Source organism: Sarcophilus harrisii, chromosome 5 (assembly GCF_902635505.1).
Source record: "Sarcophilus harrisii chromosome 5, mSarHar1.11, whole genome shotgun sequence".
In the NCBI taxonomy this organism is placed as follows: Eukaryota; Metazoa; Chordata; class Mammalia; order Dasyuromorphia; family Dasyuridae; genus Sarcophilus; species Sarcophilus harrisii.
This window is the reverse complement of record NC_045430.1, coordinates 140,765,429-140,909,607: the sequence shown is the minus strand read 5'-3', so window position 1 is coordinate 140,909,607 and position 144,179 is coordinate 140,765,429. Positions and strand designations below refer to the sequence as shown.

At 33.3% G+C, this 144,179-nt stretch overlaps 1 protein-coding gene and 1 pseudogene across 6 annotated transcripts; one reads left to right on the top strand and one right to left on the bottom strand.

Moving 5' to 3' along the window:
* Positions 1-27,451: 27,451 nt before the first annotated feature.
* Positions 27,452-132,635, bottom strand: HGF (hepatocyte growth factor). Of its 6 annotated transcripts, none has more exons than XM_003771459.3 (18): positions 132,355-132,634; positions 122,544-122,706; positions 114,144-114,256; positions 110,876-110,990; positions 103,769-103,911; positions 97,287-97,407; positions 95,514-95,632; positions 61,385-61,559; positions 56,817-56,944; positions 49,972-50,074; positions 47,328-47,461; positions 41,868-41,906; positions 32,511-32,607; positions 30,792-30,866; positions 30,040-30,186; positions 29,784-29,890; positions 29,524-29,669; positions 27,452-28,794 (listed from the first exon to the last, which is right to left on the bottom strand). In XM_003771459.3, the coding sequence occupies exons 1-18, from the start codon at positions 132,440-132,442 to the stop codon at positions 28,618-28,620; spliced, it is 2,190 nt and encodes a 729-aa protein (XP_003771507.1). In that variant the 5' UTR covers positions 132,443-132,634; the 3' UTR covers positions 27,452-28,617. The 6 variants fall into 6 exon arrangements, with proteins under 6 accessions (XP_003771507.1, XP_023360502.1, XP_031794523.1 ...); XM_023504734.2 differs by having other exon boundaries at positions 103,769-103,896; XM_031938663.1 differs by lacking the exon at positions 132,355-132,634 and having other exon boundaries at positions 114,144-114,269; positions 122,544-122,632.
* Positions 132,636-136,102: 3,467 nt separating this feature from the next.
* LOC116419700 lies at positions 136,103-137,603 on the top strand (annotated as a pseudogene).
* The last annotated feature ends 6,576 nt before the right edge of the window (positions 137,604-144,179 follow it).

Genomic DNA, 144,179 nt, shown 5'->3' with positions numbered 1-144,179 from the left:
TTGGATTTAGAAGGTAAAAATAACCTGGGAAGAAAAATAAAAATGCAAACAGTTTACATTAATTTCCCAGTGTTCTTTCTTTGGGTGTAACTGCTTCTGTCCATCATTGATCAATTGAAACTGAATTAGGTCTCTTTGTCAAAGAAATCCACTTCCATCAGAATATATCTTCATACGGTATCGTTGTTGAAGTATATAATGATCTCCTGGTTCTTCTCATTTCACTTAGCATCAGTTCATGTAAGTCTCTTCAAGACTCTCTGCATTCATCCTGCTGGTCATTTCTTATAGAACAATAATATTCCATAACATTCATATACTACAATTTACTCAACCATTCTCCAATTGAAGGGCATTCATTCATTTTCCAGTTTCTAGCCACCACAAACAGGGCTGCCACAAACATTTTGGCACATACAGGTCCCTTTCCCTTCTTTAGTATTTCCTTATGGTATAAGTCCAGTAGTTGCACTGCTGGGTCAAAGGGTATGCACAGTTTGATAACTTTTGGGGCATAATTCCAGATTGTGGGGGTTTGTTTTCTAATCCCCTTGGCAATCAATTTCTGTTTTATGGGTGAGTTCATCCCATTTTCATTCATAGTTATGATTCTCAACTCTGCATTTTCCTCTAACCTATTTTCTTATATTTATTTTTCTCTTTCTCTTTTTTTTCCCCTCTCTTTCATTGCTTTTCTTTATCTAGCCTCTTTTTTATTACCATTCTCTTCTTTTATTTCCTTCCCTTCCTACTTCACTCGGGTTACATATATATATATATATATATATATATATATATATGTAATTATATTATTATAAAATATATAATAATATAATATAATAATTATATAATATAATGTTTTATATATATATATATATATATATATATATATATGTAATTCCCTCTTTGAGTCAGTTTAGATAAGAGTGAAGTTCAAGTATTGACCACTTTTAATTTCATTAAATATCCATTTTCCCCCATGAATGATTATATCAGTTCTGCTGGGTTGGTTTTTCTTGATTGTAATTCTACTCCTTTGCCTTTTAGAATGTCATATTCCAAGCACATCGATCCTTTATTATGACAGATGGAATACTTTGTATGACTGTAGCTCCATGATATTTGAATAATTTTTTCTGGATGCTTAATTATTTTCTCTTTGACATGGGAGCTTTGTAATTTGCATGAAACATTTTTAGATGTTTTCATTTTGGGTTCTCTTTTAGGTGGTGATTTGTGGATTCTTTCAATTTCTATTTTAACTTTGGGTTCTAGGATATCTATGTAGCTTTCCTCAATAATTTCTTGAAATATAATGTCTAAACTCCTTCTTTAATCATGGCTTTCAGGTGGGACCATAATTTTTAAATTAGGTTTCAGTTGATTTTCTGGGTCATTTGTTTTTCTGATGATATATTTCATGTTTTCTTTAATTTTTTTCATTCTTTTGCCTTCATTTTATTTTTCTTGATACATAATAGAGAAATTAACCTCCAATTGCCCAATTCTATTTTTAATAATTTTTTTAGTAAGATTTGTACCATTTTTTGCATTTAGCCAATTTTTTTTAAGTTATTTTCATCAGTGAAATTACTTCCTTTTTTTATTTGGCCAATTCTCTTTTTTTCAGTATTTTGTGCCTTTTTTTTTAAATGAAGATTTTCATTATCTTTTCACAATTTTCTTCCTTCACACTAATTTCTGTACATAATTTTTTTTCTTTGACATTCTTATTTGATTTTAAAAATCATTTAAAATGCTTCCAAGAAATTTTTTGGAGCTTATACACAAATCACATTTTTTTGGATGTTTTGTAGCTCTTTTGTCTTCATTGTCTTCTTCTGATATTGTGCCTTTATCTTCCTTGACAGCATAGTAACTTTTAATCTTCATTATTTTTTTGGTTATTTGCTCATTTTCCCACCCTATTTCTTTATTTTGGACTTTATGTTAATGTTAGGTTATGTCCCTAGTGTGAGGGTAGAGGTAAGCACCATCCCAAGCTTTGCATTTTTAATCACTGTAATTTTCAGAGTTTGTTCTGTTGATATGGAAGTTTTGGGTGCTTTTTGGTATGATCTGGGAAGAGGTATGATCACTGCTCTCCTGATCTTCGATCCTTAGCCTGAAAGGACACCTTATCCTTAGAGAGTGCAATGGATCGTATTCCTCAGGGTCCCTGTTCCCTTATGATCAGAAGTGATTCTGTGTATCTGGGTCACTAATCCCATGTGACTGGAAACAGTACTGCTTCTCCCTCTTGATTGAAAGATTTGTCTTTGAGCTGGAACCCAGAAATAAGTATAGACAATTAAGTTTTCAAATAGTGTCCAGTACAATATCTACTACTATCACAATGGTTAAATGCATCCCTTCTCTAATGGAAGAGTGAAGAATAGGGTGAGGATTGTTTTTTTTTTTTTCCTCTGAGCACCCATTGGTGCTATCTGGGATATTTTTTTCTTTAACTAAGCTGTGGTGATTTGCAAGACAAATGAAAGGCAAGAACAATTTAGGAATCCATTGAGCATTAGAATAATTCCTATTTTGAGAGATAAAGGAATGTCATTTTGGAAATCCTTTAGTGATACATTCCTGGGTTCCCTCACTTAGCATCTTTTCTTCTTGGTTAAATAATCAATCCATAAAAACTTATTAAGTACCTATTACATACCAGACAATGTACTAAATGTATATTATAATTTAAATGTCAGCTATTAATCAGCTGTAATCAAGATGGCTGAGTAGAGATAGCACTCAGCTAAGCTCTCCCAACATTCCTCCCTCTCCAAATAATAAAATAATATCTCAAATCAAATTCTAAAGTGGACAGAAAAAAAGCAAGACATTCTATCAGGCTAAGTAAACTTAATAGGTTGGAAAAAGATATTTATGACAAGGGCTTAGAGGCTGACTCAGAGCCCATCTACATGAAATACCACTGGAGGAATTAGGTAGTGTCAATAAAAGCAGAAGGAGCTTCAGAGACTCTCAAGCAATGGTAAGAGAAACTGAGAAATAGTCAGAAAGAGATTACAAGAAAGTTTTCTTGAAATGTATATATCATAGGACCAGAATCCTGACAGCAGCATTTAGATGATTTCTGCAGTTTCAGCACATATTACCATAATATGGATTTTGGTGAATATATGATATAATTTGTAAATTATGTTATTTTAATCATTGAAATGGTTTGTACACAACTTCCTAGTTCCCTTTTGCAACCTTATTTCCTGCTATTGTTCATTTATATGGCTACTTATAAACCTTTTTGCTACTAACTAGAAAGTGGAGGGGTAGCAAACCAGAACAAAATTCTAACACTGGGGAATAATGTGTAATATGTTTTCAAAGATATATTAGAGCCAGAGGACAAATGATTTGAATAGCCCAACTGGGAACTTTTCCTTTATCCTAAAGGCAATAAGTAGCTACCAGGCTTCTTGATCAAAGGAGTGACATAGTCAAACTTAAAATTTAAGACTAAGATTTTGGCAACTATATGAATAGGGGAATGGAGAAAGGAGAGATATGAGACAGGTGATAAGGTTTGAATTAGAATGGTGGTCACATAAATGGTTAAAGAAGTCAATTGAAAGATGTTTTCAAGATAGTGATAACAAACTGAATAGAGGAGATTGGAAAGGAAGGATTCAAGAATAACTTTGAAGTTTCAAACCTGCATAATTGGAAAGATGGTAGTATCTGCAAAGAAATAGATAATTAAGAAGAGGGATGGAATGTGGGTGAAAAAGAATAATTTTTGTTTTCATGCTGAGTTTGGGGTGTTTAGAGGATATGGAGTAGGAAATGTGTGATAAGCCATTGATGATGTGGACCTAGAGTTCAGGAGAAAGACTAGTGTAGCTATATTGATCTAATAGTCATCTGTATAAACATGATAACTGAGCCCATCAGAGCCAATGAGATAATGAGAGGTCAGGTGTAGAGAAATGAGTGGAAGGCCCAGGGCAGAGCCCAGAGCAGAACATAAATGAGGAATCAGTAAAGGAAACTCAGAATGGATTGTCAAACAGATAGAAGAAAAGAGAGAAATCTGAGCCATAGAAACCCAGGAAGAGTGTTCAAGATTGTAAATACTGCTAAGAAGTCAAGAAGACCAAGCAATGAAGATAGATCATTGGATTGAACCATTAAGAGATTTTTTCATAACTTTGAAAGAATAGTTTCTATTGAGTGATAAAGTTGGAAACCAGATGATAAAGAGCTGAAAGAAGTGAAAAAGAGAAGCAGAAGCCATGTGTGTGGACAGTTTGGAATTTTCCTCCTAAGTTATTAACTATTTTAAAAAGGGAGAAATATAAGTTAGCATGAGGGAGTAGAAGAATATAATGAAGGGTTATTTTTAACCCAGTTTTTGGCATAAAGTAAGCACTTAAATGTTTTTTGATTGGTTGTTTAATTTTTAATGATGGTGGAAGGGGACAGGGAAAAAGGCTGGGAGTAGGAGAAGTAGGCATGTTTCTAGATTTCCCAGGAAGATCCAGTAAACAAAATAAAAACTCCTTTAGCATTCACATTTATTCACAATCTGACTCCAATAATCTACCTTTTCAGGCTCATTATATATTGCTCTCTTTCCTGAACTCTGTGTTACAGCCTGATTGGTGAATTTGCTGCTGTTCCATAGACCTGACATTTTATGTCCTGTTTCTGGGCTTTTGGATGCATTGTTACACACAACTGGGATGCACTTACTTGTCACTTCTGCCTCATGGTATCTCAAGCATACTTGAAGATTTAGCTTACGTGCTAACTCCTATATGAAATCTATTCTGATCTTCCCATTGCTAACATTTTAACTCCTTCTCCATCCCTCCTACTTGGGTGTTTACTTTGTATCTATTTTGAACTTAATCATTTGTGTTAATGACATTTACATGAACAGAATATAAATTCCAGGAGAGCAAGAACTGTTTCTTTTTTATTATTATTATATCTATGGTCCCTGATACAAAGTAGAAGTTTTATAAAGGTTGATAGGATGCATGAAAGACATAATAGATAGATAATAACTCTAATGGTACAGATAGTAAATCTTAGATTCCTTATAATCCTTTGTGACTCATATTTATTTATGCTCACTGATCCTCCACAAACGGTGATAGTCATTTTTCATTGACAATTTTCCTCTAGATCATTTGATATTGTGTATATATCAAGAAAGATGGAGCCCCTCATCAGTTATTTCTTGCTCTAAATATATGATAGAACCACTTTCTTTTCTAGGCAAACATCTCTCTGACATCCATTTCAATATTTTTTCCTACATAATTTCTTGTTGGCAATATATTCCATCCTACATCCCTACCTTGGCTCTCCTCCATCATTGTCTTTTCGGTAATCTGTATCTTTAGAGCTTCAGAAGATGTGGCATTCTGTGATTGGAATTTGTACCACCTCATCAAAAAAATATACATGTGTGAAGATATAGCATGTTTATGTGTATAAATATATATATATGTAAATTCACACATATATGCACATTCAAATATATGGATACTGAGAGGAATGTCTTGTATACATAACTATACATGTATGTATAATATGTTATGTATTACAATATATATTTATATAATGAATAGTTGATTCTTTCCACTAATTGATGAAGTATAAAGTGAGAGGGAGAGAGAAGAGATGAGGTATCAAAATGTTAAGATAATTCAGAAATATGTAAATACTCTGACACCCTTTTAGGAAATATATTTTTGGTGGAATTAGAGAAAATTGCATTGTTGGTAGGGTGAATTTTAGGCATGCTTCTGGTGGCTTTTAAAAAGGTAAACCTGTCATTGTTGGAAGAGATTTTGGGGGGAAAACTAAAAGGGAAAAAGCTAGGGAGAATTAGGATTTCTCTATCTCCTATTGGCCAATTGACCAGTACAGCTCCATCTCTGGATTTCTGACCTATTGACTCTTTTTGTATATATAAAATAGACCCTTCTCTCAATATTTATTTTTCAACTTGGGTAAATGTATATATAATCTCCACATATGTTTATATATTCATATATGCATTTGTCATATATTGGTATATTCATGCCTATTATCTCATTGATATGAGATAACTCTATAACTGGTGGGCAGCTTCTAGTCTTAGAGAACTAAAAAGTAAAATGACTTGCCTAGGGTCACATGGGCAGTGTGAATTATAGCTTGAATTTGAAATCAGTTCTTCTTTGGTTCTGTAAGCAGGACTGTATATATTACACCACAATTGCCTTATCTCAAAAATATTAATATCTAAAAGATGGACATTTAAAATGTAGAGATTTTGGATCATTAGGAATACTGGGAAATTTTCCTAAGACTCAACAAAAGAAGCACTTTGTAAGAAATAATATTTTTTATAAATAGAATGGACTTTGTATGAGGTAATGACTTCCCATCTTTGAGCAGAGGATGTTTATCCAGATATATGAAATACTTTAGAGTAGATTCCTGAAATGGATAGAAAGTTAAAATAAATGACCTCCAAGTTCCTTTCAAATTTTGTAATAATATTTACGCCACAGATTTCCACTACATTAAATATAATCTAGTTTCCAATTTGGAACAATAAAAGTACAATTTTGTGTTTTACATCAGCCCCCTCCAAAAAAAAATCTTCAATCAGAATTTTCTTGTTTCCCATGGCAATGGAGGGGATAGAGGTGGGGGCACTGTTCAAATACTCTTGAATACAAATTTATTTTGCAAGCAAAAATAAAACTTCTCAACTTCCAAAATTTACATAAAAGAAAGTACTCTTTTTTCCAATTGCATAAAAGAAGAAATTTGACAAACACAGCAGAAGGTATCTCTCTAGGGCAGTTACTCTCAGGTTTTCTTAATTTAGAATGACAGTTGTGACTCTCTCTTCCCCTCCTTTGTTCTCTGTTCTTCATACAATCCCTCTTCTCTCTGTGGAGGTCTCCATATGGAATCCTACAGGTTTTTCAAAAGTATGGAAGTATGTAAGTATCTGCAATCTGAACTATGAGTTTAATGCCCCCTAGTTTTGTATGTACACTGCATTTATCTGCAGATTAATCTTCTGTTTGTTTTTCCTATACAAATCAAAATACTTGTTGGACTGAATTAAGTGAGTATTAATTAGTAATACTTGATATTTATATTACAATTAAAATATATTGTCATTTGAACCTGCCAGCAATCATGTGAAGTAGTTATCATGTATATTATTATCCTACATTAACAGATTCAGAGTTGAGGTTTAGAGAGGTCGTGACTTGCTCAGTGTCAAAGGCAGGATGGAACAGGAGTGTTTTTGAGTTATGGCACCCTACATAATATGGTACATTTTCAAGTGAGTAGTGTATTGTGTTAGATGTTAGGTATGTAACCTCCCCCTCTTCAAAATAATAAAAATCAATTTAAAATAGTTCTCAAGAAGTTTACATTGTCCTTAGGATTGGCCAAATTATAAATTGAATTTGTTAAAGAGTTTAAATAATGGCCTCAGTGCTCAATGTTAGGTAGAAACCTGGATTTTACCTGCTCTCAAAAATTGGTACATGTAAATCCTATCCATTAGGACTTAGTGTTTTATTTTGTTGATTAGCAACTTAAGAAAGTTGATGAAGAAAATGTTAACAATACAGATTACACTTAAAAGTATGTCCCATAGAAATGAATGTAAATTGTTCGCATCTTTGTTTTTCCTCCCGGGTTATTTTTACCTTCTAAATCCAATTCTCCCTGTGCAACAAGAGAACTGTTTGGTTCTGCACACATATATTATATCTAGAATATACTGCAACATATTCAACATATATAGGACTGCTTGCCATCTAGGGGAGGGGGTGGAGGAAGAGAGGGGAAAAATCGGAACAGAAGTGAGTGCAAGGGATAATGTTGTAAAAAATTACCCTGGCATGGGTTCTGTCAATAAGAAGTTATTATAATAATAAAAATAAGTATGTCCCATAGCCAGTTATTAATCACTTTTCAGCATACCCCTGATCTGGAGTCAGGTAAAATTTGGCTTTCTAAAGAGGTTAGACCTGAATACTCTCAGGAGGTCACAGCTATGAAAGCTCCAGAGCACATCTATTTGTGTTTACAAATGTGAAATCTTAGGGCTATATGAAAAAGAAAAAGGTTTGGGTTGCTGATGATTCTCTATGGAGAGTACTTGAAAACTCTGAACATATTGAACCTGATTTTTCTTGCATTTTGTTATCAAATGAGGTACCTATATTGGTATATACTCTACATATGATAATTTAGAATATTGATTGTGCTCTCTCTATATATTTACTTAATGTGTGCCATGTTGCTCAAACTGTACATGCTTCAAAGTATAGGGGGGCAAAATCATGATTGCTTTCAAAATAAGAAGCACAATACTCATATTGTTCATAATTTATAATATAACTAATTTTCTTTTAATATCCCTTATCAGTGATCAGCCTTTACAGTGATACAAAAAATTGTTATATTAAAAATGATTCATTATCAAAAAAACCATTTATCAGCATTATATTTATGTTTTATGGTTTTAGCTATGTTGGAAAATATATGTGTCAAGATATTATGAAGAAAAAATTATGGTATTGGAAAAAGATGAAGCTGTTATCTGAAGAATCAGACCACCAAACCTAATTCTAATTCTACCACTGAATGCTGTAAATCTTTTGGCAAATTGTTTAGTCTCTTAAGACTTCTGTTTCTTTGCATATAGAATGAGGACTTCTGTGACATGTTATCTCCAACTCCTTTTGGTTCTGATTCTCTGAGTTTCTAAATTGGCCCCTAGAAATTAATCAGAAGAGAATGTCTTTTGAGACAAAGATAGAGAGGATCAAGAAATCCTTGAATTGAATTAGTTAAATTTCTATGAAAAAGGCATTAAAATTCAGAAGGCCAGTGTTTCAATCTTAGTGCTTCCCCTAATTTTTAATTCTGGGGTATTTATCTAATTCAGTAATAAAATAGTATGAGATTTTTAATTTCTAAAGTCCCTTCCAAGTTTAACATTCTAAGTTCAAAAGTCCATAAAATTATATATATATATATATATATATATATAATATATAATATATAATATATATATATATATATAATTTCGAGACTAAAGTCAAATCCCACTTCTTACAATACACTAACCCATCTATCTATCTGCTTTCTAAACCCCTACTATAATTTATTTAGCATTTGATGGTTTATGGTTTCTCTGTTTCGATACTGTTATCTTCCCACTGGGATTTACAGAACTTCAGGGAAGGGAAAAATTCTTATACAGTGGCCAATTGAGTGCAAATTATTTAGGATTAAATGCTGGAATAATTCTTGGGAAGGTGATAATTGAGTCACATTTTGAAAAAGAGGAGGAGGGAGAATTTCTCCATTTAGAATGACTTGTGTTAAGGAAATAAGAAAAACTTACATAAAAACGTAAACTGTAACATAAGTATACAAAGTTCCCAAGATTAGGAACGAAAAAGGAACAGACATGTGTGTGTGTGTGTGTGTGTGTGTGTGTGTGTGTGCATGTGATTTACTTTGGTAAAAGGAATTGTTAAGAGTTACAAGATTCTGAAATAAAGAGAGAAGGATTTAATTTTTATATATATATATATATTTTAAAACATTCCTCTTTTTTGTCTTTAAAGAAGGAATCTCAATGGTTATGTTTTGAAGACAGTTACCTTTATTGTACATGTTTATATACTTTAATATAAATGAAATGCGATTATTTTTAAGGTATCACTTATAACCCATTAATTATAACAGTTATCACATCAGATATGTTAATGTTTCGATAGGACTTTATAGTATCCGTTTATATACCCACTGGTATCTAAGCAACATTGTTTAATATATTTTTAAACTTGATAAATACTTTAATAATAAACATATTCTTAGATGATATGGTGATGTGATGACTCTCCTCACGATTGGCACCTGCTGAATGTGATGTAGTGAGGTAATTGTAGGAAAGGATTGGAGGACGAAAGAGGGTCAGAGTCTCTCTGCCACAGCATACTCAGCAGAGAAGACTTCAGGCACCAGACTCCAGAGTACAGGATCCATCTTTGATGAGCCACGTGGCACCTTACCTGCCTCCTTCACTTCTCCTCCTAAAGACCAAGGACTTTGACTGATTCTGACTCTGGCTGATCCTGAGGTCCTCCAGAATGCTAGCCCAGACATTACATAGGACAGTACTCACAATTGTGTTGGCATTATAAATAGTTAATAATTTGTTAACTGTGGAATTCTTGCAGTCTTTAGAATAGGAGACTGATAGTGTGGCACAGTGGAGAGAGTATTTGATTTGGAGTTGAAGGACAAGGGTTCATATCCCAACTCTGAATCTTACTATATGTGCCTTAATTTTAACTTTTTTGGGTCTCTGTTTTCTCTTCTGTACAATGAAGATGTTTAAGTAGGTAGTGTCTATTAATAGTGAAATTTGAGGAAGATAATCCTAATGGTTATTGAATAGTAGTTAGTGGGAAGAAAGAGACTAGACAAAATAAGTATACATATAAGTTTTTTAGCTGTCATCCATTGGATGACTGTCTCATTACCTACATTGGAATGCAGATAACTTACCTGCATCACAGTCCCAGAGTGAGGATGTTAAGGACCATGCCTAGATGAAGGGACAGGTCAATTCTCCAAAAGCCTCCACAGTTATGAATCATAACATCTGAAGGAGCTGCAAAGCAGCCTTTACTGACACAGGTGTTGCTTGTGTACTGGGAATGAAATAAATTGGAGGCAGAGGGAAGAGAAAACAGGTCAGACAATGCTATTGCCTCTCAGTGGAGAGGTCAGAGAACAGCAACTGCCTCTCAGTCTCCTTGTATCATCATCATCATCATCATCTGCTCACATGAAGAGATCCATTCTACAGGTCTGAGTTAGACCTCCAGTAGCCACTGGCAGGCTCCCGCATCACAATATATGGCACCCAAACAGGGACAAGAACCAACAGTGTTCGAGAGCTTTTTGTGAGTAGGATCTTCCCAGAGTTCCCTTGGTAACCCGTGGGGAAGGAAAGAGAGAAGAGACTCGGTAAGATTTTTTAGTAGGGGTAATTAAATGGGCCAACACTTCAAAGGGCCGAGCCAGGAGACTGATGAGAGACTTAAAAGCCTATTCTGACTATAGTCCTCTTCTCTGTTTGAAAGTTTGCCTCCATGACATCTCACAAGATCAACACCTGCTATAGTATTTCATCCTACAGTCATCCAGAGGTGATAGTGCTGCTTGCATTCCTCAGTGTGCAGACTCAGATAACAGCAAATGTACAAACTTAATGACCATGATGTGGGGGGGGGGGAAATATCCATAAAACAAAAAAACAGGGAATTGTTAAGGATTATGCTTAGGTGAAGGGGCAGGTCAATTCTTCAAAAGTCTCCACAGTTGTGAATCATAACATCTGAAGGGGTTGCAAAGCTGCCTCTACTGACACAGGTGCTACTTGTGGACTGAGAATGAAATAAATTGGAGGCAGAGAGAAGAAGAGAGAGGTCAGACAATGCAATTGCCTCTGAGTGGAGAGGTCAGAGAACAGCAACTGCCTCTGTCTCCTTGTATCATCATCATCCGCTCATATGAAGAAATCCATTCTACAAGTCTCCAGCAGCCACTGGCAGGTAACTCATGTATCACAACATGAGGAGGAACTTGGGGCTATAGCAGAGTAGGGACACTGTTATAGGATGGAAAATATTCTTTGTGGTTAATTACAGACCAGAGCAAAGGTCAAGAGAATAGTTAACACACCTCTTCTTAGATCAAACCATCTCAAAAGAACTGAAAACCTGCAGACTCTTTCACCCCCAAACTACCTCTGAAAACAGGTACAAAAAAACCTGAGGTTTGGGACAGTGCCTCTTACATCTTAGGAGCGCAGAACCCAACTTGAATATAAAGTTAAAAGTTTTAAAAAATAGGCTGGAAAAATGACAACAACAAAACAACAACAAAAAAGATCTTGATCATAGAAAGTTATCATGGTGCCAGGGAAAATCAAAACACAAACTCAGAAGACAACAAATTCAAAACTATTATATCCTAAAACCTCAAAAAAAAAAATGTCAATTGCTTTCAGCCTCAAAAAGAACTCTTGGAAGAGCAAACAAATAAGAGAAGTAGAGAAAACAGTGAGGAAAAGAAATGAGAGGGATGCAGGAAAATCATGAAAAAAAGCAATAGCTTGGTAAAGGAAACATAAAAATAATAAAGAAAAAAAAACCTTAAAATAGATTTGATAGGCAAAATGGTCAAAGAACCACAAAAATTCAATGAAGGAAAAAAAAAGAAGCCAGAATTGGCTAATGGGGAAAAATTATATAACAATTCACTGAAGGAAAAAAAACTCCTTAAAAAGTAGAATTGGCCAGGTGGAAAATTAGGTAAAAAAGCTTATTGAAGAAAATGATCCCTTAAAATAGAATTGGGAAAGGGGATGCTAATGTGACATCAAAAAAAATCAAAAGAATGAGGAAAAAATAGAAGAAAATGTAAAATATCTCACTGATCTGGAAAATAGATCAAAGAAAGATAATATAAGAATTATTTGACCATCTAAAAGCCATGATCAAAAAAAAATAAAATAAAAAGCTTTTCAAGAGCTTCTTTCAAGAAATTATCAAGGAAAATTGCTCTCATATTCTAGAACCAGAAGGTAAAATAAAATGGAATAATCCACTGCTCACCTCTTGAAAGAAATTTTAAAAATCTGTTATGAATATTATAGCTAAATTCCAAAGCACCCTGGTCAGAGAGAAAATATTGCAAGCAGCTAGAAAACAAAATTAAGTATCATGAAGACACAATTAGGATAACACAAGAATTATCAGCTTGTACATTAAAGGATAGGAAGGGTTGGAACATGGTATTCTGGAGGGTGAAGAAGCTGGGATTACAACTAATAATCAGCAAAAATTTACTCAGCAAAACAGAGCATAATATTTGGTGGGGAGGAGGATATTTAATGAAATAAAGGATTTTCCAGCATTTCTGATGAGAAGACCAGAGCTGAATAGAAGTGTTGGCTTTCAAATAATAGACTCAAGAGAAATATTAAATAGGTAAAGAGGAATGAAAAACCATAAAGAATTCAGTAAGGTTAAACTGTTTATATTCCTTATAAGAAGATAGTTCTTATAACTCCTAAGAACTTTCATTATTAAGGCAGCTAGAGTTGGTACACATAGACAGAGGTCATGGGTGTGAGTTGAATATGATGGAATGATATATTTTTAAAAATAAAATTAAAGATTAAGAAAAAGAAATGCACCAGGAGAAGGGGATACAGAGAGGTAGAAAGGGATAAATTATTTCACATGAAAGATCTTTTACAGTAGACAGGGGAATGGAGGAGGTGAAGGGGGAGTTCTTGAACCTTAATCTGTTTTTGTTTGTTTGTTTTTTAATAACTTTTTATTGACAGAACCCGTGCCAGGGTAATTTTTTACAACATTATCCCTTGCACTCACTTCTGTTCCAATTTTTCCCCTCCCTCCCTCCACCCCCTTCCCCAGATGGCAAGCAGTTCTATACATGTTAAATAGTTGAACCTTATTCTGATTAGAACTAGCTCAAGGAGGGAAAAACATATCAATCAATTTGTTATAAAAATGCATCTTACCTTACAGGAAAGAAAGGAGAGAAGAGAGGGAGGGAAGTCTGGTGGAAGAGAAAGTAGATGGGGAGAAGAGGAAGACAGAAACAAAGATAGGCAGTATAAAAGAGACAGAGACAGATGGAGAGACTAAGTAGGATAAGCAGGTAAAATAGCATGGTAGGAAAACTCAGTAATCATAAATATAAAAATAATTTTAGCAAGTTTGTCTGATAAAGGCCTTATTTCTCAAATACATAGGGAAATGAATTTTTTTTTTTTACAAATAAATGCCATTTCAAAATGTTGAATGCTCAGAGGCTATAGATAGTTTTCAAACAAAGTAATCAAAGCATAAATAAATCACTATGGATTATAAAAATACAAAATAACTCACAGTTACCAATATCAAATTGACTAATATGACAGAAAAAGAAAATGACAAATATTGGAAAGGATGGGGAAAATTGAGATACAATGCATTCTTGGTGGAATTTTGAACTGATTCAACCATTCTGTTGAGCAATTTGGAACTTTACCTAAAAAGCTATAAAATCATGCACATACCCTCTGATCCATCAATAGCACCACTAGATTTGCATATAAGGATGATGACATATGTACAAAAAGCTCTCATATTTGTGGGAAAGAATTGGAAACTGAGGAGATGCTCATAAATTGAGGAATCAGTGAATAATTGGTATCATTTTGTTTGAATGCTGTTTTGCGATAAGAAATGATGAGTAGGTTGCTCTCAGAAAAAATCTGGAAAGACCAATATGAACTAATTCAAAATGAAATGAGCAGAACTAGAAAAATATTGTACACATCAGTAATAGCAATATTGTACAATGATCAACTGAGAATGACAACTAATCTCAGCAATGTAGTAGTCTAAGAAAATGCCATAGGACTTATGATAAACATGTATATACATATATGTATATGTACTGTCACTTCAGAGAAAGAATTGATAGTCTGAATGAAAATCAAAGTATGTTTAAAAACTTTATTTTCCTTGTTTTTGTTTTGTTTTGCTTTTTGTTCTGCATTTTCTTTTAAATATAGAAATATTTTGCATGACTATATATGTATAATCTATATGAAATTACTGCCTTCTCAATGAAGTAGGAGAGGACAGTGAGAGAAAGATAATTGGGAACTCAAAATTTTACAAATGAATGTCTAACATTCTTTTCACTTATAATTGTGCATAATTTACTTATAATTGTGAAAAATAAAATATTTATTTAAAAAGTGAAAATATAACTTTTACTGTGTATAGTGTTCTTGTTCTTCTCATTTCATTTTGAATCACTTTCTATGAGGCTTCCAAGGTTCTTCTGAAACCATCCTGCCCATCATTTCTTAAAGTACAATAGTATTCCATTGCAATCATATGCTACAACCTGTTCAACCATTCCTTAATTCTCCAAATCTTTGTCACCACAAAAGAACAGCTATAAATATTTTTGTGCATATGTATACTCTCTCTTTTTTTTTTAAAATCTCTTTAAAATGCAGACCTAGTAGAGGTAGATTGGTGTCCAGAATGATTAAAATAATTCAAAACTTCATCAATAGACCATTGCTATCCCAATTTTTTCAGATCTCCACCAACATATATCATTTTCCTTTTCTATTTTATTACACAATCTGATAGTTATGAGAGTTGTTTTAATTTGCATTTTTTCTAATCATTAAATTTATAGCTTTTTCTCATATAACTATTAGTAGCTTTGATTTCTTCTTTTGAATAACTTTCAGTCCATATTCTTTGATCATGCCATGCCATGATAGTGGCAGTTATGTATCTATTTGAAAAATGAGACCTTTATCAGAGAAACTTGATATAAAATATTTTCCCAGTTTCCTGCATTTAATTTTGCCTGCAATCACTTTGTTTTTGCAATCCCTTTTAAATTTTATGTAATCAAAAGTATTTGTTTTGCTTCTAGGATGCTCTCTGTCTCTGGTTTGGTCATAGACTGCTCTCTTATCCATAGATCTTATAGGTAATTTTTTCCATATTCCCATAATTTACCTATGTAATCACCATTTATGTCTAAATTGTGTACTATTTTGGCTTTATCCTGATATACAATGTAAGATATTGGTCTTTCCCTAGTATCTTCCAAACTACTTTCTAGTTTTCTTTGCAGTATTGTGAGATGATGGAATTTGTCCCAAAAGCTTGTATCTTTGGACTTAGTAAGCATTAGATTACTGCAGTAATTTATTAATTTAATGTGAACTGCACACCCTGATTATCTACTTTAATTCTATTTGGGCTTTTGGTTTGTGTGAAATCATGATTTCCTTTTTACTTCAGCTGAAGCAATATAGATTCTGTTCATGTATTGATCCAGGACACTTCCAATAGATTTGGGATAGAAAACGCCATCTACATGTAGAGAGAGAATTATGGATACTGAAAGTAGATTGAAGAATTGTATTTTCATCTTTTTTGTTTGCTTCTTTCTTATTTTTCCCTTTTAGTATTAATTTTCTTGTGCATCATGACAAATATGGAGACATGTTTAAAAGGATTCCATGTATACAATCTATATCAGATTGCTTGTTTTCTTGGGGAGGGAGGACATGAGAGAGGGAGAAAAAATTTCTTACACAAAATCTTACAAAAATTAATGTTGAAAACTATCTTTACATGTATTTGGAAAAAATAAAATTCTATTGAGGGAAAAAAATAGATTCTGCTTCAGACTTTTATTTTAACTCTGTATGTGTGTCTGTTTCAAGTGTTTTTCTTCTAAATAACATTATTTTATTCTAGTTTCTAATCTATCTGCACACTTACATTTTATGGATAAATTTATCATTTCTTTAACATTCACAGTGATGATTATTAACTATATATTTTCCTCCATGTCTATTTCTTCTGTTTATTCTTCTCTCTCTCTTTTTACACTGTTGCTCCTCAAAAGTCTGGTTTGCTTTTGATCACAACCTATTTTTATCTATCCTCTATAATCATTCCCTGATTCTCTTTTCCCCTTCCTCTTTGTCTCCTCTGTTGGATAATAGATTTCTATACCTCTGTGTGTGTGTGTGTGTGTGTGTGTGTGTGTGTGTGTGTGTGTGTTGTGGTGTGTGTGTTCTTCCTTCTTTGAACCAATTCAGTTGAAAGTGATGTTCAAGCATTGCCCATTCTCTTAACTACCCACCCATTTTACATTTCTTCACTGTGACAGTTCTTTTGCATCCCTACTTTAAGTGAGAATATTTTCCCCATTCCTACTCTCCCTTCTCCTTCTCCTAGTGTATCCTTTCTAACCCATACATTTGTGTGTGAGAGACAGAAAGGTGGGGGTGAGAGAGAGCGAGAGAGCACAATTGTCCCATAAAATCAGCTCGTTTCCAAGCCCTCTGGCTATGTAGAATCTAACTGTATTAATAATAATAGTGTTCTTAGAAGTTACATGTATCATTTTTCAAATTTAACATTATAAACATTTTAAACTTATTAAGTCCCTTATAATTTATCTTTTAGGTTTATATTTTCATTCTTCTTTTCATTTCTGATGAGTAGGTTATTCTTTGTTGTAATCCTTGCTGTTTTCCCTTCTGCAATGTTATATTCCAAGTTCTTTGCTTCTTGAACATGGTAGTTGCTAAATTTTAAGTGGCCCTGACTAATTCCACAATATTTAAATGTTTTCTTTCTAGAATCTTGAAGTATTTCCTTTTTGACCTTGGAACTTTAGAATATGGTTCTAATGTTCCTGGGCATTTTCATTTAGAGATCTCTTTCAGTAAATGATTGATTCTTACAGCTTCTATTTTACCCTTTATTTCTAGGATATTAGGACAATTTTCCTTTATAATTCCTCAACATGATGCTTAGGCTCTTTTCTTGTGAATGGCTTTCAGGAAACCAATAATCATAAGTATCTTACCTTGATCTATTTTCCAGGTAAATTATTTTTAGGATATTTTTCAAATTTTCTTCCATTTTTTCATTCTTTTGACTTTGTTTTATTGTTTCTTAATGTTTTATGGAGTCATTAGCTTCTACTGCTCAATTATAATTTTTTTAAATTTTTCTTTCTTTTCTTTTTTCTTTCTTCCTTTTCTTTTCTTTCTTTCTTTTCTTTCTTTCTTTCTTTTCTTTCTTTCTTTTCTTTCTTTTCTTTCTTTCTTTCTTTTCTTTCTTTCTTTTCTTTCTTTCTTTTCTTTCTTTCTTTTCTTTCTTTCTTTTCTTTCTTTCTTTTTTTCTTTCAGCAATTGGGGTTAAGTGACTTGCCCAGGGTCACACAGCTAGGAAGTGTTAAGTGTCCGAGGCCAGATTTAAACTCGGATCCTTTTGACTTCAGAGCTGGTGCTCTATCCACCTAGTTGCCCCTCAATTATAATTTTTAAAGAATTATTTTCTTAGGTGTGCCTTTGTTCCTCTTTTTCTATTTGGCTAATTCTGATTTTTAAAACAAGTTATTTTCATCAGTGAAATCTTCTGTGTATTAGTTAATTAACTTTTAACTTAATTATATTTTGTAAGATATTATTGTTTACAATATTTTTGTGCCTCTTTTTACCAAACTATTAATAATGTCTATAATTTTATTCTTTGCTTTCATTTATTTTTGCAATTTTCCCTCTACCACTGATTTTGAAAATAGTTTTTTAGCTCTTCCAGAAACTGTTATTGGGCTTTTGTCCTCACATTGTTCTCTGAGGTTTTCTTTATAGGGATTTTTTAATGTCATTGTTTTCTTCTGAGTTTCTTCTTATCACTATAATAGATTTTTATTATTCGGTTCTTTTCTTCTTGTTTGCCCATTTTACTAAATTATTTTTTGACTGAATTTTATGTTAAAAGTTGAGCTCTGTTCCAAGGGTGGAGTTGGAGGGATACTCTCCCAAATTTCAGGCTTTTTTTTTCTTTTTTTTTTTTTTTCAATTCTATTTTCAGACTTAATTCTGGGACTTTGGAAGTTTTTGGTGCTTCCAAGGTGATGTGTTAACAGGGTGTGATGTGATCTTTTTTTCCTTGGTTAGTATTGTGGTCCTTACTTAGAAAGGGCCCCAGATCCCTTGTGACTACAAGTAATATTATGCTTTGGGGTACCTTGAGACTGAAAGCACTCCTCTCTGCTCTGGAACTATGAACCAAAAATAAGCAAAGGCAATGCAATTATCTACTTGTGTTCTGTTATAAATCCAATGCCAGGCCAGGTAACATCATACCTTTTTGACCAGTTTTCCAATCTCATTACAATCTCTGACTTAAGAGCTCCTGAAGTTGCTGCTGCTGCTGCTTACTGCCTCCTAGAACTACAACTAGTGTTGCTACCAAGTTGACACCTAACCAGTCCTCACCCCAGTATCACAGATACTTCCTTTTAATGTCTTAAATTATCTTGATGTGGAAAAATGTTTTACCTTTGCCTTTTGTTGGCTATAACACTCCAGAATTCAATTTGAGTGATTTTGAAGCTTTTTGGAAGGTAATATTGTGAGAGCTTGCCTGCTTCCTCTACTGTATCATCTTGGCTCTGCTCCCAGAAGTCTAAACTCATTTCAATTGTGTAAATATTTTTAAGTGCCTACTATGAACAAGGTGCTTTTCTAGATATTAGGGATACCAAAAATAAAATGAAAGTCTCTGCTTTCCAGGAACATACACATTTTCCTTACTTCTAATGTAAGTAAATATAAGTAACTTGAAAAATTGAAGTATCAGCTGGGGTATCAGGGAAAGCTTATTGTGGGAGATATCATATCAATTGATTCTTGAAGAAAAGCATTTTGAGAAACAGGGATGATGCTGGAGTATTTTCCAGGTATAGTGAATGGCTTATGGGAATGTAAGGAATGGGGTATCAAGTATAGGGAACAACTAATGGTCCAGTTTTATTAAAACATAAAATTCATAAAATTATGAAATGAATGAACAACGGGAAACATTGTGGAGAGCCTAAATGTCAGCTGAAGAATTTGTATTCTTATTATATGGGAATCAACAAAGAAACATGTTTAAACTTATGTCCACAGAAGATTATTTCAACCACTATATGGAAGATAGATTGGAGATTAGAAGAAAAAAACACCAAATAGGAGTCTATTATACTAGGGTAGAGAATAGGTAGTGAGGACTTGACCTGGAATTGTGTCTGTAAATAGAGAAAAGAAACATATTCAAAGAATATCATTAAAGTAAATTGAAAAGATATGGATTTAGACTTCTTTCTTTCAATGGTATGAGCTCTACAGGAAAGAAAATTTAGGTCATGCTGCAGGACAGAAGAAATAAGAAAGAATACTTACATTTGGGAATTATCTGCATAGAGATAATACTTGAACCATAGAAGTTGACAAAATTTCCAAGGCAGCACTTTAAAGAGAGAGAGGGCTCAGGACAAAACTTCGACAATATCTTTGGTAAAAATGTAAGAGGTAGAATTATTTCTTTATTTCTGGAATCTCAATATATATATCAAGCTGGTCATCAAATTTGCATATGAAGTAAAATATTAATATATAGTTGTTAACTGAGTTATTGAATTTTTCAAAATTTCATGTTATAAGAATAGGAAATAAAGTTTCTCTTCTCTATCACCCCAAATTGCACCATACACTCAATGTTTTCTCTTTTCATGCAGAAAGGAAAAATTCTTCTAACCAATTTATTGAGCAACAATATTGTGCAATTCCTCAATGCACAGCAGATGGCACATTTGCACATAAGTAATGAGTGTCCTGCTGTTGACGCATGATGTTTTAGCAAGAGTTGATATGATACTTTTTTTTTCCTTCCTTTCAATGTTATGACATCAGTTCTCCAGGAAAGAAAACCAGCTGGGAAAATATTCAACTGACATAATCTAAACGATATTAGGTTCCATAAACTAAACTCCCTCATTTTTAGTAACTAAAAGCAATTTTGCTTTAAAAAATTCTTTTGAATACTCACACTCAACCATATAAGTTTACTAACAGTTTAAACTCCATGTTTCCTATCTTGTCCAGCTGCATAAACTATGTGTGCCCAATAAAGTATCTCAAAATAACTTAAGCAACAAAATGAAAGAAAATGTTTAGTAAATTTTTAGTCAGAGATGCTCCAGACATACCAAAATTATAGATAATAGCACAAATATTCTACTCTCAACAGTCTTTCAAAAAAAAAACTATAAAATCATATTTGAATTTAACCAACATAAATTTATGTAGTTTATAAGTCAAATTTTACAGCTAAAAATACATGAAACAATTTCATTTTGATACTAATAGGAGTTTGTTATGAGTCATTTTTAAATGATTCTAATAAATTGGTGTATAGTTTTGACCAAAAGTTTAACATTGATGTAATAAATTCTGGATGTTTCTAAACTTCAAAAGGTCAGGACTTGAGTTTTGCATTCTCCAACTCTCCAGCTTTAGTTAAAGTAATATAATCAGTGTTAAGCAGTAGGCTTGAATTTGGAAGAATGCTGGATTTAAAATCTACCTCTAATATTTACTGATTCTGTGATCATTCAACCTCAAAGCCCTAGCTTCTTCATCTATAAAAAGAGAATAAAATTATCTATTCCTACTTCATAGGGTAGTTAGGTAAAAAAAGGCATATTTGTAAAGTTTTTAAAATTTTAAAGTCCTAAAGAAATGTCAAGTATTTTTATTAATAATGAACAATAAATTTAAATTATAAGTGCAAAGATAGTCAATATCATGCAATCAAATCCAATTAAATTTATTAATTAAATTAAAATTAATTTTAATTATAATAAATTAAAATATTTTTGTTGATTACAATTGAACAATTAAACTAATTGTTAATTTTAATTAAAAATAAAATCCTCAATTAATCAACTGTCAGTTTTAGACAAACTTTCAAACTGGATTGATGTATCATGTTTGAATAGGCCAAGTAACCTTGGCCATGCCCAAGAAATCATTTATAAATTATCATGATAGTTAAAACTGAATACAAGAAAGAGGATGGAGCAAGAATAATATTCCAATAAACCTTCTTAAAAGGAACTAATTAGTGGAATAGAGAATGTTGAAAGGAGAGGCTTCATCTCTGGTTTTCTTTCTTTCTACTCTCTTTTCTCAAAGGAGGACCTTATAAACTTCAAAAGATCCAAAGGATTTTGGACTTTACATCTTCCCATAAGCATCCTAGCATCACCTCCCTTCCCCCAGGACAAAAACCTGGCAGCAGTGTCAGCATCAAGAGCCAAGGACAGATTGGTTACAGATTCTCCATGTTTAAGGGTAACTTCTTGAAAACCTCACAAATGAAAGAAAAAGACTTCCAGAAACCAGGAACTGTGAGTTATCTCATTCCCACTCAGGTTCTTTAAGCTTACCCAGATTTAAAGCATGCATTTTTAACCTTTTGTTAATATAGTTTTAACTTTATTGGTTTGGGCTTTTAGAAGCTAATAGGATGCTCCGAGTGAGAAAACAGGGCCTTTCCATTACATACAGTAAAATTTCAGAAGTTGGCTCCCCAAGGCTCCGTATCAATATTCAATAGAAAGAATACTCTAAATACTCCAGTGATTAGCGCCCCCATTAACCAGTTCCCCATCACATTCCAACTAATACAAAAGTGTCTATATGAATCCTGTGTGCAAAAGAAAAGGATGGGTGGAGCTCTCAAAAAGATAAGATTGGCACTGAATTGTTTCTTAAAGGGAGATTATTGGTCAATGTGAAATAGAATTCTCTTTGAGGTATAGATCTATAATATATATCTATGGCATGTGTGGGGAAGAATAACAAAGCAGACTGAGAAAACTTTATACTAGGAGGATGAAAAAAAATGAAAGATGCAAAAATGAAGTGGCATATATTCTAAAAAAAAAAATACACTCACAACCTCCCCAGACACACACACACACACACACACACACACACACACACACACACACACAAGTATATAAAATAGGAGCTCATTAAACCTCTTTGAGGGAAAAAAAAATACACAGTACAATGTTCCTGAAAGTATTCAGGACATTTCTGATATGTAATGTTAGAATCATCATATACTATAGTTTGGACCAGAAATTTTGGTTGGAAATAAATGAAGCTTCAGAAAACCTGAAAGAGATTTTGGAGAAAATTTATGTACATATATATCTATTTACACCCAGAATGATAAGAGATAGATAGCCAGTGTTACTCTCTTGCAATGTTGGGAAAAATTAAGTAATATTTCTACGTCCCTTAGCCCTGCCCAGGTAGATTGCTCTCCTATGGCAAACTTTAGAAAGATATGTTTCACTGTCCAAAAGATGAAAAAAGAATAGAGGAGTGTTGATCTTTGTCACTAGAGGAAAGTCTCCAAAATAATGAAGTAAACATTGATTTCAATAAATTTCCTTTGGACTTTGAAATTAATTATTATACAATACAATGGCAAATGTAAGATTATAAATTTCATTTTATTAATAAATACTACTGCGTTCAGATTCATCATTCTATTTAATTAAACAAATTTGAAAATCTACATTTAATGATAAACTTATTTTTTCAGAATATAATCTAAAACTGAAACAATTCCTTGTCATTGAAATGGAAGGGCACTATATGTTAGGCAATATTAGTCCTTCAAATGAGAAAAACTGTATTTTTTTTTAATTTCCAAATTATAGAAAAATAATTTTTAGATTATATTTTATTAATCTTTTCATTTTACCTTTCAGGAAATTTGTTAAATGCAATTATCTATGTATTTCAAATAGGAATTTGGTTGATGATTTATTACAAATACCTTGGCAACAATTTTAAAATATCAATTAAAACACAAAAATCTTGAGAAATAAGGAGCATGCCAAATTATTAATCAGAGAAATGCAAATTAAGACAACTCTGAGATACCACTACACACCTCACACATTGGCTAAGATGACAGGAAAAGATAATGCTGAATGTTGGAGGGGATGTGGGAAGACTGGGACACTGATACATTGTTGGTGGAATTATGAATATGTCCAGCCATTCTGGAGATCGATTTGGAACTATGCTCAAAAAGTTATCAAACTGTGTATACCCTATGATCCAGCAGTGTTTCTACTGGGCTTATATCTCAAAGAGATCTTAAAGAAGGGAAAGGGACCCATATGTGCAAAAATGTTTGTAGCAGCCCTCTTTGTAGTGGCTAGAAACTGGAAATTGAATATATGCCCATCAATTGGAGAATGGCTGAAAAAATTGTGGTATATGAATGTTATGGAATATTATTGTTCTGTAAGAAATAACCAGCAGGACGATTTCAGAAAGGCCTGGAGAGACTTATATGAACTGATGCTGAGTGAATTGAGCGGGACGAGGAGATCATTATATACTTCAACAATACTATATGATGATCAATTCTGATGGACTTGGCTCTCTTCAACAATGAGATGAACCAAATCAATTCCATTTGTTCAATAATGAAGAGAACCAGCTACACCCAGTGAAAAAATTCTGGGAAATGAGTGTGAACCACTATATAGAAGTTCTAATCCCTCTTTTTTTGTCTGCTTGCATTTTTTATTTCCTTCACAGGTTAATTTTACATTATTTCAAAGTCTGATTCTTCTTGTGCAACAAAATAACTGTATGGATATGTATACATATATTGTATTTAACATATACTTTAGCATATTTAACATGTATTGGTCTACCTGCCACCTGGGGGAGGGGGTGAGGGTAAGGAGGGGAAAAGTTGGAACAGAAGGTTTTGCAAGGGTCAATGCTGAAAAATTACCCATGCATATATCTTGTAAATAAAAACCTATAATTTAAATAAATAAATGAAAGGAGAAATAAGGAGCATGAATATCTTTTACTCATTTATAGAGAAACTGAAACCCAGAATGTTAATAACTTAGCCAAGGCAATTGATTGTGTTGAGGAGAATAAGAATATAATAAAATTTCTGTACTGAAGATCTATATAAAGATCAAGTTACTCTAATTACAAAGGGAACAAACTATATTATTTATCCATGTCGGTGTCCAAGATAAAAATTTAGCCACAATAGATTTCTTTCTACAATCAAAATCAAAATATTCAAATATTCTGAATTGTTAAAATAAAAAACTAAAAGCATCTAGGTAAAATATTTTTATTAATTATAATAATATAATAAACAAGGTTACAAAAATAACTTTATTAACCAATAATGATGCCATTAATTACAGAAAATTTATAATACAAGTCATAACCACAGTGTTCCCTTGTTTGGGTAAGCTTCCAGCTACACCCATTCAATAGGCAGCATTATTATTTTTCTATTTACATGCAAGACAAATGGTTGTAATATCCACAGTATTCTACTTATGGGTTCTCAAAGATAAACACTTTCTGTGCAAATGGAAATAAGCCTATTTAAAAGGCACACTGTCAAGATTTACACCGTCCAAAAGATTTCTCATGGCTTACATTTCTTTTTTAAAATTCTAAGAGTCATATTTATTTTCAGAGATTGAAAATTAACTTTGGTTTTGGACTCTCTCATGAAAAAAATACATAAAAAGGCACAACAGTTGTTTCTTTGAGATGAAATTTCCCTTTTCTCAAAAAAAAATAATTTATCTTCAAAATGGCTACCTTCTGAAACTATTAAGGGGTTTTGGCTGCATCCTATTATTAGAGAGTATATTAATATAGTATTAATATTCTCTTTGACATATTTCTTTATCACAAATATAACAAATCTTCTCTCAAAGCAAATTGCACACAAATATCAGGAAAATACCAAATGCAACCTAATTTTGAGCAGATAAAAGTGTTTTCATTCTTGACAGTGTTCCTTTTAAAGAAAAAGCTGTGGCTATAACATTCACTTTGTACAGTACCATTGGTACCAACAAGAAATATTCACAGGAATAAGTGAAATACAACTTTGCTATCACATCATTATTATTCTCTTTTCTGGCCCTCCAGTGTGTCTCATGTTCCTCCTTATTTCTTGAAATCACTTCAATACTTGGATAGCAAGCCCTAGCCTGATATAGAGATTTGACTCCATATAAACCATTTTACTGAGGCACTGCCACAGAAAACAGGTTTAAAAAAAAATCCCTACACATCATATAATAACACCTCCCCCCAATAAAAGTACATTAAAAAGGTTGTATGCCTTCTGCCCAGCAGAAGAATAAAATATTTAAGGGTTTTTTAATCATTATTCTTAGTAGAACAGGATACCTATAAAAGTATCAATTAGGAAATGTCCATTTTTTTAAATTGTCAAAACAGAAATTGATTGCAACCTTTTAATCTAAGAAGTCTTTCTTGATTGCTCAAAATAAAGTTACATTCTAATTAACTGTTTATTTCCTTTTTTCCAAAAAAGATCTTAGATTTGCAAGGAAGATATATAAATGTTATTAGTGTTATGCTTTATTCTAGATAAAGAACAGTACTCAAAAATAGATATTTTATATATTTTACCAAAATCTATCAATGTAATGTAATTACACATTATCATAATAATTACAAGTGACTTAGTTTCTTGTCCTTACTTCTTCTCTTTAAATTCCTTTCACACTTTCCATAGTTCACTTTAAAACAAATGGATGTTTTCTAATAATTAGACCCAAAGTGGAAAATAATTCCATTTTTTTGGGGGGGATCAGTTTTTGTGAATAAAGAATACATAGTTTTAAAGAGACAAAGTTGTGTCTTATGAATCTAAATGTATTTGATACCTACCTATTCATATATCCATTCTCGAGAATGTATAATAATTGACAGTGAAATGTTTGGTTTTTTTTTCAAAAATACAGAGGAAAAGTTTTTAAGTATTTAATAATTGTATAAAACTGTTTTTAAAAATAAAATAGTCTTTTATATGTGAGCTATAAATGATGATATTGAGGTCATGACTACCATAAGGAAAGGCATTTAATCATATATGTCGTCGTCTTTCCCAATTTACCTGGCTAAAATGGGTGATCAGCAAAAGTGAATGAAATCAAACCAAGAGATTTAGGATGGATTCATCACTCCCTCATAGATAACTCACTGCAAGCACTAAATGTACCATTTCTTATCTTGAAGGATCTTGATTAATACATCTCACTAGTTTCTAGCATCCTTCACTGAATGGATTATCTCAACACCAGATTTCTTTCTTTCTTACTGGATCTTATCCTAAACATTTTGCTATAGTTTCAAAGAGGCTTATGTAAAAGATTTCTAAGACCTTATTGTGGTTCTAGATTTTAAGAAAGACAGAGAAATACACACAAACACAAAAACAGAGAGACAGAAAGGAGAGAGAGAGAGAGAGAGAGAGAGAGAGAGAGAGAGAACGCAATACATTTTCAAAGGAGCTATATCCTGCAAGGACCAAATGAGTAAATAACTATACTTACAATATCAAATTCTGAAGCATATTTGGATTTTTGTTATAAACTTTCCATTTTACTCATTATCATAAAGAACTGCAATGAAGAAGGCAATTCAGATGTTTTCCAAACAAAATCTATATATGAAGATCCAGGTCAGAAGACCTTTTAGTCTTCTTTATTAAAAACTAAGTAAAAAATTTTCATCAAAAACCTCTTGTTGGCTTTTGAACAGATCAGTTCACAGTGAACTTGATATGATGTCATGCTAGAAGGATCCTATTTCATCATTAAAGATGGATGTCTGTATAATTCTGTTCTTTCCTCCTCTAAGCAGATTTTCTTTTGTGTGATCATAGTTTTCCAGCTAAGAGGGATAAAGAGGATAGCTTTTCCAACTCCATTAAAATTTTATATATCAAATACTGAACTCTAAAGAGAGATTAAGAGGGTCACTATAAGCACACATCCTATAAATGGAACAAATAGAATTTGAACAGCATCTTCTGCCTTGAAAGTCATCACTTTATCCGCAAAGCATATTGCATTAGGAGAGGGAGTTTCTGTTCATTTCAATAAATTCATATTGAGGTGTCACTTGTAAAATTAGGCTATGTGATTAAAATAATATTTTTCAATATCAATCAAATTATTTAACTGTTCTTAAGGTAACTTGGTTCTCATCTAAGACTATAAGTTTTTAGAATTAACTTATTTATTGTTTAAATATAAGATTTATTTGGAGAATCCTTTTAGTGAAAAAAAAATAAACATTTTCCTCTTATTTCACGTACCAATATCGAATCTAAAAGATTCTTTAGGTAGGTAGAGATATATAAGTAACTTACATAAATAAATGAACTTTAATTGAGTAGGGAAAGATTATAGGGATGTGCATAATATTCTCCCTCTGAAAAAGGAAACAAAAAGCATCAGCAAAGCATTTAACATGCTAAGAGTTGGAAAATACTCAGAATAGGTCTTCTCAATCTTCAGTAGATTATGATTGCAGGGATATTAATCAGTTTTTGGTAATAGCAACAGATTTCATTATTTGAATATAAACTGTTAATTTCTTTTTAGAAAGTGTTGTACTGCCTGACAAGAGAGTAGAATGGTGATGACCATGAATTATATGCTTTGACTCTGTGTGTGTGTGTGTTTGTATGTATGCATACACATTAGTGCACATGTGTATGGACATGCCCACATAAAGGTATTAGAGGTCATGGGATAAAAAAATGAAAATGGTTATATAATGGACTATAATTTAAAGGAACTCATTAAAAATGGAGGATAATATATAATGGTGATGAGTTTGACATGATATTATTTTTAAATTATCTTTATTATTAAGGTACTAAAATGGAAAGTGGCATAGGGAATTGAACTGCCCTATTTATTTAAAAAATCTTTTGTCATCTATCAATAACAACTTTGTAAATTTTTTTAACCCATTCAAGTATCTTCAGGAGATATGTTACTGAACTTGCACATACCTTAATTCACTTCATCATTTATAAAATAACACTGACAGATAGAATGACAGAAAACACTCATAAATACCAATGAGAATCTTAATAAACTTAACAGTCATGTATAGTTTGTTTGGTTAAGATTTGTATGTGGGACATTTTAGTTTCATGCGCTCTGTGTGAGGAGTTATAGTGGGAGAAGCGCCAGCCACACTTATTTCAGCTATGACTGAGATACCTTGTATGTCAACATGATTTTGTGAATCCATTTTGCATAATAAGCTACTCGAACAAAAATCCCAGGGCGGTTTGGAATGGCACAGCCACGACCAGGTACAATAACACCAATGACCATTCTCATTTTATGTTGTTCACAAACCAATGGGCCACCATAATCTCCCTAGGAAAAGGATATGCATAGCAAAAAAACATTATTTTAGAGACAAAAAAGATAATTCTTTATAATTTAATATAGTCAATTACAGTCACATGAAGTTATATACAAACAATTATTCTTAATCCCATGCAAACAAAAATAATTCTATCCTCTAACAAGAAGGTATGTAATGAATGGAAATTTGGGGGGAGGCCGCATATTTTAGAGTTAGGGAATAATCTAATTTAAGTGAAATATCTAATATCTTTAGGGTTGGAAGGCAAGGTAAGATATTAGAATGCACTGAACCTTAGTTTTAGGTTTTCTTTCAAATTGAGATATTCTTTTTATAGCCCAAATACTCATAAGATTCCTACTAATGTAATCAGGCATGGTTTATATCTTGATTTACAGTTGGGGGAAAGGGGACAAAGAATACTAACAATAACTCTGAAGAATACCAGTTCATAAAGCCTTTAATATCTTGTGATCACAAGATACCATAACGTTGCAAAGCCTATAGAAATGCCATTAAGTTATCCCTATAGTTTATGGAACTAACTTCCCTATGTAATTTAGCTTTAACAAGGTCATATTTTATGGAGTCCTTTAACAAAATGAGATGGATCATTCTGGTACATGGTATACTTAATACCAACCTTTTTGGTTTTTAATATGAGAAAAGTACAAAGGGAATATGGTGGAGAACATTATTCCTATTAAACATTTTGGGTTTATAATTTTTTTTTTTACCTCGCATGGTCCTGTTCCTATTTTTTCAGTTCCAGCACAGATTTCAGATTCATTCAGAGTGATCTTTCCTTGGTGATATTGACTACACTTCTCATTTCCCATGATAAACAAGTGTGCCACACGAAGAAGGCCATCAAAATTGATTACTTAAAAATTAAATAAAATCAAGGTTAATAGAGAGAAATAACATTATATTTAAATAGAAATGCTTCTATTTAAGTAAGCAACATAGAATTTTAATTGAAAATTAAATGCCTTACATCCAGTGTATCCCCATCCATATACACTACATGTAGTCTTTTCAGGAATTGTGCAGCCATAATTAGGTAAATCAATTGTACTAACAAAGTCATCTAGTACTGCAGGTCTGAAAAAAAAAAAAAAAGTCAACACACTTGGTTTTAATTCAACATTTTTAGAAATTTTATCTAAAAGAAAGCAAAGGTATACATTTGCTTTATGATCCCAACTTCTTTTTAAGTTAAGAAAAATAATCTTCAAATTTTAAATATTAACCTTGCAAGCTTTAGTAAAACCAGATCTGATCCTTCAGGTCCATATACTAATTGAGAGATATTTAAAACTTGTTTGTGTTTCTCTTCTCCTCTTCCATGGACATCATGAATCCCAAGCCAAGCTTCATAGTCTTTCAAATCTTTAGTTCTAAATAAAATATTAAAATAAATATATAATTTTAGAACGACTTTGGTAGCTATACTTTTATTTTATGTGACTGTATTCTTCTTGGTCTATTTGCATAATACAGAGAAAATCAAAAGTAATTAAAATAGCTGAAATCTGCAATATAACACTATGGAGGACAATACATTTGTAAGTAGAGATTTGATTAGATTTTAAAAATCAGTGAATACATAATTTTTGATATATTTAAAATTGCAATACAAATAAACACAAAGATGTTTGTTGCTTTTAAAAAAGAAAGCAAAAAAGATCATGACTACTAAGAATTAGGTCAGGTGGAAGATTTCCTAACACATGTAATATACTATGTCTCTTTCTTTTCTGAGACTGATTTTCATAGGAATTTGTTTAAAGGATAATGCATACCCAGGTTTACAAATGCCAAATGAAATGAGGCCAAAAGCAAAGTCTGTGGATTTAAATATAAATAACAGTAGCAAATCGTGTATTGTCTTCTTGTTTTATACCTTTAAGCTACAAAAATAAATGAATAGAATTAATAGCAACACAAAAATTAGCAAATCAAAATTATTCTAAATTAAAACTTAATTTTATAGATATCTTACCCAGAAGGGAAACATTGTCTTGCAGTTAAAATCCAACTTTCTTTAATTAATGAACCTCCACAGATATGTTTATTTCTGTGAGGAAAGCAACAGAAAAATATAACAAGTACCATAAGTTTGATTCAACATTTATTAAAGCACAAGCTAAAAGCAATAAATTGGCATGCCCATTCCAGTAGCAATGCGACTACTGATATGTTTATCATTCCCAATACAAGAGCTAAAAAACCAAATAATAAGGGGAAGAGGGCAAGGTTATTCCTAGTGTCTTGGTGGATGACAGGATGAACTATGAAGTATGGGCTAGAGCAGGTTGGAGATATAAAGGATTGAGGTTGCACTCAACTACCAATCAGTGAGATTAGATTTCACTTACTTCTAATATAGGTATTTTGTGATACTAGAATTAGCCTTTATCTTGAATGTTGTATTACATTGTTTTCTAATTTCATCATGCTTATCTATAATTATATCATTTCCACTAAAGCTTCTAATATATGTGAATGTAAGCATGATCTGTACAGGTATTTATATCTTGTAACACATAATGCAACCTAAACAATATGTACTAAATGAAGAATCAGAATTGAGTTAATATAACATTAAAATGAAAATTGTGAAAATTCTTAAGAATACTTTACTTAGTCTTGTATATGATCTAAGGTAGCAACCAGTAGAATATTAGCTCCCTGAGGGTATGGATTGTTTTTAGGGTTTTAGAAAACTATGATTTTTTTTTTTTTTTTTACAGCACCATCATTTCCAAATGTATACATTTTCTTCTTCTATTGAGGGGACAAATAAAGGAAGAAAGTAATTCATCAAAACTAGCCATCATATTAATCTATTCTGACAATAAATGTAGAATTCTTCTCACAAAATCCTCTACCTCTGTAAAAACAACAACAACAACAAAGGAATAGAAGTAAATTTTCTGAGTTCTTCTGGGATAATATTATTCATTATAAAAGTAAAGTATAAAATGCTCAGTATTGGTGGTTTGTTCTCTTCACTTACATAATTGTAGTATTGTAGACATAGTATAAATACAAGTTTTTTTTTTTTTTTCCATTATGTCTTTATATTTCCTCACCTAGCCGAGCAATTTGGATTTTTAGTAAATATTCGCTTAATGGAATTAAATGATTTTTTTTTTAAAGAATGTAGTCTGGAACTAAAAATATGGCTGCATTATTATACAACATCTAAAATTCCCCTCCTTTTAAAATTTACAATATTACATTCTGATGGCTATTAGTTTTCTTTCCATCAGTTTGATTTCTATAATGTGATAAACATATAAACAAAATTATTTAATGAGATTAAACTGCTGCAGAGTCATGTTATACCATTTATTTTCTAGAAATAAATTCCCAAAAGAAAAACTATTTTAAATTCTGGATATAATATCTGACATAAATGGATTTATAGTGACAAAACAGATATGTACTAGATTGAGCAATTATACAGATTGTTTCTTTAAAAGGTTATTTATTGAAAATACATAAATATATAAACATGTGAACATGTGTATATACCCATATTCATATGTATGGAGAGAGAAAGAAATAATATTCTTGGCATATGTAGACATATATATATGTGTATGTATACAATTTATATATATATATGAATAGAAATAGAAGGAACTAGAGCAACTTTTTAAAATTAATAAAGTGTATACATTTTTAGACATTCTGCTTGAAATATTATAATTACCTGTATTTCAAACTAACCATCCATCCTACATTTGTTTGTGTTGGGATTCCATTTACTACTCGTAATTGTTTTGTTTTTGCACAGGAAATGACAGGATCTGAAAATAATCCCAAACATATATTAAAAAACAAAGAAAAAATAAAACAAAACAACATGCAAGCAGGCCTTTTTGTAGTGGCAAGGAACTGGAAACTGAGTGGATGCCCATCAATTGGGCTGAATAAGTTATAGTATATAAATGTCATGGAATGTTATGGGCCAGAACTCTGTACTTGAAACAAGGATTCTTACAAGGTGCTAACTAATTGGAATTGATAACACAATGGTTATCTAGTTTAGCATGGTGATTACTCTCCTGAAACGAAGGGTGGTCCAGAGACCTCCAGAAAACCAACCAGAACATTACAATTTGGCTTCCGAATGTGGAGCTACATGTATGACCCAGAAATTAGGGTGAGTACAAAAATAGACAAGCAGGAAACTTTGTTAAGAGCTCAATAGTGTTTCAGCTGAAATGTGACAAATGTTTAGAAAGGAGCCTTCTCCACCACAAGGAAAGTATATAGAAAGCATGGTTAAACTGATTTTAAAAAATAAGATTTGATTGTAACTTGGAAGCAGATTATTGAACTCTTCAAAATATTAAAATACATATCTCCTTGGTTCTCTAAGGAAGAATTAGATCCAAACAAGTGGAGATGAGTGGGAGAGAATATTACAATGATAATGGTCCTGATTCAATTCCTAAAGAAACATTCTATACATATAACTTAATACAATTGGCTTTAGGAAATTACATAAGTTATAGAATAAGGAAAAAGAAGAAAGTGCAGGAGGAAGAGGTACTGACAAACTAGGAGAAAAACATGAAGAATCAGACAAGAAAGGAGTTAAGTACAATTCTTATGAAATTCAGGAGTGTGGTGCTTCAAAGAAGGAGCCATTAGGGCATTCTTCACCCCCTGATCTACTCCCATCAAATAACCCTTCATGGGTGGAGGGAGAAAGAAGAGAGGGAGAAACAGTAACACAATCAGCACCACCTATGAAGTAGCCTATGACACAATTACAAAAGGCACTACTTAAAGCTACAAAAGGACAAGATATATCTGATTTAAAAATAAATGCATACCCTGTTATTCAAGAGTTTGATTCTTCATGTCAAAAAAAGAGAAGATACACTCCTTTTGATCTGAAAATAATAAAGGATTTGAAAAAAGGGTTGTACTCTTTATGGGGCTACATTGTCTTATGTTAAGATAGTATTAGAGAATTTGGTTTATGAAATTTTAACTCCTAGTGATTGGAAATCTATAGCAATGGCATATTTAGAACCTGAACAAAACTTGTTGTGACTTTCGGAGTATAGTGAACTATGTAGAATACAAGACCAATGAAACGGGCAATCTGGAGTTAATATACCAATTACCTTTGATCAACTAGCAGGTATAAGTCAACATGCAGATGCTTTAGCACAGATTAATTACCTTTTGATAGCATATGAGCAAATTACTGCTGCTACTATCAAAGCATGGGGCACCTTCCTGGGAAGACAAAATTGAGGGGAAGCCTTCACAAAAAGAGAACAAGGTCCAAATGAACCCTTTGCTGATTTTGTGGGATGTCTGCAGACAGCTGTCATATGAACTATTGGTGAAAATGCAGCTACAGGAATTATGATAAGACAACTTGTTAAAGAAAATGATAATGAGGTTTGTAGAAGAATTATACTGGGACAGCATAAGGATGTTCCTTTAGAGGAGATCATGAGACTCTATGCTACAATGGGCACAAATGCCTTTTATACTAATCTGTAATGGGCTGAAGCTCAAGTTGATGCACTGAGGTCCCAAGCACATGAGGCTAAATAGTAATTGGACCATACTCTATTAATATATATGCTTGGAGAAAGAATGGCCCCCGCCCACTCTTTGTACAAGTCTTGATATGTTGTATAGGAAATGATGATTTTGGTGGGTGGAGGCAGAGGGGCAGGAAGAGAAGCGGAGAGAGACTGCTGGCTGGTTTCTAGTCGCAGCTACACACATTGCTATCACAATCCCCCTTCACCTCCAATCCCCCTTCACCTCCACAGAGAATAAAAATTGAAGATGTTCCCTTAACCTGAATTCCTGACTCCGGCTGATTTTAAAATACGCAGTCATCACACTAATCTATGATGCAGAACATGGGAAGACAGGGTCCCTGTTGACAAGGACTTCCAGAAAGACTCATCTATGCCCTAAAATAGGGCATCTGAAAGCTCAATGAAGGTATAGAGATAGAATGATAGGACAGGGTGAGAGAGCAAGACCTAAAACCCTGTGTCCAAAATGCAACAAAGGTTTCCTCTGAGCCAGGAAATGAGAGGCAGGGCCCAGCTCCAAGACCTCAAACAAAAAACAGGTGGGGCATGATGGCAGTTGAGATTACATCCAGAGAGTCTTTAGAAGCTAAATACTCTGATATGATCAGTCAGCAGAGAAGCAATCACATGCGAGAAAGGGATTACAATTGGGGAGAATACAGGCCTTTTAACCTAACAGAAGGGCAGTGTCCAGTGCAAGCAGCTCCAATATAATCGCCAGGTGATGAGGAGAGATGCAGAAAGTGGTGAATGGAGGGACTAGATAGGTTAACTGCTTAGGGAAGAGGGTTTGCATGCATCTCTACAGATGGATGCCAATGAGCATCTTGAGAGAGATAGAAAAAGAGAAAAACCTTGAAACAAAGGAGAAAACCTAAGAAACATCTGACACTGAAAGAGCATGACTGATAATGAGACTGCTACAGAACTTCAGAACCAGAAGGAATCATTGAATTCTTTGAGATTGTTGATAAAATTGTTGCAAGACTTGAAAAGCATCAGGAATCATTGGATTCCCTGAGATATGATAAGACTGATACAGGACTTCAAAATCTTCAGGAATTACTGGATTCCTGACACATGATGAGACTATTGCAGGACTTCAAAACTTGCAGGAATCATTAGATTCCCTGATACATGAAGTAATGGATAATAGATTGGTTTTGGACTATTTCTAGGACTTATAATTCCTCGTGTTGATTCATGTTGTTTGTTATATCACTACTAGCTTGTGTTATATTGCTATACCCCCCATATTAATGGATTATGTATATCTGTTTTTTTTTCCATTTAAAAATGATGCCTACCAAATTGCGACATATAATCTACATGCCAGAAGTCTGCTATTAATAGTACAACAGAACATTATCACCATATGGGAAAAAGTGTTTTTAAATAGATAATATAAAATACCTGAGATTGCGCGCTGTTGAAACAGAGCCAAAAGCTATCTCACTGGGGCCTCCAAATGAAGTACCCAGGAGAGAGAAAAACAGGGCAGCCAAAATAATGAAGTTTTAAGAGTGTTTATTGCTAGCTAGCGACTGAACCCCAACACCAACATGGGAGGGGTCAGTAATGAGTGGCCTCAGGGCCATATATTTATAGAAAGAAGAGACATCAAAATGTTTCTTGATACATTTGTCATAATAAAGGAATTTATATTCTAAACAGGAGGCAAAAAGTTATCACTCTAAGGGGGTCATTGTCAGGCAGCAGAAGCAGCATTTCTTTAAGCTTATCAGGTTGTCAAGGTCTCAAAACTCTCAGGACAGTACATCTGGGTTGTTAAAAATACCATCTGCATTAGGGAGTGAAAAACTAGCAATAGACTTGTAACTACAAAGATTTAGGATTATGTTTCTCACAGGCCCATTTTGGGGTGCTTTTCCACTTCAGACACAAGTTAAGAACCTTTGCTCTAAGACACATCAGATAAAGTCTAGATGATTTAATTCTTTATCAATTGATTTCAGTGACTCTAAGACTAGTAACATTCTTGATGAGACTAATTCTGGGATCGAGGGACTGATGTCCTATTTAGTAATTCTAGAACTCATGATGAATGTTGGGGAGAGTTGCAAAGAGCAAAAATGGAAGCAGTTTTAATGGTTTAAACTCCATTCCTTACTCCCCTTTCCCCTAAGCAAGCATATGTCCTGTTTTTTATGCTCTCATTCTTAATCAGTCTTAGAATGATGTAAGAAATAGGGTGAAATTATAGAAAGGACTGTCCCAACAAGCAAGAAATTGTAAATGAGAGGGCAAAAAGGAGAGCACAGACAACAGGAAGAGAAAGTGATTTATAGTGTCCACTTTTCTGGAATAGCTATTAATAAAAATATTTGTTCCTAAAGAACAGAAATATATTTAGATTATACAAATTTGTAACAACTAATTCAACAATTCCAAAGCAAATGGATCAATGTGGCATGAGGGATTCTCAAATAAAGACCCATAGTATCAAGAAACTCTATCCCATACGACCAAAGGATTCTATATTGTTTTTAGCCTTTCACTATTATGTAGGGGATGGGAGAGGGCAAGGGTATGAAAAACTACTTTATTGCTGAGGACCCACTATACTGCAATTGCAGTGATTTCTGATTCTTTTGGCAGTTGCCCTAAATGCTGTGTCCACCAGTATTTTATGGCATGATAGAGGCAAAATGGAAAGGGTCTGCGTATTCACAGAATCCTAGGTCCTTATTTTACACATAAGGAAATTGGAGCAGACAAAGGTTATGACTTTCTCAGGCTAATATATCTAATTATTATCTGAAACAGGCTATGAACATAGTACTGTTCTAATTCCAAGTCAGTATGTCTCCCCTCCTATACCATGCTGCCTCCCAAAAGTGTAAGTTCCCATTCATTCCTTTTAAATATTATTGATGATTAAATGATTGGAAATATATTTCTTTAGAAATAGAGTAAGATGCTCCCCAGAGGTAGCTGCCTTATCATGGTGGATGGATTTACATAGTTCAATGAAACTAAGAAGCACGACTTGTAGGGTTACTTAAAATGGACAGGACATAGTGAAGAACTCTGACAAAAGGTGATGCACTCAAGAAGAAAATGGCAAACTACTCCAATATCTTTACCAAGAAAACTTTGTGGACAAGACTAAAATGATAAAAGAAATTACTTTGGAAGCTGAGACCTCAAGTTGAAAGATGTCCAGGACAATTAAAAGTAGCTCCCAGACTAATAAAGCTAATTGTGCAAAGCTGAAAAGAAGCTCAGCTGAAGATATGCCTGATAATAAAAGGAAAGATTGATATTATAAATATCAATATTGCAAAGAACCTTAAAGATTAGACTTATGAGCCAAGATAAACTGGATGTGGTCACACATAAGATGGAAACATTAAACATCAACATCTTATATGTCAGTGAATTCAAATTGATGGCAATGGGTAAATTTAATTCAGTTGATTATTACATATAGTATTGTATGCAAGAATCTCTTAGAAGAAATGTAATAGTCCTCATAGTCAATTGTTATTTTGTCCTTTATTGTAGAAGAGAACAGGCTTTCAGGGAGATTTGATTTAAGTGAGGAAAGTCTAACTCACTTTCCCCTCCGGAGACATGTGGGTCCAATGACAAGATACAGATCAAGATGATGAAGATGCCCCTGAATATAATGGAAGACCTTGACCTTTTTAAGCTAAGATCTTCAACAGGTGTCAGTTTAACTGAAACTGTACCCATTCAGTGATTAAGGCTAGTCAGCAATTAAGGCAAAGAATCTCCTCTTTTAACTAGTATAAAAAAAAAAAATCTAATCCAATTCACTTCCATGAAATGACATCATTTCCCTGATGTCATGGTCCTCTTTGGTTGGCTAATTTTTTTTCCCCTGGGGCAACTGGGGTTAAGTGACTTGCCCAGGATCACATAGCTAGGAAGTGATAAGTGTCTGAGACCAGATTTGAACTCGGGTCCTCCTGACTTCAGGGTTGATGCTCTACCCATTACACCACCTAGCTGCCCCTGTCATGGTCCTCTTTGATAGCAAAAGACAATAACCTCTGTGAGTAAAGCTGGCCCACAAACTGGAATTGGTCAGCTGGCAGATTCCTTCCTTCCTTCCATTCTTCCCTTTCTTTGTCCACATAGGGTATCATACGTAAAAATGCTCTTAAAAGCATTTTTTTCCCTTTTCTTTTGGATCTTTAAACTTCCCCCAAGATATCTTAGAGTTTACTGGCTAGATTTCTTTCTTAAGAATCATGCCTTAAACCAAAACCAATTTGCTTCTCATTGGCTACCAATGAATCCTAGGCCAAGCATCAATTGATCGCTGTTTAAGTTTTGCTTGAGTCAGATTGGATGTAAATAGTAATCATTTCTGTTTCAGCCAGAAACTCTGAGGATCTCCCTCTCCCTCACAGTCAATATAAGAGTGAGAAAAGCAGCCCCACAAAATAACATTAATATCTCTTTGAATTCAAGGCAAACTATCACGAGGCAAAACAGTAATATAGTCTATACTTCTAACACAGATGCTAAAGAGGCCAAAGTTAATCATCTATAATATCTTCTAGAAGTAACATCAAAAAAAAAAGATGTTACATTCATCATAGGGGTTTGGAATACCAAAGTATAAAAATCAAAAGATAATTAGAATAGCAAGCAAAATTTGCCTTGGAGGATAAAATGAAGCAGGGAAGAGACAGAGTTTTCTCAAAATTATTTGCTTATCATAGTAAACAATCTAGTTCAACAACCCAAAAGGCAACTCTACACCTAGATTTCACTAAAAAGTCAATATGAAAATCAAATTGATTATATATACTTTGCAGTCAAAAGTGGAGAAACTCTATAAAGTCAGTTAAAGCAAGATATGTAGCTTATTGTGGTTCAGATCATGATCTTCTTATTACAAAATACAGACTTAAGTTGAAGAAAAAAGGGAAAACTATCAGACCATATAGGTAACCTAAGTAATATCCTTTATTATTATATAGAATGGGGGTGATGAATAGATTTAAGGAATTAGACCTGGTAGATAAGGTGCTTGAAAAACCATGGAGAGATTGAGAATACTATATAAGAGGTGACGATGACAACAACAACAACAACAAAAATCCCAAGAAAAAAAGAACAAGAAAGAAAAATGGCTGTTGAGGCTTTAGAAGTAGTTGAGGAAAGAAGGAAAGCAAAAAGAAAAAGAGAAAGGAAAAGATATACTCAATTGAATGCAGAATTCCAGAGAATAGCAAAGGGAAATAAGAAAGTTTTCCTAAATGAACAATGCAAAAAAAAAAAAAATAGAAAACATAAGAGATCTCTTCAAGGAAATTAGAGATATCAAGAGAACCGTTCAAGGAAAATATTCAAATTACTAAATAAATGCACTTATTTTACATGCCAGTAAGGTTATGCTTAAGATTCTGTAAGCTAGGCTTCAGCAATATGTGAACTGAGCAAAGCTGGCTGAATGCTTAACATAAAAAAAAAACTAAGATCTTGGCACCTGGCTCTATCACTTCCTGACAAATAGAAGAAGAAATTGAAGTAGTATCAGATTTTATATACTTGGTCTCAAAGATCACTGCAGATGGAGACTGAAACCATGAAATTAAGATACTTGAAGCATACTAAAAAGCAGAAATATCACTTTGTGGATAAAAGTCCATATAGTCAAAGCTATGGTTTTTCCAGTAGCAATGTAGGGCTGTGAAAGTTGTACTATAAGAAAAGCTAAGTGCTACATAATCAATACTTTCAAATTGTGGTTCTGGAGAAGACTTTTGAGAGTCTCTTGGATATCAAGGAGATCAAATAAATTGATCTTAAAGAAATTAATTCCTGCTATTCACTGGAAGGTCAAATATTGAAGATGAAGCTTAACTACTTCAGCCACATAATGAGAAGATGAGACTCTTGGGGAAAGACCCTGATGTCAGGAAAGATTGAAGGCAAAAAGAAAAGAAGACAGGAGAAAATGAGATGTATGGGTAGTGTCATAGAAATATTGAACATGAACTTGGACAGACCTCAAGAGATTGTAGATGATAAAAAGCCCTGGCATGAGATCATGAAGAGTTGGACAAAACTGAATGACTGAACATAGCACAATAACTATCTTTGAGAGATTTTTTTTTAAATTTGTAAAGAGCAAATGCTTTATTCCAGTGGTGGATTACTGAAGCACTGTATTCAATGTGGGGCACCATCCATTATGAAGGACAGCAACAAAATGAAACATTTGACAGGAAAGGGACAAAGATAATAAAGAGACTTTAAACACTGCTTAAAGGAACTGGGCATTTTATCCTGCTTAAGGAAAAAAAATTAAGAGAGGTATGCTTTCTATCTTTAAACATCTGAGGGAATTTACATCGGAGAGAATTAAATTATATTCAGCAGTTAATCAGTAGCTTGGAGCCCAACAAAGATAACTCTCAAAAGAATGCCATCTCTTTTATAAGATGAAGAGCATAATTCTCATAATAAGGTAATAATTCTGAAAAGTGAAACAGAATGTTTCATCTATGAAAAAAAAAAAGATTAAAGGTTCATTAACGTGGTTAATTCTCATAATGTAACATTAGATAATGTGTGAGAGCCATTTCAGCACTAAGATTTTTTCTAAGGTGAGTTTGCAAAAATTCAATTCAATAAACATTTATTAACTGACTACTGTGTGTATCAAGCACAGTGCTAAGTGTTGGAATACCAAAAGAGGAAAAAGATAATCCCTGCTCTCAAGGAGCTTGCAATCTGTATTCATAAGCAATTATGAGGTAAAAGTCTTAAAGCAAATTATCATATTATTTCAGCCTCTATTTTTCATAATTGACCTCTGTATTCATTGTTGTTTTTATGTTTTTCATACATCTCCAATGACACAAGTATTTATATTATTTTCCCAAGTACTTTGATATGGCTCACTTGATTTGTGAAATTGAAAAAAATTCTTTACCTCCTTAAACCTAACAAAACTATAAAAATATAAAAGCCTTTAGTTAGCTTATATGAGTTTGGTGCTTAGTAGAGCCTTTTAAAATTATTTAAATAATCTTGAATGATAAGGATAATATTGTAAACATAAAGGAAAAATGGAAACAATTTTAAAATTATTTTTCTCATGCCTCCATAAAATCAAATTTCTATAAGGTCAGTTACACTAATAGCTAAATCAGCTCAAAAATATATTAAATAGCTATTATGTCAAGAATGTTATGTTAATTGCATTGTTTATATGAATAATATCAGCCAAGACAGATGCTGCCCCTCTTTAAACTAATACTCACTCTAGTACTCATTCAAATTAAAATACAAAAGCATGTATTTAAAATCAAATAATAGTATATATCAATATGTTCCCAGCTTTTCTTTCTCTTTCCTCTACATACACATATAAAAACCCTCCAGTAAAATTAATAAGTACATTTCATAAAATTAAAGAATTTCAAATATTTAATAATAATAAAATTCTTAGGAGGAAACAAGCACATATGAAGTTTACTTACGGTCTAAATTGACTATTGTGGGTGTAGTATCACCTTCACCTGAAAAAGCAAACAAAGTATTTTAAAATTGATTTTAAAAAATACCTGAAAAAAGTCCTAAAATAAGTATCTAAGTAAAGGAAACAAAATACTTCAAATTACTTTACATATTGCTGTTATCCTCTCTTTCTCCTTTCTTTCCTTTCTCCTTCCCTCCCTTTTCTCTGTCTCTCTCAAATCCTTCCCTCTTGTATCCCTTTCTTTCTCCATCCCCCTTTATATAGACACACACAGAAATACATATATGTGCATATATTATATATAAATACATAAATTTAGCAGACAAGATATATTTGTGTATATATAATACCACCCAAATTTAAGACATTAGAATTCTTCAAAGTAATTATTAATTGTTATATTGGAAGAAATTAGATTGCTGTGTGTATTAGTACCAGATAATATATCTGCTTTCATCTTTTTTTTTTTAGTAGCCTACCAGGATTTGGTTTTTATGTCAGTTGGAGAACGAATTTACAGCATTTTCAGTTACATTACTAAAATTAAATAATTATTAATTTCTATTGAATTGACAAAAATGTCCAGTAATGGGAAATATATGATCTTTAGTAGGACTAAGTTATCCTAGAGGAAAATTATAGATAACACTGAACTAATCTGAACTAATACTGCACAAAGGTGCAGAACTATAAGAAATGAATATATCATATATATTATCTAAGAAAATCCAAATTCTGAATCTAAACTAATAATGTAGTGGTTATTTTATAGCTGAGTGGAAATTCAAGGTTCTATTTCATGTTTTCAGTATTACAAAATGGTGAGAAGTTAAGGGTGCTGATTTCTTTGGTAGATGTGTGAAACATTCATTTCAATTTCAAAAGATACTACTTTTCACAAACCCCCTGCCAGGGGTTAAATGCAGCAATAGTGACAGGACAGGAAGATGCTTGGGATAGGGAATAATTAAGCAATAATGAATGAGGCACAAGGCATTTCCTGGAGCTAAATGACTAGCTATTTGGAATTGATGGCCTATAGTGCAGTCAGGCACAATTAACAGTAGCTGGCTGTTAATCCCTGAAATTGCCTTGAACTCAAAAAAAATTAGCAATGGATGGAGGATAAGGGGGAGAAACATAAGGATTTCTTTTTCAGAGATGCAAATTTGACAGTTATATATTTTTAGGTATTTCTAGGTGATTAGTTCATATAAAAGACTTATTTTCTAATATTTAACTTAGAAACATAGAGGAAAGATTGGTAAAAAGATAGGAATATGAATTTCATCATTCTCTCTCTCTACCCCCATCCAGTTTTCCTTTAGCTTATTTTGAGGTGGATTTTGTCTTTGAGTTAGCTGTTGACAGCTTATTAGTTGGTATGGATAGGTGGTCTACAAATTGGGAGAGGTGCAGGCTAGGGAAATTAAAACATCAAGGTTATTGGTTTCTCCGCCCAAGTCAATTACTTGCAATTTTTAAAATGAATAGCTTTGTGCTCCCTTGGTTGCTTTGATGTGAAAGGCTGCAAGACAACAGAATTCTCCTGCTAGCATCTTGTGAAGAAGGTGTGATTTGCAAGGCCTGTGGTTTATTATTGGGGTTGGAAACAATATTTCATAATGTGAAAAGAGGCCTTAGTTGATTTAACTCTTTCATTTCATTAACACCAGATACATTTTTTTTTCCTTCTTGCTCTTTTTCTCTTGGAAAAATAACTCTTGTGTTATTAAGGATCAGGCTGTTTTTCTTAAAGAGAAGGAAGACTACCAAAATATATAATGAGCAAAGCCTTTCTTAATGATAAGGATTTTATAGATACAGATATAGATACACATATATAAAACATACACAGTATACATGGAAATCGATATATGTCTCATATATAATGACTTCCAAAATGGCAAAGCAAAATCTAAGCCAGTAATTCAGACATTTGAACTTAGCTTCTTCTTTTGCTATGACCAAATCAGCTAAAAGAACAGCTTCCTAATTAACTGCAGCCAATCCTGTATCTAATGACATACATTCTGGCAGTTTTACCTTGTGTATCAATCACTTCATTCACACTTATTGAACATCTGAATTGTTTTAGGTGCTAGGAATCAATACAAAAAGTGAAAAAGTCCTTACTCCCAACAATTTTACATTCTTTTAAAGAGAAAACATGTACATGTGCAAATACATACAAAATAAATGTATACAGAAAAAATAAAAAGGGATGGAGGGAAAGTAAATGGGAAAAAAAGCTGAAAATGCTTCATATAGGAGCTGATACTTCAGCTGCATATTGAAGGAAGAAAGGGACTCCACAAGAGATGAATCCAAAGTGCATTTAAGGCATAGAAAATTGCCAGTGTCAAGGTATGTATATGGGAGGTAGAGGACACAGATGTGAAGACCACAGAGAATTCAAATAAGAAGTTTGTCTTGATTATAGAAGGTATGAAAGGGAGTAATGTATAGTGAGCCTAGAAAAAATAGATTGAGGCTAGGTTTTGAAGTGATTTGAAATCCAAAGACACATATTTCTATTTTATCCCAGAGGCAAAAGACTTTTTTTTTTTATTATTCAGAGGAGTAACAGGGTCAGATTTGTACTTGAGGAGATTAATTTTAGTACCTTTGTGGCAAATGTGTGAAAAAGGGGAAGAGGTAAAACAGACAGAACAACTAAGAAATCATTGGAATAGTCTAAACAAGAGATGATGAAAGCATGAATAAAAGTATTAGTAAGGAGAATAGGTCAGATGTGAGAAGTGATTTAGAGGAAGAAATAATGAGATTTGTCAACTATGCTTTGTAGAGTTCGTCTTCATTGAATATGAAGATATCTCATGACTATATGTTTGTTCATTCATCTGGCCATTGACATATGCACACATATACATATTTTAGTTTGCTAAAGATTTCTATAAACTGTTGCTTAGAAATCAAAACTTCTGGGCTGCTATAATGAATAAAATTTATTTTGTAAACCTTAAAGTTCTATATATAATTGCTATATAAATTATTGTCACTTTTGTACTCTGGTTTTCAACCTCATTACTCAACTGATATGGTTCTTTCTAGTGTTGCCAGAGATCTCTTAACACATTTGATGAATTTTTTTCATATAATCTCATTTTAATTTCTCATGTCAAATCTGGGAGCAAGGTACTATTATTATTTTCATTTTATGTTCAAGAAAACTGAAGCAAACAGAGGTATTTTTGAGGCAAGTTCAAATCCAGGTTTTCCTGAGAGTACAGGACTCTATCGACTGAACTACTTAGCTTCTTCTTTTGCTATGATCAAATCAATAAAGGAAAGCTTCCTAATTCACTGCAGTCAAAGAGAGGTAGTGCCAAGCAAAGCAGGTTTGGTGTTGCTGGACTAATAGTTCACCCCAGAACCAAGAAAACTTGGGTTCCAATCCTGTATTTGACATACATTCTGGCAGTGTTACCTTGTGTATACAGTCATTACATCTCTCATTGCTTTAAGCAATTATCTAACTCTATATGTTACAAAAAAGAATACTGATCTGACCTAGCAGAAAGTTAGCTTACTTGGTAATTCCCCATAACAATGAAATCAGAGGGCTAATGCTCATTTTTTCTATTAAGACAGAGGTGATACAAAGTATGGACAAAGTAGAGAACTGCCCAGGGTACAACAAGCAAGAAAATATAATAAAAGATACTTAAATAATATTCTAATGGGGAAGATTTTTTTCCTGTCTAAAAAAAAACTCTTATGACACACATAGGCTTTATTTTATGATGATTTGTTGTATGTTTTGCAATGAAGAAAGTACAAAATCCTCCAAGGGATAAAAAAAAAAAAGAGAAAGATGGTCCCCACATGTGACAACAATATCTACAAAGCATAAATGCCTTATACAAAGATCTGGGATTCTGTCTTTCACTTAGAGAGGGTCTATGAGATTGAGAGGCAGTGGTATACCACAGTGTGCCTGTGCCATCTGTATTCATGAGAGTACCTCTTTCAGAATTGTAGAAGTCTGTATTATATTTTTATTGTTGATAAACTTGAAATGTTTTCAGTCATGTCTGGCTTTTGGGGTCTCCATTGGAAGTTTTCTTGGTAAAATGACTTGCCTCAGATAAGCATTTGAGTCCAGATCTGAACTTAAGTCTTCCCTATTCCAGATGGGACTCTGTTCACTATTGCCACCTAGCTGCACTGTATTATTACATAGACATTATATAGACATTATATTTACACCACAAATGGAAGGAAAAAAGGAAATATCGAATAAGGACAGGGAGTTGGAGAGATGTATCAGAACGAATGCAGAACAAAAGAAAAAGAGAGAGAGAAACAAGTTCTGGTTCTAAATTGGTAAATTTCATTAAAAAGCCCTATATATATGTTTTTTTTACTTGATAGAGATATACAGAATTTTGATGCTTTTTTCAAACATAAGATACTTTATTCAACAACCAGCTGATTCTTGAGGGTATAATTTATGAAAGATACACTACTAAAAATGGATTATCAGATTCACAAATCATTTTAGTTTTCTTTAGAATTACTTTTAAAACACAGCTCATAAACCTGAAGCTTATGGGGTCAATCTGTTTTTTGTTTGTTTATTTAAATATCCTTTTTTTTTTTTTAACTACAAGGTAGTGAAATGTAGGACATTTTTATTGGGTTATTTAAAATGCATATGGCTTTTCTTTGTCTCCCTAGCACTTAGCCCAAAAGCCCAGCAAATAGTAGACACCTAAAACTAATTCTACTGAGCTCTGGGATCTCATCCATGTGCATAACTCTTTAACAGTTCAAATTGCCACCTATCTATAGCTGCCTAAACTGTAAAACTCCACAGTATCATTAAAAGTCCTTAGGGCATAAAAATGACAATACATTGGTAAAAGCCATCCTAAGCTCTGGAAACAACTATTGCTGTTGTTTATTCCTTAATGTCTGACTCTTCATCACCTCATTTGGATTTTTCTTTGCAAAGATACTGGAATGATTCGTCTTTTTTTTTCTCCAGCTTATTTTCCAGATGAGGAACTGAGACAAACAGGAGTAAGTGACTTGCCCAGGATCACATGAACTCGGGAAGATGAGTCTTTCTGACTCCAGTTTCAGCATTCTATTTATAGCACCATCTGGCTATCCTGGAAAGTTCTACCATGATGAAAAGTTTTCAGATATGTTCCTAGCAAGTTACTATTTTCCAATGACCAACTGAATTAAGTATGCATAGGTAGCCTGGCCACTTGTTGATGACTCTTTGTGCTATAGAAATTAATGAACAAGAAAACTCCAAAATGACCACCAGATCTATACAATCACCTTTCCACTTCTGCAATACAGTGGTAAAGCAATAGAACAGAGGCAGAGCATGTGAAGAAATTATATCTATAAATATTACTACAATGGACACAGTATGATTAAAATATTTCTACTAGAAAAGATTAGAAGCAAGCACACTTACAGCGAGAGATTGGGCAGTAATCCCAAGGAACTAGCAAATTGCCTGTGTAACACCATGGCCCATGAGCATCATCATCAGGATTACGGCAGTAATTCTTATTCAGTTTACTAGCATCTGGTTCCCAAAAAGTATGTCTGTATAAAAACATGTTATAAACATCATAAGCTGTTCACTACAAGAAAACAAAGTATTACCAAAAAAAGAGTCCATAGCTTGCATTATAGATCTTAAATTTTTACCACTTATGTAAAAGTTCATGTATGTTTCAATGAATCCTTTCTTTAGAAACTTCCATCTTAAATTAGGGATATAAATGATTCACATACTTTCTATTTTATACTGTTGGAATCCTTTTCTGTTAAAAAGAAATATTTTAGTTAGAAATATAAAAACTAGGACAGATATGCAACTTTATTTTGCTATCTATTCTATAACCGCTGCTCTGAAGTGAAGAGGATGAAAGCATTCAAAATTCAAAAGCCTTCAAAGACAAAGAAAAAATATTCTATATCTAAATTCATATATAAATACATGGTTATCTGTATCTATTCAAATGTTTGTAGATTTTGCATCATTTGCAGTTATCATAAGGATATGAGCTTAAGTAATAATGAAAATTGAGAAGCAATCCAAAGGAAATCAGATTACAAAAAGTAAATGATATAATAAAAATGGAAAACAATCTTCATGAAAACCCTTAATTAATTTGTAATCTTCATGTTCATGAGGTACAATATTACTGAGAAGTAGGAGAAGACCTACTGCAAAGTATTATTTGAATAAGATTTTTATATGTGTATTTTATTAGACATAGCTAATGCAATTTAAGGTCATTATTGAGAAAGTAATAGTGTGCCTCTTTCAAGCATTCTCTTTCTCCTAAATTTTCATCCTTTCCTTATCTACTGCTTTCTTCCCTGCTGTGTATAAGCATATCCATTATCTTCCCCACCTTTGAAACTTTCACTGAATCCTAGTAACCCTGAATGCATCCTGTAAATCCACCTTTTTTCCAAATACCTAAAATAAAAAGTCTACCATCACTATCTACTTTATCACTCCACATGTATTTCTTAATTCCACTGAAACTAATCTCTTTAAGGTCATCAGTGAAGGAAGGAAAGGATCAATGTGTCTGTTATATTAATTCAGGCCCTTCTTATATTTCATCTAGCTTAGTGAAATAGTCTCCTAATTGATCTTACCAATCTCTTCCTCTTCCAATGCATTTTCATCATGCTGCCAACTAATAATTTTTAAGTCAGTTAGTAAAATTTTAATTATGCACTTAGTATGTGTTAGGTATAATGCTAAGTGCTAGGAACACAATAAAAGAAAAAAAAAACCTGTCGCTGTTCTCAAGGAGCACTCATTCTAATGGAAGAAACAATATTTTCAAAAAAAAATCATCTGCATACAAGACAAAGACAGTGCAAATAAAAATTAATCTCAAAGAAAAGGCACTAGCAGTGAAGTAAGGGAGAATGGAAGAAGAGCCTCCTGAAGAAGGCAGTATTTGAACTGAGTCTTGGAGGATTCCAGGAGGTGAAGGTGAGGAAGGAGAGTACTCCAATCATTGGAGACAGCCAGTGACAAGGTAGGTAAAGATTATATCTCTCCCTGCCCTAAAAGTTTTAATGGTTCTGTTGTCTTTAGGGTTGGGCAGCCACATAATGCAGTGGGTAGAATGCTGGCCTCAGACACTTGTGTGACCCTGGGCAAGACACTAAACTCTGTTTGCTTCAGTTTCCTCATCTGTAAAATGAATTGAAGAAGGGAGTGGCAAACCACACTAGTATCTTTGCAAAGAAAACCCCGCAAGGAGTTACAGAGAGTTAGACCCCACTGAAACAACTGAATACCACCACAACTACCACCAAAATTGCCTGTAAGATAAAATACAAAGTGCTTTGTTTTGCATTTAAAGTTTTACAGCCTGGCTTCAACCTATATTTCCAGACCAAATTCACATCAACTACCTGAATTTACTCTATGTTCCAGACAAATTGTTTTAATTTCTGCTCCTTAATCTAGCATTTCCTCATTCCTCCATACAGGTTTTTCTATGCCAGGAACCCTTTCCCTTCTCAATTCCATCTCTTGGAATATCTAACTACATTAAAGACTGCACTAAAGTGCCAGCTCCTACATGAGACCTTCCCTGATTTCCCCCCCACCAGTTGTTAGCATTTCTTCAGCCTTCTCTTGTACTCTAGAATATAAACTACTGAAAACAGTCTCTATTTTCATTTTTATCCTTTTATCTTCAGTACTTAAAACAGTACCTGGCATGCAATAAGTAGCGAAATGACTACCCCAAATCTTAAATCCCAAATTTCTGCCAAAATCATGTTCCTTCTCCTCCTATTCCTGAGGTTCTTATCACATGGTATTCTTATGTACAGTCTCTGTCTTACCTCCACAAGGATGACATTTGCTAATTTTCTTGACAGTGGGAAGTTAGTTGTTAGTCATCTATGTAATCCCTCCAAACATAGCCCCCTTTTTACTATAGCACATTGCCTTGAAATTTGTACTTCTCACATTTCCAAGTAAAGAATCATTCACATACTATATATATATATTTAATCCATACTTGTGTTATTACCATATGTTGATTATTCCATAAATAAAATTTACTCACCGGTGTAAGTCTTCCATATTCTTGTCCCACATGGAACAAGTTAGCCCAGATCTTGTTTTGGACAAATTTCCCATATAATTCTTGCCATTTCCACGATAACAGTCTAGTTTTTAAAAAATAAAATGAAAGTTGAGGGAGATAATCATTGAAGAAATCTATAGGAGAATGTAAGGATAATTATCTCTTTAAAAGCAACAAAATGCAATAAAAACATTTTTTAAAGAAACTATTAATAATATAAATGATTCAGAATACTCAAAGCCCAAGTCCTTTAATCTGGAACAATTATATGATACTTATTTTTTAAGCTAAATTGACAACTTAAACAAGTTCACCAGTTTTCTATATTAAAAATAAATAAGAAATATTAAGAACCACTGCAGCAATAAAAAATAAATGCATGTAGCATTAATTTTTAAGATAATTCTTTTGAGAATTGGAAAAGCCTATAGTAGTAATAAGAGAACTTGACAAGGAACCTAGACAGGGCTCTTGTCTATGTCGTTAATTCTTTGGGCAAACTTAGGTAGCTCATTTGGGGCTAAATCATCAATTCTTAAACTTTTATGTGTATGTATGGCTTTCTGGTGATACTTATGTGCTTCTTCTCAGATGAATGTTCTTAAGGGGAAAAAAATAATTGAAGGAAAATGTAATATATAATTAATGTTTAAAATTAAATTAAATATAAATTTAATTAATGTTGTGTGTATATGTATATGTGTGTATGAATAGACAGAAAGACAGACAGATAGAAAGAAATAGATATGGATATAGATAGATATAAAATTTCCTTTCCAACTTCATAGACATACACATTAAACCCCCTTCATCCCCACAAATTGTATTTTATATACCTGGGGTAGGAGTAGAACATCTGGGGATGTCCTCTTCAAGCATTATCTCTCTCCTAAATTTTCATCCTTTCCTTATCCACTGCTTTCTTCCCTGTATCCTTCCCTGAATCAGGGGTTAAGAACCTCTGATCTATTTTATCTTTAATATTTCTTTTGATGCTAATAATTCTAGAATATTCTTAGGCATTTCTCTAACATTTTTAGTTTTGGTCAAGTGAATACCATGCTTAACTTCAATATTTGTCTGGGCATTATCTTAATGCCATTTATTAAAAGTGAGCTTTTTATATGTACATATCAACAACTACATTGAAAGTGCCCTGGGGGTAGGGAATATGCCTTTTATGTCTTTTTATCTCATATTTTACCTATCACAGTAATTGAGCCCAATTAGCTTCTTAAAAAAATTGGCTGATAATCTGAATAATAGTAATAGCTAATATTTGTATAGTGTCTACTCTATAACAGTCACTATGCAAAGTACTTCACAAATAACTCATTTTAATCTCACAACAACCTTGGGAGGTACTATTATGCCCATTTTATATTTGACAAAACTGAGGCAAATGATAGCTAAGTGTCCTGCCCAGGATAACGCAGACAATATTTGAGGTCAGATTTGAACTTGTCAGACCACCACTTTATCCACTGAGTCACCTGAAATTTATCTTTTGTCTTATATTTAATTGCCTGTGTACTTGTCTATGTATCAACCCTGCCTTCAGTATAAAATAAAGGCAAAAACTATTTTTTTCTATCTCCAACATCTAAAACAGAGCTTTGTATGCAATATTAATAAGTATTTATTGAATATAATATTTTCTACAAAGTCATTTGTCTTTAATATGCTTTTCTGTTTTTCTTGAAGTCTTTCTTGGATAATTGACTTATAAATAACAATATGTAGAACTATATGTGCAGATCTCTTTGTGCTGCATCTAATAATCCATACATTTTGCTTAAACATTCAATATAAGAAAAGAAATTACATATATGATTGTTTTGGGAAATTAGGTTTCATTAACTAAAGTTTAATTGGAAATTGTATTTGACAGTATTATTAAAATAGTTTCTTAAATATATTATTTAAATTAACTGAATATATAAAAAATAATCTAATATTGAATTAAGATAATTTTAGAGTGCCTTACATTTATAATTTGAAAATGAACTATCATTACCATGGGGTAGATTCAGAATCTATAAAATTGATCTCTGCTAAGTTTAGAACATAACTACAATTTAAAAAAAAAAATCAGAGATGTCAACTTATTTTGTTATACCAATATAATTTAATTGCAATTTGATAGTGATTATATTTATATAGAGATAAGCATTTCTAAACTTCATAGTTAGCCCCAAAGGTTTTCTTTCTCCTCTATTTTTCCCCTTCAGAGAACTACTAAGAATGTTTAAGTGTGTGAACTTGATTCACTGATTCTTGAAGTTTTTATGAAAATTCCCCATCAATGTGATAGAAACTTGGAAAATAAATGCTTTTTTCCTACCAGAAAACTGTTTTGCTACTGTTGAAACATTCTTGAGCTAAAAATAAGGTTTTTGTACAGCTCTTAGTTGGTGATATTCCAAATAATTCAAAAATAATGAATCTCAATATTGAGTCAAAATCTTTTTATATATGCTATATATATATATATATATATATATATATATATATATATATAATTTCATTATATTTTAATAAAATGTAAAGCCCAATAATAATGAGAAAATATGTCTCTAGTACTTCCATATAGATGTTGATCTCTAAATCTATTTCCTTTCTCAACTTCTTCCTAGACTTCCAATCAATTATTCATTTAATGAGTCAGCAAGCATCTATTAAGTACTCACTACATACCAAGTATAGAAGATAGAGAAAAAGCAAAAAGTCAAGGAAGTGATAGGTATGTAAACTAGACCATAAAAGATGAATGCTGATGGAAAGTAATTCATGTTTTCAATTGCCTGTTAAAGGCTTTCACCTGAAATATTTCATTGGCGAATTCAAACTCAACATGCCTCAAAATGAATTCATCAGCTCCCATTCAAAACTGCCCTTCCTACTAACTTTATCTCAATTAATGATACTCAATCCTTCTGGTACCCCAGTTTCTCTGGTGCATAACCTTTGAATCACCTTTTGCTTTTCTTTCTCCCTTAGCCCATTAAATCAATCTGTTACTAAGTCCTATTGTTTCTATCTTCTCAACATTCCACACTGAAACCATGCTAGTTCAGGTCCTCCTCCTAACTCACGTAGATTATTACAATAGTGTTCTAGATTGATCTTGTTTCCATTCTATCATCTCTGTAGTCCATCAGTACCTGAGTAATAAATCTTCCGGATATACTTTTATTGTCATTTTAAAATTAATAAAAACTTTTGTGGCTAATAAATAATAGAGCTATTAAAACTTTTAAATGGCTATCAATTATCTAGCAATGAAATTTTATACTCCTGGTTCTTCACCATCTAGTTCTAACACTTTGGCTAACTTTATCTTTTCATTTGCTTTCAAGTATTTTGCATTCTAGCCAAAATAATTCTTTCCATATCCTTTTCTTCTCTTCATTGACCTGTTCTGAGACTTTGCTCATATCACTTTCACACACAAGTTAGACTCTTTCCCTAATTCCAGACTTCTGTCTCCACTAATGTTCTTTCCTTCTTCAGTATCTAATTCAAAAGAAATACTTCTTTCAGGAAGTGAGTGCTGCCTCAGCAGATCTCTTACAGCATTTTCTAATTGGCCCTCATCACTTTCTTTCTTATAGGTTCAATATCCCTCTGGCCCATCTCATTGCACTATAAACTACCTAAAAGAAAAATCATGTATCTCTTTGTATTTCCAGTGTCTAGCACAGAGCCTGGAGAACAGTAAAGACTTATTAATGCTGGTCAAATTGAATTGAATACACTGCATATATGCCTTAAAGCAGTTTAATACAAATCCAAGGCTCATACTAATTTCACTCCAACCCAACACTAACCCCATTTTCAAAATCAATTTTTGTGAATATTGTTGAGTAGATGATAGAAAACACAGAAGTTACCAAATCTTCTTTTAAAATAATTTGTTTCAACTTCTTGTTTTGACCATTACAAGAATATCTAAAGAACAGTAAAAACTGACTGGAGATTCAACTGCTTTCCCATTCACAACCTTCTTTCTTTGTTATTAATGACTAATAACACTGATAAAATGGTGAAAGTAGTTTAAAAGAGAGTTAGTAAAAGTAATGGCTGTCATTCTTCTTTTTGTATTCTTAGTGCCTACTACTGTGCTTTCAAAATAGTAGGCTTCAAAGATATATTGGTCAAGCTGAATTAAATACACTGGACATGTGCCCTAAAGTAGCCTAATACAAATGCAAGTTTCATATGGGAGGAGACAAAGGATCTTGGGAAGATGGTGAAGTAGGTCATTAAAGTCCAAGCTCTCCAGATTTCTACCACCAATATGGTAGATTTATCGGAGAACTATGGAAACCTCCACCTCCCAGACTGTGTGGGGAGTCCAGGATCTGAGACTGGGAGGATTGGGGAAACCTCTGGAGAATAAGAATGCCAGGCCTAGCTGTGCTGCAGAGACGTGACTCTGGATGAGAAGAAAGCAGTAAACTTTTTCTAAGTGCAGAAGCAATGGGGCAGGGAACCTAATGACTATGGATACTTGACTGAGGGTAGAGTTTTGTTCTGGGGTTTCATGTCAGGGGAAAGCTGAAGTGAAGCCAGAAACACTATCCCCACCTTACTCCCTACTACTTACACTAATAAGCTCTCTTTAAAAGGAAAAAAAAAGGGGGGGCAAGTAGAAGGAGCTCAACTATAGAAACTTACTAGAATAGGGAAAACCAGGGTTCATCTTCAAAGGAAGACAATGATTTTTTTTAAATCTCTTCTACCCCAAAGAGTAATATTAAATAACTACCTGCCCAGAAAGAATTTATAGAAGAACTCAAAAAAGACTTTAAATATCAAATGAAAGAACTGAGGAAAAACTTTAAAAAAATTAGAAGTACCATTCAAGAAAAAATAAGATTATGAAAAGAAAGTCAATCAAATAGAAAAGGAGATCCAGAGTTTTGAAGAAAATAATTATTTGAAAATTAAAATTGGGCTTATTTTAGGGGAATTTACAATTCCCCTAAAGGGGAAGGGGAAGCCAATGAAGCTATAAAAAATAACAAAACAATATAAAAAAAAATAAAAAATTAGAAGAGAATGTAAAACATTAAAAAAAAAAAAAGCAAGTCTGGAGAACAGATCAAGAGAAAACATAAGAACAATCAGAATACTTGATAGTTGTGATTTTAAAAAAACCTTGACACAATATTATAAGAAATAATCAAAGAGAATTCATCTGAAGAGATAGAATAAGAAAGGAAAGAGAAAATAGAAAAAAATTCACTAATCACCACTTCAAAGAGATCTTACAAGATAAACACATAGGAACATTATTGATAAATTTTGAAACCCCTCAGATCAAAGAGAAAATTTTACAAGAAAGCAAAAGAAAAGATTCAAGTATGCTGGAAGTACAATTAGAATTGTATAGGATTTATCAGCAGCTACAATAAAAGATTGCAGCCCCTGAATATTACATGTCATCAATCAAAAGAACTAGTTCTGTTCCTAAAAATATCACATTTAGCAAAAATTAAACATAATATTGAATGGAAAAATGGAGATTCAGTGAACTCAAAGATTTTCAAGATTTTGTCTCAACCAAACCTGAACTCAATAGAAAATTTAAATAGCTAATATCAATGATTAATTTCAAGATTCTCAATAAGGACAAACTGTATTTTATATGTGGAAACTGAACCATATGTCTAAGATTGACATCAATGATTAAGTAATTCAAAAGAAAGATTGGGACAGAGATGAGCATGTTCTGATTCTAAAAAATAAAACTGTCTAGGAAAAGATAAAAATAGTAATTAGGCTATATGAATGAGATACAGAGGAAGAACTGAAACAAAAGCATTAGATGAAGGAGAAGGGCTGGTGGTTGTAAAAACCTACTCACATGAGGAATGGGTTAAATAGAGAAGATTACATACATACATACATATATATATATATATATATACATATATATATATATATATATATATATAGGATAAAATGGGTTATAGTGAAGTGTGTAGGTTAATGGCAATGAGACTGTGTAGACTAATGGGAAAGGGAGTAAAAAAAGCAAAGAGTAGTATTGGATAGGTATAGATATAACAGGGTGTTTATATTAATGGGAGTGGGATAAGGTATGTACATTAATAGGAAGAGGATAAAGAAAGAGGGAAAGGGTAGAAGGAGAAAATAAGAGAGGGGAAAATGTTTTGTAAAGTAAAAATAAAATTAATGAAATTTAAAATAATAAAAGGAAAAAAGAGAAAGCATTGAGGTAACTTACATAAACTGATTTTAGCTATATCCTGAACAATTCAGACATGCATTTACTATCATGAATTTGTCCATGTTGCTATCTATAGAAAGAAATACTTCTCTGTTATCCTTACAAATATACATCAGATAGTTGTAAACAGATAGGAATAGAGACAGTACTTGTGAATTCATTACTTTAGAGAAGTCCTAGATGGGAGGAACCTCTCTATCAATGCAAATTGGTATCTTCTCTGTAATTATAGTCTTACAGAGATTATGTAGATTATTAAGAGGCTTGCCTAAGATCATACCACCATGTTGTGTCAAGGAACTTGAACCTAGAATACTCCTGGCTTCTAAACTATCCCTCTATGCACTATGCCATGCTCCAAAAAAATAGACAGTTACAAATGAATAAATAAATGATAAATATATAAGAAATAAATATATAATATATAGTTTAAAATATAGACATGTATATTATTTTATACGTATATATTGAAGCACCTGTCATTAATTTTCTCTTCAATTTATTAACTCTTACCTAATTTAGTACACAAAATGAATAATGCATAAAATGTATAATGATTCTGTACCTTGTTGATTTGAAACATCACACTTTGGAATCTGGGAACAATAGCCAATTCGAATGTTTGGATCTGTTGTAAAACACCAGGGTGATTCAGCCCCATCTGGATTTCGACAGTAATTTTCTCTTAGGTCTCTAGGGGAAAAAAAATCATGTTAATGTAAATTTAAAGTTTCATGTTCATGTTCAATGTTCAATACTCTAATTCTTCTAAAAACTCAGAATTCCTGAGATAGCATTTGTAATATTTTTTTAAAGACAAATGCAATTTTGTGTTGAATTTATCTTTACTTTATATTAAGCTAAGAAGGGTCATAGTTAAGGGTGATAATGGATTTGATGGGTAAGGTATGTTATTCCTTTAAACATTTTAAGATGCAATATAATATAGACAAGAATTGAATTTGGAGTCTGTAAATACTTTTGAATTTATTATGAATGTTTTAAAATGGGAACATAAATAAAATTCAATAACTTTAACAAATATGCAATTGGATTTACACAATTCTTACTTTCAACTTCTATACATTTTCACAAACCGCCCCCCCCATAGTTTGAAGAGATTCTTTCCATACCTATATCAGTAGCCTTCCTTCCTTCAAAACCCAGTTCATGTGCTATCTCTTCCATAAATTCATTCTGATTATCTGAGGAATTATAATTCCCTTTTTTGGAATCCACATGTATTTTTGTTGTCTTTTTCTATACATTTATCATAGTTTAATTTGTATTATAATTTATGTATATATCTTAATCTCCCATGAGACTGTAAACCCCTTGAAGACAGATTCTGTCTTTTATTTCTACGTCCACTGCTTTGTGTATATTTAAACTTTGATGGATATACAAAAATATTAGAATATTTCCTATATCACTCCATAAAAGCTATACACCTATGTATCCTACCCAATAGGATGGATGACTTCCAAATTTTTGTTAATATTATTGGAAGTCAATATAGCACTTGTATTATATACCTTTTGAGTATAATTCTCCTTTTATAATTGGGCTACTACCTTTTCTGGTCATGTATATTCTTAATGACATTCTCATATCACATATATCATATTCAAAGCCATTTTTGGCAATATGCCTGTTTTGTCTGCCAGGTATCATTTTGTTACTCTTGGGGCCTCCTATAATTTTGATTCTTTTGAGATTATTGTTTTCTATTATTTGTAGAAATAAAGGGATTCTTGGTCTGATAAGGAGTGAATCAGATCACCTTCACATTCCCTTTTACTATTTAAATATTGTAATATTGATATTTAGAGACAATTAAGTAGTGAAATGAATATAATATCAGATCTAGAATCAGGAAGAACAAATTCAAATATGGCCTCAGATACATACTAACTGTGAGACTTTACACAAGTCACATAATCTACTTCAAGTTTCCTCAATTATAAAATGTGAATCATAATATCGGTGACCTTTGTAGAATTGCTTTGACACTCAAATGAGATAGTATATATTACTATAAGAGCATCAGAGAACACTTGGAACATTGTAGAAGTTTAAAAATTCTTATTCCTATTATTGCCGCTTACCATTGGGCTTTGACAACAAAGAGGAGCTTAGCATCATTAAAAATGCCTCACAGTTTCTGAAATGTAATCCAGCTCCCTCTCTTCTGCCTGTCTAGTTCTGAATCTAATTAATGGTCCATCTCTAGATTCTCTTCATACAGCCATATACCTTTACTTAAAGTTAAACTATATTTTCATCAAGTTTAGGTTTTATCTTCTAGAATGGAAGTGACTGTATATTTTCAATACTTCTGGTAATTAAGTGGAACTCATTTATGAGAACCTATAATGTTTCAGAGCTCTATGAAATCATTCATCATCTATGAGCAGGAGAATTAAAGAATAATAATAAATAGAGAATGTCCATTATATCTGGTTTTATGTAAAGACTCCTCCACAACTGGCAAATTCCTTTAAAAAAAAAATGTATCCCCGTTACCTTTCACATGACAGCTACTTTAAAACTTTTTTTTAACATACTATTCTCTTTATTTTATCAGAAATTTAATTAGGAGAGCAGAAAGGTTCTATACTTATTTATAGTAATTTTAGAAACATGCTGAAATACTAAATGGATTAACATAATTATAGAAAATACTTTCAAAATTATAATTGAAGCTCAATAACAAAATGTGGTTTTAAAAATGGATACTTCTGGGAATTTTACCCTATTTCTTTGCTTTCATAGATATTACAAATCAGTGATTATTAATTTTATTGTAAGATTTCATATGTTCTGATTACAAAAGAAATTAATTCAGAAACACTTCAAAGTGTACTGCAAAATATGATTTTTTAAAAATCTAAGTGATTTTATGTGGCACACTTATTTATACCTAACAGGCCTACCTGAATTAGAAAACTTTTTAAAGGAAAGAATGTACAACTGGCTATAATATTCAACAGTGAAGCTACCATATCATCTACCCAGTTTCAAGCTGACAACCACTGCTATTACATCTTTCATTTCATTTTTCTAACTGCCTTAAGTCTTAGCACAGACTGTTTTATTTAAAGATGTAAGAACATTGATTGCCAAAGTTTCAAACTCATTGAATGGCATGTGTTCATAATTTGAGACCAAATTCAAACCTTTGCCTGCTCTAGCCCTTATGAAAAAGCCAATTATTAAGAAAAAATTAATAAGAGTAAAAGTCTCTTTCTCTGTGACACCACATACTTACAATTTTGATAAATTATGTGTGAGCATGAAATGTGTATATTAGATTTCACATAAAATGTGCTTACTTTACAATTTTAAACAAATAAGTATTTGGTGAAATAAGATTTGAGTTTTTTTATTTAATTTGACCCAAAATAACTAAATGAAAGCATGAGGTACCCAGTAACCCTGCATACTTGCCAATGCCAAATTCTGTGTAGTGTCTGAGGTGAGTGTGTCTAAATTTGGAAACACCTCATTAATCGGGTTTAAGGTAGAAAAGAAAACTAGAATCACCCTAATATTTTCCTCAATTCTTTCCTCTCTATTGAAACATGAATTGTGTACAGTTGCTAATGAAGTGGGACTAAAGCAAAGAGCTAATTATGTGATTCATAATGCTTCATCTCAGCCGGTATCATTAAATAATATACCTTGGCAAAGCTTCATTTAGAAAAAAGATTCAGCATCTGGAAGAAAGAGCATTTTAATGGCACTGAAATTTGATGTAAAATATTTCAAAAATAATAAGAAACTTACCAATGTGCCACTTTCTGTCAGGCCAACACACTATTAACAGAAGAACTTATGAATACTCCATGGCAAAATCTTAAGTTAGACAATGTGGTTTTCATTCTTTATTTAAATTTTTTTTGTTTGCATTTGTCTTAGTAAATTAAAGGGTAATTCTTCATGAAATAATAGTTCAAAGGCTAAGAATCTGATGAATTTCGTAGACCCCAATTACTACTTTGGCTTTCATAATTCACATGGATATGAAATATATGGGTTCAGATCTATGCTCATTCTATTTTCTCTGGAGGAAAAGTCAGTTGGGTGTTTATCACATAGTCTATATAGTAATCTCTTAAATATATATCATACTCTAACTTTAATCTAGAATAATTTAAGTGTTTCCCTTCTCTTTTTATAAGTATCTTTTGTCTTTCCATTTTGATTTTAATTCCTAATTTTGTGACATCTTGGTCAATTACAATTCATGATTCATTATGTAATCATGAAATGAGGGAAATATAGGGAAAGGGCACTAACAAGTTAATAACAAAATAATAAACTTAGTATGAGCTCCACAATAGTTCACACATAGGAAAGGTGTCTGTGGAAGGGTGGGAATCAGATTGACCAAAGTACTTGTAACAGCTCTGCTACTTAAAACCTGCCAGTTTAAGGTCAAATATCTATTTCTTGAAATATTAGAATCTAAAATTTTCCAAACATTTAAATTTAAGAAAAAATAAAAATATCCTTAATCAAAATTTAAACAATGATAAAGAACCTTAATTATGTGTATTATATTTAATAAAGAGAAGATATTATTAGTAATGTTATATTTTTGAGAGCAATCATTTTATCTTTTAGCAACTATGATCAGTTTAAACATATATGACATTATGTTCCATCTTATAATAAAAAGAAACTAGAATATAAGTAATGTCATTTAACATTATAGCCATATCATTGCAATTCACATTAAAACTAGTTTTCTTTAGTTTAAATTGCTCAGATAATTACTTTAGTTTCCCACTTAATGTGATTTACTTAGATTTATTCTGAGAAATTTATTTGAGCTTTAAATATTTGCATATATTTAAATTATTGTAGTTTTCAAAGATAAATTCTTCCCCTGCTATAAAATTATGTCTAGAAAAGAAAACCCCATTTCTTTTTTTTGGGGGGGGGAATATTTTCCTCCAAAATCAATCTGCAAAATCAAAACACATCTAAAATTTAGCATCATTGCATCAAAACATATGGGGAGGGGAAGGGGGTGAGGACATGTTAACGTTGACTACCCTGTCTCTTCCTTCTCAAAGTACATTAAATTGGCATGACAAGTAATATTTTTCATTAAATTATACATACTTGCACTTAAAGTTCTCAGGAGTTATATCATGTTGATGAGGATACTGGGTGTCCCAGCGCTGGCATGGAATTCCATTCCATATTGTGTTGACAGTACCTCGATAACCTTCTCCTTGACCTCTGACACAATGGGTTGTTTCCATAGGAATATCACTATTATTCATAGTACTATGAGCTATTTAAAATAAAGGATGGAAAAAAGTACTCTTGTTAATTGACTTAGTTGCTCTTTCAAAGTTCAATTTTATTAGTGGTGTATTCTTATCATTTTAGAAATTTCTTAAAGTTTGGGACTTCATTCATAATATCAAATAACAGTTATAGGTAGTATCCTTCATTCATATTTTCCCATGAACCCAAATCCTAGAAAACCTACCACTGACTTTCCTGAAAATAAAATGTATGTGGGCATATAGACACATACAAATGCATGTATGAATATGTGTGTACTTACAAATAACATATTACCCCTATATTTAAAATTTCACAGTGCTAAAATTAAGTTGCTCCAATGTTCTAAAATTAAGAACTTTGCAATGTGTTTAGCCAAGATCTTGACTTTAAAAAAATAATTAATAAGCTTATAAATGCCATGGATATTTGCACTTAAAGTGCTAATGTAACTTTTTGCTAGTGTTTTAAAGAATACTTTAAATATTCCTTTCATTCATATTTTTCACATTGTATCACAATGCAACATTATCGTATCTCTTAACATTAATTTCTTCAGTCATTTTCTAAAATCTTCTATAGTACTTCCCACTTTTCTTGGAGGTTATGAAATGCAGTAAGAGAATAAAAATTAGAAAAAATCAGTTTTTACTGCAATTTAAGTCTTCATTTTTGGCATTACATCGATTCAGTTCTTAGAAAGCAAATAGTCATCTGCCACTTTAAAAATAAGATCCAAAATATATTGAAAAACTATATCTGATGCTTTCCCAAATAATTACTTATGTATTCTTCTTAAGTCTCTTTACTCTAGACAATTTACTATCTAGACTACCTCTGTCTATGTATTTTCCCTAATTTGGATGTTTTGTTTTACAAATACCAGGGGACAAATGTTGCACATAGAATGCAGGGATCCAAGTCATATTTAATGGAACATGTTTAAACACCCAATCAATTCTGCTCCTCCAGATTCTTCTGCATGAGAGATAAGCAAAGAACCAATAGGAATGTTCTGCATCAGAATTTCACATCTATGCAGCAATCCTGAACCAAAATGACAGAGAAAAGACAAAATGAAATCTGGCTTCAGCAATGGAGAACTGAAATGGATTTGCCTTGTTATTAGGCATCTTGTCCTGAGCAGATCCTTAAAATATATGTAAGCTACTAGAGGTCAGGAATTGTTTCATTTTTGCTTTCATATCCTTTACATCCATATTGTATGTGACACTGAAGGTTATTAAAATAAACACTTGTTCATCGACTGATCATTACAGAATATTTCATGCAGAAGCATTAAGAGATTACAACTTTTTCTTATCATTTTTATTCATTTCTATATTGGAGGGCATTTTTCAATTTGGAAGATTATTCCCAGAAGAGTCGATCCCAAAGTAAAATTCCAATCATAAACATTATCCTTGGATCTTCACCCTTTTACCACACACAACCATTCAGTTATCAAATCTACATCTCTTTTATTTTATACATCCTCTCTATTCATATAACCTTCACTGTCTTGCACCTGGCTCCATCATATTCCTATTGGTCTCTCCTCTTCAACTCTCTTCCTGTACAATCCACCCCAGACACATACCCAGCAGTTAAAGTGATCATTCTAGACAGCAGTTCTGATTTTGTAATTCTCAATACATTGTATTAATCAAATCAAGTCAATAACATAATGCTCACTGGGTACAAAGTCCTATGCTCAAGGCAACAAGTACAAAAACAAGTCTCTACTTTCAAGAAGTTCACATTCTGATGAGGAAACAACATGCAAAACAACTTTGTAAAAAGACTAACTTCGAAATAATCTTAGAGAAAAGGATCCAACATCTTCTTATAGAAGGTTGGATTTTAGATGAGATTTAAAGGAAGCCAGGAGACAGAAAGGGAAGGGAAGGGAAAGCATTTCAGGAATGGAAATGCTCCTGGGAAAAAGCCAATGAAAAGGCACCAATTCAAGAATTGGAATCACTTGTGAGAAGAACAGCAAGGAGACTAGTATCACTGGACTACAAAATACCAGAAATGGAGTAAGGCATAAGAAAACTTATAAAGGTCAGATATTTCTAGGTAATAAAATAATGATTTAAAAGACAAACATGATTTTACTTTTTTCCCCATAGGCAACATAGAGTCATTGGAATTTAATGAATAGGAAAATGGCATAGTCATGATGTATGCTCTAGGAAATTATCTTGATAGCTATCTGAGTATAGGATGGATTGCAATCGAGAAAGGCTAAAGAGTAGGAAACCAACCAGAACCTCTAGGATCACATAAAAACTCCTCTGTTAAACATTTAAAGCCCTTCACAACCTGGACCTAACCTACCCTTGCAGCCTTGGTATCCCTGTCCTGCATTTGATGGTTCAGTCAAACTATATTCCTTACTGCTTCTTATATAGTACATTCCATTTACTATCTTCTTACCTGTTCATTGGGTATGCTTCATGCCTAAAATGTATTTCTTCCTCCCCTCCACATTTTAGAAAACTTGTTTCCCTTAAGACTGAACTCAAGAACTACTACCTATATGAAACCTTTCTGGATTGATTCAGCTTCTAATGCCCTTTTCCCCAAAATTGGGTGATTTTTATTTGTTTATAGTCTGGACACATTTTTGTATGAACACCTCTTATAAAAGAATATAGGGTAGTTGAGGGCATAGACGGCTTCATTTGTTCTGGGTTTCTCCAGAATTTAACATGGAGCTGTGCTGTGTCCTGCTTTCTAGACTCCTACATTTGGGTGACAAAACATACTGTTGCTTTCTAGAGCCCCCATGCCAGAGTGATTAAAATATCCTGCTTTCTAATGCCCCCAAGTTGGGGTGACAAAACATACTGTGCTTTCAAGAGCCCCCACATGGGGGTGATTAAAATATTCTGCTTTCTACAGCCCCCAAGCTGGGGTGACAAAACTTACCATGCTTTCTAGTGCTCCCATGCCGGGGTGATTAAAATATACCATCTTAGTGGAAAAGTGATGAGGTGGGACTCCTGAGGATGCTGGGAAAATGGAGTCCCTTTATTCCAAGGACTTTTTTTCCTTTTACACCCTCATACTCTTGTATAACAAAACCCTGGGCACATGCCAAGTATATACTGCACATGTGGGACCACATAAACAACTTGTTATTTTATGTAGTTTGCCATCTGATGTTACTTTTCTACTCTGCTTCTTTCACAACACAGGTTGTCACTGCTCCCCTCAGGAAGGTCAAGAGCTCTTACGGGAGATGGGGAACCGAACTTGACATAGTTAGCAGGTTCCCTCTGGGCTGAAGGGTCTTATACGTCACCCAGAGTTCCCCCACTGTCTTTGTCTCTCTACAATGCTATGCAACTATTGGGTACTTAATAAATGCTTGCTGAGTGACTGAATGTAACTAAAGTCTTAAAAAGAAAACCCATTTAACTTTAAAACAAATAAAATGGAAACTGATTAATAATATAAAATCATTGTTATGCTATTGCAGAATGTATTGTTTGTTTTTTTTTTTACTAAAATTGTTTTTCAATTTCTATCTCCATGCTACATTTTTGCAGAATGAAATATACATCAGAGAAATATATACCACCTACAAGTAAGGTAATACAGAGAAGCCTGCATGCTTGGTATTTAAAATACTCTGCTAATACATAGATACTGACCATTAACTGGCAAAGATAACCAAGAACTGATTGTACATGGAATCCAGTTCTAAAATGCAACTAATGCAAGACAAACAAATGAAAGAATTAGAATATTGCTCTTTGTGTAACTGATGTCCCCATGTTGATGCTGGTAGTTTGTTGTTATATGAGTTCAGTAATGTTATCCAGTGATGCTTTGGAGTTAATTAATTATATTGACAGGAGAACTATAGCATCTATATTACTTCAAAGATAACCCTACATACAGACCATTGCATTTTTAATATTTTAAAATAGCTATAAATGGATTAAGACATAGTATAGTTCAGTGGAAAGAGCTCTAGTTTAGGAATGAAGAGTCCCTCTGAAACTTATTACTCATATGAACTTAGTATCAATAGACCTCAGTTTCCTCACTGATAAAGTAGACTAAATGATCTCTAAGTTCTTTAACTCTAGGTAGTAGATTGATGCACCTATAATCCTTTAATTTAATGAAACAGGGGCAATATATAATAGAACTTTATAAGTTGAGACCATAAAAAAGATACACATTTAAGATTACTTGAAAATACTTCATTTCTAATTATGAATTATGATATGAATTAAAAGAAAGTTAATTACTATTGAAAAACATAATTTAATTTACTTAAACTTGTAATGGTATCATTTAAAAATATTTATCCCCTATTGTATAGAGATACATGCTTTCATACTTGAGAGCTCAGTCTTGCCTCCAAACTCCTTCAGTGGGGGCAAAGGTAAGGAGAGAAAAGATAAAAAAGAGTATGTTCACCTGGAATATTTTGAAACTTACTCTCTGGTCCTGTGAACTTATCTTCAAAGATCCCATTAGTATGTATAATAGGGATATTTGCTAGGCAACACTCAATACCATAGAAAAAAGGATTGCTGTCAGATAATTCTGTGGTGAGCATGGGCTATAAAGTTATACAAAATTCCAAATGTCAAAGCAAGTAAAAAAAAAAAAAAAAAGATTTTTCTTCTCCCACATGCAGGGTGTCTGTAGAAGGCCACAGATAATGGGGGGAAACTCTGGGTGAGGTATAAGACCCTTCAGTCCAGGCAGAACCTGCTGACAATAGCTTTGGCTCCCCATCTCCCTTAAGGGCTCTCAGCCTTCCTGAGAAGTCAGCGGGCAGTGACAACCTGTGTTGTAATTAAAGCAGAGTGATACCAAGTGGCAAAGAATCATCTACATACAATAGCAATTTGGTTGTGTGGTCCCACATGTGCAGTACATAGTTAATGCATGAGTAGAGTTGCTAAGATTATGTAAGGGTATTAGTTGCTATGATTTTATATAAGCCTGAGGGAAATTGAAATAAATGGACTCTATGTTTGACCATCCATGTGAGTCCCGCCTTATCAATCCTCCTCTTAAGATAAAGGACTTGGGCTGGTACCAAGAAGTTTTACTTACCAAGTAAGTTTTCTGCCTCAAACCCATCCCCACTCTAGTCTAACCTCCATTCAGCTATCAAAATGATCTTCCTAAAATACAGATTTGTCTATATCAATCCACTATTCAGTAACTTATAATGACTCTCTATCACCTCCAGGAACAAATAAAAAACAATTCTCTGGCTGGCTTTTCAAGCATTTCATCCTAAATCTTTCCTACCTTTCCATTCTTCTTATATCTTATTCCTCTCCTTATAGTTTGCAATCCAGAGACATGACTTTTTTGTCATATCTTGAACAAGATATCCATTTTTACAGGCTGTCCAAAATACTTGTCCTTCTTATCTCCACCACCTGCCTTCCTTAACTTCCTTTAAGCCCCAACTTCTATTTCCCCTTCCTCTTATTTTTAATGTCTTCACATTGTTATTAATGTTCTATTTCACTTGTATATATCTTCTTTCTATATAATTCTCTATGTATCCTCTTCCCCATTAGACTTTGGAAGGCTTGAAAGCAGAGACTATGTTCTATCTTTTCACCCAGAGTGCTTAGTAGAGTGTCTTGCACATAGTAGGTATTTAATAAATGCTTATTAATCAATCTGACTAACTAAGGCTAGATATTCAAAATAACTTTATATTTTAGTGATTAGGAAACAGACCTGTGATTTCATTGTTAGAGAGAATATGCAATCATGTTTTCTATAACATATAAGCTTAGAGTGTTGGTAGATCACTGAAAGATTAAGCAGCTTGCCAAATTTTACACGGCCAATATATGGCAAAGGCAGGACTTAATGCCAAGTACTCCTATCTACTCTTTCCCACTGTCTTTGAAATGAAATTTGAAAATATATTATCTGAAGGAATATAAAGTCATGGAAATTTTTTTTCTATTATATTCATGTCTGGTTGGTAAAAATACATTGAGAGAAGAAATTGTTATTCACTAACATATGAGTCTGTGTGAAGTGAAATCAGAGAATTCAAATATTAATGTTGGGTGACATTTTCCATATGTTAACTAGAATGTTTCTTCTTTGAAGTCGAAATAGGTAAAAATAGACCTAAGACGTTACTCAAACTTTTAGCTGAACCATTATTATTTTTTTAATTGAAGAAAGTACTCCAGAGAGAGGTGATTTACCTACCAATATTAAACATATAACTTACAAAATTCTGACAAAGTCAATACAAAGCCTTAGGGAATGAAAACAAGATGCTGATTGTGGCATTGAGATGATCCATGGCAGAAATATATATATATATATATATATATATATATATATATATATATATGTTAAACATTTCAGGAATCTTAATGAAATAATAATTTCAGTCATTTACTTCACTTTCTTTTGAGTTAATTGTTTCTTTTCAAAATGTATGTTTTTCTGAAACTTCTCACAGTGGTTGTTGAAAAAACCACTGAATTCTTAAAGAAAAAAAATACAAAAACAAAAGCTAAAAATCTCTAAACCACACAAATGTAAACAGAAAAACAAAACTAATTCTCATATTTCCAATTACTAAACAGTTCCTTGCTAGTGGAAGAAGTCAAAAAGAGAAAAGTTTATAAAAACTCTTTGGATTAAAAAAATTAGAAGAGCACAAACATAACTAAAATATATTAAGATGCAACTTTAAAAAATAAATATCAGTATCTTATTGGGCTTCATCAGGATATGGTTAATTCAAATATTTAACATTAATATCTTCCAACTGATTGATATAAACATCATTATCTCAAAAAATTGTCATTTTCAGCCACTAGTTTTACTTTTTTCTTTCGTTAGTTTAGGGTAACTACTCCCTAATTAGACCCACAAATCATCAGTACTTAAGCCATATTCTCTCCTTATATAAAAGAAACAAAATCTTCTGATGTTTATTAAGTTATATATGTGCTTTTTGGTCCTTTGTTTTTAGGAATGATATTTATAATCAAATGCATAATTCCATTGTTTGCTTATGCAGAAGGTAGTATGACTGAGAATGTATTTATTTGTAAGAGAAGTACATGACTATTAAAATGATTTTTCTAACAATAAACTTTCCAAGTGGTGTGCTGGAGTCAGCTTAAGAAAACTGATTATTAAATTTTCAGCATGAGCATTTACCACTCAGAAACTGGCAAATGCTATAAATCAGGGTTTGATTTATTGTTTTGTTGATTGTCTAGGCTTAAGAATATGATAAAGAAAATTTTAATATTATGGATTAAACTGCATTAATGCTTTACACATATGTGTATATATGTGCATATATGTTCATATATGTCTATGTGTATTCATAATCTGATATTATTGTTTCTGGAGAGCAAATTGTCAAAAATGTATCCATGTGCCACCATACAATGTCTTCAAAAAAATGTATCTAATAAATACAATTAATAATAATGATAATGAGCAGTCAGGCTACAGGCTTTTGGAGGGTGCATGTTGCTGCTGCTAATATATTGTTTGTTATTAAAATAGAATTAATTCTTCCTGAAATATAAAGAATAGACCTATTCTGCTGTCAGTACAAGTTGCCAACTATATCCCAAAGGCTTGGTGCAAAAAGAAAACAAATGTTTCACGCCAGTCAACTTGGGAGGGGATATAAAATGTTGGGAACGCTGCTTCTTTGGAGAAGTTCATTGAATTAGTGGCCTAAAAGAGCAACTCATTGTCCTTAGCTGCCAAACAAATCCCTGAAAATCAGCTGAAGCTGATCAACTTTAGCCAAGCAAGCATGTTTTTAAAACACTGCCTCACCACATGCAAAGAGAGTTTTTGAAGATATGTATACTAGGCCCATACTGAAAATAATGGGCATTTTTTGAGAGTTTCTCACAAATAGAAAAGTTTGATGAGGGGGGATGTCAATGTCAGCTGCTCTTTTGAAAGAAATGTAAAAGCACTATTACATGATACTTACTGGCCTAAGAGCTAAAGAATGTTTTCCTCTGATGATTCAAACAAACTTTTCTGTTTGGAAATGCTTTTAGGAAAACAATATTTGCTATTGAGATCTCTCTCCAGGCTATTAAAACATGATCGAGTAAGTACTTCTTGGAACATCAATTTAATTTTGCTTAGATGTGTCCAATTGCAAAGACCAAAGATAGTATTTAGAAGTCAGGTCAAAGGCTTAGTGATGAAGAGAATATTAATACCAGGGGAAGAAGCATTAAGTAATTTAAATTCTTGAAATAATCACTCCAGGCTCAATAGTTTATAGAGAAAACAGTGAAAGAAGCCCTTCTTTCAAAACTTAACTTTATTAATTTTTCTAAATCTTTTAATAGGCCCACCACCCTCCCAGCCACCCACGTTCAAAACCTTGACATGATATTTAATTGTTCTTCCCTCATTTTTCCCCCATTCAATTGTCAAGATCCAATAGTATAATCTCTTAAGTATCTTTCACATCTCTTCCCCAAATCTTCACTCAGATAACAATCACACAATTCAGGCCCTTATCATCTCTCTCTTGGACTTTTGTAAAAGTCTCTTAACCTAGTCCCCTGCCACTATCTTTTAACTGCTTCAATTTAACATTCATATTGCTTCCATCTCCTAAAATGCATCTGATTGCATCATTTCTCTTCTTAATAATTTCCCTAGGTCCTCTATTGTTTATAATTAAAATGTGAACTCAAATTAGCATCCAAGGTTCTATACAATGTGGCTCCGACCAATATTTTTCACCCTTGTTTTAAACTACTTTTCTTCTCACACACTTTGTGTTCCAGCCCAATTGGACTGATTACTTACTATTTCCCAGTGTTATCCTACCCACTCCTGCCTTTGTGCCTGTGATCACGTTGTCTCCATTGTCTAGAAAAGAATCCACTATTTTCAGATTTTTGAAATTTCTACCTGAAATTTCATAAATTCCAAAATCCATCTTAAGTGCTACTCTCTCCACAAAATTCCTAGCTAGCAGAGATCTTTCTAAGTATTCATATTAATTTGTTTTGGCTTCTCTTTTGAATTTTTGATGCTTTAGCTTTTTTAATTATAATTATCTGCATGACCCTCTCTCCTGATAAACTTCTTACTCTTTAATGAAAGTAATTGCCCTTATAATTTTATAAATGTCCTTTAGATACTAAACACTTAGCAAAGTGCTTTCTACATTGTATTTAATTGTTCTTATATGAAACATTAGACAATTGTCCTAGATAAATGAGATGGAAGTGACTGTATTTGCAAAGGCTCTACTAATAGAGCACTAGCTCAAAAACAAAACAAAACAAAACCTTCTGCCATGCTGGAAAGGTGTTAAGTATGGACCTCGCAAAAAGAAATATTTTCTTAGACTTACACGAACTGATGCTGAGTGAAATGAGCAGGACCAGGAGATCATTATATACTTCAACAACAATACTATATGATGACCAGTTCTGATGGACCTGGCCATCCTCAGCAACGAGATCAACCAAATCATTTCCAATGGAGCAGTAATGAACTGAACCAGCTACGCCCAGAGAAAGAACTCTGGGAGATGACTAAAAACCATTATATTGAATTCTCAATCCCTATATTTATGCCCACCTGCATTTTTGATTTCCTTCACAAGCTAATTGTACAATATTTCAGAGTCCGATTCTTTTTGTACAGCAAAATAACGTTTTGGTCATGTATACTTATTGTGTATCTAATTTATATTTTAATATATTTAACATCTACTGGTCATCCTGCCATCTAGGGGAGGGGGTGGGGGGTAAGAGGTGAAAAATTGGGACAAGAGGTTTGGCAATTGTTAATGCTGTAAAGTTACCCATGCATATAACCTGTAAATAAAAGGCTATTAAATAAAAAAAAAAAAAAAAAAGAAAGAAAGAACTGCTTTCTTTACAAAGACCAGACAAGTTATTTGTGACGAGGCCCAGCAGTACAAAATGGTTCTATGCCCCTTTCTGTTTCCATGACAGTAGCAGAATGACAAAAAGAAAACAAGTGTTAAGAATCACAGTTTGATGACTGAATATAAACATGAATTGAGGTGATGGCATTGTAAATGTGAAATCCTTTTTCCAACATAGAGATCTGCTTTTGGAGAAACTGATTTGTATCAATCTTTGTACCTTCTTACAGTTAATTACAGCATTTATATAACATTTTTTATATTTTTCAAAATCTCATCATCACAACAACTCTGGCTGGTATGTACATGCATTTTACTTGCTTAAGATTATATAACCAGTAAATTTTTGAGCTTATATCTGAGTTTAAATTTCTCTGACTCCAGATATAGTGTTCTATTTAAATGAAACAAGACTTATGGAAGTTGGAGTTAAATGCAAATGCAGCTCATTGATTCTCTTTAGAGAAGCAAATAAAATAGTTGGTAGATTTCTTATTAGATAGCTCAAAGACAATAACAAATATTTTTAATTGAGGTGATATCTCAAACTGAGTTATTTGATTAACTCAGTGGAGGATTCACGGTGTATGTTTGCAAAAAAAACATATTTCTATATAAATAATTACAGGTTATGCAAAACTATCTACAGCAGAGGTTAAGAGGCAGAGAGATTTCTTTGAAGAACTAAACAGCAGCCTCCAAATTAAGTCAACATATGTCTTCATGCTTGATGAATTTTAACATAGAAAGCTAGATGCTAGAAATATTCTATAAACAATGGACTGGAACTAAGGGAGAATTTTTTTTGTCCAGAGTCACACAGCTAGTAAATGTAAAGTGTCTGAGGCCAATTTGAACTCAGGTCCTTCCTTGACTCCAAGGCCTGTTCTCTATCCACTGTGCAATCTAGCTACCCCTGGATTAGGACTAATGAATAAGAAATAGTAAAGGTTTATTATTTACATAGAAAATTCATACCAACTAATTATATCTAAATGATAAATAGTTATGAAATGTCACACCAGTCTCCCTCCCATCAATGTCATTTACATCTGTATCAAAAAATAATTTGTGCTTGTTGAGCTAGTTCATTGCTATGAGGATAGTTCTCTGATGAGGGTTACTCATGTTTGTGATTCTCAACCTGATTCACCATTAGCTTCATAAAATAAGCCACTCAAACCAGCTAAGCAGACTTTATAAGAATTGAAGTCAATTTTACTCTCTTTCCATCCAGAAAATTTCAGATTACTCCATAGGTCACGGGGCAAATGCTTGATTGTCTTATGAGAATAGTCTAACTCTGGCTTCCAGCCATAACATACCAAAAAAAAAAAAAAAAAAAAAGTTTGATCTTCCTCAGTAGTAATTTCTAGAGAAATCCAGGACAGTGGTGAAATTTTTCTCTTGTGAGCTTTACTAGTAACCTCCTGGTACCAAGGGGCAGAATAGAGCTTCATTATAAATTTAAAACACCTCTCACTATAAACTGACATGGGAGAGTAGTAACAGCTTCCAATGCACAGACCTCAAATTGCTTGCACATTTGCTTTGGATTTGAAGCCAAGATTCATATCTGAATTGTTCACTGGATTGTATCCAAACTAATATGAAAAGCTCAAAGAGACAAGACTGTCCTAAAAAATCTTCAGAACTATTAGTTCATTACTATATTGTATTTGTATAGTATGTTTGCTTTGATAGGGCTTCTCAATATATTTTCATTCACTTGCAGGTCAGTCAGCATGAGCATGAGGACATATGGCTAATTTTGTATTTTTCTGAGAATACAAGTAGACAACTGGTTCCTGTCTGTTGAATTATAAAATGCAAAAATGTAATCAACTTGAATTAAATATGAAAATTTCATGAACTTACCTCTTCTTATTATATAGAACAAAGTAAATTTTTTAAAAAATAAATATTTTATTGATTCTTAGTTTTTACATCAAATTTTTAGTATTGGTCTAAAGATGCTGCACTTATATTTATAAACGGCACAATTTACCTTTAAGGAAGCATGGCAACTCTGGAGGGAAAAAAAAATCTCTCAATTACCTAGACACCTGCCTTTTTGAAACTTTAGTTTCTCTAAAGAATTCTAGATTTGACAGTAGATAGAGGTGGAGGGCCCATCAAAACAAAATCTTTGGCAGTGAAAAAGCATTCAGAGAGAACTCAGAAACCTTGATAACTTGACAGTGTCCATTAAAAAAAAACAGCCTTCCCAGACAAAAAAAGGAAAGGAGCATGAGAAAAGTGATGGGAGACAGAAGAGAAAAAGAAAGTAAAGCAGGGAGGAGAAGAAAGAAAGAAAGAAAACAGCCACGAAGATCAGCAGCAGCCCTGTGCAGGTGGTGGCAATTAGAAGCCACAATGCCAACAACAATCAGAAAACATGTTGAAAGGAGAGAAGAAAGCCAGAGGTAAAGAGACAAAAGATAGAAAAGCTCTGCTTCCAGCCTGAGGGGAGAGGAGAGGCTAGGCAAGTATTTATCTATGCTTTAGCAGTCTGAAAAGGTCAGTCCTTTGACATGCTAGAGGCACATTAGACATGGAACAGTGATTTAATTGCTAGATAATTGTAGGGCTCACCCTGGGGGAACAAGGTTAGCATCTGGTAAAATGTTCACCATCTTTAATGATAATAACTGACATTTATATAGTCTTTTAAGGTTTGCAAAGCACTTTGGCCACCTTATAAGGATTGAGCCTCACCCCAATTCTATAATATTGATCCCTTTCTCAGATGAGGAAACTGACATGCAGAGAAATCAAGTGAATTATGCTTGGTCACATAGCTAAGAAGTATCACAGACAGGGGTTGAATTCAAGTACTTTGACTCAAAGTCTAGCCCATAACATTGTGCTATGTTACTTCTTGATTGATTTTAGAGACTACAGAAAGAGCACTGACACTTGTTAGAAGTGGAGAATCTTAGCTACTAACTAATTGTAACTACTAACTAGATTAACTAGTTGTAAAATTTTGAGCAAATAACTCCCAAACAACATTACACCTCAGTATTCTCATCTGCAAAAAAGACAACAGTAATGCTTACTGTACCTGCCTCATGTAATTGTTGTAAGGAAACTGCTTTGTAAGTGTTTTATAATTAGAATAGGGGAATATATCAATGTAATATTTAGAATATGAAATGTTGTAAAAGAGATTTGCCTAGATAGCTGATTCATCAATGAAGCCATTATATAGTACATATTTTAGTCAAATAACTATCAAAATAGTTTTAGCGTCGCGTGAGTCTATTAAAATCAAACATTAAGAACGACTTTAAGAAAACCATGGTCTGGTGTCATATCTATAAAAATGTCATTTTCTTCTGATAAGGAATTTATAGGCATTGGAATAAACTTTTTTCTAAAATACCCTAGAATAAATTCAAGAAACTCCAAATGTGAAGGTTTGTTGGTCAGTAGAGGTCATCTGGTTTAATACCTAAGTGAAAGAGGAAGCTGGCCTATAAAGTCTTAGACAAGTTATCCAACTTGTGCTAGAATCTCTCCAATGATAGGGAGCTTATGATCTTACAAGGCAGTGTATTCCATTTTAATACCACTTTGATTGTTAAGAAGTTCTCTCTTATCTTGAGTCAAAATCTGCTGTCATGTTAAAACTTCCATCTACTGGATTCCTACCCTCTGAAAATAAGCAGAACATGTCTCATGCTACTTTTAGAGAACATGATAATTTTTCAAGCATTTCCAGTCATTTTATATATATACATTTCTAATGAGACTTTTTTTTCTGAAGGGAATCCTCATCTCTGTCTTAAGATTGAACTATGGAATAACACAACAATAATTGGCATTTGTACAGCATTGTAAGGACTGCAAAACACTATACATGTTATCTTATGTGATCCTCACAACAGCTCTATGTATGTGCTATTATTATCTTTGATTTACAGGTAAGAAAAATGAGGAAAAAATGACTTCTCTTGGGTCATATTATCTATTAGGAGTAAACAGAAAATAACTAAGGGAAGACTTAACTGAAGATTTCTGATTCCACATCCCTTTGTACTACCTGGTTGCTTTAGCTGGGGTATGTAAAAGAAACAGAGAAGAAAGGAGAAAAAACAGAGAAGAATACTGGACATGATCACATGGGACATATGTGACATATTAAGTTCTTCCTCTAGGGAGTGAGATTTACCCAAATGAAAAAAAAATAGATCCTTGTTTATAAAAAAGAAGAAACATATATGGGTAATTGGTGATTCCCTATTGGGCAGTACCAACATAGTTATTTATCAACCTCATATAAATATAATTAGAAAGATGTTGTCTTCCCATGCTCTATATTTGGCATACACTAGAGAGTCCCTGAGGATCATAAAACATGAAGTATGTAGTCACTAATGAGAGGGAAAATTATTCCTCCAGAAGAAAATAAAAAGAAACCAAAGAAATAAAATCTTTAGGGGGTAGAGACAGGGACTTTAGGTGATAGACTAATTCATCCTCTCAGATACCACTGAAACTTGATAGAATACAATACAGGACTAGAATTTCACTATAGAAGAGTACAGCATAGTTAAAAGAAATATAATATGCAAAAGAAGGTGCAGTGGAATTGTATATTTAGAAGATCAATATTTCATATAAGAAAACTTAGGAATCAGATGGGGACAATATAGTGGAGGGTTCTGAGGAAGGCTCAATAGAGGAAGAAAAAGAAAGCCTTGATATATACTGGTGATATATAATCTTTTCCTATGACTTTCCTTCTTGTCTTTTTGATTTTTTTTAATTAAAGCTTTGTATTTTCAAAACACATTCATAGATAAATTTCTTTTTTTATTATAGCTTTTTATTGACAAAACATATGCATGGGTATTTTTTCAACATTGACCTTTGCAAAATCTTCTGTTCCAGCTTTTCCCCTCCTTTCCCCTACCTCCTCCCCTAGATGGCAGGTGGTACAATAAATGTTAAATATGTTAAAATATATATTAAATACAATATATGTATCCATATTTATACAGTTATCTTGGTGCTGAAGAAAGATCAGATCTAGAAAGAAGGTTAAAAAAAACCCGAGAAGGAAAACAAAAATGCAAGCAAACAATAACAGAAAGAATGGAATACATAGATAAATTTCAACATTCACCCTTGCAAATTATTTTTTTTACTCTGGCTCTGGACTGAGAGTATTTGGGGAGAAACTAGCAAAATAGTTAAGGATAACCCTTGTAGCCATGAGCCGATAATTGCTATCTCCCTTTATTTAGAGACATTCTCAAAATGAGCTGTAAGGTCAGGTGTTCTAGAACCTGCCTGAAATTCAAGGTACTAGGGAATCTGAGATTTGTGTTATCTCTTTAATTTAGAAGTTTTGAGCTGCACTGAACTAAGCTGAATAATTGTCCACAATAAGTCCAGCATAGTTGCCATAAAATCCTGAATGTAGAGACTCCCCAAATTGCTGAAGGAAGGGTTAACCAACACACATCAGGAATGATAAAAGACTGGTCTTATGAATAGCCCTTATATTCCACCCTTGGTAAGATAAGGAGATCCATCCTTTAAGAAAGAGAGTGCATGCAGGAAATCATGAAATAGGATAATTAAAGATTGTTATGAGACCTATACACTGACAATAAGGCACTACTTGCTTCTTCTCCTATCCACTGTTTTTGAAAGTCACTATATGGCAACAGGATGTTAAAGGCCATTCTCCAGGGTTTTTGACCTCTGGGATTTCATAAGGTAGAGTCACTCAGGGGTCCTCAAACTATGCCCGCGGGCCAGAGGACGATTATCCCCCTCACCCAGGGCTATGAAGTTTCTTTATTTAAAGGCCCACAATACAAAGGTTTTGTTTTTACTATAGTCCAGCCCTCCAACAGTCTGAGGGACAGTGAACTGATCCCCTATTTAAAAAGTTTGAGGACCCTGAATTGAAGCCAGGAATATTATTGTTTGAGAACAAAACTTTAAAGTTAGTTTAGATATTGGAGAAAATACAGAGACTAGAAGGAGGATCTTGAATTCAAAACTGGGAGTCAGTGTAATTCCTAATGTAACAGTGTAACAGTCAGTGCTCTGATGAAAGCACTGAACTGAAGCTCAAATGGTCCATCAATTGGTAAGCAATTGCCTATCGGATAATTGCCAGATAATTAAAACGGTGACAGCTACCTCCCTTTAAGCAGATGGTAGGGTCAGAAACACTTGAACCCAATGATCCAAAGATACTTGACTGGCCATATTAGGTCACAGATAGAGTAATAATAATATCACAAGGAAAGGAAATATGGCATGATAGATATTGAGCCAGTTTTAGCATTGGGAAGACCTGGTTTAAGTATTATCACTAACACATACTAGCAATGTGACCCTGGACAAGTCACTTAACTCCAGGGCTTCATGGAAATTTTGGAAACATAAATAATTTATAAACATCCGCAAATATTTATATAAAAATACATGTATCAATATTATCCATAAATGTAATGATATTTCAATAACCTAGATATCTAGGACATACCCTCAACAAAATGTAGAGAAACATAAAGAACTTTGATTTTGCTTAATGATAGCTTTTGCTTTTCAAAGGGTGCAGGAGGCAAATCGAACTGTTATTCTAGACTTTATCTGGATTGACAAAGATAAAATGGTTACAGAAGTGGAAATGATAGAAACCTTGGTAAGAAGCAACCACTCTATTTTTAAATTCATGACAGAAGAGATGAAAGCCAGACATGTACAAGAGATTTGGGAACTAAGAGAAAATATAGATAAAGTTTTATGGCCTAAAATGCCAAATGCAAAGGCAGTTCAAGAGGTAGTGGAAGTTCTCAAGAATAAAATTCACATGCCACAAAAACAGAAAGTTCCCATCTGGAGGGGTATTATGATTAAAGGGAACATTGTAGATCCATAAGCAACTCATCAAAAATTTTATATTTTTAAGATATATATATGATGGGGAAAAAAGCAATTAAAGGAGGAAGAACACAAAATAATACAATGGTCTGATAAGAATTATTTCAGTGGTGATAAGATACAAAATGGGCCTAGATTGCCTATAAATACTGAAGAAGAAATAGTGTTTTAACTATTTCAAAAATGAGAATAAGATAAAGATCCTCATATTTGGATCAGAAAAAGATAAAAATTAAGGATAGTGTAACAGAGCTGACACCCAAGAGAAATGGGGAAATTGCAAGAGAGCACCTCAATACTTTTAGTGAGTTAAGTCAAGGGGATCAAGTGAATTATATGTCAGGGTAAAGACAAATATGATTCCTATATACTTTTCAATGATCTTTGAAAAATCTAGGAAAATAGAGAAGAGTTGAAGAAAGTCAATTTCAACAAACCATACACTGATTAACTTGAATTTTCTAATACTTTACAAAAATTAACAGTTATGTGAACATTTGGAAAGGAAAGCATTGGTCAACAAGAACCAAAATGGTTTTATCAGGAATAAGTCATGCCAAACTTACAACACTCTCCTTGGCAGAAACACTAAACTCAGTGAGTAAAATGGAAAATAGTGTCATTATAATACATATGGATTTCAACAAAATGTTGTAGGTTTCTCAGGCTGATATTGTAGAGAAGAAACAGAGGTATGAGCCTAAAAGTTGTGTGGTTGCTGGTATATGAATCTGGAATTTGTTGAATGAATAGATGAGGAAAGTATTTATTAATGGATCAGTGACAATTTGGAGTAAGACCTCTAGTGGGGTACTTTGACCATATTCTGATTATCATTTTCATCAATAGCTCAAATAAAGTTATTTTATCAGTAATATGTCTAAAGAGCTACCTTATTTATCAAATTTAGTGAAGAAACAAAGCTGCCAAGGTTAGCATGTTCATTGGGTGATGCAATAAAGATCCCTGTTCCCTCACCCTCTCCCCACCAAAAAAATTTAGCAAATTAGAGTGACAGGTCAAATTAAATAAGATAAAATAGTAAACTCTACAGAGGCTGAAAGAATCAACCACACCACAAAACGTTTGAAGATAGGGGGCCAGATATGAATTTCTAGAAAAATCATCTGGGTTTTACTGAAATAAAGCTAAATATGAACTAAAAGAATGACATTTTAGCCAAAGAAGCTGACACAACTTTATGATTCATTAATAACAATAACAGATAGTATCTATATAATGTTCTTATATTTTTAAAATGCTTTACATATGTTGGCATTTAGGATGTATTTGGGAAAACTATATCTCTGGGGTGAGACCTAGCAAACACTTTTCAGGGATGCTTTCCACCTTTGGTGTCCATTTGATCCACCTAATTTTCCTCTGTGGCTCTAAGAAGCTGTACCATATACAATGGCCACACCATAGTAAACCATTTCAACAGACACTAAACCAGGCTGAAGGTATCTAAAGGATGGAATGGGTGAAATGGATGGGTAAGAATAACTTGTACCAGCAGCCCTGAAGGCAGCTGAAGCAGACACTGTGGAGCACTTAGGGCTTGTTTAGACCTTGAATCTGCCAACGTCATTCACTGCATCTCTAAGTCATCACCAGTAATCTTGATTCTGTCCTGCCACTGGACTATGATGACTTTGGAAGAGAGAGTAAAACCAACAGCTGTGTGCAATTCTACCTCTTTTAAATCCAATTTATGCAAAAAAAAAAAATCAAAAGATATCACTCATATCATTTTATCATTTTTATCTATCTCAAAGTCCCATGGTGATAAGGAAATGATGAAACACAGGTGCAGATACACTGGGAACTGTAGTCACAACTCTGTACAGGTAGCCTAGGCTAGAGGATGGTTTCCCTATTAGGAACAGTCCTGGGGGTCTAAGCAGCCTTTTAAGGAGTACATTGCTCACCTCATGGTATGAAAAAAAAAGGACTAGAAAGGTGTCCTAAAAATTATCTACTTATCTAACCATGGCCTGATTACCATGGCTGGTGTGGAATCCCATCCTGCAGTTAAAATGCTGAAGTATAAAAACTTCAGCAAAGATGATTCCACTTACCATTAGTACATGGAATGTGAGCACACTTATAGACAAAACAAAATCCAGGAGACCTGAAGGATGAACAGCTCTTGTTGTAAGAGAACTCAGCAGGTAATGCATCCAAATAGTAACCCTGAGTAAAACAAGGCTAGAAAATAAAAGCCAGCTCACTGAAGTCAAAGTGGGATACAGATTTTTCTGGAGCTACCACAGTAAAGGGGAATGCTGTGAAGGTGGTAAGTTTTGCAATCAAAACTAATCTAATCAACAAGCTTATATGCCTACCAAAAGGAGCGGATGACAGACTCATAACAATGCAATAATCACTTACAGAAAAGTGTCACAACACCATCATCACTGCCTATAATCCCACCATGATTAATGCTGATAAGGTCAAACCAAAATTTTACAAAAACCTGGAGACCCTTATCGTCAATGTGCTAAAAGAAAACAAACTTCTAACTCTGTCTGACTACCAGACTTGGCAGGAAGTCCTTGGAAGGCATGGAGTCAGAAACAGCAACAGCAGTGATAACTCACTACTGAAGACTTGTGCATGTCATGACCTTCTCATCAGCAACACTGTCTTTCATTTACCTAAATGCAATAAAACTTCGCAGATACGCCCTCATAGCAAACATTGACATTTAAGAGACTATATAATTATAAATAAAAGAGACAGGATGTGAGAGTGATGAAGGCAATACATGGCACAAAGTGCTGAACTGATCATAGACATCCTCTTTAAGCTAAATATTCATATTTAACAAAAGTGACAGCCCCGAGGCCAGAAGAATCAATGACAACTAATTAGAGTGATTTTTTTTTTTTTTTATCAAGTACAGTTTGTTGCCAGCCTGGAGGGCAAATTGAATCAACACATAATTAGCAACAGCAGAACAAAAAAGGAGAGGGTAACTTTCAGAGATTTGGTGTAGAGCACTGCATTTACTTATTTACTTATCTAGTTCAGAATCCTTGCAAAATTCAAGACTGGTTTGAGGAAAACAATGGGAAAATTCAGACGCTATTAAATGAAAAATGAGAACTCCACAGGGTTTACCAGCAGTATAATTTACCCATCTATAGGAAGGCAGTATTTAATTCCATCACAGTAAAGAGCAAAAAAACTTTAGAGCGATGTAGGATCTTTGGCTCAATAAGAATCCAGATGAAACTCAGTTTTACACTTATAGTAACAATCCAAAGCACTTTTATGATGTCCTGAAGGCTATTTATGGGCCAGATATATGGTGCCTCTCTACCCAGTGCTGATAGAGTCACAGTAATTAGTGATAAGGACATGATCCTGGAGAGATAGGCTGTACACTTCTATAGTGTTTTCAACAGACCATCATCAATAATGCTGAAGCCATTGACCATTTACCTCAGGTTGAAATCAGTTGTTCCCCAGCTGAAGTTCCAAGTAAAGAAGAGGTTTTAAATACCATTGGACTTATTTCACATGGGAAAGCACCTAGTGCTGATTTTATTCCATCTGAGATTTTTAAGGTGGGAGATCCATTGCTCATACAAAAGGTGACTGAAATTTTCTGTATTTTATGGCAAAAGATTGTCCCCCAGGAGTTCAAAGATGCCTCCACTGTCCATCTTCATAAAAGTAAAAGATATCATTGCTAGCAAGATTCTTGCCAGACTCCTTTTCAATAGGCTAAAGATGGTTATCTGAGAGCCATTGTGGCCTTAGGAGGGCTGAAGAACAATCAATATGGTGTTTGTGGTTTGCCAACTCCAAGAGAAATGGTAGGAGTAGGACACAACATTTGTAGATTTGAATAAGTTCTTTGATAGTATCATTCATGAGGACTTATGGAAAACTATGTCAAAATCTGGTTGCCCCGAGAAGTTTATCAGTATTATATTTCAGCTTCATGAGGACATACTTGCCCAGGTTCTGGATAAGAGTCGATGCTCTTGCACTTTCCTAGTCATTAATGGAGTGAAATAAGACTGTTCTTGCCTCCCTGTTTTTAAGCATGATGTTTTCAGCCATGTTATTAAACATCTTCCGTAATGACAAAAACTCATCAAGTGAGCTGTCACACTGATGGTAAATTTTTCAATTTGAAAAGGCTACAAGCCAAGACTAAAGTGGAGGGAACACTGGCGAATTATTTATTTTGTGTTTTACAGATGATTGTGCACTAAATGCAGCCTCTGAAGCTGAGATGCAACAAAATATAGATCAATTCTCTACTCCTTGTAGTAATTCTAGCCTAACAATTAGCACAAGGCAACAAAAGTGTTCCTTCAACCAGTACCACATATGTGGAACCATCAGTTACAGAAAATGGAGAAATTTTGAAGTGGATAAGTTCACTTACCTTGGCAGTTTATTTCCAGGGATGTACACATTGATAATGAGGTTGATGCATGTATTGCCAGAACTAGCTCAGTGTTTGGAACACTCCATAGGAAAGTGTGGGAGAGAAGAGGTATTAGACTGACTACCAAACTGAAGGTCTACAGAGCCGCTGTGCTGACCTCATTGTTGTATGCCTGTGAAACCTGGGCAGTATACCAGCGCCATGCCAGGAAACTGAATCACTTCCATTTGAATTGTCTTAAGAAGTTTCTGAAGATCACCTGTCAGGATAAGATACCAGACACTGAGGTCCTTTCTCAAGCTAAACTGCCAAGCATTCAAAGTCTACTGAAGAGAGTACAACTCCAATGGGCTATTCAAGTACCAAATGTATATTGCTAAAAAAATAAATAAATAAATAAATAAATAAAACTTTTTATTGAGAATTCATACTAGGCAAGCACTCACACAGTGGTCAGCAAAAGCAGTATAAATATTTTCGTATTTATCTCTTTAAATTTTTTCAAATTGATTCTGTAACATGGGAAATAATGGCATAGGCCCATCCAGCATGACTTGCCCTCATCACAAAGTTCTGTGCTCTATGAGCAAAGCAGAATTGAAGTAGCTCAAAAGAAACAAGAGATGCACAAATTTAGAGAATCCACCCCAAATGACCACAAGGACAATTTGTGTCTAACCTGTAGTAGAACTTTCTGAGCTCATAACAGTCTGATAAGCCACAGTCAGACACATTATAACTTGACTTTAACACAGAGATGTTATTTTGCTCTTCTTTTAGAACAAATGAAAACAACCAATATATGTTATCTCATTTGATCCATGCACCAACTTGGTAAGGTAGATATTATTGATATTATCTATATTTTATAAATGAAGAATCTGAGGTTAAATGATTTGCCCAGGATCACACAACTAGTAAGCACCCAAGGCAAGATTTGGACTCCATTGTTCCTGGGTTCAAATCTAATAATCTGTCTAGTAGACTACCTCACTGCCACATTAAGAAAAGCATAGCATCCAAAATTAGGAAGTATGTCCTAATTGAGGGATTCTCAACATTTTCTATGTCATGTACTCCTTTGTCAATCTAGTCAATCATACAAAGTCCTTCTCAGAAAAATGTTTTTAAATGCACAAATTAAAATGCATAAAGTTAAAAAGAAAACTCATTACATTAAAATAGTTATTAATATTTTTTTAAAAAGCTCAATTTAAGAACTCTTGTTAACCATTAAGAAAATCTAAAATTAAATAATTTCAGAGGCAGCTACATGATGAAGTAGATAGAGCACAAGCCCTGAAGTCAGGATGATCAGAGTTCAGCTCCAATAACATAATAGCTGTGTGACCCTAAGAAGTCATTTAACCCCAATTGCCTCACCAAAAATAATAAATAAAATAAAATAACTTATACTCTATTTTTAAAATTGAAATGAACATTAGAACATTTTCTTTGGAAAAAACGCAAATATGGGGCAACAGTGAAGTCCAAATCTTGCCTCACACTTATTAGCTCTGTGACTAAATTAATCTAAGTTCTTTAAGAGGAGTCCAATACAACCTAAATGGAAAAACTTTGAATATGAGCCTAGTAATAAATTAGATATAAACTGTTTAAGACTAAGTTGTGTTAAGTATGAAAAAGTTATATACCATAGCAAAAAGAGAGTTGAGTATGTAGTTGGAAAAGACCTGAGTTTAAATACTGCCATAAAAAAATCCTGGTAATGTAACTCACCAAGAAAAATTCATCTAACTTTACTAAACTAAAATTTACTCATCTGTCAAATGAGAATAATAATATCTATAAAGAGTTACTAATGAGGATAAAATTGCAGATGGTAAAACAGTTTGCAAACCTTAAATATACATGCACCTATTATTATTATCATCATGACCATGGGCTTAGTCACTTTTTATTCATCCTCCAGAACTAATAATGGTCATTTACTAAAATTTAATGCTCATCAGTGCAACACCTATCGGATCGCAGATTCTTGAAGTATTGTGGTTTATGACATTTTAATAACTCTTATTTTGTAGAAACAGACTAGACCTGTATCCTTATTTACTAAGAAATCCCCATATGAGTCAATCCCCTCAATTAATACAGGCCAGCATCTCCTCTGCAATTTAAAATCTGAGAGAATTGCCTACAGAACTTAGAATTTTCATGACAATGCCAGAGTTAAACTCATGTTTTCCTGGAACTAAGGCCAGTTCTCTGTCCACTACATCAAAGAATCTCTTACATTCATCTAATGCTCTAACATTAAGAGCTACATATCAGAGCCTGATTTTAAGCTTAGGTAATTAATTTACCTAAGCTTAGGTAAAAAAAAAGGTGATTTTGCTGGTAATCAATTTTTATTTTTACAAATTAGATTCTAAACCAGCAGTTCTTAAACCTATTAAAATCTCAGACTATTTTTTTTTGGTAGACCACCTTGAAATCAATCCATGGGCATCTGTGAGTCACTGGACTTCAAGTTAAGAATCTCTACTCTAGTCTAGAAAAAGGTTCTTGAAAGGTACTTCATGACTGAGTCAATTAACATGTAAAATTGTTCCAAACCAGCCTAACATACACTGGAACAAAAAGTTCCCACCATAGTTGTGAACGAATCCAACCATTTTGGAGAGTAGTTTGGAACTATGCTCAAAAAGTTATCAAACTGTGCATACCCTTTGATCCAGCAGTGTTACTACTGGGATTATATCCCAAAGAGATTATAAAGAAGGGAAAGGGACCTGTATGTGCACGAATGTTTGTGGCAGCCCTTTTTGTAGTGGCTAGAAACTGGAAACTGAATGGATGTCCATCAGTTGGAGAATGGCTGAATAAATTGTGGTATATGAAAATTATGGAATATTACTGTTCTGTAAGAAATGACCAACAGGATGATTTCAGAAAGGCCTGGAGAGACTTACACGAACTGATGCTGAGTGAAATGAGCAGGACCAGGAGATCATTATATACTTCAACAACAATACTAGATGATGACCAGTTCTGATGGATCAGGCCATCCTCAGCAACGAGATCAACCAAATCATTTCTAATGGAGCAGTAATGAACTGAACTAGCTATACCCAGAAAAAGAACTCTGGGAGATGACTAAAAACCATTACATTGAATTCCCAATCCCTATATTTATGCACACCTGCATTTTTGATTTCCTTCACAAGCTAATTGTACAATATTTCAGAGTCTGATTCTTTTTGTACAGCAAAATAACGTTTTGGTCATGTATACTTATTGTGTATCTAATTTATATTTTAATATATTTAACATCTACTGGTCATCCTGCCATCTAGGGGAGGGGGTGGGGGGGTAAGAGGTGAAAAATTGGAACAAGAGGTTTGGCAATTGTTAATGCTGTAAAGTTACCCATGTATATATCCTGTAAATAAAAGGCTATTAAATTAAAAAAAAAAAAAAAAAAGAAAGAAATTTAAGAAAATTGAGGATGAAAAAAAAAAAAAAAAAAAAAAAGTTCCCACCATGTCCAGCCTCCATCTGAAGACTTCCAAGGAAGAGAAATTCATCAAGCCCTACTGTAGTCCATTCCATCCTTAAGTAGTTTCAATTGGCAGGAAATTTGACCTAATTCATGCCTAGATTTGACTCTGCATCTTTCATCCCATGTGCTCTGAATTCAGCATTTTGAGACTAATGAGAACTATCCTTGTTGAACAGGAAAGTTCCTAAAGAACATGTAGAGAACTTTTCTGTTCATCCTTAATAAAATATGTCAAGTTCTTTGAACTGATCCTCAGATGGTATGATCTCAAGGCTCTTCATCATATTCTTGTTTCTCTCATCCAGATGCTCTCCACCTCATCAGTGTCTGTTCTAACATATAGCTACGAGAACTGAACTCAGGATACAAGAGCAAAGAAAAACTATCAAGCCTTATTCCTGGATCCCTTGTCTCCATTAATGGAACCTAATATCACAATTTTTCTTTACTAAAACCCTACATTGTTAGTCCATTTCAAACTTATATTCCTCTAGATACCCAAATCAGGTTGTTTTTTTTCCCCAAGCTTCTATTCGTGATTTCTTAATTTGTATTTATTAAGCTATTTTTGTTTTGTTTTTTAAATATATGTACGTTTAAGCTATACTTTAAGGCAAAGTGACAGACTTTATAGTTATCCCTACTAAGTACCATTATGTTTGGGACTCTACTATTCTTTTTAGCTTTTCATCATCTAAGAAACTGATATACAACTTCTATCTTCATTTCAGGTCATTAGTAAAATGATTAACCAGCCCAGGGTAAAGAATAAATACCTGAGACTTTTCACTATATCCTTCCTACCAAGATAACATCAAAGCATTGATAGTTTCGTTTTGTTTTGTTTTTTTAGGTCTTACCATTCAAACAATGTTGAAACCATGCAACAAAATATCATCTGCCCCCCATCTCTCGTTGCTATAAGAATCACATGATTTGATCACATGATTTACTAACATCTAAATAAAGAATATCAACATTCCTCTGATCAACCAGTCTAATAAATTCATCCAAAAAAAAAAAAAAGTCAACGAAGTTGATGTAGTACAGTAGAAAGGGTACTACTTTTGGGCTCAAAAACCTGAGTTTGCCTTTCTCTTTAATCATTGTATGACAAATCTTTTAATCTCTCTGCCCTTCAGTTTACTCATCTATAAAATGAAGGGTTTGGATAGGATGTCTTTTAAGCTTCTTTTCAGCTCTAAATCCATCAAGCAAAAAAGGTGGGTTTTTTCAACATATTATTTATTACACACTTTATTTTAAGCCTTGTGCTAAAAAAATGAAGAATATGAAAAAGTCCAAAATAGGCCTTGCTCCCAGGGAACCTACATTCTAATGAAGGAAATAACATATACATCAGTACATAAAAAATTACAGAATGCAAGGAAGGTAACCTTTCAAGAGAAAGAAGGAGTAGGTGTGGAAATAAGGGAAAGGTCTTTTAGAAGATGTGGCCTAGAAATTATTCTTAATACAGCCATGCTATTTTTTGTGAATACCACTTCTTGTTCTGCATATTTATGATTGATTCAAATAACACATCTAGAATTTGATCAGGAAATGAACTCAAATCCTCTGATTTATAATTCATAATCTCTACTCATTTTCCCTTTTTACAATCTTCTTCTCTATATTTTCAGTACTTCTAGAATTAACCAAAATTTTTAAAAATTCATTAGTAAAGAGACATTTATTATACTGACCAGTTTTCTAAGTACTCTGGGAAAGTATACCTTTCAGAGGTAGAGTCTTATAATGGGTCTCATCATACCAAATTTCAATGAAATATGATTTCAAATTTTTTTCCTTGTCTTAACATCCCTAACATTGCCTTACTTGTTTCTTATGTGTATATATATATATATATATATATATATATATATACATATATATATTTTTTAATAGAAAACTGAAGACATGGATTTTTTTTCTATTTTCATTTCTAGATATTTTCACCCATGAATTTCTTCCTTTTTCTATTGCTATTTTCTATTCTACATCTGGCCTGATAGTTACTACTTATGATACCTAAGTTAATATTTTTAAAAATACATTTTTCTCCTATGTAGTCAATCAACAAGCATTTACTAAACACCTCTATGAACCAGGAGTTGTGCTAAGTGCAAAAACTTGTTCTTAAAAAAAACACTCTACTTTTGAGAAGTTATTTTCTTTTATTTAATCTTTTAAAATCATTTTGCTTAAACTTGCAAGATTCCAAACAAATATATTCTTATCACCTTTTGTTAAGCATACTTTGTCACTGATCAAAAACCCATCAATCCTAGATTTTAATCTATGATACAGAAATCCAAAACCAAAATATCCAAAATGTGCTAAATTTCATTTTCTTGACTGACTCTTGTTTTTCTAAATCTGCCTCTTTTTTGAAATCAGTTTTTCATCAAGGATAATGATCAGAGAGTTACTTGTATCCTTAAAATCTTGTTCCTTGCTGAAATTTCACAAACATTAGAAATGTGCTTAAGGTTGGCAGTATCACTTGTTCCTACATGAATTATAAATATATATATATATATATATATATATATATATATGTAATAGTCATCATATTAAAAATGTCCTCTCTGATTTCTTGGACAGAAGTTGTAAATACTTATTATTCATGTGCTTTTTTTGTCTTCTTTCATCAGAATATAAGCAACTTGTGATTAAGTCTTGTTTTATTCTTTGTATTTATGTATCCCCAGTGCATACCACAATGACTAGAACATCCTAAGCATTTAACAAATGCTTGTTAAGTGAATGGTTACCATAACTTCTGACAATACAGCCCCCTTCTCTATTATTAGTTCAACAAAAATCTACTTCAGCAGTCAGTTGCTAATTACTAGGATTTCCTCTGGCCCTTACTGGATAATCTCTCATTTGATTGCATTGTAGAGCCACATCATCATTTTGTATATGAAAAGGAACAGCTCCAACCTCTATAGGAAGAGTTCTTATCTTTACATGATTCAAAACATCCAATGATTCTTCTTAAGAATTCTGCTTTTCATCTTCTTTTCTTTTTCTTCTTTGTTTATATATTGAAGCTCTTCTGCACTTTAAGAAACACTTTGTTCTCCCTGATAATTTGAAGAAGAGACATGTTCTGCCTATCCTTTTACACTGTATTGTAGGACAGAGACTAGACTGAACTTTGGAAATGAAGAGTCTTTCAGCCTCAGTTTTCTATCTCTAAAATACGAATTGTAACAACTTCCTCAAAGGTTTGTCTCAATGATCAAATGAAATAATATATGTAAAGCATTTTATGAGCCTGGAAACACAACATAGATGTTAACATATTATTATAATTGTTACTATTATTGTTGTCGTTACTATACCATTGCAAATTTCTTCCTGTTCTCCACATTTGCTGGAAGTAAGGTTTTCAAATCCTTGCCTTATATATTAGCGTAGTTTTTATGGTCAGTTCTCATGGAGAATAGCTGAGGCAGATTCTCTGTGATAGTCTTCAATTCTGGATTCTACTTATCATCTAATTAATCAAACTAGTGAGTTTGATAGGTGTTAGAATCCTTACAAGGTGTTAAGTCACTAGAATTGATAGAAACAATGCTTATGGTTACACCTTTGAGAGTTCACACATTAGCTCACACTTTAGTTCACAAGTTCGGGAAATTCACAAATCAGAAACCCACAATCCCACTCTCTCAGAGGAGGAGTCAACCTTGGGGTTCACACTTTTAGGAGATCATATATAAGAAGCTCTTAGAGCAGTGGTTCTCAAAGTATAGTCTAGAGAATCCTGGGGATCTCTGAAACCCTTTTAGAGGGTCTACAAATTCAAAAATAGTTTTTATTTCCAATATGGTAAGTGTATATAAATATAATCCAGATAAACAAAAACTCTTTGGAGAGATCCTCAATAATTTTTAATAGGATAAAGATACTGAAAACAAAAGTTTGAGAATCACTGTCTTAGATCTTCAGTCAAGAGACTTGAAGTGATTGAGTGAGTGAGGAGTCAGTTGAGGAGATTGACAAACTAGAGACTGCAGTCGGGCAGAACTGGGGATTTGGAAGAGGAGAGGCTGAGGCTGGCAGAGGCAGAAATAAAGGACTAGCAACAAGAGCTCTCAGAACCAAGGAAAACCGGCCTATTTTGGAAGAGACAATAAAAGACTGTGCTTTAATCCCTGGCTGCATTTGAGGTGATTATTACACGGAACCAATACTAAGGCTGCTTGCAGAAACCTCCCCAAGAAATCTGCTCCCAGAGAGAACCATTATATTAGAGAAAAGAAGAGAACACTACATTTTCTCTCCCCAGGCATTCCATCTTTCCCCCTTTCTTCTTTTATCTTTTGCTTTAACACTTTCTCCTTAAATCATTAGTTTGCTTAACCTTGAGTTCTGTTTGAAGATGAATCCTGAATCTTCTCTTGCTCTAAACCAAACTTTTCCCACTAAATCCAGAAGTCAAAAGTCTCTATATTCCTTGCATAACTCTGAATTTCCCATCAAATGCTAGCAGAATAGCTGAAAGAAATTCAAAGCTTCTTCCTAAAAAAAAAATATATATATATATATAGAGAGAGAGAGAATACTATTCAGATCCACTTCTGCAATCTACTTTGATATAACAATGGATGAAACTTTATTTGGGGAAGAATATAAATTATCGCAACATACAGAACTGTATAGAATCTCCTGGAAGAGTTCTCTACATATTCAGAGGAATTTGACTTAATAGTACGCTGAGGAAAAAACCAAGGTAATGAAGAATTTTAGCTGACTCGATATTAACCTGAATTTAGATGGATATATTAGAGAACTTGCTCAATAATATGTTTATCTGGAATAGACAATACAAATGATCAACAAAAAAGTCAGGCAATAAGTTGAAAGAAAGAACAGAGTGAGCAAAATTGATTTAGGAATTGCTTTTTTCTTTAATGACCCCCTTCTTTCCATGGAAGAAAAGGCTTATCTTTTCAATAATTATATTTTACTGGTGCTGTTCAATGGCAACAAGACAGGATATAGCAGTGTCTCTAAGGAACTGAAAATAAACATATGCAAAGATCAATGGTAAGAACAAGAAGGCTGCAAAATATGACCGATGAAGAACTCTGTAGAACAGTAATAAAGGATGTCATCAAAACATTGTATGACAGGAAGAGAAAATGGGATCATCACATGAGTTGAAGGATGAAAGGTGAACAGAGTACTCCATTGGTATGCTAAAGATACTGAGAGAAAGATTGGGACTTTAAATGGTAAAGTTTTACAAGAACATGGACAAGGTTTACACAGGTATAGATGAGTTGTGATTTGCTCTTTTGTAGGAATGCCCCAAAAGATGAGATATCAGGACTATTTGAATATTAAGTACTGCGGACTGAAGAGAGAAGTTTCAGTTGAATGATGAGGCTGAAACCAGATTACAAATGGGGATGAGGACTGTGAAAGGATAGACAATGAGCATAGGTAGCATTTTCTAAGAAGGCAGGGTAGAGATGCAGGATAGCAGCCCATGTGATGGCAAGTGTAAAGGAGTTAGTCTTACAACAGAAAAAAGGCCACCTCATTAGGAAACTAATGAAATCTCAGCTGAGAACATATAAGGAAGCTTGTGAAAGAAAGTTAAAGTTTGAAATAGCTTCTGTAGGAAGAATAGAATAAATTAGGGAGAAATGAAATGATTGCATCACCACATTGAATTCATAGTTGAAGTCAGATGCCATAAATCTGTACTACAGAGTCAACTTAGTTATAGGACTTTCTTTAGGATTTAGGGCAATTCATGGATGTAGTTTGGCATGGGATACATGGAGGCAGGACAAAAGAGGAAAGGATCTAAAGTAATGACAGAGTGAAGTTAAACTTGTTAACTATAGGAAAAAAAACATTGACAGAGGAAGGGGAAATCAGAGCATTAAATAGTGGCCAACAGAAATACTAAGGAAGAGAAGCAGCCATTCATTTAGCAAACATTTATAATGTAACAGGAAGGGGCAACTAGTTGGTGAAGTGGATAGAGCACCAGCCCTGAAGTCAGGAGGACTTGAGTTCAAATCTGGTCTCAAACACTTAACATTTCCTAGCTGTGTGACCCTGGGCAAGTCACTTAACCCCAACTGCCTCAGGAAAAGAAAAAAAGAAAAGAAAAAGCAACATAGCAGGAATTGTGCTAAATCTTTGGAAATAAAAAGAAGAACAAAAATATCACTTTTGCTCTCAAGAGGCTCCCATTCTAATGGAGAACACAACATGAAAACAATATATGCACACATATTTATGTATGTAATGTAAATTAAAAGTAATCTTTCAGGAAAGGCATAAATTGCAGGAACAGAAAAAGGCTTCCTGCAAAAGGTAGAATTAGAGGTTGAAATAAGGGCAAAGAATATTTTACAAGAACTAAGAAAAGGAATCAAAAATGGAGATTATGATCATGTAGAGGAATGTCAATTTTTTTTATTATGGAAATAGAGTTTGTGTGTAATGTTGAGGCATAAGGTATTACCATTCTATGTAAATATAAGGTGGAACAAAGTAGTCATTGAATTTGAGGAAACTGAGAAAACCAATAGATTTAAGGTTTTGGAAGATCAGTGAATGTTGAAGTAGCCTAGCAAAAAGTTAGGAGTTAGAAAGATGATGAAGAGAGTGATCCCATTAATACACTTATTGTAAAAGAGAAGAGAACTATAATAGCGTATGTAGACCTGTTATGGGCCAGAACTCTGAACTTGAAACAAGAATTCTTACAAAGTGCTAACTCAGTGGAATTGATGAGACAATGGTTATGTAGTTTAGCATGGTGATTAATAGTTCTCTAAGTTCAATATGATTGATTTAATCTTACAACAAATAATGGTTTCTTAGTGACATAATGATTGGTTTATACTCAGTGTAGATCATATAAAGCTGCGACAAACTCAGCCAGAGGGAGAGCCAGAGACAGATTCAGAAGGACTCAGAGACAGACTCAGAAGAGCTAGACACAGTCTCAGAAGGGAGGCAGAGCCAGATTCATTCACTTCATCTCACAGCACAGTGGTGACTCTCCTCCTTCACTTCTCCACTGAAACCAAGACTCCTGAAAGGCTCTCAAGAAAGCTGGCCCAGGCCCCAGGCAAGGAAACTAGATTGTGAAAGAGATAATAAAGGATTTGGACTTTAACACTGACAATTCTTGTGGTGATTGCCCCAAGGCTTCCCCAAACCTCCAGAAAACCACCAAGAGCATTACATAGACATAATACTTCTTTTTTCTGAAACAGGTTAAGAACTAAGGGAAATTTGTTTAATATAGATCATCTAGATTGTGTAATGGATAGAGTGATAGGAGGTTCCCCTCATCAAGAGTAAGATCAAGAGTACCATTGAAAGTCAGGAAAACTCAACTTTGTGAGTTTAAATCTGGCCTCAGACACTTATTTATTAGATGTGAGATGCTAAGTAACTCATTTAACCCTATTTGCCCCAGTTCCTCATTTGTGAAATGAGCTAGAGAAGGAAAGGGTAAACTACTCTGATATTTGTTCCATGAAATCCCCAAATGGGATCACTATGACTTAGGACTAAAAAATGATTGAACTTCTAGGTAGCTTTGAGAGGGAAAGCTATATGACACACTGGAAGAGCTGAGAGTCAAAAAAAACTATCTTTGTGAGTTCAAATCTAACTTCAGATATTTATTAGCTGTGTGACACTGACCAAATTATTTCACTTTATTTGCCTCAGTTTCCTCATCTATAAAGCAGAAAGAAATGCCAAACTACTCTAGCACCTTGTGAAGAAAACCCCAAATGGGATCACAAAGAGTCAGACAGGACTGAAAAAAATGACAACACAAATCAGGAGTTCCGCAGTGCCCAAACAAAGAGATGGAAAAGTTAGGATGAGATGTGGGAGGGAAAAGTTTAAAGTGAATAAAGGTTAGAAGTGGGACTTTAGGGACATTAATTCTTAACCTCCTCCTAATGCCAGTAACACCTATATAGGTGTTACATCCATTTATGTGAATGCATACGTGTGTGTATTCATATGTGTATGCCATCTTGTTAGTACTTTTCTGGGTTTTTTTGATAGGGGAGAATCATAGTAGGTAGAAAGAAGTATTTAAATCTGTTCTTTCATCCACTTTAGAATCTCTAAGATATAGAAATTTCCTCTACTAATGTTGATAGACAGCTTATCTGTGAAATAAAAGTGGTGACTTACTCAGCTATTATATATCATAGTCAGAACTTGAACTCAGATCTTCTGACTTTAAGGCTAGACTATTTACTGCCTCTCACCTTATACAAAGCAAACATTTAATCTCAAATTGGCAGAATTAATCAGAGACAATAGGACAGGACCAAAACAGTGATTGCAAGAAACAAAATAGAAAGAAGTGTATTACATGAATTCTCCCTGCTAAAATTATATTTTATTCTAATTGCCAGTAGAGGTTACACAACTCCCCTCTCCCCCAACCTTTCCAGCTAAGGACAGAAACTTCTGTCTGTTTTCAATGCTTATCACACAGTATTTTGTTCACAATAAGTACCTAATGAATGCTTTTTTTGTAATTGAACTGAGTTATGAAACAGCCTGTGCAAAGACATGTGAAAGAAAGTGAACACCGAAGGAAAGAGCTGCAAAGGAGCAGACTGTGTGGTGCAAATTTCAGATGAGAGCAGACAGCTAGGTTAAGATTAGCTAGTGGTACATTGAGAGTGTTAGAAGTTTCTATTAGGCTTATTATCCTTAATTCCTATATATGTCATTCATCAAGGGAGAGCCCAAGGTGCATTGGCAGCACATGGATTCTCTCCAGGGAGAAAATATTCTGTAACAGAAAGAGTGCAGGAGTAGAAGTAGAAAAACAGAGGTCTCAGTTTTCACTTCTCTGAAACCTCAAACATGTCTGTTAACCTCAATTTCTCTCCATATGTTCATCCTCTTGATATGATGAAGAACATTACTTGTTTCCATACCTTGCTTATGAAATTATATGTCTAAAGTACTTTGAAAGAATGACACTATATAAAAGGATGAATACTACATAATGAAAACTTTTTAAGATACAGGGAAAAAACAGTAAAATTCAAAGAATGGGTGGAATGAGCTGCTAAAGTATCTCATGGATAATTGTCCACTTACACCCAGCCCTCAAGAGGAAAAGGAAGCAATAAATTTGTCTCTAACTCACCACATGTTTTAATTGCACAGTACTCCCAAGGGGTGTCAGGGTCAAGAGTATAGCACCATGGCCTCGGCTTGCCATCAGGATTGCGGCAATAATTATCATCAAAGCCCTTGTCAGGATATCTGCAAACCACACCAAGAAACGTGTCATGTAAATCTGCCTGGAGACACCACCCAACACTCTGTTCAAGGAGTGCTTTTCAACTAAGATTTTCCTGTGAGCTGGGGAAAAGAGAAATTTCACTGGAGTTGTGCCTTATTAGAATTTGCTACCATGAGGTTGACATTAATATGCTATTGAGTGTGGGGTACTACATACAGTTAACTCTGCTAATTGTTTAAGGCCTTTCTAGTGGCCCAGAACCAGAGACAAAAACTGAATCTCTATCACATAGAATCCAATTAAAATTGGATTACACAAACAAGACCTGCCATAGAATGCTCTTTAAGAAAACTGGTCCTTCTGTAAAACATCTTATTGAGTTTAAAATTAAAATTATGTTTCAATAGCTCCATTATTAATGACTACTATATTCCACTAACAGAGCATTTCTAGGTCATGCCCTCATCATCTTCATAGTAAAAAAGCAAATACTTATACATTGCTCTGTCCTACATTTAACTTATTAGATCTGAATTTGTTGTTTGATTTTAATTGTTACCATATTCCCTGAGGTATTACCTAAAAGAGAAGTGCCATTTTTTAAACAGGGGTTTAATTAGAAAAGGATCAAACAAATGCCTTAGTAAATGCCCAAAATAAGAGGGGAAATGAAATTTCTTCATAATTATTTGTATTTTTGTTCATATATTTAAAATTGATTAGACTTGTTTAAATAGACACATAAAATTTCAAGGCAAAATGAAATGAATAATAGAGATAATTACCAAAATAATTCACACTCAAGCTATTTCTTGTGGGCGAAAAATTGGGAGTTTGGATGCATCTACATTCATTGCACAGTATTCACATACACAATCTCACTAATTCATCAGAACAATCCTATGTTTTTGTTTTGCATTTGTTTTAATTCTTCATTTCTCATCACCTGTATAGTTCATGTTAATAATATATATGACTTGAAAAAGGCACATTAAAAAACAAACATTTTATTTCATGGGATCTACATTTTGGATGTAGAATTTGAAGATATCTTTAATCCATAAAAAGGAAACCAGACTCCAAGAGAATATAATTTGCCCAAGATCACTTAGGTAATACGTTGCAAATTTGGGATTTAAACTCAATTTCTCTGACTCTTAATTTAGCAATCTTTACATTGTGTATATATCTGCTCCAGAAATGCATTTAAAGGTCAATAGTAGTGATAGCCAATTTATTATCTGCTCCCATAGTTTAGATCTACAGGATTGTTAATGAATCTTCCTCTTCTATACCTCTCCCTTCCCTCAAGACATGCAAAAATCAAAGAATTGAGTCATGCAAATGTTCTAGTATACCCTATTTGCTACATTATTTGTCCTCAGAAGTATCCTGATGGTGAGAATTCCAACCACTGGGGGCTTGAGTTAGTGTCAGATGGAGCCATAACTCTGTAATTATGTCCTCATCATGAACTCTTTTTCCTAGAACTCTGATGGTCCTGAAAACTGTATCTAAAGTATCATACATATTAAGGGAAAGATTCTAACTGTTTATTGGGCCATTGGTACAGTCTACATCATCCCCAAAGTGGGAATGTAGAAGGGTTTGAACTGGTGATTACAAGAGAACTTTTAAAAGTAGAGCCAACACAAAATCAGGAGACATGTTTACCTCTCTGGTAAGAATTTGTGTCGGTGTGGTGTCTGGTGATCCCAGCGCTGACATATCTTGCCTGATTCAGTATGATCCATGGGACCTCGGTAACTTTCCCCATTGCAAGTCATACACTCAACTACCAAAAGAAAAGTAAATATTAGCATGTTAGTAGCCTAAGACAGGGCTAAAAAGGACACCACTGCTGTATGAAAATATCAATCTTTTCAATCATGAAATTTTTTAAAATGATATTTTAATAGAGTATTCTAGTGTAGGATGTTATAAAAGTATTGTTTTTAAGCTTAGTGTAAAAATATCCCTTCAGCCAGCTTCAGAATGGTGTAATAGGAGATGATGTATTGAAAAATCAAATTTAAAACCTTAAATTTAAAACATATTTAGGATAGTGTCAGATTACTCTGAATGTGAAGTACTAGCTATCTAAGATTTGGTTGTTTCAATCAGATCAAGATCAAAATCAGAATGTAATCACCAGGCAAAAAGCATCTAAAAGATTTTAAACATATTCCAAGGGTTACTTTCTCCCCAGAGGCCCTAAAACCATTCATTTTCTATACCAACTGAGTTACTAACAGAGCAAGTTATTCACCCTATAATGATCTAATAGGTTATAATAAAATAAAAGCCAGACACCCAAAATAGAGGTCACAGGAAGGTAACCAATCAATCTAGGAAGTCATATTGTCTTGTGTCAGAAACTATGTTTTATCCAATAGACATATTTAAGCATCCCAATTAATCCACAGACTGTATTAATAATAATGTTGACTAAAATAGGATTTCTCTTAATTTTTTTCTTATATGTAGATATTGTACATAATTGTTAATACAAAATCACATAATAGAAATTGTCCTGTATTTAATTTGTTGTATTTTCTCCTCTTTAAAGGTACAAACTGAACCTGCCAGCTAACCAACTTTTATTAATCACTTATTATATGTCAAGACATCGTGCTAGGTGCTGGTGATAGAAAGACTGATCATGAAATAATTTATGTTCATAAAGACTTTACCCTATAAAAAAATATGTCTATTTTAGACAACAAACTTCCTTCACAAATGTTATGCTGAGAACTTTAGTCTCACTATATTCTGGTCTTTTATCTTTAGCATTTCTTAACTGAACATGGGATTCTTCAAATGATTAAATGATGCTATGATATAACACATACAAAAGAAAAACATCAATGCTTATCTTTCCTGGAAATTATTCCCGGAAGTTTGTACTTATTGTATAATTTGCTTGGGTACTACTGCTATTATTTCAGGGTGAATTTGGTGTCTACTGATATTAAGCTGAAGAGAACTGGAGCATCTTCAAATTTAATCTGCCCCAGTGATAAACAGATAAAACTAGAAGGTTAAAGTCAGGAATATATGTGCTTTTACTGATCATTTTATTATAATAATGTTTCAGGTATGAACACATCATTACTCTGTTTTCCCACTTTTGATTCCTTTCATTGTTGACTTATCTGTACACCAAGACAAAGCACTGATTCAGACTTTTCTTCATTCACAAGATGAGAAGCCCCAGCCAATTAAATTTTGCAAGTACCTACTATGTGAATGAAAGGGGCTAACAACACATTGTTGAAGGAATTTGGATTGATCTAGATCCTCTACACTGATCATTTTCACATTGATACCTTTCAAATAGGTCAGATGTCAGGACATTTCAGTTTCACATATGAATGGTTTACACAGTTATTTAGTTTTGACCCTTCTATATTTTGCTGTGTTTTTATATAAGAAAAGTGAAATTCTTTGTTTCCTCCTTTTCTCAGAATAAGACTATGGAAAGTTTCGTTATTGCATGTAAGCAATATGTAAATAGTCAAATATAAATGTCTCCTATGTCTTCCTCCTGCAGGTGTAACTTTTCCTTAATAATATATTTTAAACATAGTTACAAGAATTGATCCATTTTCATTATTAGGATTAAGTGAGATAATAAAAATAATGTATTTTGTAAACTCTAAAGTACTATATGGATGCTGCTTATCACTATCAATCTCATTATCATTTATTGAACATATGCTTTATATTCCACATTATAGTTAGTACAATGGAAGATGGAGAAGAGGTATGTAGAATGGATACAAGAATAAATGTAAATCTAAGACTTGTGTTTATGGAATCCATAATCTAGTTGGAGAAGCAAGATATACAAACATAATGGAAGCTATATGATTGTTTATTATAGTAATTTATGATTATATGTTGGAATGTGTTGGAAAGGTAGATTTTGCAAGATAAAATGGGCAACTGAGATCAGGGAAGGCATAACAGTGGAAGTATGACTAAAGATGCACCTTAGCATATGGACAGCAAATGAAGAGTCAGAAAAAACAGGGAAGAGGGAAAGTCATTAGCAAATTATTTGGAAATTAGGAAAATATTAGGAAACTAATATACAGCTGAAGGTATAATATAATCAAAGGTGATCAGGGGTGGAACCCTCTAACTAAAAGGAATGAGCTTACTGAATGAAAAGACAGTATTAATCAAATTAATCATTAATTAATTAACTGATCTTGCAGGGGTACTGGAAGGGGGAATAGTAATAGAGCAATTGGTTGGGTAAGGTGACATCAGATTCAAAAAGTAAAAAGGCTTTAAAGTCACACTAAGGAATTTGAACAATATACCTCAGATCTAAGATGTAATGGCATACAAAGATATAGATTTATATTATATAGATATTGCATATAAACATACATACACATGATCAGAAAACTCAGTTTTACATGTAGTCAATGAAATCCTTCAGCATTTTATTCCCCTCTTCCCTTTATAAATAGTGAAAGGAGCTCTATGTTAGATACTTACCTGGCTGAGTCAAAGAGGGGAAAAATAAGAGGAAAAAGGGAAAATGGCTTGAGCATCTTACCCAAGATGAGTAAATTGAATTTTTTCAGGAATCTTTTTCCCTAACTCATGTTTCTAGTCTAGTACAGGAGGACCACCTTCAGTAATTCAATGCATGGCAAGAAAATGAGAGAAGGATAAACCAAGGAGTATCTTTTCTTCCCCATCCCATGTCCATACACACATTTCAGAATTCCAAGATCTCAATCAAATTTGGCAGGAATGGTGTAGTACCAGCAGCAAAAAAATACTTTTCTGAAAGGACTTCCCACTGAAGGACTCCAACAGCTGACGGACTCCAACAGCTGACAATAGTTCAATCACACTGAAAAGGATAAATATGGCTCTTTCGCTTTGCTACTGGTCCTCCTCCACTTATTTTAGCATCCTATTTAAAGACTTCAATAAAATCTTTATTATTTTCTATACCAGCTACAATGAATCCTTCACATTTAAAGATCAAAATAAAATATTGTATTCAGCCACATAAGAAAATACATAACCTAAATAATGAACATAAAGTATAAAAAAAAGTCCATTAATCTGATGCAGCTTTAACATCTTTCTGATGGCAGCAAGAAATGAAAAATGAACAGATTTGTTTTGTTCCATAAGTTGTTCAATGTAAAAGTATATATGATATTCATTTATACATTAAAAGAATGATTTGTAAATATTCTGTAACTATGCCTATGCTATTTTGAATCCTTTTACTAAAGTTTATAATAATGTGCTAGGAAAGAACATCTTCAGATAAATAGAAGTCATTCTGACATTTATTTATATAAAGTCAATTTCTCTCTTCTGAATTATTATTACTTCACAAACATCACACATAAACATAGTTAATTATTCTTTTTGTAAATGAATGACTTAATTGAATGAAGAATATATATAATAGAATCAGTTCATTGATGGGGAAATTTCTGTAATATTGTAGAGAACAACAGATGACAGCACTTTTCATTTGAAAATTTTTTCTTAAATATTGTAATAGGCTTGTGGTTTAACTTTTTAATATTTTGTTATTTTCTAGATCGAATTAAATTTGTGTATTAAGATGTTTTCATTACATCATGTCTAACTTAGTTCATAATGCTCTGAGAAAACAAATGTTTCTATTAATTCCAATTAATAGAACTTATAGGTGAAAGATCCACTTTTCAAAGAAAAGCATAATTGACATCTAGTTTAAATACCTAATTTATAACAAATTTCACTTAATTTCTAACAACTTTTAGCTAGCTATTGTGGATGTCGCTATCTTCATAGAAGTTAAAAAATTGTAAATGCTATGTCAAATCATTTGTCCCAGACATTAATGGAAAGTGATGCTTCACCATGACATGAAAATCACTTCATCTATTAATAGGCTTTGGTAGGTCTTAATAAGTTGAAAGGCTTCAAATATGGTCCCAACAATAGATTATATATGCTGTGGGGACCAATCTTGCTAAATTCCAAGAGGCTCCTCACTAGAAATAGCTACTAGATCACAAGTATTTTCATGATGGCGGCTAATCCATGCAACATAAAAACAAATATAAACTTTGTATTTTAAATGATGAGCTAACTATCCTGCAAATTGCAACATGAGCAACAGATATCTTTGTACTGGTCCCATTTTATTAATAATAATGATGTGAACATGTGGGTAGAAGAACCAATACATGTTCTATTTAAGAGTTTTTGATTTGTAGGTTTTCTTTCCTACTGCCAAATAAATTTTAGATAATATCTATCTTTGTGTTTTTGTTTTATTTTTTTCATAGAAAAAAATCAAAATATACTTTTGTAATTGGAACTATATTATAATCCTCTTAAAACATGGCTTATTATAACATTAATTCAAATAATCACTAAATAGTGCTCAAGCTATCAAATTAGACTATAAAGATAGTCCAAGTCCCAAATATTATACTATTAGGTTTCCATTTCATATTTAAAATAATTTCCAAGTAATGTGATTATACACTGCAGTGATATGGGGGTGGGATGGAAAGGGAAGTAGGGTCCTCTCTTAGCCTTTGCTTTTACTCTGATTCCTAATTTTAAGCCTTCTTTTCTGAGTAGGAACGAATGCAGACAATTCAGAGACCAAAAGTGCACAGACTAATAAGATAAGGGAAGCTGGAAAAGTGTTCTTTGCTTTCACTTCCCTTCTCACAGTCTATGATAGTCATTCAGTCAAGCAGCCAGCCAGTCAGTCATCTGACTGAAGTCAGTAGATTTGGGGGACAGCTCAGAACTTTTCCACATAAACTGTAGCAATGGAGACCCTCTAAAAATAGGAACTTCTCTCCCATGTGTAAATTTACTTCAAATGCTTTGTTATACCCTTGTTCATACAAAACAGACTTGTTCATAGTTACCACAGACAAGTTTATTTTTTTTTTTGAAGAAAACATGGAGAAAGTTATAATGAACAAAATGTGATATGGAATGGAAAGTGATAGTTTACAAAGCAAAAATGGAACTGGCTCTAGCACAAAGTTAAATTAGCTTTAAATCAATGAACAATTTAAAAAATTACTCTATAACAATTAACCAACAATGATAGTAATGAAAATCATCCTAATATCAAATGAATGCATGTGGAGGAAAATTGTCAAATAAGGCCTTTGGTCCATAGCAAACTAATGAAACATCTTGCTTGAAAACATGGGCACTATTCCAGTAAACCCCTGAGTACTTTAAAAAACAACAACAATGAAACATTGAATTCCTAATACAACAGAATTCATGTTTTGAATGTGTTTTAAAAAGTCGAATTTCTGACAAAAGTCATGGTTCCAGCTATTTAGCAGCCAGATTTACCTAAGTAAATAAAACCACAGACAATACTGAAATGCTTATTCTTCCATCTTGTGAGCCATTCAGTTTTCCACTGCAATAGTATGGACAATGCCCATTTATGCTGCGGGAGGAGGTAAAAAAATGGATTTGAGGTGCCTTCAGTCAAGAAAGCTTGGGAACCACTACTGTAACCTCTCAGATAATATTCTGCGTTGTGCTCAATGCTTCCCATATGTCCAGTAAAGCACAAGTACCAAGTCCTCCAAAGCACAGAGTAAAAAGGCTTGCATTGTCCCAATTCTATATTCTTCTCCGGTGTCTTCTAGGACAAAGCTTCCACAGAAGCAGCTGTCTGGTGAGTGGAATTGATACACGACTAACAGGTCTACTCCCTAACCTGCCCCTTTGGGAATTGTAAGGAAGGGGCCGAAGCAAGGAGGAGCAATGTGTGTGTGCACATGTGCATACCCCTGAATGAGAGAGTTTCTCCCTCTCCTGCACTCCCCCTGAAGGGATTCCTGAAGCTACCTCAAGGCTCTCTCTGTGGGGTTTAACTCATCCAGCTCCTATTGCCACCTGCAGGAGAGAACCATGTTCATTATTTTGCATTCAAACTAGAACTATATTACCTTCATATTTAACAATTCTTTTAAAAATTAATCTCTAAATTAATCACATATAAACAGGATTTCACTTCTAATACCCATTTTCCTTGGTAATTTGATTAGTTACTATTAACAGTCACAAGGGTTAGATTTCCACTCTAAAGGGAAAGAGTATCCCACCATGCATTAATGTTGTTAATTTACCTTCTGAACACTGAGGAATGTCACAGACTTCATGGCGTACCTCTGGATTGCTTGTGAAACACCATGGTCCTCCTTCTTCCCCTCGAGGGTTTCGACAGTAATTTTCCTGTAGGTCTTTCCCCCGATAGCTCGAAGGCAAAAAGCTAGTTTTAAAATGATAATCATTACAGTATAAGAGCATGCAAATCTTATAGCAAATGTTGCTTTATTATTCATTAGGTGCAGGTTTATTTCTTATGAACCCACCCAGACTCATCCATTTGAAGAAAATTATAACCTTTCCTCCTTTCTTTGTTTTTATCAGAAAAATGCTCAAGCTTCATTTTTTTTTCTTTTGCTATACTGTTGTCACATTATATCCATATGAAACTTTCATGATTTGAATTACAAAGATAACAATGTTACTAAAATATATGCATGTTTGTGTGTGAAAGAGACAGAGAGAGAGGATGAAGAAGGAGGGAGAGATGCAGAAGAAAGAAAAGAGAAGTAATACTTTAAATAATTCTGACAGAATCCTAAATTCTGCTTAGTAGGCTCAAGATAGAATAACTGTCGTTCCTATGCTGAAGCTAATTCATGATGTTGATATTTAATTTGGGGATATGGTTCAGTATTTTCACTCATGTTTGATTCTTTGTGATCTGTCATTTTTTTTTCTCCAGCTCATTTTATAGATGAGGATTAGATGACTAACAGGATCACACAGCTAATAAGTATCTCAGGCCAGATTTGAATTTAGGTGCTACTGACTCTAGGCTTGGCACTCTTTCTACTTTGCCACCTAGTTACCTTCTACTTAATGTAGAATAGCTAATAAAAGGGATAGCTTTAGTTGGTCTTCCTTATAAGCCAGAATGGCAGTGTTTTGATTTCCTAGGATGCTCTCTGCCTCATGGTGAAGCATGGAAGAAGCAAAAGCTACATGGATGAGATTCCAATCCCAGAGATGTGTGAAGATGTGGGAGAGGGAGAGAGAGAGGTTTCACTGTAGTTGATTTCCTTTGTAATCATAAGCATTTTTATAGATTTTAAAACATTATTCTGAGAAGGGGTCTGTAGACTTCACCATTCTGTGAAAGTGGTCTAGGTAGCACAAAAAAAGGTTGAGAATTCTTACTCTCTGAGATCAAGGTGACTTTTTTTTTTATCCCCAGCCTTAGGATATTGTGTGAAGTATTGATGTATAACAAATCCATTCTCATACTCTCTCATTCTCATTTATATTCTCTCTCTCTCTTTCTCTGTCTGTCTCTCTCTCTCCTCCCATATATACACATACACACAGTTAGTATGTGTATATGAATGTATATTTTCTCCCTCCCCATGCATGCACATTCATTCACTGGTAGACAGTGGGATTGTTTGGTTGTTTTTTTTTTCCTTTCTGGAAGGAAAATAATTATAAGAATTAATGACATTATAGTTTGGGAAGGGGAAAGTATGGGAAGAGAGTAGAAGAGAGGAAAAGACGAATTAAGAAGAGAGAAAGAAAGGGTAAAGGAAGAAAAGAGAATGAGAATGAGAGCAAGAACAAGAGAAGGAGAGCTGGAGAGTACAAGCAAGAGTGGGAGAGCAAGAAACCTCAGGGAAATTTTTGTGGCAAACATTGTGCAGCCAGGAAATTTTAAAATTCCATTTTGCTTATCCTTGTGAAGTATTTTCTAAACACAAACTAATATGTATGACAAATACGTATTTTTATATTTCTTTTCAAATCAGTTTTTTTTCATAAGTAAGAATATATTAACCAGGGCTATAAGGAAGTAAAGCTATGTTATTAAAATTCAACATATTTTTAATCTAATAATATTGTTTCCATCAATGCTGTTTTATGAAAATGAGAAACTTTTTTTTTTTTTAAATAAGAGCTAGAAATCCGTTTCCTAGTTAGGAAAAAAAATAATGGTCTAATATTTTTAAGGCTTTGCCCACTCAAGAATGAGATCAACATTCTTTTCTCTGTTGTGAAACCAATGAACATAGCATTGGTTCATTTACTAAATGACCTTTTATAATTTAAAAATTTGCATCAGAGCATGAAATAAGTCATCAATAAAATTTGTACCTTCAGAAACTCTATGAGTTAAGATCAAAGTCATTCACTCCAATAGTTACTTATTCAACTTTGTAGGAAATCTATCTTTTAAAATAAACCATGTACAAAATATCTTTATATAAGAGTTCATACCTTCATATCACCTTTATTTTAAATATGCAAAAAACAAAAAGAGTGATGATGTTAATTAAAATTTAGCATACTAACGTGCTTCATTTATTAGAAAGTTTGAACCTATGACCAAGTAGTTCACTTTAAATTCATACCACCGGTTCTTAAGAGAGTTTTAGTATGCGTACCAGTGTGTGCATATCTATATATAGAGAGAGATATAGATATAGATATAGATATAGATAGAGAGAAATATAGATATAAATAAATACACACATATCATAAATACATATAGCCATGTGATCTTTAACCTTTCTTGGTTTTGGTTTCCTCACTAGTAAAATGAAGAGTTAAGAGTTCTAAATCCATGTTTCTACAAGTCTGTGCATCTCACAAGGCTGTTGAATGGAAAGTATTTCATAACTCTTCAAGTATTTACATCATGTGAATCATTATTCTTCCTTTTAAATTAATAATAATATATATTTCATTGACATAAATTCTAAATGAGGAAACTACTTCTACTAAGGAAATCAAGGATACAGGGAAGTTAAATGCTTTAGTAGATAGACTGATGGGCATGAACTTAGGAAACCCTGAGTTTGACTGTGTCAGGTACTTACTATGTGACCCTGAAAAAGTCACTCATCCACACTCAGCTTCAGTTTCCTCATCCATAAAATGTAAATAATAATAATTTGTACTTCAAAGAATTGAGATATGAAAAACACTTGTCAAACCCTAAAGCCTTATTTAAATGCTAATTATCATTATTATTATTATTGTTAGTGAGAAAATAATCTCAGTTTCTATATACTACTGAATCTTCATAAGATTTGTTTGTTTTATTTTGCTTTATTTTTCAATTTCTTTATACTGTCATCTGAAAGTTAACTCCATCACTCTAAAATTAGTTTAAGCTATTCTTTTAACAAAAGTATTTCCCCATTTTATGATTGTATATTACTAGACTTGAATCATATATACACTTTTCTGACCTTTTTTTCCAACTTTTCCCCATGACAATAGCTCCACAAACATTTAGTGACATACATATATACTGCCTTTTGGATAAGAGATGTATATTCTAAAATAATGTATAAACATTTTTACTTTAAATGCTTTAGTAGCTTTTATAGCAAAAAATGCAATGTGTCCCAAAAGTCCTAGTGCAGCTTTAAGCTTGAACAGATCAAAACTGCACTAAGACTTTTGGAACCCATTTATTATTGTTATTCTTTCTGTGAATAATGGATCATGTCAACCCTGGATAGGACCACTGACCATACAGATAAAAGCAATGGAATATTGGGGTCTTCTCTGCTGCTAACTTGTAATGTGTAGGGAAGCATCGCTTAACCAATCTGAGGGCTAATTTCCTTATTAGTAAAATCATGGAGTTAGGCTTCTCTATGAACTCATTTCTAGCATGGTAATTCTATGGACCAGGTTTGTGTGAAGCAGGGTACATCTTATCAAATGCTGAATAGAGGCAAATAAATAAAAATTAGTATTTTAAAATCATTTTTGTTCCATCTCATCCTCCCACTCCAATCCATACAGATTTGGAGAGAAAGATGGTCACAAATATAAGGGACATAAGTGTAGAAGAAGAGAGAATAGTAGGAAAAGAAATAAAATATTTTTTCTGGATGTAGAAAATGGGGAGAAAATTAAAAGTTAGCTCATTATTATAGTATTGGTCTTAATATAATAGATTTATAATTTCTTGTGCAATCACTTTTTATTGTACTATATTATGGAAATGTTTGCTTTGTTGTACAAATTTAAAATAGAATTTTAAAAATATTCTATCAAAAGTTTTCCAAGAAATCAAGATCAAATAATTCTCTTTTGGTTCACCTTCTTTCTATTGCATTGGATCTTCAAGTTGATAGAACTTGATTAGTTGATATAGTTGATAGAACACTGGATCTGGAGGGGGAAGACCTGAATTCAAATCCTACTTCAGTAATAGTAACTGTGTATACCTGGGCAAATCACTTAATATCTGTCTGCCACAGTTTCCTCTTATGTTAAACAGGGACAACTCCCTATTTAACGTCTTATGTTAAATAGTTCCTAACTCCCAAGGCTGTTATGAAAACACAATGAGATAATACATGTACTGGACTTTGCAAAACTTATATTGTTAGATGAATTCTAAGTATTAATAAGATTAAGTTAAATAAAGTTATTTAATAAGCACTATTTTGTTCCAGGGACTGTGCTAAGTTGTTGTATTGATGTTCCCTATGTTTAATCTGGGCTGAAAGTTCAGAGCTGTTTTTTTGTTTTTATTTTGGTTTTTTGTTACATTGTAGATAGCTAGATAGCTCAGTGGATATAGGGTAGAGCCTAAACTCAGGAAAAACCGAATTCAGATGTGGCCTCAGATAATGAGCAAGTCATTTAGCCTCTGTTTGCCTCAGTTTCCTCAACTGTAAAATGGTCATAATACTTCACAGAGGTATTGTAAAGATCAAATCAGATGATCATTATAAAGTGCTTAGGACAATGCTGGACACTAAATAGATGTTATATAAATCCTTATTTCTTCTCCTTCCCCATTATGTTGTACTCAATTTGTTCACATAACGAAGTTTTGAATATAATTGAATATAATTCATTTGTTCACTCTATATTTATGGAGCACTTACTATATGAGAGTTTATGCTGTGGACTATAGTACACTAGAGTCATTACCCCATTCATGAAGTCCTAGGGCATAGAATTTGACCTAGAAAGGATCTTGACATTATCTAGTCCATACTTCTTTACAGAAGACAGAGAAGAGACTTCACACACAGATGGTTAAGAATACAGACAAAATTTGAACATTTTCTCTGATTTTAATCCTATGAAAGCTTTTAAGGGAGGAGTGGGGGGATGTGGCTAAAAAATTATCTGAAATGAAGTCCTCAAATTTATTTTTTTTAATTTGGCTCAAAACTTCAAAATACTGGCCTGAATTTTCTTCTCTGAATATCTTATATGGATGTAAAATATTATGATTTTTTACACATTCATTTACCTCATTAATGAAGATGTTGAACAGCAAGTAAAGAAACTAGACCTATATTCCTAGATCACCTGATTTTCCAGTTTATCTTTTCTATTCATTTGACCATCCATCATCATGATGCCATTAAATCTATTTATAAAGTATTTCAATTTAAGGAGTCAACAACATACCATTACTTCAGCCAAGGGCATATTTCTTTCTCTATTACCCCTGCAATATGGTCCAAGAATCAAGCACTTCACTTTATTTTTGTATACCACACTCCAAAATAACAACTAGTGGATGAAGGTCATTTCTTCCTAAAATAGTGTAAGCATAGAGAGCTTGCAAAAAAAAAAAAAAAAATGAAAGTCTCTCTCTAGTAAGGCTTTCTATCACAATGAAATGTTAGTTGATAAAGCAACCGATTGGACTTCACAGTTCCCAGGAAGATCTATTACAAATCCATCCCCTCTAGATCTGTGATGTCTCACCACCACAAAATATTGGGGTTGAAATAAGACCTCTGTTGAGTCCAGTACACATCCTGGCACTATGGAAGGATCAATTTCAAATGTTATTTCTTTGTTCATGGATAACTTACATTATTTTCTGCAAGGGTATTTTATCCTCCTAATGCAGGTAGTGAAATCAAGCTAATCTTTGAGAAGACAAAGCCAAATTATTTTCTTTTTATTTTAATTCAAGTACAGCACTATATTCTAGGGAAAAGCAAATGTAATTTTGATTTTTAAATTACTTATTTAGAATAGCAGTTGTAAATCTCTGACACTGAAATGTTGCAGCTGGTTAACTCCAAAGTACTATGTTAATAAGAACAAAATCATGAGTACCCTTCTGGTCACCAGTTACCTTTGCTTTTTTCTATGGTCAGTGCCAATACCCGCAATATACGTTAAATACATAGTAAATATAGAATACTGAATAGTTACTATGAAAGTACAGATGGATTAGTGCAAATGTTTTACTACAACTTGGGATAGAGGGAAGGAACTAGGATATTAATAATGCCATTTTTCTTATTAATGGCATTGATGTCATTTTATATTGAAATGTCTAATTCTTAAACTTCCATTTTATTTCAGCAGATATAATACAAACTAACAGCTTATTTAATGAAATTAATATCTGAGATTAATCTTGGAAAATATTCTAAATCTTAGGAGTTATTATCTCATTAAGAGTTACCAGGCACTTATGTTTGTCATCTTTTAACCACATACAGTATTAAATCTGTCCTTAACTCCTACACATCTTTAAATGGAAGGCACCACAGTGCAATCTTCAAAAATTAATAGACAAGTATTTCCATCAAGAGGGAGATTACCCTACCCTCCCCATCTTGCATTTGATGGCAGTCATGACTAAGGAAAGTATCAATGAAGAAACAAGACACTTGTCTAGTAAACCACAGAGCACACTCATTAGATTCCTTGAGTTTCTCTGAATCTAAACCTGATTCCTATTGTTGTTTCTCTTTCAAAAAAAAGGGTTTGCATTGTTTGAAGTCAGTAGGCCACAGGCACAACCAGAAAAGGAATTTAGTATAAAAATCCAGTTTCATCTTACTCTCCAAAGTATACACATTTCACTGTCAGCATGAGTTTATAAGGATAGCTTGTATCAGTTATATTTTTTCATAATATATATAGTCATAAATAATCAACATACAGAATAAAAGATTGTAAAATAGGAGACCAACAAAATTATTACACTAAATCTTTAGGGATAAATTAGCAAATATGAAATATTTGACAAAGGATAGGTCAACTATAAATATACACACATATAAGCTGATTCAATGATTTTTATTATGATGGATGTGTACTAAAACCTGCTTAAAGGACTTATTTTCTTAAATTATTTTTAAAAAAAAAATGTTTAGATTATTATTTCTTTGTGTTATTCTTACCCGTGTTCATGTGGTATCATCGAATTCCATGGCTGACATTTGATACCACTCTTAGTTATAGATACAGTTCCCTTGTAGCTTCCCCCTTTACCAATGATACAGTTTCTAATGTAGTCTATTAGAAGAAAGCAAAGAAAATATTAAAAGCATATGAAGTATATGCTTTACTTTTTAAAGATGAAAATTAAAATTTCATTCAAACCTGTAATTAGCACAGACATATATTATTTCAATTAACAGAAAAAGTTCTAATATAATGACTCCACAAAAACATTCAGAACTATTACTCCCTAGAAGTTTCTGAGGGTATTAAAAAAGTAATGATATTACTGAAATTGTTAATTTTGACATCAATTTTAAACTAAGGAACAACAGAGCCTCTCATTTAGATAAATGAATATGTTATTTAGTTTTTGTGTCTTATTCTTATTTAAATTGTTTTATAAATATTGAACTGAGATTTTTTCCTGTTCTTATGTAAGCTTAAGTTGCCAAATTAAAGCAAAGATAGCAGAATTCATTACATATACACAAATATGTATGTGTGTTTGGAAGTGTAATCATCTTGTTAAATGTGTAAGAGATTGATGTTAAATTCAACCAGAAACGGGGACCATTAAACCTTACTCAATATGTGGCTCCCAAACAAACCACAGAGTGACTTAGAAAACCACAAATTAACATTAACATTAAATACATTCTACTGTAGTTATATATTTTTTAATTATTTCTCATTTTTATTTATTTCATTTTGGTTATTTATTTATTCTGGTCCAGTCACAGTCAAAACACTCAAAAGTGTTTTGAAATAAGTTTTGACCCTGCTGGTATGACACTTTTGTTTCCTACCTCATGGAGAGGTATGTATACAAATTTATAGAAAAAACATTCCATAACCAAAGAATATTTTATTAACATAAATTCAGCATCACTAGCCATATCAGCATCTAGCCAATGATGGGGAAAATAATCAAAGTGGATATACAATTTACACACATACATTAACACAACTAAAAAATTATCAATGTCCTTACAAGTTTTATTAAGCATTTCTATAATTTCTTTTAATTTCTTTAAAAGTTTCATTTTAAAAATAAATTCATTGTCATTAATAAAAATAAAAAATAACACATTTTATAAACTATAACTCTGATGATTTCTATCAATATGAAATATTATTGATGCAATTAATATTCTTTGGTTATTTAAATCATGTCTTAAAAAAAAAAAAAGAAACTTGTTAATATTGTCCATATTGTGTCTAGATATCAAAATTGATGGAATAATTGAACTAGATTTTGCTTTTTAAGTTTACTTAAGCATGCAATTAAGAAAAGCTTTTTTTTAAGACAGAATATTCTCATTTTCCTCAAATCTCTCTATCAAAGCTATACCAAGTTTTTTTTTTACTATAGTAGTTAAAATAATTTAAATTAGTGATTCACAAAAAATATTAATTCAAAATATAGAAATATAAAATAAAATATAAAAACCTTTTTAAATTTTATATTTGGTGATTTGTAATCACAGCTTAAAATTCAAAATTGATACATGGAATAGAATACTTTTTAATCTTATGACATAGCTTTTTTATCATATGTAGTTATGTTTCAGGGATATATTTTGACCCCTTTGAATCTTCTTAATAATGAATCATGTTACAATAGTATTCAACACTTTATATTAATTAGTGTTACTAAAACATTTTGATATTTAAAAATGAATGCCATATATGCTGGCTTTCTATTATTCACTCCATTTCAAACTTTGTACAAGGGAAAGGAAGCTTTCTTAAATTTTCTAACATCTTTTCCCAGGAGATGAAATACTATTCATTTTATTAATGAGCTAGTGAGGGTTATATTTTTCTGCTGTTCTGAAAGGTGACTACCCAGTGTGGTTAGAGCATGTCAGATGCAAAAAACAAGTCTATGGTTTGAAGGAGAGATTGCTAATTTCACCCACTTTGGGGAATTTTCTTCAAATACTTAGCAGCTAGTACTGCTATATATTTGACCTAACCAGAAATCTGTCATGTAGAGATTTATAATAAATCTCCACAACACTAAGTAAAGATCTCAGAATTAGCCATTTGATTGACTATTTATATAATTATGTATATTTATATATATAATTGTACCACAAAATGTCATTTTAATTGAAAATTAATGAAATATTTTATCTTTAAGCCACTATTTTAAACATAAAATAGTTTTTAATTTCCCTGCTTAGTTTTATATAATTAACTAGATAAATTGTAATCTCCTCCTAAATCTTTCTTATATAGAAAGGATTTAATCACAGTAATTTTGAAATCAGGTATCCAAGTTATAATTGTTGCCAATGTCATTTCATGGAATTTACAGTTTAATTTGTTTGAAATAATAAACATATTTTAATAATGTATAACATAGAGCAAATTTCATACCTTTTTCAAACCTGAAAAGCAAGAGGAATAGGTGTTACTAGTCTCATTTTATATAGTGAAACTTGGAGACTTTCAAGGCTATCTTTGGTAGTGCATACAAAATTCTTTTGAGGAATAAGTCACAATTCCTCTCAGAAGAATAGTCAGACAATCTCTCCAACCAAAGAAACCCTAACTAAAATGGTTATGAATGATTTAGCGTCTCTTAATTATTTACTGTTGAGTCATTTTTCAATCATGTCCGACTTTGACTCATTTGGAATCTTCTTGACCAAGAGACTAGAGAGTGATTTCTCATTTCCTTTTCCAGCTCATTTTAAAGATGAGAAACTGAGGCAAACAGAGTGAAATGACTTGCTAAGGGTCACACAGCTTTGTAGTACCTAAGGCTGAATTTGAATTCAGCAAGATGAGTCTTCCTGACTCCACTGCCTGGCACTTTCTCCACTGAGATACCTAGTTGCCCCTCTTAATTATTTAACTGATGACATAATGAATCTGATCAATTATGAAGAATGATCTTTTAAGTTATTTTGAGGGGGAATACTAATGAAGTATTGATTTGTTGGTAATATGTGAACATAGTGTTAATCATCTTTATAAGGAAGTTTTGAATTCAACTGTTGCCCTTCTGAGAAACAGCTAGCCACAGCACTGGACAGGAAACTGGGACACTCAACTCAAGTTCTTCCACCCAACAAATTAGCAATCTCAGGAAGTCTCAGGCCAGGTTTTCTTATTTTTTTTTTTAATTTTGAGATCATATAAGATGATCTCTTAGGTCATTAAAATTCTAAAAATGTGTGATTTTGGATGAAAATTTAAGGAGAATCAAGTTACCTTTGTTTTCATACAGATCAAATTCATGGTCATGCTTCTTTCTCACTCCATTTGACATGCTATTGAAAGGGAACCAATGACATCGTTTTTTTGCTTTGTCAAAAGCAAAAGCCCTGAAAAAAATATCTGAATGAAAAAAAGGAATACCACTTTTTACATAGCTTTTACAGTGGTGGGCATATGGTATATCAAGGAAAAAAATGTCAGCAAATATATCATTACATAGGGACAAAAGAAACTCAAATAACATCCAAACCTTCTCATGTGATCTTACAATAAATAAAGAAAGAAAATTAACTTTCTCTGGTCTTGGCTTAAAATATTAGTTTTCTTACTCCTGCATTTTCACTTTTAGTTTTACATTTTTCTTGTAAAAAATGTATAAAAACACCCATCCAATCTTATTTACTTTCTAAAATCACTCTTCTTTCAATAACAGAACTGAATAGCAACTTCCTGTATTTATTTAGAGAAGAATGATCTATTATAACTATCACAGTATACCCAGTCTTATAAAGTGCTCAAGAAGAAAAAAAAATTAAAGAAATTGCTAATGAAAAACATTACTAAGATGTTTTTGTAGTCAATATTATGCTATAAAAGTATTATAAAGTGAAAATTTGTTAAATATTTTTCTTCTAAGACAAACTTCTAGCACCTCAAGTATAATGCTAAAAGCACAATGTCATTATAATACACCTAAATATTTTATTTGCCTTGGTCATATATATTTGTATATGTGTGTGTATATATATATATAAAATATTATACATAAACACACATATATATATACATATATTCATATATATATACACATATATATATATATTCCTTAAGTTAGCCTAATTGGCAAATTGAATTTTTCTCCCTTCGGATACTTGAATATTTTTAAAAAATCTTTAAATGGAATCTTTCATGAATATTTGCATATTGCCATATGCAAATATGGCCAGGTATATAACCAATATGAATTACTATACCATAAGACTTCCCCTTTAAATTCTATAAATGAGTGCTTTAAGCAACTCTTGATACCCAATAATTTTACATTTTTAATAACTAGACTTTTTGTTTTATTGATCCAATCATTTTCAAGTGATTTATTATAAAAATTTTGAAAGATAAATAGATTTTGAAGAAGTTGATGAAAGTCTCATATAATATCCACTTCCCCAAAATTAATTTTGAGCCTTTCATAGTTTTTATGGATATACTATTTTATTAGGTATCTATTTTCTAAAAACAATTTTACATTATACATGTAAATAAAAATATTTTTGAAACTATTTCCCATTTGAAAAAGTAATGGGGGGGAAGCAAAATTCTTGATTTTAAAAATTCACACAGTGAACTGAAAAAAAGTGTAAAACTGGTGTGTGTGGGGATTGTACTTGTTAGGAAATGATATAAGAGAATAATAAAGCCTGTGTTAATCAACTACATCGTAAATTTTAGTGACAATAGTTTTATTGGATAGGTCTAGTGTAACCACATTACTACTTAATGAATTACACTAAAAATCACTCTTCATCACCCTTCCTTGTTGCATCTAATTAGGATTTTTTCTTCTTTTTCTCAAGATAATGCTACCAAATGGTGTTGTCATCCCTCTCCAAAACTCCTTGTTTTAGTTCATCAACAAATTAAAATGTCTTGTTAAAGATAATCTATTCTGATATTATCGTTGTTATCTTAATTTTTCTCATCTTTGTTTCTTTCTATTTATTAACCGGCAACTACGTATAGGTTATCTCATAGTATATATGAATTCTTCTGATTCATAGTGATGATCTGGAAAGAACAAGAGTCTTCACATAAAATGATCTGGGCTCAAATTTCTGTTCAGCCATGTGACAAGTGGTAAAAAAAAATTTGATCTCTCTGTGTCTACTATAATAGGGGACAAACCAATGAAGTTCTAGTTCATAGAGTCTGCATTGATATACCCTGCCTGCTGGGTTCTAAAGATCATATACAATATTACATCCCTGGTTTCAACAGAACTCTGGTAAATCTGTTTAAGCATGTGTATTGGAGAGGCTCTTTGCCTTAATTCAGAACACTGACAAATATAGTGTATTTCCTATCAGCTCACTGCATGATAAGAAAAATAGTTGTATTCAATTCAATAAATATTGATTAAGCACCTACTATCTGCCACCAAAAAATAAACTGTCCTTGCTCTCAAGAAGCTTATAATCTAATGAGAGAGGACTATACAAAAGGAAACAAAAAGGTGTTGATGATTGGGGTGGGTATTGGGGAAAGGAGAAGAGTGAAGGTGAAGTAGTATATGTCATTCTGTGAAGCTGAAGCTAAACAGAATTGCTGCTGGAAAAATGGCTGCTGAAAAGAAAATGACATTTAGTAGGTTAGAAGAAACTCCTAAGGAAACATTTTCTCTTCCCTGGTAATATTTAAGTGAAGAGGAAGAAATTCTAGAGTGAGTCTCAACATGAGTAATATCAATGGAATGTCACAGCTGTCTTATTTATATACCTGGGAATCATGTGGCTTTGAATGCATGGTCCCTCAATTTTCTTTGCTTCTTTGTGTTTTTCTTTTTTTATATATTTTGAATAAATGAATATCAGAAAGGGATGGACCAGATTATGATACTATGGGCTTTAAAAAGTTTGAAGAGCTATCAGAAGTTCCCTTAGCAACAGCACCCAATATAATCAATTGTTGGATTCAGTGAGAAGGTAGCTCTTACAAATGACCTAATTAACTCTTCCAGCTATGAACTGACCAATAATCCAAGACACTAAGTCTTGAAATTGACTCATCCAATTCCACAACAACAACCAAAAAAATGAATTTGTGGAAAACATCTTTATGGAAGAAAAGGATTCTCAGAGCCATAAAGCATCACTTTTGCCTTGGTTGGGAATAACCAATTTCAGTTTAGATCATTTAGTTCTCCATTTGTTGCACTTCAATCATTGCTATACTTTCACAGTTTAAAAAAAAAAAAAAAAAAAAGGTCATTTTGTAAAAACTAATTGTTGTTCATTAGTTAATTGGTGGTTGACAGAAATTAGCTAATTAAGTGATGTGGGACATAATAGTATGTGATAAGGTTAGAAAATGACTATCGGTACCTCAGGAACCCTTGAATGAAAGAAGTATTAGATACCTTTTAGGGATCTTATTTGCTAATTTGAGTGATAGTTCAAAGAGCAAACCTATATCTGGTGCCATATAAAATTTCTTTATTTTTTTTTAAAAAGCATTTATTACAACTTGTACTACTTACCTAAAGGGGTTTTTGTGAAAAAAAAAAAATCTTTGCAAACCTTTAAATCCTATGCAAAAGTGTAAGTTTTGTTAGATAATTCATCTTATTTATCATATCAATTCAACATTTTTCTTTAATCATCAGCTCTACATGCATTTCACCTTTAAAAAATTTTAATTAATAGTAATTTAATTATAAGTAAACCATTCAAATTTTAATATTTATTATGTGCATGGTGCTATGGAGGAAAAAAAAAATCAATACATATTATCCAGTGGAACAAGTATTGTATTTGGAGACAGAGGATCCACATTCAAATCTTGTTTCAGTGCCTCATTACTTATGTAGACTTTTACAAGTATTTTAACCTCTCTGGGCCTCAGTCCCCTCATCTGTAGGATGAGAGAATAGGTAATAAGTGACTTCTAAGTTTCCTTTATCTTTATGATGCTATAATTTTATAATCTTAATATTGGAATCTCTTGGAATCATTCAGTTCAAGGGTCATTTTCTCTGTGTCTGAAGTCATTTCTGACCCCCTCCATATACTAGTACACTCCCCTCCTAAAATGATCTTGTATTTCATTTGTGTGTGTGTGTATTCTGGATATACATATACATGCTATCTCCCCAGTGGGGTGTATGCTCCCTGAGTTGAGAAACCGTTTCACTCTTCTCTTTATATTCCTAACATTTGTCAGTAGATAGCACTTAATATGTTGTTGTTGTTGTTTAGTTGTCTCTATCACATCCAACTTACTGTCACCCCATTTAGGCTTTCTTGGCAAAGATATTGAAGTGATTTCTTATTTCTTACTCCATTTAATAGATAAGAAAATCAAGATGAACAGGGTTAAGTGTCCAAGGCTACATAGCTATGGAATATCTGAAGTCAAATTTGAACTCATGAAGAAGAGTCTTCCTGATTTCATAGCAATCCATCTACTATGCCACCTGGCTGCCTTCTAGCACATAATAATAAGCACTTTATACATAAATGCTTGTGGATTGTTTGATAGTAGGAGTGTTGTCAGACAGGCAAATGAATTGAATGACCTGATTAAAATGCAACCAATAAGATATGATGACAGTTTAAATTAGTAATCTGCTCATCAGTTTATTAACCTAAAAGAGCTCAACACTATTTTTTTCTATTTGTATAATAATTGTGACTTTAGGTATCATGGATTCAGATTATATCTTTGGGGCCTTCTTCAATAACAAATGAGTTCAATCTAGAACACACAAGCTTTGCCAAATTTACACAGATGTTTCCACATGTGGAGGTTGGTTTTTTATTGTTGTTATTTCCATCATTCTTTTTTCATTATTTCATTATGGTAAATTTTTTTTGTGTTATACACACTTTTACTATGCCTTTCCTTGAATTTATATCTTTTATGACTTTTTATCTTTAATTAATTTTAAAACTTAATCTTAACCCTCTTCTTATTAAACTATGTCTTTGATGCATTTTAGTTGTTTCCTCTCTAGCTGAGGATCAACTAATAAATATTTATTAAACACCAACTATGTACCAGGCATCATGTCAAGTACTGGGTACACAAAAAGATAAACTCTGCTCTCAAGAAACAATCTAACTGGGGAGATGACAAATCAATCAACTGGTCATATTTTCTATAGAGTAAAGATGAGGCTTAGTCATACTGATAGTCAAGACCTTTCACACTCTGTTCCCAAACCACCTTTTCAATTTAATTTGTCAGTATTCCACAACTCTATATTCAAGCCAGGAAGCTTTAGTCATTCCTCAAGTCTTTTTCCTCCTTAAGCCCCTTTACCTCTATTAACAATGCTTCCCATGCTTAGCTAAAATCCATTTAACCAGATACTTTATGCCCATCATTTTTTTTCATGTCTTTTCCATTCTTTAAGAGATGGAGTAAAATACAGCACAGAATAAGGTGAAAAGAAGAATGGTTTCATATTCTAGTTCTAACATTCACGAGGATTTATATCCAAGGACAAGTCACTTCAAATTTTTCATTTGTAAGCTGGAAAGAAAATAATACTTAAATTGCCTATCATTCATGAATGTTGTGAGAAACATATTTGAAACCTTAAAGTACCATTTCAATATTATCATTATTATTTAAAGTCTGTTGCAGATACTATGTTTTCCAGATCATCATAGCTCAAAATGATAGACTCTTCATGGAAATTATCATATCAATTTGTTTCTACCTCTTTCAAATTATAATTTATATTTTCATAATACAATTTGTATTATGCTTTATATATGTCCTTGGCTTATCTTCCCTATTAGATAGATTCTTTGATAGCTGCAACTATCTCATCTTTCCATTCCCAAGGTCTTAGCATATTTTTATTACCAGGCACTTAATAAACATTTTACATAACAAAGTCAATAATAACAACCAAAATGCTTAATAGCATTTCCTTAAGACAAAACACTAATATTTATGTATGTGTGTTCCCTCTTGGTTCAAAGATGCTCTTGTGACCATGATGACTTTTTCCCCTAGAAGTTCATTATGGCTTCCTTATCTTTGGCCCACTAAACAATGGAGAAAATATATTACTCCATGATAAGTTAGAATATCAAAATTTTCATATATAATTGGAAACTATGAAATTGGCAAATGTAACTAAAGCAGAGAATTTAGTTTGGAGATTTATAAAGAATATCATCTCATGGCTGTATCCAGGGAGACATTTGCTATTTGTAACTTGGCCACAAACTAGAAAATGAAACTAGTATGATTTAGGGGAAAAGTTTACTGATCTAGGGATGAGAAAAAATGACAGTTTCAGATTCTTTACTCACTAGCTACATGACACTGAACCTCAGTAACCTCATCCATAAAATAAGGGCTTAAACAAGGTGCTAAGGTACTTGATAGTTCTAAGTCTATAAGAATGAAAATAAGTGCTTATGCAGAACACTTAAATTATGCAAATCATTTTACATGATATGATTTTCTCTTCACAAAAATCCTTTGAGATTGGTACTATATTATCCCTATTTTACAAAAGGGGAAACTGAGGCTGAGAGACATGAAGCAACATGCCCAGGGACATGTATTAAGTCAATTTCTGAGGAAGGATTTGAACTCAGTTTTTTCTGACTTCAGGTTCAGTACTATGCCATTGCTCTATTAAGCTACCCTTATTTCTAATAATAGTAATAAGAATTTGATTTGGTACATCCTGAGAAGATTGAAAAAAGTGGTACCCATTGAATGCACAGTCTAATACCTAAAAAAAGAGATATGTCTTAAGGAAAATATTCCACTTCCCAATAGAAGGAAGAGAATGTTTTCTGACAATCAGTTCCCAGTTTAGACCTATTATTTCAGCCTGCTTATAATTGGGTAGACTTGCTCTGAACAAAAAGAGTTAGGGGTTTTAGTGGATTGCAATCTGCACAGTGAAACATGGAAATCCAAAAAGACAATCTGACTAAAAGAGGAAAAGATCATAGAGTAAGTAGGTGATAGTTACACTGTGGATGCACCCCCATAAGAATTCATCTAGAAGATTATATTCAGTTGGGTGATACCATTTAAGAAAGACATGATAGAAGAGTGTCCAAAAGAAACTAATGAATATGGAGAAGGGACTTGAATTCATATATTTGCTATACATTAAGCTAAGAAAAAGAAGACAAGATGGACATGATAGGGGAACATATTTCCAAGTATTTGAAGAAACGTTATGTGGAAATGAGATTAGGCTTGTTGCTTCTAACTTACCCTTTTCTGAAAATAGTAACGGACAGAGATTGTTTATGTAACAATAAATAAATCAGGAGGCATTTATTTAAGTGTTGTGTTAGAAAAGAAACAGAAGTCCCAACACAATTTCATCCATAAATCTCCACTTCATTTCTTTGCCCTCAAATATATATTACCCTCCATTTTTCCACTAAAACAACAAACAAACAAAATTTTTATTGGTAAGAAGTTCAGAAGGAAGGAATCCTTTGTAACCAAAGTTCACACTGATATTACACTTTGAGATTTACAAAAGGATTGAAATTCTTCTAAGTAATTTGTGTGAGTATTATTATCCTCATTTAAAAGAGGAAATTGAGCCTAAACGTAATTATGTGACTTTTCCAAGTAATTCCAAGTAATATCACAAGTAAGTACAACAGGTATAATCTAGTCCTAGATTTGCAGACTCCAGGTAAATTATTCTTTCCCAGCAATACTATGCTATGTTCATAGAAAGAACCCTCCCTTACAACAGCTATATAAATGTCAGATTTCCTAAAATAATTTTACCAGCCTTCCTTTTGCATCTCTAACTCTAATAATAATAATAATAATAATAATAATAGACACTTTCTGTGCAAATTCAATTCAGAATTGCCTAGAAAATTGAGAGGTCAATTGACTTTTTCAGAGTCACATAACCAGATGTGGAATTTAAACTTGGGTCTTCCTGGCTCAGAAGTCAACTCTCTCTCCACTATCATGCTACTCCTATCCTGTGGGATAGAGTTATTTTTCATTGTCAAGTCACACAAAAATTGGAAGAGGATAGCAAGCCCTTCATTTGATTCTTGAATGCCATTTCTAATGACCTTATCACTTTTCACCTAGACGTTTATCATGTCTCCCCATTAATGCCTTTTCAACATTCTCTTTTGCCAAAACCAAGCTCTGTAGATATTGTCTGAGTCTCTCAACACCTTATATTCTCAATCCCCAGAGCCTCTGACACAAGTTCCTATAAATCCTGGCTGTTGCCCAATTCTACAATTCATATTCTTAAAATTCCTTCAGCTTCTGTTACCAATAAATATTTATTCTGAATACAAGACCTAAACGTTTAAAGGGAATTAAAACCAATCCAAATATATTTCATTTTTAATAATCAAAGCTGAATACAGAACAGAGGAAATCACAAAACACATAATTTTTTAAAGATACTTTTTTCATTAGACATTGTTAACATCCTGTTCTCCACTCCCATTTATCCCTTGTGTTTCCTTCAATTATATCATAAGTCTTCTGTGACAAGAAGTTTAAAAGACCCAAGTCTAGATTGCATAGGCCAACTACTACATCGTACACTGGACACCAATAATTTAAAAAAATGATGTAGTGTATTTGGCTATATGAGTATATTCCATTACTGGAAAATTCAAACAACAAGGAATAACTTACTTGCAAGTGAATGGAAGACCTTTATTCCTAATACATCTCTTGGCACATTTGTCCGTCGTGTTCAGCTTTTTGGTTTTAATATTCAGTGATGAGTCTATTCTGATAAGAGTAGTCTTTGCTGACTTTTTGAATTCATGTAGGGTGTTTCTTTTCCTCTGGCCCTCTAAAGACATTAGAAAGGGGAAAAAAAACCTTAAAGGATGATATTCAAAAGAATTATTTTACCTGATAATGTCAACCTCTGAAAATATCAAGTTGGATAAATTATAGTAAGGGAAGAAAATGTTAGTTGATAAGGATAAACCAAGGAACTGTCATCATACCTAGTCACTAATCAACAGTCTTTCAGAGAAAGGATGCATTCTCAAAATGGGACAGAATTCATTCCGAAGAAATAAATAACATGCTCTTCTCCAAACAACATGAAAGCAAGAAACAGTTCCAGGAGCACATTATGTCATGTTTCATATTGTATTTTTTCATTTCTTCCTGCATTTTGCAAATTGTTATATAAATTATAATAACTAGCAAAAGCCATTCAACCAAAGTTTAACGGAATAGAATTCACTTAAATCTGTAACACGTTGTCCATATTTGTTCTATACAACTATCAGGGACGGGGAAAATATTTTTGCTGTCATTTATTACATAAATACATCTTTCTTCCAGACAATAACTTTTTCTATTCCTACTTGTTTCTCTTGCTACCCAGCCAAGTGTGGTTAATCAAAACTTCATCTTTTAATGTGGGTCTCATTTTTCCTTATAAAAGAGTTTAAGGCCACCAGATAGCATGAACTTTCCCTTTAAAAAGCCAAATAACCCAGGAATACATGCTATTCATTCTAAAAAGCCTTAATTTTATGTAAAGTCTTGGAAGAATTGAAAATGTGATCTTTCACTTACCCATTTACCTCAATTGTCCCAGCTCTTAATTGCTACCATTACAGGCTCCTGCACAGTTAAGCCGGCTAATAGACTGCAGCTACCGGGCAATCAGGGTGACCACAGTCTATTTTATGCCTTATATGGGACCCATTTCTGAGATAAGAAAGCTTTCTCTCCTCTACTTTACTATTTTTCCATTAGGACTACATAAACTTTGCCTGGGAGTAAGGGGGAGGAGAAGAACTATGCATGTCCTTTCTGTGCTTAATAGCCAGAATAAAGAAGAAAAATTTATAAGAAGTCAGAAGATGTAGAAAGTAGAGAAACTGAGGGAAAATAGCAAAAAAAAAAAAGAAGAAGAAGAAGAAGAAAGAAGGAAGAAGAAAGAAGGAAGGAGAAGAGGAAAGAAGGAAGAAGGAGAAGAGGAAAGAAGGAAGAAGGAGAAGAGGAAAGAAGGAAGGAGAAGAGGAAAGAAAAAAGGAAGAAGGAGAAGAGGAAAGAAGGAAGGAGAAGAGGAAAGAAGGAAGGAGAAGAGAGAGAGAAGGGAGGAGGGAGAAGGGAAGAGGAGGAGGAGGAGGAGGAGAAAAGAAAAAAGAAACAAAAAAATTAAAAGTTCCAAGGAGTTGAGCTTTAGATAGGAGGCAGCCTTTTATGAGGGGACAGTAAAAGCAGATATAGAGTTTGTTTATTTTTCTTTAATTAAATTTTGTTTTGCTTTTCCAATTAACAATCATTGCTCTTCTTCCATTTCTCCTTTGCCCTATGCATTGAAAAATACAAAGAAATGAAAACTCTTGCATAAATATGCATAAGTGAAGCAAAAGAAATTCCCACATTGGCTCTTTCCAAAAACATACATTTCATTTTATATATGTCTACCTCTTTTAGGAAGTGGATAGAATTTTTCATCATCAGTCCTAGAATATAGAAGTTTTATTTTATTTTGTTCTATTTTAAGGTGATAACATGTATATAGGTGAATTGTGGAAGCATTTCCTATGAATTAAGTATGCAGACATGAATGAAGAAGCAAGATAAACTGGGATTGTAACAGGAGGACATTAAAAATGCAACAAAAAAGAAACTATCAAGAAAGCAAAACTCTATGTTCATAAAAACTCAGAAATATGGGGTAACACAATGAAATGCCAGAAATGGCATCATAGTTTTGACTTTGCCAGCAACCACTGGCTCCTGTTGATTTATTAAACATTCAGGCTTTATTTATCAGCTTCTGTTCTGACCTGAAAATTACTATAAAGAAACATGCACTTTATTCTTTGTTTTTATATGTCTCCAGAGCATGCTTTTCAAAATCTTCATGTTTCTTGAGAGAATAATCATCACCCTATAATATGTATTGCTATATTCATATGTATATCATTATATCAAGAATCCATAATGAAATTTGGATACCCCATTTACTAATGCAGATCTCAATCCCTCTGTGCTTCTATAAATGGCCTGATAAATTGTTGTTGCAAAAGAAAAAAACGTTCATCTACTAATTAACTCTTTCAAATGATGAGGCTATCCAAAATTAGCCTGTCTCTTGATATAGACATAGAGTCTATCCTTTATTTTAAACTTTTCTAGCTTCAATAGATCTTCTAACTCATGGGATTTAGAGTTATTTAAGCCCTAAATATCATCCATGCCAACCCACCACCTTATGCCATGTATAAAACAAACCAAGAGAGGCACAAATAGATAGAATGATTTGCCCCAATTCATAGAAACAGAAAGCAACAGAACTTAGGTTTCCTGATGTCAAAAATATGCCTTTTCCATAATTCCATAAGAATTATAAGTCAGAGTCCCTTAACTTTTTGAGGAAGCAGCTAAATAGAACTTTAAAAGAAGACAGACTCATGTGGACACTTGGGAACAATAAAATTCAATCAAACAAATCAGTGAATCATCAATTATTTGATATTATGTGCCTAACTCAACACTAGCTGCCAGATTATAACTGTACCTTTCTTATCAAAGAATACTAACTCATGTAGGAACCATATATCTCTACCATTGGTTTTTACCTGAGAAGTCATTTGGATGAAAGTTAAAGAGTAAGTGCTCATTAAAGATTTAAAATCTTAGATAAAAAGAATTATGTGAATTTGAAGTCTTAGGATCTGTTCTTCCTTTTTTTTTCAGGGAGAGAGATTCAGAAGAAATCATTATTCTCTCAAGTAAAGGATATACAAATTTCTTCAACTTCTGGCTTCTATTACAGTATTCTATTAATGAGATAAGTTTTTCCATCAAGAGTTTCTACTTCCTTTGACCTCTGTGTGCTGTTTTCCAGCTGTTAGGAGTCATCCTAATCTTAAATATTTTGATTTCATTTTTCAGTTTGTCTATTTCCCAGAAAGTTATGGAAGTTAACAGACACAGAAAATCTATCAAAATGGGGTAACTTCCTTAACAACAGCATGAGAAAAATATATGGCCATTGGAATAGTTCTTCAAATAAATCATGTTACCTAAAAAGAAGGTGGTCTTTATAATTGACACAACATCATCTTGTACAGCTAACGTGAAATGCTTGTGGGCAGCTGGGGGCAGAGGATGACAAAGAAATTAGTAAGTCCAAAGGGGGAAAAAATTAAAGTCAGAAGAATGAGAGGTATGTAAATGGTTTTCATTAGACAAGATAAATTAAACAGAACTTTTATGTTTGCACTGAGATGTTATGTTCTTATATTTCTTTCACATCACAAAAGAAAATAAGTAATAAACAGGTTTGTGTTAAAGTGAAGACATCTTTGTTGCAAATGCCATTTTGTGTACTGTGGATCATCAGATTGTTGATTTTTTTTTTTTTTTATTGCTTGGTTAGTTTTTTTGGTAATATCCTTATTTGTTGTTCTTCTGTTTCAGTCCTTTAATTTTAAAAGTTCAGTGACTCATTATCCAAAATTCAGATTCTAGGCAGTGTCTCCATCATATAAAACTTTGGAACTCATAAAAAAGTATCTCCTTTCTAATGAAAGAATTAAATGCAAAAAAATAGTCACTCAAAATGACAACTAAAAATAAAATTCTTTGCACAAAATATTGTTCTAACTTTTCTTTTAATGTCTTTATATGTGTGTACGTATGTATGGGTATGCTTGTACAACTGACTTTTATTATGCCAAAAATATCAAAGATTAAATTCAGAAGGCTCTTATTACTTTTTTGAGCTGAGGGTTTTTTTTAAAGAGTGAACTGAGGATTGAGGGATATTGAGCAGAGCTCTGAAAATTTTTAAACACTTAACCTGTTTAAAGTATCTCTGCCTTCCCCACTCCTCAACACACACACACACACACACATATATGCATTTATATTATATAAGTATGCCTGCCTATGCCTTACCTTACATAAATGATGAGTATGTACTGCATATATACTTAGTATATACTGAACAGAGACTTTAGACATTAAGAAGATTCAATTAAAGTTCTATGTAATATCTGCCCCACTAACTGCCTCAAAAAATAACAAAAAAATCCTTCCCAATTTAATCTTTAGTATTTTCAGTGCAATAAAAAGTTATATAGACATATACATTCAGATTGATAGATTACTTATATATGTGTATATATAGAGACAGATAGAGACAGAGAAAATCAGAGAGAGACAGAAGTTGGGACTATATTTTGTTGTAAAGAGTTGTATTTTTGTGTATCATTTTCCACATACACATATATAAGCATATATGTGTGTGTGTGTGTGTGTGTGTGTGTGTGTGTGTATTTAAGACAGAGCTTCTTAATCTATGTTCCACAGACCTCCAAAGGGTCCCCACAAAGACATAAAGGGACCCATGAACTGGGACAGGATTTTTTAAAAGAATCTATAATTTCACTAACTTTTTATTTCCTTTGAAGTATTATATATTTATTTTATGCATTTAAAACAGGCTTTACCAGGCTGCCAAAGTGTTCCTTGACACAAATAAAGTTAACAGCCCTCGTTAAAGCAGTGATTAAATTAAGCTATAATTGTGTGGCCCTGGACAGTCACTTAAATTCTTTCATTTCTATTTTCAATTTCCATAAAATGAAGGTGAATTCAATAATACTTACCATACTATATTGTTTTGAGGATTAAATCAAATAAGAAAGTGTATTTCAAACACTTTGCATACCTTAGAGAACTGTACAAGTGTCAGATTTTTTTAAAAGTATAATTATCATTATCTACTACTACTACAACTACTAGTACTACTGTTGTTGCTACTACTATTACTATATACCTCATCATACTATATCATTCTCCAGCTCGGAAATCTTGCCTATAGAACAAAATACAAACTCTGAAACCAAACATTTAAAGTCTTTTACAATCTAGTTCCAACCAACCTTTCCCATTTTATTTCATTTTATGACTTTTCCTGAGTTCTATATCGGAACCAAACTGTAGTCCCACATGTTCCTCAAATTCAACATTTCATCTTTCACCTCTCTGCTTTCCCATAGACTACCTCATTCCTTAAAGAGATTACTTTTTTTTATTAAAGTTCACTTCTAATAACCTTAATATTCCTTCAATGATCAGTTCAGGTTTCAACTAATCAGGAAATCTTCCCTGATCTCAGTCACATGTCTTCTAAAATTATAATCATGTCGATTGTTACTGAGTCCTCTCAGTCATATCTAACTCTTTGAGACCCTATTTGGGGTTTTCTTGGCAAAGATACTGGAGTGGTTTGCCATTTCTTTATCCGGCTCATTTTACAGATGAGGCAACTGAGGCAGAGTGAGGTGACTTGTCCAGGGTCATACAACTAGTAAATGTTAAATGACAGATATTAACTGATGAAAATGAGTTTTCCTGATTCCAAGTCCAGTGCTCAATCCACTGAGGCACCTCCCTGCCCAAAATTATAATCATAACATGGTAGTTTTAGATTCATAAAGGACCTCAGGAGCCACTGAGTTGATAGATAAGAAAACTGAGGTCTGGAGAAACTAAATGATTTGCCCAATATCTTGCCAATTTTGCCTTTACAGGCCTAGCACAGTGGCTGGTACAAAATAGGAGTTTAATAAATGTTTACTGAATGGATCATAAGCTTTGAATTTTGCTTCAAATCCATATTATATGTACAACATAGGACCTTCTATATTCACTTATCTATGTATACATTGTAGCCATTCTCCAACACCATAGTCAGGATATAGGCTTCTTAAGAGCAAGGATTGCAGCCAGTCCCTTGCACATAATAAAGGTTTAATAAAAATTTGTTGAATTGAAGACAGTTTTGAGTAAAAAATAAAAGAATGAAAACATCCCTGAAAATCACTATCATTCCTTCTCACTCTTAATACCCTCCAGGGAAAAACTCAGGATAATGGAAAAATTTGGGAGAGATGTTTCCTTTCTAGTCCCTTATTTAATTTACTTATTGGAGGCTCATGGTTTTTAGGAACCAAGCAAAAAGTAACAGCAAAGAGTGCCAAACGTATTGGATCCAAGGTGCTTTAAGAAAGACATATTTCTCTTTGGTCCCTGAGCCAGATATTCATTTCTCTTAGTACCTCATATATTTTCCTCTATGTGGGAGCTCCCAGTGACTTCAAAGAGAGGTCAGTGCAGGAAAAGGATTTGCAGAGTGTGGAAAGAAACAGGAATCTGGCTCCTTTCACTCTGAAAAGTCTGTCCACATGATTAAGGATTAGCAAGTATGAAGTGGTAAGATGTTAAGATGACAATAAACAAATAATTAAAAGAATGGAAAACAGAGGATATGAGACTCTGGGAAAAAAAAGGCTCTGTAAACAAATTTATACTTTCGTAATTATTTTCACAGACAGGTAGAAATTCTGAAACACCAAAAGAAACCGAAAAGATACAAAAGAAAGCTATAAATTCACAGCACTGAAAGATCCATAGATCCACTGATGGAAGAAAATAGTGCAGAAATCATACACAGATTTAAATAGTTTATCTCTCAGAAATTCACAATTGTTTAGAAGGTGAAATGAACTGTTCTATATAAGTCTAATAATCCCTTTAATATCAGATTTAGAGCTGCAAAAGTTTTTAGGTGGCATCTAGTCTTATTGTTATTGTTGTTCAGTTGTGTTCAACTTTTCATGATCCCATTAAGAGTTTTCTTGATAAAGATCTTGGAGCAGTCTAGCATTTCCTTCTCCATCTCGCTTTACAGATGAGGAAACTGAGGCAAAAAGGTTGAAATTACTTTCCCAGGGCCACAGAGTTAGCAAGTGTCTGAAGACAGATTTGAAATCAAGTCTTCCTGACTTCAGCCTACCCCCACACTCCCACTTTTACTTCTGACCCTCCAGAATATCCCTCCTCTATGGAGTATGACATCTAGTCTCCTGCACTTATTTTAACTCCATCATTTTATAAATTGAAAAAATAAGACTTAGAAAAGTTAGGTTATTTCTCTGAAGTCACATAGGTAATAAATGGCAAAGTCCCAATCTGAACCTAGATTCTCAAACTCAAACTCAATGTAGCATCCTTTCTTCTTTGAGTTTATTATTGTGGGAAACTTCCTCTTAAGTAAAAGTATGTCTAGTACCTCCCACTCTCCACTGATTGGTTGTCTGGCAAACCTTTCCTAAATGTTCACCTGGTACCCAGTATCACAGACTATTACCACCGAAAATGCCCTTAGAGAGCATGTCTTCCAAACTCCCCATTTAACAGATGGGGGAATTGACAGCTAGAAATAAAGTCACTTGCTTATAATCACTTAAGTATTATGATGGAAATTGGTGGTTTAAAGTCCTATGTTTTTTCTACCACAATGCACTGTTATTACTAGATTGATAGGTTTAAAATTCTCCTGTTTTTTTTTTTTAACAGTTAGCTGATATTTATATTATACTTTGCATTTCACTAAGCAATTTTCTTGCAACAAACCTCTGAAAGTTATCATTGTCCCTATTTTATAGATGTGAAAACTGAAACTAAAAGATTAAATGACTTTCATTTCACCTCGAAAGATGCAAAGAAAGGTTTGGAACTTATGTTTCCTGACTCCAAGTTGAGGGTCCTTTACACTGTACTAAGATGCCTCTAATACATAACTATAGCTCTATTTTCATATATTAAAAAACCAAAACATGAAATTTAAAAAAAACTGAAGAGCTCATGCTGTTAGATGACAAGAAAAAGAAACATCTTTTTTTGTATATTTCAAAATGGTCTATCAATTACATTCATTATACTGTACACAGTTCCAAAGGAAAGTTATACATCAAAAACTATCAAACTAAACCTACCTCCCAAGCAAAGTAGTATCAACTCTCAGACATCCACTTCATGAATTATCCATAGCAAATTTGTAATTCCCTTTTGGTCTCCCCCTACTAGCCAACACACTTCTGAGAATGCAAAATCATTTCAACATTAGCCAAAGTGAAGTGTAATTAGGAAGGTAAATCCACTGCCAAAACATATATTGTAATTCATTCCGAAAATAAATACAAGAATTCTTTCAGTCATTTGCTGTGTGCTCTTACATACAATTCAAAGGAAAGAATGGTTATCAATACTATGCAATTTTCTTTAGAAAGTATAACTTCCCAAATATTAGCCATTATTTGAACCATATTTTAAAATTTCCTACAGATGATCCTGATCTATAAGAAACCACTATAATAAACTTATTAGTCATAATGTATCTACTTAGTACAGTATATTAGAACATATCTAGAAGAGTCTATTTTTTTTTTTCATTTTTGCAGAAGTCTTTTCAAAAAGCATTCTAGTTGACCATTCTCAACCCAATGGCCTCCCTTCATAAAGGACAATTCACAAAATAGATACAACAAAGAGAAGCCAATTCCCAAAGGTTGATGATTTTCTTTACTATTTAGCTCATTCTTAGTATTGTCAACCCCTGGATTTCATCAGAAACTAGATCGTGAATCTGATTATTCATACTTAATTTAGTTCAAAAGATATGGCCAATTCTTTGTGTTGGATTTGGAAAAGGCTTCATCTACCATCTGGTCATTCATTCCAAGTTTTGTATTCCCCCATGTCCTAGATGTTCACTGCTTTCTCACTTCAATATTCTAGCCACTACAATGATAATACAACTAAATACAGATGTTTCCTCTTGTCCTGATAAGGACTATAAATTCTTAGGAGCAGCAAATGAAATATTCTCTAAACTACCCAGACAATAGTCATTCCCAAATGACTCTTTTAGAACTCTGTAGTTTGGGGTTGAAAGTGAGAAAAAAAAAAAAAAAGGGTGAAGTTGCTCTTGAGCTTAATCAAAGCCATACCCATACCATTTTATGCCTTCCATGCATGGCAGCTACCCAAGGACAGATACCCAAGGAGGGAGGGAGGGAGTAAGGGAGAGTGAGAGTGGGAGAGATATGGAGGGAGGGAAAGAAGAAGGGGGAGAGAGAGTTGAGAGAAGAGAGAAGATTATATATATATATATATATATATATATATATATATAGCATGCACAAATTTGGTGTTTAGTCTATATTTTTTTCAAATAAAACCTACATAGACCACAATTACAGCCTAAATCTTGGATTGTAAAATGGATGTTTTGGAAAGGTGTCCTTAAATAGAAAAAGGATGAATCCCCACAATCCTGTCCCATCACTCAGTTGCACTCCAATTCAAACCCTCTCCCCAGCTTTAAACTTCCCCCCAAGGCAAAGTTCCAAACCCATGTTAGCACTTTATTTTTATCCTACAACTTAATACCCCTTAGGCTAGTGAGGAAGGGAGGAGAGATATTGATGAGTTGTTAATTATCCTTTAAAAGCTTTTTCAACAGAAAAGAGATGTTAAAAATATATATATAGGAAAAAAATGTTTGTTAAGACATTTAAACTTAAAGGAGAGGAGATGGGGAAGGTATACTGTCGTATTTTTTTTTTTTTTTTATGTGCAAGAAAAAAAGGAAAAAAAAAAAACTAACCTGCAAAGGAAATGGTGATGGGAAGAAGAAGGAGATGTTGAAGAACCTGATGCAACACCAATATTGGCAGAAGTTGGGTCACCCACATGGTGCTGGTCTTGCTGGCAGATCACACAGAAGGAGATGCCTGCTTGAAAGGATCCTGTGTAGAGGCAGTTACTAAAGGAGCCAGCCTGCACCGAGCTGCTTTTTATTACGATGAGCTAAGTTTGTTGTGTGATTAACTGGAAAGATCTAGGTCTGAACTCCCTCTTACGGTAAGAAACTGTTTAACAACAGCTCTTAACTCTTGTCCAACCTCCCCCCACCCCCTTTCCCCTTACGTCCCCTCTAAACAACACCAAACAGATTCCAGCCCCTTTCCCTAGTTTAGGAAGGAAACTTACAAAGAAAAGGTCACCTGGCTTGAGGCCAGCTTCAATTTGGAAGCGTAAGCACCAGATCCCTGTGACTCGAATGAGAATAGGGAAGAGGAGGAGGAAGATGCAGCCCCGCCAGTTAAAACTAGGCAAGGCAATAGGAACAAATCCTCTCCATTTAAAAACAGCCAAATAGAAGTGTTCAAATGTTTATTTGGGAAAAAGAGGAAGGGGAAGCAGAAATATCTGAAACCAGAGAGTCGTCCTCTAGTAAAATGTGCCCCAAGCTACCGATCCTGGGTGATTTCACTGCTAGAACCACCTGGGGCTTCCAGGTAAAGATAATCATTCCCTGGGGTTTGGAAGAATGGGGGAGGAGGGAAATCAGCCAAGCCTCGAGGTCGACCTTGCAAAAAGGTGGAGCCAGAGCAGGTAGAGAGAGGAATAATTTAGGAAAGAGTTATAGTCCTGGGGAAAATAGCCATGTTCTCAGGTGGGAAGGATCCCTGGTAGCGTTGGGCCAGAACACACACGTGCACACACACACACGCACGTACGCACGCACATGCACACATCTCCAGGTGTTTGACAGATTTTGCATCAGAAACTTGGCTGTGTGGGGAACTGGGATAAAATCAGATGCCATCTCCAAGAATCTCTACAAGACTGGAACAAAAAGAAGGTCTGTCCCAACGCCATCTTTTCCCCACCTCATTCCGCAAGTCAAGGTAAATAGACTACAATATGACAGGAAATATTTCCTGTGAGCTAGTTTTCTTTTTAAAGAGATGGGGAGGAGAAAACCAACATATTCTAAGCTTTCTAGTGGGTGGTAGATCACTGTGCTGACCACAGAAGCAGTGCACTTTAGAAAAAATATCGGCTCTCTGATGTGAAGGACCTGGGTGCAAATTGCCAACCCCCGTTGCAACTTTGTGCTACGGCTTCCTTGCATTTGGGAATTGGTGGGTTTGGGAGGTTTTTTCCGCCAGTCGGCAGTCAAACTTTTATTAAGCTCCCAGGACATTTAAGAAAGCTTAATGTATAAAGCATAAAGTGTAATGAGAGGGATTCACATGTTAAATCACTTCCCACACACTCTCTGAATAGTCCCCCGGGTTTTTCTTTGCTGCTGTTAACTCGGGGACTTGGTTTCTTATATCCTAGTTTTGGGGGGAAATTGAGGATTTTGAGGGGAGTCCTGGACCCTGAGGCAACTTTGTAATAGCCTCAGGCTACGCTAAAGTGCCAGGAGGAAATTAGAACAATTATCCTCCCAGTGGCTTGATCAATCTCTTGTTTACCTAGCAGACCTTTAGGAAATGGTTAGGAAAACGAGAGGTAGAAAGGGAAAAATCTAGGGAAGTAAGAGCTAAGAAATATTATGGAGCAACCTTTTTTGACTCAGAATTGGGGAACAAAATGAAAGTCACCAAACCCCAGCCTCACCCCCATGCACCAAAAGAACTGGTTTCCTACCTACAACCAGGGATCTCTTCTTCCCTTTAATCCTCTTCTTTCTCCCTCCTCTTCTCCCTCCCCACTACCTACCCAACTCAATCAATTTGTCTTATTTCTTCTCTGGCTACTTGGGAAATCTAGGAATTGGAATATTTGCTTTTAAGTGGATTTGGAAGAATGCTAATATCACCATGATTGATCAGTGATTATTACTGTTCTATTCTCTCTAAGAAACAAACAAAAGAAAACAAATAACCTTTAATAGGTATTTCATAGAATCATACATGTCGAGTAATCGGTACCTCCGTTTTTGTAGGTAGCCAACTAACCTTTATTTTCCTCTCAACAAATGATCTCAAAATTCTAATATCCCATGCTGTCAGCCATTGCAACTTTCTTTCTGACTTTTCAAACCATCTTTGCTCTGATAGAAGGGTTCATTGGATTAGCTAAAGGATAATTTTTCTCCCCAGGGGAGGAATTAGAATAAAGTGTTCATGCACTTTCTTTGGAAACTGGAGGTTACGGTATCTACAATCTTGTTTGTGTGTGCATGTGTCTCTGACAGGGGAGGGCAAAGTTATAAAATTAAAACAAGTTTCATTACAGTGTCAGGCTTGACTAATGCTAACTTGCATTCAAAAAGCATTTATGAATTAATTACCATGTGTCAGGCTATGTTAAGCATTGGATATATTAAGGGAAAAATAACCCCTGTCCTCAACGAGTTCACATTCTACTGAAACAACACATAACAAGCAACTTTTAGAGTAGAAAGAAGTCATCTCATAGAGAAAAGTACTAGCAGACGGTGGTGAGATGGGGCTGGAAAAGGCCTGGAGAAAGTGGAATTGCAGCTGAGATGTGAAGGAAGCCAGAGAAACTGAGAGGCAGGGGTTAAAAGGAAAAGATCCCCAGAATTGTAAGGGCAACTACTACCTTGAAATGGAAATGAGAAACAACAAATAGATCAGAGTAAGTGTGTGGTGATAAGTGAAAATAAGAAAGTGTCACATTGTGAAGTGGTTTAAAAGGCAAAGGACTTTATTTCTGATCCAGTAGGAAATAAGGAACCACTGCAATTTATGAGGGGTGGCAGGATTGGTTGACATGGCTAAATCTATAATTTAGGAAAATCGCAGAGTGGGGAAAAGCAGGAGCAGGGAATATTTAGTGGATCACAAAGTTTCACAATTTTTGATTATCAGTGCTTGTAAGAACTACAATAGCAAACATTGAAAGACTTTTATTCTGTATTTTCCCTGCCCCCTCTCACCTATAGCAAGATTATTTTTAATTTTTTTTTAGATTAGACACTTTCATTCTGCCTGTTTTTTTCCACTTACCTCACATATTTCTTTCGGGTGGGAGTGGCTGAAGGTTGAAAATATTGAAAATATGCATATGAAGATACTTTGAGAACTATTAAGTCATATAAAGAGTATCCTAAAAATCTTAAACTAAGTTTGTACAAATGTAAACAGCATTATCATAAGTTGTAACAAAACATTTTTGTGCCTTTCTAAATCAAACTCCAAAATCCTCTTCATCCTCTTCCTTACTTTTGTCTTTGTTGAAAGTAAAAGTTAAAAAGTAACATTTGTGCCTATAATCAAGCAGTGAATGTTCCACTAACTCAGCAACCAGTACTGATTTCAGATACAAGATTTTAACTTAATGTAGCAACATATTTAAAAAATGAGATTGTAATTTACCTACCTTGGAAAATAGCCAAAATTTTGCCTTAAGCAAAAAGACAGATAAGATAGTTTCCAGAGGTCCCTTTCAAAACTAGTTTCACATTTGAAAACTTCAGTGAAAAAGCCTTTAAATACATATGGTATAAAATGCTAAACTAAGTGAAAATATATATGTATATATTATATACATGCACATATATGTGCATATGTGTATACACATATGTGTATGTACATATGTATGTGTAAATGGCTTGAACATAAAAGACAAGCTTCTGTGGTAGGAAAGATCAACTGGGCCAACCATCAAGAAATCTGGGTTCAGCTAATCAGTTAGTCAAGGTGACTATTTTTCCCATTTCCCATTTTTAAAATAAGAAACGTAGATTTTTACAAAGTTCTTTGGTCCCTTCCATATTCTATTTATTTTGAAAAACTAATGAGTTGGGTTTTTTTCTGATTCTATAGTCTTCTCAGCTATAACTTTCAAGAAACCCACAAGGCACAATGGCATTATTTATCTCTTTTCTACATTGTCACATCCTTCTACTTTAGCTTTTCTCTAAACTCCTTTCCTCTGAAAACAATACAGAATCAATATATATGTACAGAAAAGCTAATCCTTAAATTTTCAGTGTGAGTATTTATAATTGGGAAAGTGACAAATTCTATCAATCAAAGTTTTGTGTATTGCTTTGTTAAATGTCTAAAGTAAAGAAAACTAGGAGAGAATGTTAATTAAGCAGATTACATTAAAACATTTGTTGTGTTATGTTTTAGGGCTGGTTGTTAAAACATATACCAGCACATCCTGAACTATCCTATCTTGAAACTACAGACCTTAATTATTCCATATTCATTGTCTTTAAAATCTAAAGCATATCACTACTACATAACTTTTTGACTGTACACGCTTCTCTAGAATAGTAGGGACTGCCTTCAATTCCAATTAAATAATTTGCCGACTTCCTTTCTGCTGGTTCCACCATATTCCAGTGAGTTGCCAAAGTGATGAACACAAAAGGAAAAAGAAGAGGGACACAATTACATGTTTCCCAGGCCCTTTCAAAAACATGGTATTGTTTCTTTGGCTCATATATGTCAATATACAAGAAAGGTGATATTGTAGACATCAAGGATATGGGAACAGTTCAGCAAGGTATGCCCCATGAATGTTACCATGGGAAGACTGGACCGGCCTATAATGTTACTCAACATGCTGTAGGCATTGTTGTAAACAAACAAATTGAGGGCAAGATTCTAACTAAGAGAATCAATGTACATATTAAGCATATTAAGAAGCATATTAAGAACTCTAACACCAGAGATAGCTTCTGAAGTGGGTAAAGGAAAATGATAAGAAAGAAGCCAAAGAAAAAGGCACTTGGGTGCCTAAAACATCAGCCTGCTCCACCCTGAGAAGCACACTTTATGAGAACCAATGGCAAGCAGCCTGACCTATTGGAACCAATTGCCTATAAATTCATGGCAGAAATGACCATTAAAAATATATATATATTGGATTGTGAAAAAAAAATAATTTACCAAATGTTTTCTAAAGATCTGTTAGGTGTCATGTACCACTCCAAATTCTGGAGATAAATGACAAAAATTCTAACAATCCCTGCCCTCAATTATTTTACATTCTGCTTGAAGGAAATAGAATGCATATAGATAAATAAGTACAAAATCTATTCAAAGTAATCTCATGGGGATGGGGATACTAACAGTTGGTGAGACAAGACACACACACACACACACACACACACACACATATATATATATGTTTTTTTTTTTTTTTTTAATATAGGAGATGGCATTTGAGTTTGGCCTTGAAGGTAAATTAAGTATTCATGAGGTGGGAAAACCTTCCAAGCATGCATGTGTGATAGCCTTTGCAAAGGAGAATGCTGAGTTTGGGAAATAGAAACAACAATTTGAGTGGGATATAGCTTGTGAGGGGAGAAATTGGAAATTATTCTCAAAAAGGCACTTTCAAATGTTAAGCTGAGGAGTCTATAATTTTATCCCACAGGGATTTGAAGCCCACAAAGATTATTTGGGCAGAGGAGTGACATCAATAGACTTGTACTTTAGCTTTTTAGAGGCAGAAAAAAGATGTAACTAATGTTGTATTTGGGGTTTTCTTTGGTGAAGCTACTGGAATGTTTTGCCATTTCCTTCTCTCCAGCTCATTTTACAAATAGGAAATTGTGGCAGAGTTAAGTGACTTTCCCAGGATCACACAGTTAGGAAGTATCTGAGGCCAGATTTGAACTCAGAAAGATGAATCTTGCTGACTTCAAGCCTAATACTTTATCCATTATGCTACCTGGATGACCACTGTTAATTCAGATTTTGAGACCATTGGTTGTTATGAAATTGAAGTAATATGGCTATGGATATGGAAGAACTACCAGTTTTAGGATTTATCCATTTCCCTGATGTACATAGGACAAATTGAAAAGTGAAAAGACTATAGACTTAAAGACCAATTAGGAAGCTATTAAAATATTCCAAGTTAAAAAGAGGTGATGAAAACCTGAATTTCTAGAATATTTATCTTTGACTGGAGAAAATGGGATGCATATGAGATGTGTTGTTGAAGTAGATTTACAAGCTTTGACAATTGGTTGAATACAGAGATAATATAAAGGAAAAATTGAGAATGAATCCAATTTTATGAACCTGGATGACTAGAATAATGATGGTGGATAGTAGACTAAGTTATGAAGAGGGTTTGTTTTTTGGAGAAAGATCAGGAATTCCACTTTGGATGTTCAGTTTAGGATGCCTATTGGATGTCCAGTTAGAGATATCCAGCAGAAAGTTGTTGCAGGCTCAGAGCATGAGAGAGAAAAAGTATGAATATTTGACATCAAAACATATGTAAAATGAGGTTGTTTTCTACCATCTGTCTGGGGATCTTCAACAGAATTCCTTTAAAAAGTGCATCAAAGACCTGAAGATTAAAAGTCTGGGGGTGGGAAGGGATAAGAAGTGATTGAAAAAGGACATCTGGCCCTTTCCTCATGTCCTTTTCAGAGGTCACTGATTCAAAAGTATTCGTAAAATTAAGCAGATGACCAACTAATATTAAAGTTAAGAGATATAAGCAAATGGATCCATTTGTTAATGATACTAACTCCAATACTTCAAAGATCACTGACTTCATTATGATTTCCTCCCTCTACACAGATAGATTGTAGTTCTTAAATGAATCAATAAAGGATCTTCATGAGTTAAAAAAAAAAAAAAAATCTCCTGTCTTCTAATCAGATGATGAGAACTTTCTGCATTTAGATAGACTTGACATCAGACAATGGACACAGTCGATGGACTATGTTCTAATCTCCAGTTTACTAGAACCCATAGAACTTTTAGTCCATTGACAAGCCTGTGAAAAACTAGAATCGCCTAACATTCCATAGATAAGCCATTAGAGTTGTATTAGAGAAATTTTAACACTTAAAACAGATGTTATCTGTTATCAGTCCACTTAAACAGATGAAACAGAATCAGGGAATATAAATGCACCATAAGCAGGCATGGTTGGCATATCTATTTAGAAAGTACCTCATGAGAGACAGTACTGTAGATCACTAGAGTGATTCTAAATCAAGATTACATTAGTTTTATGGCATCCATTCTCCTATTATGCACTAAGCAAGCAGTACAACAGTAAGGAAATCACTATTGTCTAATAAGCTAATTAAAAATCTGCAAATTGATGAAATTATAATTTGGAAACGCCCCATTTTCTTCACAATAATCTTTAATACTGAAAATTGAGATTAAATCCTTGATAAATTTCATAAATAATGGCATTTTTGCATACAATATTAGTGCTTAGAATAACTATGATAGAAAATTACTCATGATAAGGAGAAACATCTAGCCCAATCCCCAATTAAAGTGATCAGGAGAACTTTATTGTATTTATGCACAGGTATTACTAAAGGATAATTGTCCATTTGGGGACTTTAGTAACTAAATCAAATAAAGAATTCTTTGAAGTTTGTTAAATGCTTCATTTATCTATAACAGTAGCCTGCAAAGTGTGGACAAGCAAAACCTGAGTACCTGTAGTCTGAACTAAAAAAGATAACAGACTAATGCCAAAAGATGTTCTTTCAATTAATTGGGTAGGAAGATAGGTCCTAGCCAGGGTGAGATAATTTTGTCTAGGTAGTTTTTTTGAGAGCTGATTGTTAAACATTTACCAGCATATCACTTTATCCCAACCTCCATATAATACTAACATTGGAATTTTATTTTAATACAGTCACACTCACCCTGGACCTCCAACATTTTCCCCAGTCCATTCTCCCTTTACTATATATATTTCAAATATAAGGACTATTTGTGCCCAATGTCTGATAGAGCCTTCCTAACTTATATTGGTCTGATATACCAAGTCTCAGTCTAACATAGTGATGTCATTTTGGTCTCTTCATGTCTACTTCAATAGCCAATCAACGTGTTTCCAACCTTTCCCACTTTGGTCATAAGAGAGAGCTCTTCAGGTAAGTTATAATCTACATACTACTAAAGACAACTAAAGCAATAGCTGCACATGTGCCATTAGAAGGAAAAAAATTTCCCTCCCTGACCCTCACCTCTGGAACAAATACCAATGAGAGACTTTGTTCCTTATATTTCAGTTTGGATGGGATAGTGATTTGCTAAGGATGAAAAGGCACAGATGGATTGTAATATACATAGATTGCATATAACACAGATTATATTACAATTTTCTCCAAAACACACTGCTCTTTTGAATATTTCTCTTTTTGTTAAGAGCACTACCATTTTCCAGCCACATAGGCTATTATCTTTGAGATCATTTTCCATGCATCTTTTGTCATTTTAGACTCTAATCTCTTCTCTTATCTCACTTATCCAATTTGTGACAAATGACACTTTTCTAATGACAAAATATCTTTCACATACACCTCATTCGTTTGACTCAAATAGTCATAACCCTAGTTCAAGCCCTTTATGTTGCTCATCTAGATTAGTGTACTGGCCTTGTCATTGTTCTCTCTACCTTAACTCCTTGTCTTAATCAATTTATTTTTTATACAGCTGCCAGATTGATTTTTCTCAAGAACAAATCTGGCTGTGCTATTCCCCTGCATAATAAATTCCACTGATTCCTTAATGACTCTAATATCAAATATTGTTTCCTTCGATAATTTATCTTTTTATTTTTTTCTAAATGCCTATTATGTAGAAATGTAGTAGCAGTATTTCATATATGAATATATAACATATAATAATATAGATAGATATCTTGCATAAAACTTGATATTTACAGATTGTCCTGTCCATTAGAATGTCTCTATCTTGGCAGCAAGGTCTTTTTTTTTATTTTTACATTTCTCTGCATTCCAAACAGTATGCAGTAAACTCTTCAGAAATAATTGTTGAGTATTAAGCTGATTATAATATAGTCTAATACATGTTTCTGATAAATATATATATCAGAATTATATGCACAAAAAGTTTTCATTGATTGGAAATATCAAAAAAAAAAGTTGGAGGACAATTGATCTATCTGTTCTTAAAATCAAAACAAATTTTAAATAGATGATTTAGAATTTGGAAAACAAATCAGATCTACTATCTGGCTATTGTATCATTTGTGCAAAACAACCATTATGGAGATAGCCAAATTAAATTATTTAGCCTAGTATTTATGTCTTCTATGTTTTGAGACCAAACCTTTCCAGAATCATTTTATGTAGTACTTCTCCAGACTTAAAGAATGTGGATGTTCCAATGACACCCCCTCCCCATATGTACAATGTTTGTATCTTTTTCTAATGTTATTTCCTAAACTTGGCATAATTTGTTACCCACTACACCTTTCCAACAAAATTATTACCCATCCTTTAAAGCACAATTCAAAACAAAAAGTCTTTTCTGATCCTAGCCACCTTTCAGTTTCATCTAACAAAGCAATTTGCTTGTAGCTTAGGTATTTTACCTTAAAATTTTGAGTGTATAATATTCCTCTATTGACTGCAAGAGGATATTTCTTAATTGGGGATTTTCCCTGGTCATTTCCCTCTGGACTCAATAGATTCTTAATGAATGTCTACTTGAATTGAAACCAGATTAAGTGACTTTATATTCACAACCAGATTTTGCCACATTCCCCAGGAATGACTTTGTTATGGAATATTGTGGAATTTGTGGTAAATTCTCTACACTCCTGAAGCAATACTGGGGGGGGGGGGGGGAGAGAACAGTAACTAATAAGAAAGAATAAAACAAGGAAGAGATTTATTTGTATTTCAGAATAGAATTTTGTCACAAAATGAAGTCATGCCTATTTAAACAGAAAGTCACTTCCTCGTATGCATTCTCTGATGTCAGTAAAACAAGAAAATACTGACTCTTCCAAAAGTCCTTTTGAAACTCCCTAAGAATAGACATTTAATCATCAAAGAACTGTTCTCTGATTTTTTTTCTCTCCCCCTCTCTTCCCTCCCCTCTCTCTTCTTCCCTCCTCTCTTCTTCCCCCATCTCCCTTTTCCTCCCCTCTCTCCCCCCTCCTCCTTTCCCTCCCCTCCTGCTTCCCCCCTCCCCTCCTCTCCTCCTCTGTCTGTATCTTCCCCCCCCATGTGTCTCTCTCCCTGGTGTGTGTGTGTGTCTCTCTCCCCGTGTCTCTCTCTTCTGTGTGTCTCTGTATCTCTCTGTGAGTGTGTCTCTCTCTGAGTCTCTCTTCTGTGTGTGTGTCTTCCCTCTGTGTCTTCTCTCTGTGTGTGTGTGTCTTTCTCCTCTCTCTGTCTTTCTCTTTTCCCTCTCTCCTTCCTCCCTCCTTTTCTCTTTGCATGTGAGCATAAGAAAGATACATGTTGAAAAGTCATAAACAAATCTAGGAAATTGTAGGTATAGCTGAACTCTATCATGCTGAATTTTCACTTTAATTTCAGTATTCTTTCCTGAGCCACAAGTGGCCCATCTCTGAATCCAGGAGGGCCTAGTTAACTAACACTCATCACTCTGCACTTAAAACATAGCTTTTATGTATTTCCAGGTGTTAGCTGCTTTGTTAAAGCTGGAGTGCCCCCAGAGTTATAAAGCCCAAACACTCCACACCTGGTCTGTTAGGCACTGACATATTAGGGGAAAAGGCAAGAATTTGGGTTAATCTAGGAGTTTTCCTGAATCTAGAAATCAGCACCGAGTTAAAAAAAAAAAAAAATAGCAGAAAATTGAAGAAATGTTTATTTTGAGGTATTTTTTTTCCAAGTGACTGTTTAACCCATTTACTTTGCATCTTAAAAGCTATGTAATAAAGCTGGGTATTCCCTTTTACTGTATGTACATGTCGTGTGTTTATTGTGGTCTTGGGGATATCACAAGGGCAACTTCTTTTGCCAGATGGTAATCAATGACAGGGATTAAATTTCAGACTTACTTTTTAAAAGTTTCACCTGGGTACCCTCATTTAAAAAAAAAAAAAAAAACTAGTATATAAACATGTAGAAAATGCCAGATACTGCCTCTTTACCAGAATATGTAATTTAAAGTTCTTTTTGACTATCATTTTATCCCATATAAAACATAAATCTTGGTCAATTAAAAGAATTTTTTTTTCTTTTGCTTTGATGAGGCTATCCTTCATGATGATCATCTGTCCTCCATAAGAAGCTTACACTAAAGTTTCTAATCTGATTCTAACCTGATTCTTCTGATTACAAATTACTCCATAATAATGTTGGCTTCTTTAGAAGCCTCATTAACTCTTCCAGAACCATAGGCATAGGAATCTTGGTTTCCTTGCAAGTTAACACAAATTCTTCACTCTGAAGTTTTTATTCTGTGATCAAACAAGTAGAGGAGTCAGTTTTATTGTTCTTTAAAGCAGTGATTCTCAAACTCTTCTTCTCAGTATTCCTGTATCTTTTGAAAAATTATTGAAGATCTGTCTGGAGAGTTTTTGTCTATGTGAGTTATATTTATAGATATTTACTATGTTACAAATAATTTGTAGGCCCTCTGAAAGGGTTTCAGAGATCCCAAAGATTCTCGACCACATTTTGACCACACTGTTTTAAAGTACCTAAATGATAGCTCTGGATATTTGCCTCATTTGTATATGTATTTTGTAAATAATAATAATAATATTGTGAAATAGAAACAACAAAAAGCACAAAGTTACAAGGAATAAGCAGGAGTAGGAGACAGATGGAGTACCTTGTTCAATCTGTTCATCTGCTTCTAAATGGAGGGAGAAAAAACTAACAGTTGAGTGAGCCAAAATTTCTCCACCATATAATTCTACAAGAGAATT

Excerpts from the sequence above, each read along its gene's own strand:
- HGF (XM_003771459.3), bottom strand. The coding sequence starts at position 132,442 with ATGTGGGTGACCCAACTTCTGCCAATATTGGTGTTGCATCAGGTTCTT. Across the intron at positions 95,633-97,286 it reads CACAAATTCTTACCAGAGAG|ATATCCTGACAAGGGCTTTG; the intron begins GTAAACATGTCT and ends TGTGGTTTGCAG. Across the intron at positions 30,187-30,791 it reads AGACAATGTTTCCCTTCTGG|AACTAAAGATTTGAAAGACT; the intron begins GTAAGATATCTA and ends TATTTTATTTAG.